Raw genomic sequence first — 110,892 nt, 5'->3', positions numbered from 1 at the left:
CGTTAGATCATGGAGAAAATCTATCTTCAAATAGTAACATGTGGTGTGACGTATGTATCTCATGTTGGTATACATAGACCAATTTTTAATAGCAAGAACGAACAGAAATTTTAATAGAATGATAACTTTCTCTTTGATCTAACTTATAAGGATTAATTTACTAATTAATTTCTAGTATAAAAATCTCCATGAAACATTTATCGTAATATTTATTATAATAACACGTTCATTAAATTCATATGTTATGAAAAAATAAGAACAAATGAACTTTATCCTTTGTTTATTAGTCTAATCCGGTTGAAGTCGCATTCGACTGAAGAGCACAACAGTTAAAATATTCCAACTGAGTTATATATATATATAATATTCAAAAGCAAAAGCAAGGATTAGTTACTTAACCCAAAATGATACCACCGTGTTCAGCGTGGATGATAAGTTAAATTTAATATAACAAAAGTATACATTCTCTTATATTACTACTTTATTCTTTTCATAATATAAAATACTAATTTCACACTACTTTATTTTATTCTTATTTCAAACTATAAATTCACTATCAAATCAGTTTACAAAGTAACGTTGTGCATCAAGACAACAAATATCATCATATAAATTCATCAAGCATAAAATTAACTTCCATGGATGGTTAACCAATTTTCAACCTGAAACTTCAGATCATTTCCGTTTTCAGATATAAATAAAACATCCATCACTTCATTTCTTAAAACCAAACCAAACATCCGAGATGGGTAAATCAAAATTTCACATCCCAAATGTATAAATCGTTTAGGGAGTAACTTCCCCCCCTAAATCTGAATTATTAATGAATTTTTTTGCCGAAATAAATTTCCCAATGTGTCGAGCTTTTCATCGCCATCTTTAAAACCTAAAACATAACAAAAGAAGGGAGATAGTACCACCCTAAATTTAAGCACCACCGGATCCGTACTTCTTTCCGAAAACAATGAGCTGCAACTTGTCGTATCCAGCGAGCACACCAGCACCGGCAATGGCACGAAGGATGTTAGCTCCAGCACCCTTGAATAGAGACTTGGCACCTTCGTTTTTCAAGATCTGAGAGAAGGCATCGAGCGAGCTCTTGTATTTGACAGCTTCACCAGAAGTCATCATCATTCTTCTACGAACAGTGTCAATTGGGTAAGATGCAAGGCCAGCACCATTTGTGATGAGCCAACCAAGAGCAAAGCTAGCGAAGAAACTATCCTGTAATTATCAAAGGGTAACACAGAGCAAGATGTCATTACAACAAAAACAATATAGCTTAAGTAACAAGACAACATATATAGCTGTATCAGATAACATCCTGCATACTAACCTGCATGCTTCCAGTCAAAAGCACTGGCTTCAGAGAGTCGTACATTCCAAAATATAGAGCACGGTAAACAATGATTCCAACACATGAAATGTTGAAACCACGGTAAAGCCCGGCAATACCATCAGATTTTAGGGTTTTCCTGTAGACATCAACAACACCGTTGAATTGTCTCTCTCCTCCCTTCTTTGCAGCCTTTGCATCATTTGTAAGACGAGTTCGAGCATAATCCAAGGAGTAGACAAAGAGAAGGGAAGAAGCACCAGCTGCACCACCAGATGCCAAGTTCCCAGCAAACCATTTCCAGTAACCATCTCTGTCTTTCTTGAAGTTGAAAAGCCTCTTGAAGTAATCCTTGAAGGCAAAGTTCAAGGCCTGTAGAAAAATGAACAAAGGAATAAGTATAAAACACGAGCAATAATTATAATCGAAAGAAAATGTAATATATAAAAAGTTAGAATTGCTAACCTGAGTGGGGAAATAACGAATAACATTGACAGTGTTCCCTCTCCACAAAGAACCAAATCCTTCATCCTTGATTGTTCGCTTGAAACAATCACCAATACCCTTGTAAGGTTCAGAGAGCCTTCCACTTTTGATCATTTCATCCTGGTTCTGAATCAAAAGCTTAACACGCTCAATTGGTGCAGCAGCTGTTTTTGATACAGCAGCAGAAACTCCACCCATGAGGAAATCAATAGCAAAGCTGCTAAATCCTTTCTCAGCAGGAGCCTGAACGCAAATAGCAGAAGCTGTTGATGGAACCATAGACAGGTCTCCACAAGCCCGGACAGGATGCTGCAGTGCAGCATTGGAGTAATTGCCATATGCAGCACGCCTTTGGCATAGAGCAGGACTCCTGAAAGACCCATTATAACCTTGAAAATCTTGAGAATGGCTAGAACGAAGGAGCTGGCCTGCTACCTTCTGCATGATAGATGGGTGTTGAACCTGATCCATTCTGAATTCATTGAAAGAAAGAAAATGAGCACATGAACACACAGAATAGAATGAAAAGAAATGCACATTAACTGTCAACAATGAAACAAAGCCAGATGTAAGATTATGGATACAAAAATGTTATAGCCAAGAAAAACTAAATATAGAAGACATCAAGTGGAATCACGGTTTTATTTTAACAAGAAAGAGTAAACCGTGCAACAAGGCATACTAAGGGGATATGCTGCAAGATTGGAACATCTCATCAAGAACAACATATTACTAGAAGTAAAAACAAAAGGACATACAAAATTGAATCACAGATACAAGAACATAATCAACGCGGCAATTTTAAGCAGAAACCATAAAATAAATACCATATTGAACGGTAAACAATCACCTAAAATGCACTGCATGTATAAACATATCAACTTTTTTGAATTTATGCAAGTAATTTCAGTAAGGGATATTACAAAAAAATACATATATATTTTTCCTCGTATTGAAGTTTGAAAAGGCAGAAACAGCAGCTGATCTAAAGGTAGTGAAAAATGATCTATTTTCTTGAGTGAAAAAGGAGACTCTCTAAAAGTGACGGAAATCAATGGATCTAAAATTTCAACAAGTGAGAGTTGGATACAAACCAAACAGATTCTCACACCACCGATTTGCAGCCAAAAGCAGTAAACACCAATAGATCTAACGAATCAAGCGTAAATTTCAAGAAAAAATAATATATACACGATAGATCAGATCGAACGTAGGCAAAAACATTTCAAAACATTTCACCACAGATCAACAGTATCAGAAAATAATCAGATCTAATAACAAACAATGAAGAAAAACTAAAAGTGCAGCTATAATATAGATAAATAAATAAAAAAGAATGAAATAGTGATGAACTAGAACAAATTGAAGCTAAAAAGTAGAACATCAGATTCAGATCTGATATTTGCTTAAAAAGTTTAATATTGAAAATTTAGAGAAATTGTTACCTTTAGAGCGTGATTAGCTGATGCGATAGATTCTTGGAAGTCTCCGCCTATTCGCTCTGCGTTGAGTGAGAGATTTATGGAGAGGAGACGAGAGGCTTTGAACAGAGCGCAACATTGAAATTTCAAAATTCAAAATGTACACAAACTAAAAAAAACCAAACTAAAGTATAACAACTAAATGTAGAACTTTTATATAAGAAGGGACTAATATTAAAATTTAACCAAATATATAGATAGGGAGGGGGTGTTTGTTGGTTGATGGGGATAGAGTGGAAAACGGATTGGAGGGGGACCTCCTAGGGTTGGAGTGGAACCACATAACATATACATACACTATACATTACACAACAAAGGGTCGTCTTGTGTTTGACTCAATTAATTATTGTCTTTTTGGATTTTTTTATTTTTTTTTATTTTTTTTGCTTTTTTTTCTTCACTCACAAGGTAATCATCATATGTGTCGGAGACACAAATTTACCTGTTTGCTTCCATTTCCCATAACACCCCACACGTGTTCTTGAAGCATAACCCCTATTTATATTATAGTATATTAGGTTATATGTATATATAAAAGGGATTGATCTCACATATAGAAGGGTTTAATTCGTTTTTGGTGCCTCTACTTTCATCGTGTGATATTATGCCAAATTACATTAGACAGTGACTGTAATAGCCTATTTTTGCCCGGCCCATTCAAAATAAGACCAATACAAAATTATTTACACAGCCCAAATTAAATACAATTGAACCCAATAAAACTTGGGCCAAGCTAAACCCAATTATAGGGCCCAATTGACCTAAAACAGCAGAAACCCTAGCAGCAACTAGCCTCCACACCGTCCCACGTTCAGCACTCCGCGCACGCCATACGCTCGTACCTGCAACAACCACGAACTGTAAAGGGTGGAAAAGAGGTTTTCGGAGGTTTTTCTTTTGGTTATTTTGGCTATTTAAAGTCAAATCGAATCTGTAAGAGGGGTTAGCAAATTTTGGTTAGAAAAATTCTGTATTGAAAAACATCAAAGAAAATACAAAAGAGAAAGAAACAAAAAAAATATTTTTGAAGGCATCTCGTTTTGTTTTTTTTTTTAGAATCTGTGGGATTGTTGTTATTTTTCTTTTTTTTTATTTTCTGTTATAAAACAAAAACAAAAGGGAAAGGAAAAGGAGGGCTTACCGTTGCGAGAGTCGTCAGAGAGCAGTCCTCGTTTCGTCGTCATCTAGTCGGACATGGGAGGGGATTGGAACGGCGGAGGAGAACTGCTGCGGCGCGAATTTGAATGGCAGAGGAGTTCTCTTTTAGGGGTTTGAAATGGGTTTTATTGGCTGCAAATGAAATGAGATTGTATTTATGGGTTATTTATGTTTTTAATCCTTCCATTTTATCCTATCATTTCAAAACCATTTTTTTGTTTTCAAATTTTTCCATGAAATATCGAATCTGTTTTATTTTAGCCCAGTGCTGTGCAGTATTTTTGGGTAATTTTCTCCTTCGGCCCTTCCCCTGTTACGCGTGTTTCAAATTACTCCCTTTCTTGTTTTGATTTTCAAATTCTGTTTGTTTTCTTAACTTAATCCTTAATTTGTTATTTTTAGTTTTTTTTTTATTATATTGTTTATATTGTTTATTAGTATAATTATTACTATATTATTATTGTACGTATATATGTATATTCTAAATGTTTTAAATACCTATATGTAGTAGGTATATATTTTATTATCATATCATTTTATTTTTATAGTTTATACATTTTTATATACATTCATATTTTTATGATATTTACATTTTCATGTTTTATAATTCATATGTTTATACATTTTTATAACGTGTACATATATTTTGCATTCCTTTCAAGGCTATTATAAAGATTTTCCATGTTTTATATTTACTAATACATTATACTTATACATTTTTTAAATGCATTAATATATTTTATATGTATTTTATCATTGTTTTTTTTTATGACTTACGTCTTTTCTCTCATATCCATATACATATTTGCTAAAATTGATTATATATCATACTTATATGTATACACATAATTTAAATTAAAATATTTGTTTCATATTGCATTAACATTTTAACATATTTTAAAATACATTTTGATTTTGTCAAAACATTAAAATCATTTTTATGATTCAAAGATTTTCAAAATAAAAACAATATTCAAAGTTAGGGATTTTCGAGGAAAATTGAACCCTAACGTATTGGGTTCCAATTTTCTTTGTTAATTCCAAATAACCGAGAATATTCGTTATTTAAAATATATAAACAAAAATCATTTTTCGGGAATTCAATATGTTATGTCCTAACGCATTGGGTATGACATATTGCTTTCTCGAAATGAAGATTTTCTTTAAAAAATTAATGGAAAAGCGATATTCAAAATTCGGGGATTTTGAGAAATTGTACCCTAACGTGTTGGGTCTCAATTTCTTCGCATGACTTAAATAATTGATTATCCTTTTCAGATTTCAAAATTTGAGTTTTTTTTTTAAATCTTTTAAATTTTCGACACCAAGACATTAAATAATCAATTTGGTACCGATTTTTGGGCGTTATGAGGGTGCTAATCCTTCCTCGTGCATAACTGACTCCCGAACCTGTTTTCTCAAATTTCGCAGGCCAAAATTGTTTTTAAGGTGAGCCGATCACACCTCAATCAAGGATCGGTGGCGAGTCCAATTTTTGTTTTCAAAGTCGATAACTTATTTTTGTTTTCAAAAAAATGGTTTCGACAGTGACAATATATACCAAACCATTGGTGTAGTGGTAAAAATATTTGCTAATATTGGGTCCTATTCAAATCCATAAACCACTCCCTTTCTCTCTTTTTTAGGTATGACCAATGTGTCTTTTATGTTCATTTTATGATTTATGAAGTTTAGTTCTTCTCGGATTTATGGTTGCCCCTCATAACAATAAGGTGTTTCTTGTATCCTTTTTACAGTCCATGAAGATTAATTGTTTTGGAATTTGTGGCTATTCCTCTCAACAATAAGGTATTATTCATGTCCATTTCACAATCTATGAAGATCAATTTTTTAGAGTTCATGGTAATCTCTCCGATGACGGCAAGGGCTAGCAAGGGCCTTGCCCCCCTAAATGGCAAATTCAACTTTTGAGCCTTTATAATTTATAAAATTTTAAGTTCGTGCATGGTAAATTTACACTTTGAACCCCTAAAATGATAAAATTTTGATTTAGTCCTTTAAAAGACTATCAAGATATAAGTTATTAAAATGATGAAATTATATTTTAGCTCTCATAAAAATCTACAACTTAATTTCAATCCCCGAGACATTTTTCTAGCTTTGCCCCCGCTCCCAACAATAAAGTGTCATTTATCTCCGTTTATGATTCATAAATACTAATTCTTTCGGAGCTCATAATTATCTTTCTCAACAATAATATCTCTAATATTCAAAATCGAGTTCTCTTTAAGGATATAATATACCTTACCGTTACGACTAAGCTTCAGAGAAAGCTACTTTTCTTTACACAATACACATTTCCTTATTATCGGTATACAAAAAATTTAATTAATATAACACCTTTCATGATAAATTATTTTAAGAGGAGAAACGTGAATAATATTAAAATTTGTAGGCGGCAGCATGCGCCCCCAATGCATGGGATTTGCATGGTTAATTAGACTGCAAAACATTAATTAATTAAGATTTAAGACACCAACACTACACCAAAACAGGTTTTTAGCGGCGTTTTTGAAAGCGTCGCAAAAAATGCCGCTATTGTCAATGCCGCTATAGATCAGGACCTTTAGCGACGCATCTTTCACAAACGCCGCTATAGCTCAAGACCTTTAGCGGCGCTTTTTTCACAAACGCCGCTATAGCTCAAGACATTTAGCGACGCTTTGATTACAAATGCCGCTAAAAGTACCATTCTTTTAAAAAACATTTAAAAATATTAAATATTAAAATCAAACCTTATTAATATCAAAAATTAATTAGTATTAAATATATACTTTTAGTAAAAAAGATAGTATTTAATCATATAATAAATTATTTTTTAGTCAAAATATTGAAAAATCATGTTAAATTACAAGTTCAAAATTTCAAGTTCAAATAGTGCAACTAATTGATTGCAAAAAAAAATAGCACAAGTTCAAAATGTACAGTAATAAACTTGAAAATTTATAGACTAAAATGGAAATTCAAAAACCTCGAAATTAGATGAAATGGGTGTACTACATCCATTTATTTACTACATGAGTTTATTGCTTCTATAAACTCAAATTAGACATTGTTGAGGAAATATAACACATTACGATAATACCATTGATAGCTACAATTGCTTTCTCCACTCCACCTTGGCATATTTTTCATTCATTGATCGTGCAGAACCTATGACTAACTTCATCTTTGTCAAGCCTTTGTTCATCTCAAATCATAAATTACAAAAGCCTGCCTTCAACATGAAATAAGAAAAATATAGCATGATGAATTTCCTTTACTCAATTTCAATCTGATCCATGAATGAAGCTACAAAAGGATGTTCAGATCCCTATCACGAAATGAGGATTAAAGAGAGTGATAAGACAATTAACTCTTTCTAGGAAAGTTAAATATAATACAAAATCAATGCCTCTTTCTAGGACCCTCAGCTGCAGCTTTCACATCCTTTGAACTGGAACCACCCTTATTGTTATTAAGCATGAGCGACCTAATGAGTATGTTTTGTTGGTGCATCTTTATGTCTTTGGCTCTCGGATATACATGGAAGAGTAAAATTGTCTAGCTTGTGAATAAGAACAAATCTAGAAGCAGTTTTCTTGCACTCTTCTTATTATCTTGGGGAATCCACAAGATAACAAGCAGATAATTGCATGCATGTACAAATTATAAAATAAGAGGCTATAAACAAAGCTATTGGATGTTTACTTTCTTGCATTTATGTATAAACGAAAAATCAATAACATATAACATTAAAATCAAATTATAATAGCAATTTAATCACTATTAAACATTGATACATTAAAAAGTGCATTATCAATTCAAGACATAAGTAAAGAATATGTTTCCCTCAAGACATATTGAAAGTCCAAGATAAGTTGAAGTTTACAGTTACCTGGAGGAGAAGTATTGTGCTCATAAATATAAACTCGCATCCCCCCTGCAAAACTTTGCAAATAAACAAAACAATTTTGATCCAACGGAGAATATAGGTAATTGCAGTAATTCATGATTATTTTTGCAATATATGCAAAATATTGCAAACCTTGTAGATGATTGCAATAATTCAAGCTACACATCACCCAACAAGTTTCCCTCTAGATGCCTAACCAAGTGATTCGCTCTTTAACCAAATAAGAAACTCTTCTTAGCTTGTTTCGATAGGCATATTATATTATATGAATGGAATTGGAAAATAGGTTATATTTTTCTATATGTTTTAGGAAGATTCTTTGAGAGAAATAGCATGAAATACTTAAAGAGTTCCAATGATAGGTGGAAACAAAAGCGAGGCAATAAAAGAAGCTAAGTGGGTAGGAGGCTCCTTTGTCTTACTATCTTCCAGGATCACGATGTGCGGCGCTTTTGTGTGGCAAGATAGAGTTAATGTAATTGTTAAAGAAAATAAATACAGAGAGATAATACAAAAGCTATTCTTTGAGAAGTATCTAAACTCCATTGACACACGAACACATGGGGAAATTGATGTAAATGAAGAGAGGAGCACAGGACATTCTAAAGAAAGACCATAACATGTCCAAAATCCAAACATAAAGGATAAGACCTCCAGTGCCAGACCAGCAATTTCTTAATCCTTCATTACTTAACAGATGAAAGGAACAATCATAAAGCGTGCTTACAAGAGAATGCTAAACAGGCAAACATGACACTGTATTTAGTTAGTACATTCAAGTGTTTGGTACCCAAAACTCACAGGAAACCATCCCAAACCGAAACTAAGAATTTTACTAAAGACAACTGATAATAGCAACTCCAAGATATTTATGGATCAATATAGAGCATAGCCAATAAAAACCTTACTTCTGCAAATAAATTTCCTTTACTCAATTTCGTACCAATTAAATCTGAAATGAAAACTCCAAAACCCAATGCTTAGCTCAAATAATTCATGTAATTATCCTTTCAAGGTGGCACCGAGAAAGTCCGAAATTTGAATCCAGAAGTCTACAATTCTTCCTATATCCAGACTTAGTTTTTTTTTTAATAAAAATGAATAATAATAAACCTTCAACTCCATTTTTGGCACATTAACTCAGCTAAAATTTCTCATACATATAACTAAACATTCAAGTTCCTTAAGAAAATTCACTAATTCCACAAAAAAGGAACAGGTTAAAACCGACAGAACAAAAATACAATAAAGGCAATAAAAAAAGTTAAATTCTTAGTACCTCTTGTAACCCAAGATAGTTCCTCTTACGTAGAGTATGCAATAAGGAAGTTAAAAAAAACATGGAGATACGACTTATTATCAACAACTGTAAATAATAGAAAATGTGAGCAGTTAACAATGAAATGCTGGGAAGTTCAAAAACTCATGAAGACAAATTTTGACATCAACAAGGAGAACAAGTTAACGAACCAAATTAAAATCTTAACTCTTGCAGATATTAGATTCAGATACATGAATTTTCCAATTTTCTTCTAATAAGATATTTGTAAGACCCAATTTTCGCCCGAGCCCATACCAACAAACCAACCCAAGCAAACCAAACTAATAAAACACTTCCAGTCCATTACAACAAAAATTAACCCAAAATGCCCAAACCCAAATTCAAGCCCAAACCTAATAGCCCATAACAAACTTTTAGCAGTAGCAAACCCTAACCCCTACTACCCATGTGCGTCGCTCAGCCTCAAGACGCCTCTCCGCCATGTGTTGCTGCTAATCGACGACTTCGCGTGTCCACGCGTCTGACACCTGCAAGAGAAAAGCACACGCAACAGAAGAATACAACGAAAAAGAGCAAAAAGCAAAAAGAATAGAAAATGAAAAGTGGTAATCGGCTATAAAGGCCATAGGCCACTGCTTGTCGTTGAGGCGGATATAGCAATAAAGATATCGATTTTGAATCAGAGAAGGGGATTTCGTTTTTTTTGTGCGTTTTAGATCTAGTTTTTTTTATATTATTTTTCTTTTTTTATTTACGAAAATAAAAAATAAAAGGGAAGAGAAGAAACTTACCTAGGGCCGCATGCAAGGTCCGTCGCCGGAACCGCCTTGGTCGGTGAAATCGGGACCGAAGGGAGGCCGTGGGGGTTTCTCTTCTTCGACCTTGAGCCAGAGGCTTGACCTTCAAATGGCCTTTAAATCGGGTAAAAGACCGGACCTTTGCGTTGCTCCGATCACCGATGACGGCGGAGTCACGGCGGCGCTACGGTGGCCTTCGGCCAGAACCCTTGGACCGGAGAAGGGGAGTTTGAGAGGATTTGAGAAACCCTCAGGGTTTTTTTTTAATACTGGGCTGATGTTCTGTTTTTTTGTTTTAATTAGGCTATTTATATGGGTATCTATACGGTGTCGTTTTGGGCTTAAGTGATGATAGCCAAAACGACGTCGTTTCGCGTTTGACCCAAAGACCCGACCCGGTTAAGCAGAGGATCCGCGCGTTCTCAAGGCCGAATGGGTTATTTATGCTGCGGATCCTTGTTTTATTGTCATCTTCAATGCAGTCCTTTTACCCTTTTTAGCATTTTTAATTTGACCCCATATTCTTTGCACTTGTCTCAGTTTAGTCCTGCGCAAAACGGCGCGCTTAAGGAATGGGGATATTTCCCAATCAGTCCCTCGTTCTTTAAGCGCATCCTATTTTGGTCCCTTGTGACCTTCTTTATTTATTTGCAATTAAAGCCTCGAATTTTAATTTCATTTCAACCTCATCCTCGGTTTATTTAATTTATTTATTTGTAGAAAATGTTCTTTATCGTTACTTATTTTTAAGTTTTTATATTCATTATTTATTTGAAGTTGTTTTACATTAAATTTATTTTCTTATATATATATATATATATATATATATATATCATTTCTTATAACTTATGTATGAACATCTTTCAAGTTTTTTTATGTACGTCTATATGTATATTTTCCAAACTGTTTTATTGGTTCTATTTTAAATATACTATTTATTTTTAATTGTTTCTATTATTATTTATTTATTGTCTAATTTTATATATATTCTATTTATTTGAAACGTTATTATTTATTTTGAAATGCCTTCACAAATCATTCATTTTGAGCCGTTATTTTCTTAAATTAATTTATGTATTGTTTCGTTTTGTTCGTTTAGGTTATTGATATTTGTATTAGATATGTTGTGTGTTCATTGCCGTTGTGCGTACTATAATTTGCTTATTCGTATCCTTGTATATTTGTCATGCATGGATGTATCATTTATTCAATAAATTGTTATGCCATGTTCCGTTATCATTCAATTTCATTTCATCACTTGATTACGCTCAATTTTGTACACCCCAATAATAAATCATTGTATTTTGCCTAAATAAAACAAATGCATCTCGTTCGAGTATTGTACTTGCAATTATTCAAAAAGGGAAAGGTTTTAAATTAAGGCAATATTTCGCGTTTGGAAAATTCGAGAAAACGTGCCCTAACGTGCTGGGTTTCGATTTCTCGTTCGACCAAATGGCCAAATACCCTTTTAAACTTTCAATAATAATGGCAATATTCAATATTTAGAAAATTCGAGAAAATCGTGCCCTAACTTACTGAGCTTCGATTTTTCTCGCGTTGATTCTAAATAACTGAATATCCTTTTTAAAAATTAAAATGCATGCGGTTTAAATACAAAATAAAAGGCAAGCTTACTCTCAAAAAAATACGAGGTGTCGTGTCCTAACTTACTGGATGTGACATCTTGTTAATTCCAGATAAGAAGACATTCTTTATTTTGATTTATTCGAGTCATTTTTGAAATAACACAATATAAAGAGGGATCGTATTTTTAAATTCTTTTCGAGTTTTCAATCTTCGACAATAAGACACTAATTAATCAACTAGGTACCAATTTTGGGCGTATCGAGGGTGCTAATCCTTCCTCGTGCGTAACCGACTCCCGAACCCATTTTTCTGAATTTCGTAGACCAAAATCGTTGTTTTAATAAAAATTAAATTGTTTATTAAAAACAACCACTTTTCGAGGTGACCCGATCACACCTCATCAAAAAGGATTGGTGGTGACTCCTATTTTCGTTTTTATTTTTTAAAACCCAAGTCGACCCCGTTTTGTCAAAAAAATGGTGTCAACAGCTTAGCGACTCCACTGGGGATTGAATACGAGAGTCAAGCCACGAGTTGATTACTTTTTGTCTTTTCGTCGAAAATTAAGAATTTGATTTAAATTGACGATCCTTTCATTGCATTTCATTCGTTTTGATTTTGGGTTTTATCATTATGATTTGATTGCTGTGGTAGTTTAAACTTGGTATACTGCTGCATTACATTGCATGACCGTGGGTCACACCCTTTTAAGTGGGAGTGAGAAACTACGCCTTCGTGAGGTTTTCACCTCCGCATGGGATAGTGAATCGCTTCCGGGATACATCCGTACCTATGTCTTCGTGAGATTTTCATCTCCGTGCAGCCATAGGGAAATGTATTCCCCTGAACCGAACTCGGTCCGTATGAGCCTATAATGGGTGAGGATCGAGGAATCTGTTGGTTCGGGTACCCTTTACTTTAGAACCAAACCACATATAATGAGTTTTAGGAGCCTACCCTAGGCAGGGCCACTTCAAACCCCTAGTGGTCACCCGAATATGTGTTCTATTTATTCCTACTTGCTGTTGCTTTGTACTAACCTGTTTTCTTTTCTTTTTGGTTATGATTGCATTGCATTTTCATCATAAAAAGAGGTGTTGATTCACGTTCGGTTGTTAAATAGAGAGCTTGTCATAAGGAAATGGGTTTCTTGATAAAGTGGATAATATTACGATTGTCCGAATATGGTCCAAGAAAACGTGATAAGAGAAGGATGATAGTTTAATAGAGGACTACACGACTATTGCTCTGTTGCCCAAGAATTCAAGATGATAAAGATTATTCTAGAGCCGCTGAACTTTCTTAAAGAAGCCAACGAACATCACGAGGATGAGTGAGCAACGAGTCGCGGCCTGGATCAAGCAAAAAAAGAAGATAGAAGAGATGTTCCTTTTAAAGAATTCGTGAGATTTATCTTAACGCTCGAATGAAGAAGAGGATCGAATGTCTCCGCATATGAGGGCAAAGCCGTATATATATCCGTTTTATGTAAAGAGATTTATTTTCTAGTAAAGTTATTCTAATAGAATTGAACCAAGAATCAACATCTCTTTTTTGCATTCATGCATCAACATTACATTTCATCGCATGCAATAAATTTCCTAAAATCCAAAAATACGCATTCATGCATCAACATTACGTTTCATTGCATACAGTAAATTTCCTAAAATCCAAAAGTACGTCAAGTTTAGAACTCTAGTACAGAACCTGATGGATGATAAAGAATTGGAATTATTTGAAAATATCGATGGTTCGAAAGGTGAAGATGTTTGTGCCTTTGAAGAAGAACTAAAAAATGAAAAAGCCTATCATGAATTTGTTTCTACATCCCTAGAGGCGTTCAAAACAACTGGACTGTGGAGGAGATTCTTGTAATTTTTAGGGTCATTTCAGAGTAACATTCGAAACGCTCTTATTGCTCTAAGCCTAGGAGCAATAGAAAATCCTTTTGTGAAAAAGGCGTATGTCCACATTTTTTTTATTTCAATGAAATGCATCTTTGTGTCTGGTTTTGGCAAATATTCTTTTGTTCCTTCCATTTCATTCAAACTCATACTACACAGATAATTACCCTTTGATTCATTTGTCCTTTGAGTCTTCTTTCGTCCCTAGAACAAGTCTCCAGATATCAACGATATGAGCGACACTACTATTGACTCAAAATCTCCTTTTGAGCAAGATATGTGTCCAGAGGTACCTCCAGACTTTAAAGACGATCGAGACTGTAGCTTATCTCCTGATTGTTAAGGATGGTAGAACAAGTCGAGAAACAGATCTTGCTTTACAAAGAATCAGTGAAAATTGTGAGCTTAAGAGAAGAGAAAAAGGTGAATATCAGAGCCTATATCACCGCGAAGACAAAGCGAGACGTCATTGAGTTACTTTAAGAATTCAATGATGTTTTCACATGATCATATCAAGATATGCCTGAGCTACTAAGACGTGCGGACACTGTTGAGGCTAAAAAAAGTGTTTGAGGAACACATGCATTGATCTTGTAATGGCCAAGTAAATCATGAAATATGGGTACTGCTGGTCCACCATGGAAGGGGATTGCATCAGTTATACCAAGAAATGCCACAAGGGCCAAATTTACGGAGACAAGATTTATGTGCTTCCTTTATCTCTTCATGTTATGACTTTTCCATTAACTTTCTCTATGAAGGGCATGGATGTCATTAGGCCGACCTCGCCAAAAGCTTCTGGCGGTCATCAATTCATCTTTGTAGTCGTCGATTATTTCATAAAGTGGGTAGAGGTTGTTTCATATGCCAATATCACAAAGCTGACAATTAGCAAATTTCTTGAATAATCATATGTCAATATGGAATGCCAAAAATGCTCATATCAGACAATGCATTGAATTTGAACAACGGCACGACATCAGAAGTTTGCAGTCTGTTCAAGATTAACACCATGCCGCCCAAAATGAACAGTTCAGTGGAAGTAAAAGAAAAAGGCAAAAAAAACCAAAAACCAAAAACACAAAAAAAAGAACAAAAGAGAAAAAAAAACCTCTACTGGGGCACCTCATTTCTCGTTGGTATATGGCATAGGGGCAGTTTTACCTATCGAAGTTGATATTCCTACCCTTCGAGTCTAGTCAGAGCTGAAGTTAGATGAAACAGAATGGATCTAGGCCCGATATGGTCAGTTAAATCTGATTGAAGAGAAAAGGTTGAAAGCTATCCGTCATGGTCAAATGTACCAAAGGCGAATGATGCGAGCTCGCCAAAAAAGGTTCGCTCCAGAGAATTCTATGAGGAGCACCTGATATCGAAGAAGATCCTTGCCATACAAAGGGGAATTCAGAAAAAAGTGGATGCCAAACTGAAAAGGACCTTTTGTGGAAGTCCTTATCTGAAAAAACGTCGATATTAACCAGGATGAATGGCAAGAACCTGCCTAATCTTGAGAATTTTGATTCAAGCAATAAATACTTCACTTGAAAAAAAGAAATAAAAAAAGAAAAGAAAAGAAGAACAAAAAGAAAAAGGAGAGGCCAAGGTGAAAACCCGCAAAGGGCGCCTTGAGACCAAAGGGGTTTTGAATTGAAAACCCAGGAATGGGCAGTTCAAATTTTGATCGAAGGTGGGGCATGCGGTAGTCTTGTCCTCTCCGAATTAATAAGAAGGAGAGATACTACATCTTGGGGCATCAACAAAGTCTTCTAGGACTTCTAGACACATATCAAGTTCAAAAGGGTCCTCAAGAAGTTTGGGGCAGAGAAGCTCATGCTATGATATCTGGGGCACCTATTTCCATTTTATTCATCTTTGTATTTTTGACAAAATACGTCATCTTGATTAATTTATTCTTATTTTTTATTCTAGCAAAATTTGCTATCTTGATTAATTTGTTCATTTAGAGCTTTTGCTCTCAACAAATTTCCATCTTATCCATTGTGATAATTTTTTTCATCTTATACATCTCGTATCTCAACAAAATTTTCTGTCTTGATTGATTTGTTTGTTTAGAGCTTTGCTCTCAACAAAATTTCATTTATTTTGATAATCTTTTTCAAGCATTTTTCATTGAAATAACGATTAATGGACTGACAATACTCATGCAGAAGGAGTTCTGCATAGTACTCTGAAAGTTTCTAAATAATACGATGACCTGAAACAGGACTATTGTTTAGAACTAACCAATCCTAAGGGTTGGAAACATTTGAGAAAGGATAGTCTAATTTGAGACTATTTCTTTGAATCTTCTGTCAAAGATACTTGCTGAACGGGAAAACATCAGTGATAGAACCTTGACGAACAACGAGGAACGACAACCTAAGTAGTAAAAGATGATCATTCTCGAAAAATGACATTCTGCATTCATACAAATATCATTCAATGCAAATATCATTCATACACATCTAGTTAGGAGCATTTGATTCATTCTGATCATGTCATCCTAAACACTAGGCATAAATAGGTCCATAAAACAAATTTTACAGGTCATGTTCCCCAGAGAACAGATCAAAGAAACAGATCTTATACCCCTGAAGTTGCAGTGGGATGGATTGAAGTCATTAAAGTAGATCTTGTCTTCCTGTGTTGGCAGTGAAGTAGATCGAAGATAGCAGGTCCTGTCTTCCTATATTGGTAGGAAGTGGATCGAAGATGCAGATCTTGTCTTCCCATATTAGTGGCGGAGTAGATCGAAGAAAGTAGATATTGTCTTCCTATGTTGGCAGATCGAAGATAGCAGGTCCTATCTTCTTATATTGGTAGGAAGTGGATCGAAGATGCAGATCTTGTCTTCCCATACTGGTGGCGAAGTAGATCCAAGAAAGCAGATCTTGTCTTCATGTATTGGCGTGAAGTAGATCGAAGATAGCAGGTCTTGTCTTCCTATATTGTGGAACAGATTGAAGCTACAACGGTGAATCTTACTTCCCCGACATTACAATTTAAAAGATTGAAGCTGCAACAATGAATCTTACTTCCATGGCGATGCAGTGGGGCAGATTAAAGCTACAACAGCGAATCTTGCTTCCTCAACATTACAATTTAAAAGATTGAAGCCGCAACGACGAATCTCACTTCTCTGGCAGTACAGTGTAGCAGATTAAAGCTACGACGGCGAATCTTGCTTTCTTGATATTGCAATTTAAAAGATTGAAGCCGCAACGGCGAATCTTACTTTCTTGGCGATGCAGTGGATCAGATTGAAGCTACAACGGCGAATCTTATTCCCCGACATTGCAATTAAAGAGATTGAAGCCACAACGGTGAATCTCATTTCTCTGGCAGTACAGTGCAGCAGATTAAAGCTACGACGGTGAATATTGTTTCCCTGATATTGCAATTTAAAAGATTGAAGCCGCAACGGCGAATCTTACTTTCTTGGCGATGCAGTGGATCAGATTGAAGCTACAACGGTGAATCTTGTTCCCCGACATTGTAATTAAAGAGATTGAAGCCACAACGGCGAATCTCACTTCTCTAGCAAACAGAAACCAGATCTTATCTCTCTAAGCAGTAGTGGAGCAGATCGCATCAAGTCTTCTCCCTAAGCAATAGTGGAGCAGACAGAACCACAGATCTTATCTCCCTAAGCAATAGTGGAGCAGATCGCATCAAGTCTTATCTCCCTAAGCAATAGTGGAGCAGACAGAACCACAGATCTTATCTCCCTAAGCAGTAGTGGAGCAGATCGCATCAAGTCTTATCTCCCTAAACAATAGTGGAGCAGACAGAACCACAGATCTTATCTCCCTAAGCAATAGTGGAGCAGATCGCATCAAGTCTTATCTCCTAAACAATAGTGGAGCAGACAGAACCACGATCTTATCTCCCTAAGCGGTAGTGGGCAGATCGCATCAAGTCTTACCTCCTAAGCAATAGTGGAGCAGACAGAACCACAGATCTTATCTCCTAAGCATTAGTGGAGCAGATCGCATCAAGTCTTATCTCCTAAGCAATAGTGGAGCGAGCAGAACCACGATCTTATCTCCTAAGTAGTAGTGGGCAGATCGCATCAAGTCTTACCTCCCTAAGCAATAGTGGGCGAGCAGAACCACAGATCTTATCTCTCTAGCGGTAGTGGGCAGATCGCATCAAGTCTTATCTCCCTAAGCAATAGTGGAGCAGACAGAACCACAGATCTTATCTCCCTAAGCAGTAGTGGAGCAGATCGCATCAAGTCTTATCTCCCTAAGCAATAGCGGAGCAGACAGAACCACAGATCTTATTCCCCTAAGCAGTAGTGGAGTAGATCACATCCAGTCTTATCTCCCTAAGCAGTAGTGGAGCAGACTAAAAAACACAAATCTCATCCCCATGGAGTCGTAGCAGAGTAGATTGAGGCTACAAGGCGTATCTGAAATTGCAGTAGAGTGGATCAAAGCAACAAGACGTAGCAGGCTGGAATAAGGCTACTTGAAGAAGAAAAGCATCAAGAGGTCAAGACTCGGCGAGACCGGGCAAAATTGGCCTTTCTTAGTCTTTACTCTATTCTCGTTACACGACAATGAGCAAAGAGGGGCAGCTGTAAGACCCAATTTTCGCCCGGGCCCATACCAGCAAACCAACCCAAGCAAACCAAACTAATAAAACACTTCCAGTCCATTACAACAAAAATTAACCCAAAATGCCCAAACCCAAATTCAAGCCCAAACCTAATAGCCCATAACAAACTTTTAGCAGTAGCAAACCCTAACCCCTACTACCCATGTGCGTCGCTCAGCCTCCCCGCACGCCTCCTGGCCGCCGCCGTTGCTCGCCAATCGACGACTTCGCGTGTCCACGCGTCTGACACCTGCAAGAGAAAAGCACACGCAACAAAAGAATACAACGAAAAAAAGCAAAAAGCAAAAAGAATAAAAAATGAAAAGTGGTAATCGGCTATAAAGGCCATAGGCCACTGCTTGTAGTTGAGGCGGATATAGCAATAAAGATATCGATTTTGAATCAGAGAAGGGGATTTCGTTTTTTTTTTTGTGTGCGTTTTAGATCTAGTTTTTTTTTATATTATTTTTCTTTTTTTATTTACAAAAATAAAAAATAAAAAAGAAGAGAAGAAACTTACCTAGGGCCGCATGCAAGGTCCGTCGCCGGAACCGCCTTGGTCGGTGAAATCGGGACCGAAGGGAGGCCGTGGGGGTTTCTCTTCTTTCGGCCTTCGAGCCTAGAGGCTTCGGCCTTCAAATGGCCTTTAAATCGGGTAAAAGACCGGACCTTTGCGTTGCTCCGATCACCGATGACGGCGGAGTCACGGCGGCGCTACGGTGGCCTTCGGCCGGAACCCTTGGACCGGAGAAGGGGAGTTTAAGAGGATTTGAGAAACCCTCAGGGTTTTTTCTTTAATACTGGGCTGATGTTCTGTTTTTTTGTTTTAATTAGGCTATTTATATGGGTATCTATACGGCGTCGTCTTGGGCTTAAGTGATGATAGCCAAAACGATGTCGTTTCGCGTTTGACCCAAAGACCCGACCCGGTTAAGCAGAGGATCCGCGCGTTCTCAAGGCCGAATGGGTTATTTGCGCTGCGGATCCTTCAGTTTTATTGTCTGTCTTCAATGCAGTCCTTTTACCCTTTTTAGCATTTTTAATTTGACCCCATATTCTTTGCACTTGTCTCAGTTTAGTCCTGCATAAAGCAGCGCAACAAGGAATGGGGATATTTCCAAGTCAGTCCCTCGTTCTTTAAGCGCATCCTATTTTGGTCCCTTGTGACCTTCTTTATTTATTTGCAATTAAAGCCTCGAATTTTAATTTCATTTCAACCTCATCCTCGGTTTATTTAATTTATTTATTTGTAGAAAATGTTCTTTATCGTTACTTATTTTTAAGTTTTTATATTCATTATTTATTTGAAGTTGTTTTACATTAAATTTATTTTCTTATATATATATATATATATCATTTCTTATAACTTATGTATGAACATCTTTCAAGTTTTTTATGTACGTATATATGTATATTTTCCAAACTGTTTTATTGGTTCTATTTTAAATATACTATTTATTTTTTAATTGTTTCTATTATTATTTATTTATTGTCTAATTTTTATATATATTCTATTTATTTGAAACGTTATTATTTATTTTGAAATGCCTTCACAAATCATTCATTTTGAGCCGTTATTTTCTTAAATTAATTTATGTATTGTTTCGTTTTGTTCGTTTAGGTTATTGATATTTGTATTAGATATGTTGTGTGTTCATTGCCGTTGTGCGTACTATAATTTGCTTATTCGTATCCTTGTATATTTGTCATGCATGGATGTATCATTTATTCGTAAATTGTTATGCCATGTTCCGTTATCATTCAATTTCATTTCATCACTTCGAAGTTACGCTCAATTTTGTACACCCCAATAATAAATCATTGTATTTTGCCCTATATAAAACAAATGCATCTCGTTCGAGTATTGTACTTGCAATTATTCAAAAAGGGAAAGGTTTTAAATTAAGGCAATATTTCGCGTTTGGAAAATTCGAGAAAACGTGCCCTAACGTTCTGGGTTTCGATTTCTCGTTCGACCAAATGGCCAAATACCCTTTTAAACTTTCAATAATAATGGCAATATTCAATATTTAGAAAATTCGAGAAAATCGTGCCCTAACTTACTGAGCTTTGATTTTTCTCGCGTTGATTCTAAATAACTGAATATCCTTTTTAAAAATTAAAATGCATGCGGTTTAAATACAAAATAAAAGGCAAGCTTACTCTCAAAAAAATACGAGGTGTCGTGTCCTAACTTACTGGATGTGACATCTTGTTAATTCCAGATAAGAAGACATTCTTTATTTTGATTTATTCGAGTCATTTTTAAAATAACACAATATAAAGAGGGATCGTATTTTTAAATTCTTTTCGAGTTTTCAATCTTCGACAATAAGACACTAATTAATCAACTAGGTACCAATTTTGGGCGTATCGAGGGTGCTATTAGATAATACAATATGTAAAGCTTTTCCGTTGCATAATTCAATTCGAATTCGCATTCTACTTAGACTAATACCATGGCTCTAAACTCAATAATGGGAATTAAGCGATTCTTTTTCTTCAATAAACACAATAAGAGCTATATCTAACTTACAATAGATCCATCCATTGCTGCAACTCTACTTTCTAGCTTTGAAACATATCTAACTTTAGTCATAAATGTAAAGATCTACCAATATTAAACCGTGAAGCCGTATTATTAAGTCGCCAAAAATCAAAAGGAAAAAAAAACACAATAAATCAAGATACATTTCCAGTCGTAATAATTACAGAAAACAGAAACAATTGGGTTGAATATTGAGGACAGACTTGGAATCATCTGTTAATCTACCATCGTAAGTAAACCGAGACAAAAGAACATATCATGTGACGAACTAACAAAGAATAACAAGAGTACCAAGCAAGAAGAACAAATTATAATCCTAGCTTCGAACAAGAGTACCAAAGTTTCAGGAAAACATAAATCAAACAAATACTTGTTAAAAAAAAAAAGCTAAATGCAACCACAATTTACTTCAAAGAGTTCAAACAATTTCATGCCGTCCAAGCCAATGGAAGAAATAACCCTCGTTGCTTAATAAAACCTCCATGTTGTTTATAACAATTTTACTTCAAAATAGAAGTGTTCAATAGGTATAATAGACAAGAAGACATAGTCCAGACTAAGGAGAAAATATATCAGCACTAAAGATGAAATAAAAGACCTCCCTAAAATGGGGAGGGAAGGAACAAAAGGGGCAAACCTGGAAGTGGGGAGGGAAGGAAAGTTGTGAAAAGGGTTAAAAGCAAGGAGATTTATCACATCAAGTTGAAAAGGGTTCTGGTTCTCCGTCTCCATCTTCAGCTGGCGTTGGTATGTAGTGCTTGCTGTTAAGCAAGGCTATTAGTTCGGCTTCTTAAAACCTAATACAGAAACACTCACAAAAATTCCAAGTTCATGGTTCCATTAGATCTGACTACCACAAAGCTCGGCACTTTCCTCACTGAACCAAAATAGTATTCAAAAACAATTTTTTTTTTAAAAAATCTGAAATGAAATGAAAAATGAAAAAAGAACAATGAACTGGAGAAGGATCTACGAGGAGAAAAAATAAAATTTTTGGAATTGAAAGATGGCAGCCCTTGGATTTGCACTTGCAGCGGCGAATGTAAAAAGGAAATTGAAATTTATTCAAAACAAAATGGAAATAAATTAAACAGGGAAGAGTGAAATTTATACGAGAGAAGGAGCAAGACAACTAGGCGGAGAAATTTTAAAAGTGAAATTAGGGGTTTCAAGGGGAATTTTGGGCGCCAAGTGAAATCATTTTTTGCGGCGTTTTTAATAAAAACGCCGGTACTAAAAAATTTAAATTCTTCAATTGAAACGGTGTCGTTTTGAGAAATTTTAATACATAGTAACGGCGTTTTTTTCTGAAAACGCCGCTAAAGCTCTCATATTTTTTATATTCAATTATTGTATCTTTCATATAAATTTTACATAAAGAATAATTAAAATTTTAAGTAATATTTAAAAGAATTAGATAATATTATAAATTTTAGTTTTTTTATTTCATTTTTATTTCCAAATTAAATAATTACCTATATATCCATATCAAATATATCAAATGGTTTAGATTAAGTATTTTTAAATATAAAAGCATTAATTAATTGTATAAAATTGTATCATTTAACAAATCTCAAATAAGCCTTAAACCCCAAATTAACCATTCAATATACATAAAGTCTATCTATTATATATCTCTTAAATAATATAAACTATACTCATAATTTCAATATATTAAATTTATTATTATCACTTTTACAATTATATAAGAATATATTTAATATATAAATTAAAAAATTCCTAAACCCTAAACCCTAAACCTTAACCCGACCCTTAAAACCCTAAATCCCTAACTCTTAACCCCTAACCCCTAACTCCTAACCCCTAAACCTTAAATCCCAACACTTAAATCATAATCTCTAATCTATAATCCCTAAATCCATATATAATCCCCAAACCTTAAAATAGTAAATCCTAAACTGGCCTTAAATCTTAACTATAATCATAATGTTAATATAATAAAATTAATATTATCTCTTTTACAATTATTTAATATATAAATTAAAAAATACTAATTAATCTAAACCTTAAACCCTTAATTCTTATTCCCTAAACCCTAAATCACAAACCCTTAAACCTTAAACCCCAACCATCAAATCTCTAAAACCTAAATCCCTAACTATTAACCACTAACATCTAACACCTAAACCCCTAAATCTTAAATCTCAGCCCTTAAATCATAATCCCTAAATCCATACTGATCCCTAAATTAACCTTAAAATAGTAACTCCTAAACCGGCCTTAAATCTTAAATTAATCATATACCCTAAACAAAAACCCTAAACTATAATGATAATTAATTTAATATTTTAAAATTAATACTATCTCTTCTACGATTATATAAGAAATTTTTAATATATACATTAAAAGTAATCGGTAATTATGCACCCAAAAAACTTTAAAAATATTTTAAATAATAGTATTTTTATTTTTCCATGTATTTTATTTCAAATTATTTCTACGTGTCACTATTTTTTTAAGATTTTAAATATTCAATTAGAAATAAACCAATTAAGATAAAATACATTTTGCGGCGCTTTCCCAAAAACGCCGCTAAAGACAGAGTAATAGCGGCACTTGTACAAAAACGCCGCTAAAGACCAGAGCATTAGCGGCGTTTTCACAAAAGCGCCGCTAAAGAATAGAACATTAGCGGCGCTTTCCCAAAAACGCCGCTAAAGACCAGAGCATTAGCGGCGCTTTTCCAAAAACGCCGCTAAAGACCAGAGCATTAGCGGCGCTTTTCCAAAAATGCCGCTAAAGACCAGATCTTTAGCGGCGCTTTTTGAAAAACGCCACTAAAGCCCCGAAAACTCAGGAAACGACGTCGTTGGGCTTAGGTTTTTTGCGGCGCTTTTTGGAAAACGCCGCTAATTCTCATTTTTAGCGCCGCTAATACCCGATCTTTAGTGGCGGTATTTTAAAAGCGCCGCTAATGCTTGATTTTTAGCGGCGTTTTTTATACAAACGCCACTAAAAACGCCGCTAAAAGCCTGTTTTGGTGTAGTGCAACTAACACACACCTGCAGACAGACACTATTTTTATTCAAAGGAAGACAAGAAAAAGAACCTAAGTATAGGCCCCGACTAATTTGACTCTTACGTACGCAAACTACGACGCTGTCGCCATCGACTATTCGACATGGCCATAGCCATGGCCGGTAACACAGTAAAGTGCAGTACAGTAAAGTAAGCCTTGTTTTTTAAAGCATTATTTTCCTTAAAGGCAACATTATGTTGAGTCTAATTCATTACTCAAATATAACAATTTGTAATAGTAATTATTATAATATATCCAATAAGAATTAGGGGTGAGTATTTGATCGAGTCGAGTCAAAAATTTTCGAGTTAGTCGAGTTGACGAATACTATTTTAACAACCGAACTCAATTTAAAATTTTTTCGATTCGAGTCGAGTTAACGAATCATATTATTTATACTCGATGTTGCTTTTACATTGACTGATTATTTAACTAGCAGACAAAATACAAGATTATTTAACAACATAAGTAAGGTAGATGAATAAACATTTATCAAAACGACGTAATTTGGCTTTTTTTCTATTAGGATTTTCGAATAGCTCGAATTGTGTAATTCATATTCGAGTTAAACCAAAAATTTTAATTTTTTATTCGAGTTGATCCGAATAACTCGAACCATTTAATTTAATATTTAAATTTTTTATTGAATTTTTCGAATCGAATCGTAATAATTAAAAGAATTCTTTTTTCGTACGGAAAATAATTGAAAGAAATTAATTATACAGTTTATATCTCTCTATATTATTATCACATGTCTTCTACTTAGACTTAATCATGTGTCAATCTGTCAAAAAAAATGATATCTGTTTACAAAACAAGTTTAACATCAAGTAAGCTTTTTTTTTTTTCTCGAACCCAACTCAACCTGGATAACCAACCTATACTCTTTTTTTTCCCACGGTCCAGTTAGCCCTCTCCTCTCCTCTCTTCCACTTTCTCCATTCAAATCAACTAATAAAGAAAACACATTTGCCTTCTCCACTCCGCCAACACCCACCAGTCACCACCATCATCGTTCACCAGTCGCCAATCGCCACCACTGAGCACACACCCACTGTAGCTTCCCTCAATACACACTGTCTCCATCAACCACCACCATCATCGTAAAACAGGAATGCTCTTGAATCTGGTATGTGGTTTACGTATTTTGTCTTGTTTTAGGGAAATCCTACTCGGATTACTCAACACTGTTTTGGGGACCTTCCTATTATTCTTCATCTGGTCTATGGTTACGTAAAGAAGGGAACCATCCAATTATTCTTCATGTCACAACCCCTCAAACATTACAGCAGCAACATTAATAGTACCATTCGAAGGTTTACAAATAATAAGGACGCAAGAATTGAGAAGCTGTTTTGGGAACATTGATACCCTACAGCATTCGCTACTATTTCTATATATATTAACGTTAGAATATTAATGTTAGAATTGCGTGAATCGAATCCCTCTAACTTGTTAAATAAACAAAATAGAGACAAAATAAGGGATTTATAGGAAAGGATTTAGGGCTCTTAAAACAACATTATAATTTTTCTATCAGACATTAATTATAACAGGATTGTTTAACTCTGAAGATAGAAGTAGTCGAATTTTTCTCGTATTATTAATTTTTTAACATTAGTAAATATTTCCTCTTCTACTTGTAGTTTTTTCAGATAATAATTTTTCACGTAAATTATATGTGCTTTGAATCAGAATTGATATGTATATAAAAGATATTGACCCCAGACAAAGGAAGTGTTTTATGAGTGAGGTCTCATTTTCACTTAATCAAAAACCAAAAATCACCAACAAACCCTAAACGTGGCCCTTCCCAAATCCATAATCAAATCCTTCAATCCAAAATATTGACAGTGATTGCCACAATTTTCTGGCAAGAAAAAAAGTGGGTGGAAAATTCTCAAACAACTCAAAAACAGCTGTCTTGTAAAATTAAAATTAATGAAATGCGGCTAATCAACAAAAGTTTCAAAGTAAGCAATGATGCCGACTACAACCGTTAAAAGGTTGGGGATATCTGTTTGATTCCGAAATTTGAGAGAATTTAAGAAAAATTATTAAATTTAAAAATTGGGTTTAAGCAAAAAGTTAAATTCGTTTAAAATATAGGTCGGGATTGGGTTTTAACATTTAAGGTTCAAGTTTGGCATGATTCGCCTCGTTTTTAAGTTTTTAATATTTTATATTATGTTATTTTTATATATTATGTAATTTAGAATATATTAAAAAATAAATTTATATTAAATATATAATATTACTCTAATATAAACATTAAAATAATGTTAAGATGATTATATAAAAATTTTAATAAATAAAAAATGTATAAAATTATTAAACATTAAAATAATATAATATAAATATTTGTTAACAAATTTTAAAAAATAATATGGGCGGGCTTAAAATGGATTTGGGTTAGCCTTTTGCAAATATGAATGGGTTTGGGCAAAATTTTAGGTCAATATTTCGAGCTGGGCCAAGTTTTGACAAGCATAAAGTATGTTAATATCATGCTTAGGTCTGGCTTGACCAGACCCATGAGTAGGGCTGAAGCCAGAAAATTTCTGGGAGGACCGAAATTAAATTGTAATTTTTAATAGTCTATATTTTTATAATTAATTTGTAAAGGGTTAAATCAATTTTTTATCATTTTTAGGAAGTTAAAGTGTAATTTTACCTTTACAAATTTAGAATTTTAAAATTTCTAAAAGGCTTAAATGTATAATTTTTCATTTTATTGGAATCGGGGCCCTATCAGCCTTCTAGCTACCCTTGCACATGAGCAACTCTAATACAAACCCATGGAATATTGATGTCTTAATGCCTAATTTCATTAGACCCACTATTCATTCTGCCCAAAAAAGCCATAGCGCCACAGTCACATTGCAATTTCAACTTGATTATATCCTAATTCCATTAGGCAGACTTAATATTCTCGGTTAAAATGAATCAATTTTACAAGCTCTACGAGTAGGGGTGAGTGTTTGATCGAATCAAGTGAAAAATTTTCGAGTTAATCAAATTGACGGGTCTTATTTTATCATCCTAACTCGATTTAATTTTTTTTTCGAATCGAGTCGAGTAAAATGAAATTCGAGTCGAGTTAAATCAAACAGAATTGTTTGAGTTAAATTAAACATTTCAAATTAAAATCTTCTTACAATATAACTACTTTTATATTAAAGAACATAAATTTGAAACGATAGATTTTTGAAAACTCTTTCAAAGCAAAATAAGAGGAAAAAATACAATCTGGCTCCTAGTACAGGAGCTTCCATGATACTTCTACTGCATATTTACATAAAATTAAACTCCATGTATAATTTTAATATTTATCCTTGCTCTTTCATACAACCATCTCACCCACCAGTCATTAAACTGTAATCAAACGTATGATGTTTTATGTTTTTAGTGGCTATATATTTTTAGATAAAATGAAATAAAATGGATTGTTTAATTACCATTTTTTTAATTTAAAAAACATTAAGTGTCTAAATAGAAAATGCTGTATGATTTGAGGGCTAAGTTTGTAATTAGTCCAGATTTTACGGTTATACACTGACCTTTGGCTGAAACTATTTCCACCAACAGTACAAGCACTCAGCAGCTTAGAGTCTTAAATTTAGTTGTACCAAAACGACTGATATTTTTGAACCAAAGACAAACCAGAAAGCAGAAAAAGTAAACAACTACAAATAAAAGGAATAATACTTGTGTGAAGTTAAATCTAAATCCTCAAAAAAGTGCCATGTCAAAAACTAACCAATGGAAGCTAAAAGAGTAAAGAGAGATTATATTTTACAGACAGAAAATCAATCTTCAAACAGTAACATGTGGCGTGACGTATGTATCTCATGTTGGCATACAGATACCAATTTTTAATAGCAAGAACGAACAGAAATTTTAATAGAATGATAATTTTCTCTTTGACCTAACTTATAATGATTAATTTACTAATTAATTGAAGTAAAATAAAGATATGCAATTTAACTCCTAGTATAAAAATTTCTTCATTAAATTCATATGTTTATCCTTTGTTTATTAGTCTAATCCGGTTGAAGTCGCATTCGAGTAAAGAGCACAACAGTTAAAATATTCCAACTGAGTTTTATGTATATAATATTCAAAAGCAAAGAGTAGTTACTTAACCCAAAATGATCCCATCGTTTTCAGCGTGGATGATAAGTTAAATTTAATATAACAAAAGTATACATTCTCTTATATCACTACTTTATTCTTTTCATACTATAAAATACTAATCTCACACTACTTTATTTTATTCTTATTTCAAACTTAAATTCACTATCAAATTAGTTTACAAAGTAACGTTGTGCATCAAGACAACAAATATCATCATATAAATTCATTTCCGTTGCCGGCCAAAAGCATAAAATTAACTTCCATGGACGGTTAACCAATTTTCAACCTGAAACTTCAGATCATTTCCGTTTTCAGACATAAATAAAACATCCATCACTTCATTTCTTAAAACCAAACCAAAAATCCGAGATGGGTAAATCAAAATTTCACATCCCAAATGTAAAAATCGTTTAGGGAGTAACTTCCCCCCCCCCCTAAATCTGAATTATTAATGAATTTTTTTGCCGAAATAAATTTCTCAATGTGTCGAGCTTTTCGTCGCCATCTTTAAAACCTAAAACATAACAAAAGAAGGGAGATAGTACCACCCTAAATTTAAGCACCACCAGATCCGTACTTCTTTCCGAAAACAATGAGCTGCAACTTGTCGTATCCAGCGAGCACACCAGCACCGGCAATGGCACGAAGGATGTTAGCTCCAGCACCCTTGAATAGAGACTTGGCACCTTCGTTTTTCAAGATCTGAGAGAAAGCATCGAGCGAGCTCTTGTATTTGACAGCTTCACCAGAAGTCATCATCATTCTTCTACGAACAGTGTCAATTGGGTAAGATGCAAGGCCAGCACCATTTGTGATGAGCCAACCAAGAGCAAAGCTAGCGAAGAAACTATCCTGTAATTATCAAAGGGTAACACAGAGCAAGATGTCATTACAACAAAAACAATATAGCTTAAGTAACAAGACAACATATATAGTTGTATCAGATAACATCCTGCATACTAACCTGCATGCTTCCAGTCAAAAGCACTGGCTTCAGAGAGTCGTACATTCCAAAATATAGACCACGGTAAACAATGATCCCAACACATGAAATGTTGAAACCACGGTAAAGCCCGGCAATACCATCAGATTTTAGGGTTTTCCTGTAGACATCAACAAGACCGTTGAATTGTCTCTCTCCTCCCTTCTTTGCAGCCTTTGCATCATTAGCAAGACGAGTTCGAGCATAATCCAAGGAGTAGACAAAGAGAAGGGAAGAAGCACCAGCTGCACCACCAGATGCCAAGTTCCCAGCAAACCATTTCCAGTAACCATCTCTGTCTTTCTTGAAGTTGAAAAGCCTCTTGAAGTAATCCTTGAAGGCAAAGTTCAAGGCCTGTAGAAAAATGAACAAAGGAATAAGTATAAAACACGAGCAATAAATATAATCGAAAGAAAATGTAATATATAAAAAGTTAGAATTGCTAACCTGAGTGGGGAAATAACGAATAACGTTGGCAGTGTTCCCTCTCCACAAAGAACCAAATCCTTCATCCTTGATTGTTCGCTTGAAACAATCACCAATACCCTTGTAAGGTTCAGAGAGCCTTCCACTTTTGATCATTTCATCTTGGTTCTGAATCAAAAGCTTAACACGCTCAATTGGTGCAGCAGCTGTTTTTGATACAGCAGCAGAAACTCCACCCATGAGGAAATCAATAGCAAAGCTGCTAAATCCTTTCTCAGCAGGAGCCTGAACGCAAATAGCAGAAGCTGTTGATGGAACCATAGACAGGTCTCCAAAAGCCCGGACAGGATGCTGCAGAGCAGCATTGGAGTAATTGCCATATGCAGCACGCCTTTGGTATAGAGCAGGACTCCTGAAAGACCCATTATAACCTTGAAAATCTTGAGAATGGCTAGAACGAAGGAGCTGGCCTGCTACCTTCTGCATGATAGATGGGTGTTGAACCTGATCCATTCTGAATTCATTGAAAGAAAGAAAATGAGCACATGAACACACAGAATAGAATGAAAAGAAATGCACATTAACTGTCAACAATGAAACAAAGCCAGATGTAAGATTATGGATACAAAAATGTTATAGCCAAGAAAAACAAAATATAGAAGACATCAAGTAGAATCACGGTTTTATTTTAACAAGAAAGAGTAAACCGTGCAACAAGGCATACTAAGGGGATATGCTGCAAGATTGGAACATATCATCAAGAACAACATATTACTAGAAGTAAAAACAAAAGGACATACAAAATTGAATCACAGATACAAGAACATAATCAACGCGGCAATTTTAAGCAGAAACCATAAAATAAATACCATGTAGAACAGTAAACAATCACGTAAACTGCACTGCATGTATAAACATATCAACTTTTTTGAATTTATGCAAGTAATTTCAGTAAGGGATATTACAAATAAATACATATATATTTTGCCTCGTATTGAAGTTTGAAAAGGCAGAAAACAGCAGCTGATCTAAAGGTAGTGAAAAATGATCGATTTTCTTGAGTGAAAAAGGAGACTCTCTAAAAGTGACGGAAATCAATGGATCTAAAATTTCAACAAGTGAGAGTTGGATACAAACCAAACAGATTCTCACACCACCGATTTGCAACCAAAAGCAGTAAACACCAATAGATCTAACGAATAAAGCGTAAATTTCAAGAAAAAATAATATATACACGATAGATCAGATCGAACGTAGGCAAAACCATTTCAAAACATTTCACCACAGATCAACAGTATCAGAAAATAATCAGATCTAATAACAAACAATGAAGAAAAACTAAAAGTGCAGCTATAATATAGATAAATAAAAAAAGAATGAAATAGTGATGAACTAGAACAGATTGAAGCTAAAAGTAGAACATCAGATTCAGATCTGATATTTGCTTAAAAAGTTTAATATTGAAAATTTAGAGAAATTGTTACCTTTAGACCGTGATTAGCTGATGCGATAGATTCTTGGAAGTCTCCGCCTATTCGCTCTGCGTTGAGTGAGAGATTTATGGAGAGGAGACGAGAGGCTTTGAAAAGAGCGCAAGTCTGCTGGCCGCACTCCCTTTTTATTGGGTTTATAAAAAATACAGTGCAAGTGGGAGAGACTAGGGCAAGGAGGGCACGCCGCTTACGTCACGTGCCGATATGGACGGCAACAAAAGCAGCGTGGGATAATTTGTTTGGAATAAAGTAACGTTTGGTCCCTGGATTCGGTAAATTTTATCATTTTAGTCCCTGAATTTGGTAGTTTTTCTCCATTTGGTTCCTGAATTTAAATTTCGCTGAGATATGATGATATAATATTCTGAGATTATACCACGTGATAAAAAATTTTAAAAAGTAAAATGGTTATATGACATAATTTCAAATTTTAGTTCATTATATCTTAATAAAATTCAAGTTTAGAGACTAAATTATGAAAAATTACTAAATTTCGATACTAATATGAAAAATCGATGACCATATTAAGAAAAATTGTCAAATTAGCTAAATGTTCCTTTTATCTTTTTTTTTGATAAAATCCTTTTATCTCTTTTTGTTCGCCTTGATCAGAATTTTGTGTATTATTTTATAATTATAATTATAATTATAATAATTTTGATTCACTGATTTTATTCCACTCAACAAAATCTTGGGAGAAAAAACTACGAGAGTGAAATTATAAAACATAGTATTATTATTGGAGATATTTATGTAATTTTAAATATAAAAATATTATTATTTCTTTTATTTGAAAAAATATTATATTCTTATAAAATTTATCAATAAAAATTTAATTCTTAATTTTTCAGCACTTAATTTTTCAGTTTATCAAACACGCCTTACATAATACCTCTAATTCAGTTTTAGTTTCAATGAATCATGATACGTAGGGTGTGTTTGATAAACCATTGAAAATTTTCAACATTTAATATTTTAAATATGCTTGATAATTATTTTAATTTTGGGTAAACTATCAAAATAGTCACTTTTGTTTCTTTCAGGTTACATTTTAGTCACTTATATTTGAAATGTTACGTTTTGGTCACTTATGTTATTGTCTTGTAACATTTTAGTCACTGAGTGTTAATTGTCATTAACGGTGTAACAGTAAGCTGATGTGGCACGTTAAATCATCATTTCAAATGAAAATTTTAGGTTAAATTATATAATTGGTCCCTATATTTTTTTTCATTTTGAGAAATTTAATTTTTTTCTTTTACGTTAAAGGAGATGGAGAAAGGAGAAAAATAGAGGGAAAAGCAGAAGAGAATGAAAAAAGAAGAAGAAGGGAAAGTTAAAAGAATATAAAAGAAAAAAGTGCTTAAAATGAAAAAATTTTAGGGACCAATTGTATAATTTAACCTAAAATTTTTGTTTGAAATGATGATTTAACGTGTCACGTCAGCTTACTGTTACACTGTTAACGACGATTAACCGCTCAGTGACTAAAATGTTACAACGTGTTAACGTAAGTGACTTAAACGTAACATTTCAAACATAAATGACTAAAATGTAACCTAAGGGAAACAAAAGTGACTATTTTGATAGTTTACCCTTTAATTTTTTACTTCATATAAATTTTTAATTAAAAAAATGTTGAATAAGATAACTAGATAGGTACATCATCTTTTAAAAATCAATATTTACTTTTATCAAATAATTTTCTAATACAAATTCAACATTTATAAAATTCAATGCCAATTTTCAACCTTTAAATTTTCAATTCATCAAATACACTGAACTAAATTTTATTTTAAAAATATTTTTATTAATATTTAATTTTTTAATGTGTGTGATGTCATATAACATTATTTAATTTATTTAATCTTTTAAATATAAAAAAAACAAGTGTACAGATTTTTCATTTGAAAACTACATGTGCAGTAATTTTTAATCATAAAAGTGACTGTAATATGATCTATGGTATATTGGTATTCTTCGTCCCATACTACTAAAAATCTTATCATACGCATATACGTAAAAATAATATATTTAGAACATAAACGTATGTTTAAAAAATATAATAAGTAATAAAATATAAAATTTAGAACTAATTAATCATAATAATACATTAATTTTTACAATATTAAAATAAATATATATTAAATTATAAGTAAAATGAAATTTAAACATATAAATATATCGATTAACAATACTAAATGCACTATAATTACAATTAATGAATATAATAATTTGTGCATATTAAAATAAAATTGTATAAAATATATCAAAATTAAGCTTGGTTTATAGGTAAATTTAAGGTTTTATTAATTTGATTGGTGTGCGTGTAAATCTTACCATATGCAAATTTTAATTGATTTTGTTAAAATGAATAGATTAAATTACTTTCAAATAGTATAACTTATTTTAATTACAAAAGGATATTTACATAATTTTCTAACCGAGTTGGTGAGATCAACTTAGTAAAACACTTAATAAATAGTATAATTTTTTATCATATTTTTTAAAATTAAAATTAATATATGTTATAAAATAGGGTAAACTATAAAAAGTTACTTTTGTTTGTCTCAAATTACATATGTTTGAAATGTTACGTTTTTGTCATTTACATTAGTGTTTTGTTACGAAGTGATCACTCTGCCGTTAAGCTCCGTTACCTCCCTAACGGTAGTCCTACATGGCAGTCCAAATGAGTTTTAAATGCCAACTTGGATGTCCAACTGGGATGAGAATAGGGTTTTAAATTTTTTTTTATGAAATAGAATACAAAATTATGCCCTAAAACTCAATTTTCTCCTGATTAAAAAAACCAATAGTTGGGTCATGGGATTACTAAAATGTTTTGTTTTGCTTCTTTGACTTCTTCCTAACACGACGGAATATGCCCAACCCTATTTTAAAAATTGTAAATAAGCTCTTGGCTAAATAATTTTTCATTAAAAATCAAAGTAGGTAGCATTTAGTGACTGGACAAAAAAATTAACCCCAAAAAAACTTAGTTTTTTATAGGGAAATCAAAGGGATGCAACTCACTGAATGATGGGTGTCAAAGAAGACTTAAGAAAAAATTGGGAGGTAGAAAGAGGAGAAGGAGAGATGGGGACACAAAAAGAGGAGAGGGAGTCTAGCTCAACTACAAGCGACGCATGTGTTTGGCATATGAGGAAAAAGTGGTTGGGTTGGAGTTGATGGTGCTATAAGTGGTGGTTGGGTTGAAGAAGATGGTGTAGTAAGTAGTGGTTGTTAATGGCATTTTTGGATATGGATTTTCTGTTTGAAGAATGAAAAAATTGGTTCTTAAAAGATTTGGGAGCTTGTTGTGCGTCGAGTCACCGTGGGTAAAGAAGTATTGGGTGCAATACTCAACCACAAGATAGATGTCCCGAAGCCGAAAGAGTTTACAAGGATAAGGTTCATAAGTAATGTGGATAATTTCTTGTGGGAAATAGAGCAATACTTCCGTGTCAAAGGCATCATTGACGATGCTACTAAGGTAAATATCATTGCTCTGTATTTTAGTGATGTTGCCCTTTTATGGTGGCATCATAAGTCCACAAGTGAGAAAGGTGGTGGAACCAAAATTGGGACTTGGGAGGAGTTTCAAAAGGAATTCAAGGCACAGTTTTACCCTGAATATGCCAAGATCGAGGCTCGAACAAAGTTGCGTCAGCTTACGCAATGAGGCACAGTTAGGGAGTATGTACGAGAGATCAACGAACTCATACTCCAAATTTTTTTATTTAAGAGAGAATGTATTTTTCTCCTTCATCGATGGGTTGAAACCATAGGCAAAGTAACAGTTGCAACGTCGAGGAGTCTAGGAACTTACCAAAGCCATAATGGTAACGAAGTCCTTAATTGAACTTGTTTCAAAGAAAGACAAGTTTGAGTTTTCCAAACCCAATGAGAAGGGCAACAGTGGGGAAGATGAAAAATGACATGAAGTAATATGACAACGGTAATAGTGGCAACGGTGGAAATGGGAAACCACGAAACGGAAAGTGGAAAACCAACTACAACTCAAAGGAGAATGGGAGTAAGATAAAATGTTTCATGTGCGACGGTTCACATATGGTAAGGAATTGTCCGAAGAGATTCGTGCTTTCGGCTATCAAAAGGGATGATGAGCTAGAAAAAGAGGCAATAAGGTTTGGTTCGACCGCAATGGGTGTCGAAGCCAAGAGGGCCAAGGAGAGTGAGAAGAAGTCAGTGAAGTACTTCTTGTGTTGTGGTCTGCATAGGTTGCAAAACTGTCCGATGTAATCTAAGTTGTCCGTAATCAGTAAAGGGGAGAAAGCGGAGCCCGGTGCAAGTAAGATTTCAAAGCTTTGGTCAATGATACTTACTATTGCGAATAGGAATAGCAAGTAAGTAATGTTGATGTTTATGGACATCAACATCGTAGACCAGAGAATGAATGCTCTTGTCGATAAATTCCAAAAAAAGCCGCAGGCAAACTTTGTCTCTTAGTTAGAAAATCGAATAAGAAGATCAAGACGATAAATTCCGAAAAGGTCCCAACTGTGAGAATAACACGACGAGTGGAGCTACAAATCGGAGTGTGGAAGGGCAAGAAATATTTTGAGGTAATCCACTTAGATGATTACGGCTTTGTTCTTAGCTTGAATTTTCTTGACAGGATTAAAATGTGTCTTTTTCCTTTTGTCGATTGTATTCATATAATTGATGATTCACAACCACGAAGTGTTGTGCCAGAGAATGAATGCTCTTGTCGATAAATTCCAAAAAAAGCCGCAGACAAACTTGGTCTCTCAGTTAGAAAATCGAATAAGAAGATCAAGACGATAAATCCTGAAAAGGTCCCAACTGTGAGAATAACACGATGAGTGGAGCTACAAATCAGAGTGTGGAAGGGCAAGAAATATTTTGAGGTAATCCACTTAGATGATTACGGCCTTGTTCTTAGCTTGAATTTTCTTGACAGGATTAAAGTGTGTCTTTTTCCTTTTGTCGATTGTATTCATATAATTGATGATTCACAACCACGAAGTGTTGTGCCAGTAAACCGAGACATTAGGGTTGGGACTAATGTATTGTTAGCAATCCAACTAGTAAATGATGTTCCGTATAGGAGAAACATCGACTTGGTGGAACGGAGTGCCACGAAGACCTTCTCAAAAATGCTAGAAACGCGACAAACAAGTATGAAGCTTGTTGAGTAATCAGTGGGGCTGCCACCTATGAGAGAGGTGGGTTGTGAATCAGATTTTGGAGATAACGTGGTAATGCAAACTGGACAGTTGAGACAAGTAAATGTTGCGAGTAAGGTACATCTCAAACACCGTAGTAGTGTTTTTCATTCTAACTTGTTGGTTTAGCAAAGACACAAGGGGCCTTTCAAAGTTCCAAAGCGGGGAAGTCGAAGGGCTTACAAACCAAAGTTGGAGGGAAAACTCAAGGTTAACCCAGTGTTTAATGTAAGCATGTCGAAGCCTAGTTGTGCGGATATAGCGGATCTCGACCGGGACAAGTCACAATGTGGGGAAGTAAGAGCAGTAGGCTTTTGCAAACGAAATTTACCAATGAGTAGAATGGTTCGAGCTAAGCGACGATGAAATTTGAGGCAAAGGTTCAGAGGGGCGACACTGCCCAATAGTGAGACTAGTCAAGAAAGGGCCAAGATGTCGAGAAAATTTAAAGGCGAGTCAAACCAGTGTCATTCTGAGGACACAACGAGGGCGTTGCGAGAAAGGGTAGGGGAGAATGTCACTAGCCATGATTCAAAGCCCGTGACCATTACACAAAGAGCATCTCATTAAGGTTAATCTATTAAATGGGGCTCATTTGACCCACTGGAACTAACCCGATTCAAAGGTCTTAAAGCCTTGGTGGCAAAGTGTAGCACTTATAGAAACTTAAGGCTACCTTGGTAGATATGGAAAGTAATCATAGAATATTATAAGAGATTATAATCTGATAAGATTTGATTTTGTAATCTTTGGGATTATGTAAATCTATTAATTGTAGATATGCTTTGATCTCGTTCGTTTATGTAAAGCTAGTTGTACCGTTGGATTTGGGGGAGCTCAACTATAAATAGAGAGCCTCCCTCACATTTGGAATCATCTCATTGTATCCTATTCTTTGAGTTAAATAATATAGTGAGAGCATTTACTTAAACACCTTGTGTGCATTGCTTTTCTATGGTTATTTTGTTCTTTCGAACTTTCTTTTGTCTCTGAGTTACTTTCGTTATATTTTCTGTATTTAGAGAAATTTTGCGAGAATTCTCATTTTATGAGAGTTAGGCTAACTTAGGCGCATTTGAAGTGAAGAAATCACCTAAGGATGCACTGATTGTGAGACGAAAGGTCTAATCCCATGAGATATCAGTATAAGTTACACATAGTACGTCACATGTTATTGTATGGTTATTCCACTAGCCACACTAATCATTTCTCCTTTACTTGTCCTCACGGGCGAGTAAATGAGAGAAATAAACACTAATACGACAATCAAATCGAAATAATTACGTGTTGTGTCTGCAAGTGTGACAAGTCAATTGTAATATAATTTGTAAAACGGAGTACAGTGGTACTCCAAGGATCGAACTTAGATGTGTCGGTGATTAAGAGAATTCTAGCTAAAAGCATGCAAATAAAGATTCTAACTAAGACAAGCCATAAATTTTAGTTTGATTAAACTAATTAGCTAACTAATCAACTAAATGACTAAATCGTAAAGCATGCAAGGTTATAAAATTATCTAATCAATAACAAATGGTGGTTAGCTGACTTCACTGTGGTCCATTAATCATCGAATTAGGGATCAAAATTGATTAAACTCCTAAAGTGACTCCATTTTACTTTTCGGTCTCAATTTTCCCAAATTAGACAAATTAGTCTTATTTATCTCTCAATCTCACCAAACTAACCCATGACCAATGAATTGGTACCCAATAAGATTACCTCTTGGTTTCACTTATCTTGATTTACCCTTATGGGAATAAATTCTAAGTTTTGAAGTTCATTCAATTTAGTCCAATTTATTGTAATTTAATCCCTAACCCAAAAATTAGTTTACCCACATCTCCATCAACTAACCCCTTAGGGTTTAGTAACCATGACCATATTTAAACTAATAAACATCAAAAAAGCAACCATGAAAGCCATTAATATAGAACCCAATAAAAAGATGAAAGCTTGCGTTTTTTATTTGAAAAATATGCAAGCAAACAACTATACGCAAAATAAACAACCAAGAACACCTAAGTTAAGATTTTTGGCAGAGGGAAAGAAAACAATTGGAATAACATTAAATGAAATATTAAAATGTGATTACAACCAAGTTTAAGGTGCTGAACATATAAATGAACCTAAGCTACAGTAAAAACTAACTTAACTAACTAATAAAATATAAGGAAAATAAAGAAGTTGTAAAAAAACTAAATCCTACAGCTATGGAGAATAAAACTACCTTAAACCTAAACTAAAAGATAAAAGAAACCCTAAACTAAAAAGCTCTCTCTACCTACACTACACTACACTCTTGTTCTATACCAAAAGTGGCTTTTAATATTTGATTACAACCTAAAATTTTGGACCAATTTGCCCCTAGACGTCTAATTTTGGTTGGGGGACATGTTAGACAAGGATTGCCCCTGTAGTTATTTTTTCTTTGCCTCGTCAGGGATATCGCGATACCCATGGTCTGGTATCGCAATATCCTCGTCAGTATTGACTTGGGGGATCCCTTGGGAGTTGGATATCGCAATGCCCATGCTTGGATATCGCGATATCACTGTGAAGGGCCTCAATCATCTTTAATTCAGCATTGCCCAAGGTATCACGACTTTCATGCTTCGATGTCACGATACCCTTCTTCTAGGCAATGTTTTCACTTACGTTTGGTCCTCTGATGACTCTCTACAACCTTCAACCAACCATTAGGTCATCGATTGTACATTTGACCATTTCGGGTCTCAAAAGTAGTAAAAACACAACATTTTGTTTATTAAAGCTAAAAACGAAAACTAAGTAAAAACATGACAAAAACATATAAATTGCTCAGAAATAAGCTCGTCAAGTGTAATGAGGAGCCTAAATTGACACGCCAAATTACGACAGATCACACATCAATTTTTAACCATACAAAATGATGTTTTTTAACAGAATGGACAAAATTGCTTTTTTATTTAACGTATATGGACTAATTTGCTCGTTTTTTAGTAAACAGAACAAAATGCATTTCGACTCTTAGTACAAAAGCTTCTATAATACTTCTACTTATGAGTGTGTTGATCTATATCGATTACTATAAGGGTATTTTATTTTTAATATTATATAATGTTAATTTAAAAAAAATCTCAAAGTGGATTGATAGTTAAGACAAAATTAAACTTTTTAAATGTGGATGTGATATTTGGTGTTGATTATATATATAATTATTACTTCTCAGCACAAGTGTCACATAATTTAGTATAGATTAATAGAGCATTATCTGATAGAAAATAAAAAGCGGTAGAGGTTTTTAACTTTGTAAGCAGATTAAAAATAATCATGTGTATAATTTATTTAGCATTTAAAATTTTAGATACAGATCAACCATCTCTATAATAGTCTCACTTGTTTATCTGTTATAAAGAGGTGATATGTTGTTATAACGAGATAATTGTTGTAAGTTTACAATAGAATTCGTATCGTGAATTTCGATCAAATAAATAAAGTGAGAATTATGATAAAAAAGAAAGAAAGTGGGAATCAAATTAACAAATTTAAAATACGATATAATGATTGCTTGTGTTATTGCTTTTATGCATATCTTATTTTAGATTCTTTCACATGATTAATTATAAAATTCATAAATCTAACAAGTTCAATTAATCAATATAAGTTATCAAATTAAATTAATTAATTTACCATTACTTACTAAATTTAAATAATCGGTTTATAAGTTTATGACGTTCCAAATTCATAGTAGAATATGTAATCGGGAACTTAATAGTTTCTTGAGTTGATATGTTTAATTCCATTCATGGAAGATTATTTTCATTTAATAAAATATGATTAATAAATTTCTTTATGTGAAATTTAATCATTTTATTGAAATAATATTTTAATTAAAATCATTTTGATTTAATAAATGATAATGGGTAGACAATTTAGGCAATATGTTGTTATAGAGAACTGATTTAATAAAGAACGTGTCGATTGAGTCTTAACTCGAGTGGCATGGGCATTGTTGCAGAAGGATGTGGATTTGAGTACGCTAAAATGAATTATCCTCCTATTTATGGGTTGAGGAAAGGCTATGGATAGTTGTAGGCATTGTGTCAAAAAGAGCATATATGACCAGAATATATAATGAGATTGTCTATAATAATAATAATAATAATAATAATAATAATAGTAGTAATAATAAACATACTTTATAACTAACTATTATAAAGGGTTAAAATAAAACATAAAAATTTGATTTTTTGAAGGCTAAACTACAAAAATAGTCACTTTTGTTTGCCTCAAATTACATTTTAGTCACTTATGTTTGAAATGTTACGTTTTAGTCACTTATGTTATCGTTTTGTTACGAAGTGGTCACTCTACTGTTAAACTCCGTTAGCTCCCTAACGACAGTCCTACGTGGTAGTCCAAATGGGTTTTAAATGCCAACTTGGATGTCCAGTTACTAGATGAAAATAGGTTTTTAATTAAATAAATTTAATTTGGACTGCCACATAGGACATCCAAGTTGGCATTTAAAACCCATTTGGGCTACCACGTAAGACCGCCATTAGGTAACGAAGCTTCAGGTAGAGTGACCACTTCGTAATAAAACGATAACGTAAGTGACTAAAACGTAACATTTCAAATATAAATGACTAAAATATAATCTGAAACAAACAAAAGTTACTACTTTTATAGTTTACCCCTTTTTAAAATCTTAAGAAACACTGTTATAACAAAATATTATTATAACGATGTCAGCTTTAAAACGTGATTAAATTTATTCATCACTCCCCAATTTTAGTAAGAAATGGCAACTTGGTCCATCTCTTAAAAGTTAGAAGGCAACTTTGAAAAAAACAAAGAGGAAACTTCTCTTTCAAATTTGTTCAACAAGCATTGTTGATTTGACGTGGGTCGTTTAAAGGCCATTTTCCATGCCATCTAGTAAATAGCTATTTCTTTTATAAAATTCTTCACTTCATTTTTTTTTATTATTGGTCTAATTCTGCAATTCGTCCCTGTGATAATTGCACGTTTATTTTCTTTTTCATATTTTAAATTGCTTGCATTTTTCAAAATTTAAAATTTCAACACCAATGTGTTTAAATTGCTAATGACATGCCTTGACTTTTAATTAACACATCATATAATACAATTTGTGTTAAATAAAGCTGAAATAATATTAAAAATACGAGGGGTAAAAGAACTTGGAATACATAATAGGTATGGCGGACGGTGTGATCCGAGATGCATCTAGCTTGTGGTGCTAGGGATTTGCAAGGAATATCGATCTGTGTAGTGCTTATGAGGTGGAACTTTGGGGTATTCTTGATAGTCTTGGGCAAGCTTGGGAGCATGATTGTTGTGATGTGTTGTTAGAAAGAAATTGTTTGGAAGTGTTGCATCATGTTAAGGATACTCTGGTGATACAACAGTCGGATTCATATGTCATTCATGCCATCTGAGGATATCGGTATTAAGTATGTGCATCGAGAATGCAATAAGATGATTGATTGCTTAGCAAAAGCTACAAAAGGAATGGTTATTAGCTTTTACTTTTAGTCTCAACCTCCTAATTTTGCTTTGATGTGCTGCATGAAGATGTTACTGATTTATCTTTTCCTAAATTGATTATTATGTAATAGCTTTTTACCCTCCTTAATAAAAAAAAAGTGTCTGGTTATTTTTTTATAAATATGTTTGATAATTATATTAAATTTTTACTGGATGTAAATTTTTTGATAATTTTTTTAAATATGATAAGCATGTAAATAGCTTCTTCTGAAAAATTTTAAATTAATTTTATTTTAAAAATCATAGTTAAATAAAATGATCTCTTTGTTTTTAAAGAAGTAAAATATTAATCATGAGGTGTGGTGTGGTGATTGCTCACATCATCCCTTAACCAAGTGGTTATGAAAATGGGTTGTATTTTGTGACCAATCGTTTACTTATTCGAAAAGCACCTACAACAAAGAGATTAGTCATAGTTGCTGGTGGTGGATAAAAGAAAAAAAAAGTTAATGTTGATGACTGCCCAAAATTTTATAAAATATTTTATTACGTATTAAGTTACGATTTACATCTTGAATTATATATTTTTCTCACTTTAGTACTTTTTTTCGTATTCTAGTGCTTAAAATATCATTTTAGTCACATTTTATACCAAAAGTTAAAAAAAACTGTATAAAAACTTGACACATTATTGTTGACGCTGGTAATTTTAGGATAAAATTAAACAAAATTATAGTTTAAATATTGAAGTGCAAAAATAATAGAGTTAAAGGACTAAATCATAATTTAAGCCTTATATTACTAAATAATTTTCAAAAATAAAAATTTGCTATTATTAAACATCATAATTAGTGGGAATATCTCTACTGGGCTTGGGTTTAAATCTGTTGGAGCAGGCCCATTTTCTTTTCCATTCATAATCTAGGTCAACTTCCATTTGGGCTTGCTCATTAAATGTTATATCAAGTAATTATAGGTTTTAATCATATTTGTTCTTTTTTACACAATACCTAAAAATTACCTATAATTCCTCCCCAACCCATAAATAAGAAAATAATGCGCTTCAACGCACTCGAACCCACGTCCTCCTGCATTGACATCAATGCCCATACCAATTAATATAAGACTCAATCAACTTTTTTTTATTAAAATATGGGTCACTATAGTTTTTATATATTTGCAATTTAGTCTTTCTGTTTTTATATTTTAAAATTTAAGTTCAACTGTTAACATTTGTTATTTTTAAAAGTCAATATTATAATATTTTATTTACAAGACTACCAAGTAAGTGTTTTTTTATTTCAAAACGTCACACCGATAGATTTAACATGCTATTAAAAATTGGACATGAATTTTAAAATCTAAAAAGTAAAGGAAATTTATATAAAATTTTAGAAATAAAATAAAGAGACTAAATTGTATATAGAGAGAGTGCAAAGTAGTAAAATTGATCATCAAATTATATCTCTGTTTTCACTAGAAATAGGGATGGTAAAAAAACTCAAATTTAACGAGTTTTGGATTGATGTTCTTTAAAATTAGGTTAAAGACGGGTTGATTTGGGTAAAGTGAAATTATAAAAAAATCAGATTAAGATTTAAGTGTAAACCCTAAATTTTTACTTTGTTAGTCAGCTCCCTCTCCATCTAGTCAAATGCTTCTCATCCCCATCTTGAGTTTTCTTTTTTCCCATATATATTTTCTCCCATTTATTTTGCTCTCATCTAGTCATACAATTCTAAGTTGTGAAACCGTATAATTTCTCTACGTTAAAGGGTTTATGTATTTGCTTCAAAATAAATAAAAAATAAAAAATTAAATTGAGTTCGAGTTTAGTTGGAATCGAAGTCAAGTCTCGCTCCTATTAAATCTTGGGTTCGAGTAATTTTTTTTTAAGAGTCGAGCTTGAGGTGAGACGGATTGATCAAGTTTTGGGTCATGCAAAAATCCGCCACACCTTGTTGCCATCCTTATTTAAGAATATATATATATATTTAATGAAAAGTGGTTTCTAAACTTTCAATTGTAGGTTTATATAATATGAAACACTTAGAGCTAGGGGTGTAATCAAACCAAACCCGAAAACTGTCAAGCTCGAGCTCTATTCGAAATTCGAAGCTCGATATTCAGTTTGAGCTAAATCGAACGTCAATTTTTGAGCTCGAGCTCAATTAAGTTCGTTTATCAATTTTTGTACTCTTTAAGCTCAGCTCGATAATTAAGCTTAAAGTTAATAATATATCTTAAGGGGAATAATGCAATTTAATAATATAAAACTATGAAAAGCTTGATAAGACTCGTGAATCATCTGGGTCAAGTATTATTACGCTCGAATTCAATTCGATTAATAGCTCGAACAGCTCGACTCAATGATTACCGAATCAAGTTCCAACCAAACTGAATGCTTAGGCAAGCAAACATCCCTCATTTAACCCGATCAACGTTTTTCAAACTTTGAAATCAACTCAAAACGATGAAGATCCTTTTGATATATTTTTTTTGTGCTTGTATTTCACTAGTCTCACAAAAGAGGACAATATCATCCCATATACGTTCATGAATATATAAATAAATATGTTATTGAATAATAACAATCAATTCATGTTGATTGAGACTTAACTCAATTGACATGAGTATTGTTGTCAATGTAAGAGAACGTGGGTTCGAGTGCACTTAAGCGCATTATTCTCTTACTTATGGTTTGGAGGACTATGGGTAGTTTTAGTCATTATTTCAAAAATCAGAACTCGAAAATTAGGCATATATGCCGAAAAAATTATTTGGAAAAAAAGTCACTTTTTTTTTAATTTAAAGAAATAGGCTGATTATGAAGAGAGTGTATAAAAACGCATCTAGCTAGGCGCACTTTCCTGCCAACAATGCATAAAGCACACGCTTTCATACTCTCTCCAAAATCAACATATTTTTCTAAATTTAAAGAAAAACAATTTATTTAATCAAATACTTTTTTCGACATAAAACGCTAATTTAATCTGATTCTCGACCTTAATTTTAAAAATCTATTTTTATGTTCGAGCTCGAGTTTGACATGAAGAATTTTCAATTAATTAAAAATAAGAAAAAACTTAATAAGCCAACAACAAAATTTAATGAACGACTACAACTGCCACTTCTTTTGTCTCGAGGCAAGGCAACGTGGAACCCTAATTTCTCACTTTTCTGTCTGCCTTTCTTCTACTTTATTATTATTTTTTATTGCTTTCCCCCATCGTCTCTCATATTAATTTTGACCCTTTCTGCAGTTGCAGGGGGTAATTTCTTGACTTTACATACAAGTTTTACCCACCAACTTTTTCTGTTTTTCACCTTACAAACAATTACCCTACTTACTCCCTTTCTTCACAGTACTCGTGCATATATATACATATTGAATTAATTTAACTTTTAGTTCTTGAATTTTGCAATTATGTTCATTTTAGTACCTATATTTTTTTAGTCCATTCTAATACCCGAACTTGACAGTTAGATTTATTTTGGTCCTAGAACTTGACAAATATAAAAATTTGATAACGTGATACTCTGAATCACTCTGAGATTGTGTCGCGTTATCAAATCTTAATGGAATCTAAATTCAAGGATCAAAATAGACAAATATATAGATATCAAAGTAGGCTTAATTGTTAAGTTCAGATACTAAAAGTTATTAACCCCTATATATACTACGAACTTGATGGGTGAATGTACCTTAGAGGTCTCTCTATTTTAAGGACCTGATCAAATTAATCCCTCTATCATTAAATTGATAAATTTAGTCCCTATACTATTAAAATGAATCAAATAATGCCAAATTGAAATTGAGTTAACTTTACTGTTTAGAATATTATTTACGGTTTGACGGAGTTAATATTTTTAAGTTTGTATGGTATTGTAAATAAAATCTTTTATTTGGAATTAACTACAATTGAAAAAAAATCCGAAGATATTTTTATACCGTAAATGTTAACTCTATTACAATTTGAACTTATTTAATTCTTTTTAATAGTATAGGATTAAATCGATCTACTTAATTGAACTTGATGCTACTTAAGTAAGGTACGCATTAAATTCGAGCCTTATGAATAAAAAACAATAACATTACCCTTATTTAAAGATGATTTCACATTATTATACTTCGAATTTAGTTGAATCCTAATATCACTAAATAAATGCATGTATTTATATATGTATACAATGTGTTTCTTACCATCTTAGTTGCCAAAGTACAAACAAAATTGATGCTAAATTTATATGTTACTCTATTTTTTTTTTCTTTGCTTTGAACGATGACAGATCCATGGTTCAACTTCATGCCTCCAAGTTCCAACTACACTTCTTCTTCTTCTTCAAGTACTGTTCCAACACAAAATCACCCAAACCCTTCTTCTCAACCTCGCACCATCTTCAACAAATCTCAAATTCCTCATCATCATCCTCTCAAGGAAGCTCTTCCATTCATCAATTATCTCTCTCTTACAAGTCAACAACAACAAGAAAGCATTAAGGAACCCTCAAGCAGTTCCATGGAAGAAGAGGACAAGAGCATTATTAGCCTGTTTCCCACCATAGTTGATGATGGTGATGATGGTTATGATTATGATGAGGATGATGATGATGATGGAGGTGTAACTGTGGAGCTACACATAGGGTTACCTAACCCTAGCTCCGATCTGAAGTCTAGGGCTTCTTCCCCATCAAAAGATATGACAGCTGATAAATTACAACGGAATCCTGTTAGTGCCGGTGCAGCTTCTGGGAATAGTACTACTCCATTAAGCAAAGGACAGTATTGGATTCCTACACCTTCCCAGATTCTCGTTGGTCCTACACAGTTTTCATGCCCTCTTTGCTGTAAAACCTTTAATAGGTACAACAACTTGCAGGTATGCCCTTATGAATACGCCTCTCATTTCATGACAGCCATTCATAACCCTTTTTACTTTGATACACCCTGTTGTCATCTTAATTAAGTGATATCTGTGATCTGTCTTAAGTTTTACACTAATCAGCTCTTTGGGTTTTTCTTAAAGATCATTTTGCATATTAATATATATATGTGTGTGTGCGCCTCTCATTGCATGGCAGCCATTGATACTTGATATACCTTGCTTCCATCTTAATTATTAAGTGATATCTGTGATCTGTCTTAAGGTTTACATTAACCAGCTCTTTGGGTTTTCATTAAATATCATTTTGCATATATATTTGCATATATATATGTATGCATTTGCAGGTATGGCCTTAATATGTGCCTCACATTGCATGACAGCCATTGATAACCCTTTTTACTTTGATATTCCTTTCTGCCATCTTAATTATTAAGTGATATTTGTGATCTGTCTTAAGGTTTCCATTAACCAGCGCTTTGGGTTTTCCTTAAATATCATTTTGCATATATATATGTATGTATTTGCAGGTATGTCCTTAATATGTGCCTCACATTGCATGACAGCCATTGATGACCCTTTTTACTTTGATATTCCTTTCTGCCATCTTAGTTATTAAGTGATATTTGTGATCTGTCTTAAGTTTTACATTAATCACCTCTTTGGGTTTTTCTTAAATATCATTTTGCATATATATATGTATGTATATGTCTTTGAAGATGTTCTTTCTGATTATTGGAACTTTGAAGAGTGTGCTAAAGTGCATGATGAATTGCAAGACTGATAATGAGATTTCAGCGTTTAAGTTCAGTGTTTCAGACTGGTATGAATTGGATCTTTTAAGTGTTTCCAGTCTTTAGAGAACTGTTTGCTACAGCTATATATATATATGCATATACATATATATATATAGTTTTTGTTATTTCTCATGGCTTAAAACGGAAACACCCTGGATTCAGATGCCTTTTTGCAACAGGCAGTCAGACAAATATATATATAAACTTACAGTCCAGCCCCTAAATTAGTGGCCCTTATTTAGAGATAAACCTTCGTATAGGGCACCTATGGAATCCTCATTATAAGCTAGAAGAATATACAAAATGTGCTGTGTGGTTGATATTTTTGTAGTGATGATCATTGGCTTGAGTTAAGTATAATTTGTTGAGATTTTGAAGTATGCAATGCATGTTGGATTTCAGTTATATCTAATGGTTATTCGTCATATACAAGTAATTAAAAAATATGGCATACCTGGTGACAAAATTCATGTAAAAATTTATATAAAAAGCTTTTTGATTGAAATGACTATGGATTTCATTACGAGTATTAAGGATCTACTTCATGATGTTACTGGGATGTAAGTATCAATTATGAACTGTTTGGTTCATGAACTCTAATCGCTTCGAAATCATATTATCGGTTATGGATGAAAAATGTTACAAATAGTATCAATATACTGTAACATATTATCTCTCTCAGTCCCATCATAGATTTTTGTCTTCATCATAGATGCACACACATGCATGTATATGGCTCTCTTTCCGATTTCTAGTACTTGGTTCATGTGCTTTTCTTCTCATCTCTCTCTCAACCCCATCGTAGATTTATGTCTCCATCACACGTACATACATTTTGCAGATGCATCTTGGTTCATGGATGAACTGTAAATCTTTTTTTTTACTCAACAAAATATAAGATTACCAACATTACCAAGATACGAAAACATAGTATCTCTCTCAATCCCATCATAAATTTTTGACTTCATCATACATACATACATACACACATACATGTTATGGACCTCTTTCGTTCTTATTTCTAGTACTTCGTTCATATGCTTTTCATCTCATCTATCTATACCCCATCATAGATTTGTATCTTCATCATGCATACATACATACACACATGCATACATGTATGTATGTATGTATATATGGATCGTGCAGATGCATATGTGGGGACATGGATCTCAATACAGAAAAGGACCAGACTCTCTAAAAGGAGCCCAACCAACCGCCATGCTAAGGCTACCATGCTATTGTTGTTCACCTGGTTGCAAGCACAACATCGACAACCCAAGAGCCAAGCCCTTAAAAGATTTCAAAACCCTTCAAACGCACTATAAAAGAAAACATGGCATTAAGCCCTTCGTATGTAGGAAATGTGAGAAAGCTTTTGCCGTCAAAGGTGATTGGCGAACCCACGAGAAGAACTGCGGCAAGGTTTGGTATTGTATATGCGGCTCCGATTTCAAGCACAAACGGTCTTTGAAAGATCATACCAAGGCTTTCGGTCCGACAGGTCATGGTGCGGTGGGTGGTGTGGATTCTTTAGACGAAGACGATGAACCTGGATCAGAAATTGAACCGATATAAATCGAATGGAGATTATTCAAAGATCGAATTCGGGTTAAATTAGTTTTTTCTCTTCTATTGTCCCCACAAAAATAAATATGGATAAACGTTAACAGCCATGTCGAATTGTTCTATATATGTGCGTTTTAATAAAGAAATGAATGGGTTTTAATTAATCCATGCAATAGTAGTCTAATTAATTTATCTCTTATCAATATTAGTTTAACTGGCATCGATGATTTCGTAGATGTTTAAGATTGTCTGTTAGAGTAGGGTGAGATTTCGTAGATGTTTAAGATTGTCTGTTGGAGTAGGGTGAGTTATGTTTTGTCAAGGGTAGTGATTTTGGAATCGAATTAGATTAATTGGTGGAACTAATTCGATTGAGAATTAGTCTATATCGATCTAAATAAAATGATTAAATCGACTTTTAAATAAACTGTTCAAAATAGATTAAAAAAAACTAATAGTTATAGTAATCATATTTTACCCGACTCATCATTTTACTTTAATTTTTTAATACAAATCCAAAATTATCTTTTGAAGAGAATTTCAAATTTTTTAAATAAAACCCTAGTGTTTTTTAAAATTTAAAATTTTATGTTTTCTCAAATATTTTAAATCTAATTTTATTCAAAATGGTTTTGACAATGGTTGAATTATTTTATATATTTCTAATAAAATTTAAAAATTTTAATGAATTTCTTAATTAATTAATTAATTACTTAGGTTAAAACGTGTTATATACTTTTTATCATATTTTGAATTTAGCCCCACTACTTTTATTTCAAGAAATTTAGATGTTCGTCTACTTTTCAAATTTAAAATGTAAGTCTAATTGTAAACACTGCTATTTTTTTTGTTAGATCCAAGTTCATTACAACAATATTTTTTTATTACATGACTACCAAATGAGTATTTGTTAATTTCAGAAAGCAACACTAGCGAAATTTATAGAATAATTTTATGGTGACATTAACGATTTGACTTGAATTTTAAAATAAAATGTATAGGGAATAAAAAGTAAAGGGACCGAATTCTGTATTTACAAAGGGTACAAAGACTTGGAGCATATTTTAATTATTGTTGAATTGGTCAAACTAGAAACGATGATCTGACTAGTTCAACCACCTATTCGATTCTTAAAACGCTGAATAAGGGTTAGTTTTGTTTATTACTGGTGTATCTCATTATTTTTAATCTTATTATTAGATATTCTGACATGGAATTAAAAAATAGTTTTATTTTATTTAGTACAGTGTATATTTTTTTTAATTTCATATAATTTAAAGTCTCATTACACGTTTTAATCATATCTGTTCTTTTTGACACAATGCCTGGAATTACCCATAGTCCCTCCCCAACCCATAAATAGAAGGATAATTCGCTTCAACGTACTCGAACCCATGTCCTCCTACATTACCAACAATGCCCATTTCTTTAAATCATAATTAATTATAAATTTATTTATTTATTTATTTATTTTTAAAAACCTTTAATAAATTCACACAATAGTATTCACTAATTCAAACTCAAACAAATATAAACCGATTATTTATATCCATTAAACTTAGTGAAGAAGTACAATGCTAAATAAAGATTTAAAATACCCAAAAATAATTTCTACATTACCTTTTTTCTATTTTTGTCTTTTTTTTATTCATAAATTATGTTGGGATAAATCCGAATTAAGCAACGAACAAGAATGAATAGAGAAAATTGGACACAAATATTTATGTGAAAAAACTCCTCTAAAAAGGATAAAAAATCACGGGAAAAGAAAACTTCACTAAAGCAACAAATAACAGAAGAAGGACAAAAACAAACTCGAACCCAAAACTCTCTCTTAATTGTGTTGTTGAATCAATCTTTCCAGGATTGCTAAAAGCCCTGTTTATATATAGGTTGAAATTCGTGGGCTAATCTAATTAAAATATCCCTAGAATTATTAGAATTCGACTAGAAAAAAAATAACAAAATATAAGTCAGAGAAGAAACTCGATTTAGTAGATAGTAAATAATAATACCAACTAATTTAAACTTCAATTAATGTATTTTATTCGAATTTATTTTAATATATACAACTAAAAGGAAAATAAAAGAAGTTATATAAAACAAGGTCCAAATTGACTTCAAATTGTGGCCTTATTTATCCTTTGAAAATATAAGATAAGAAAAAGAAATGAGGAGTGGTAGCTTTCATGCATGTACGTATCAATTTGCTGACTTTCATAATTATACTTATCATCTATATAAAATTATAACAAAAAGGGGTAAACTACCAAAATAGTCACTTGTATTTCCCTCAGGTTACATTTTAGTCACTTATGTCTGAACTGTTACGTTTTAGTCACTTACATTAATATGTTGTAACATTTTAGTCATTGAGCCATTAATTGTTGTTAATGGTGTAACAGTAAACTGACATGGCACGTTCAATCATCATTTCAAACAAAAATTTTAGGTTAAATTATACAATTAGTCCCCATATTTTTTTGTTTTAAGCAATTTTTTTTTCTTTCATGTTCTTTTAACTTTCCTTTTTTTCCCTTTATTTTCTCATTCTCTTCTGCTTCTCCCTCTATTTTCCTCCCTTCTCCATCTCTTTTAATGTAAAAGAAAAAAAATTAAATTGCTCAAAACAAAAAAAATATAGGGACCGATTGTTTAATTTAACCAAAAATTTTCGTTTAAAATGATGATTTAACGTGCTAAGTCAACTTACCATTACACTGTTAACAAAAATTAATACTCAGTGACTAAAATGTTATAACACGATAACGTAAGTGACTAAAACGTAACATTTCAAATTTGAGTGACTAAAATGTAACCTAAGGGAAACAAAAGTGACTATTTTGATAGTTTACCCTAACAAAAGTTCAAAACTATTTTTATTTTGCCATTGGTCCTTATCTAATACTTATATTTAGTTAAATTCTGTCATTAGTCCTTATACTTTGTGAAAATTATGGTTTTAATCCATGTACTTTTATTTGGTTATTTTAGTCACTATACTTTTCAAATTTTAAAATTTTAGTCATCACTAAACAATAACGGTTAAATTCTTTAAGTAAAATTCATTATTTCTAAAATCGATGTGACAAATATATAATCATATGTATAATGTCATGTCAACTTATTATTTCCATATATTACTCACTAAGATTATGTAAATGGAATAACAACTGTCATTTGCATCAAGATTGAAATTTTAAAATTCAAAAGCTTAAGAACTTAGAATGATCTAATTGGAAAAAAATGGACAAAATCTATGACTGTAAGCATAGTACAAGACTAATAATTCAATTTAAGCTAATGAATTTACTTGTTACGTTTTGAGTCAAGACTAAAATTTTAAAATTTGAAAAATACAGAGACTAAAAGTTACCAATTCAAAAGTATAAGGACTAAAATTCATCAACTAAAAGTACAAGACTAAATTTACAACTTTCACAAAATACGAGGATTAATAGTAGAATTTAACCTTATATTTAAACACTTTAATGGGTTACTTGTCACCCTTAAGCGGACCACTAACCCAGTTATGAAAATATAAAATATATATATTTTTAAATTATAATTAATATTATTATGAATTGTGATACCAACTTGGAAATTTCTAGTATACTAGCCTCTATCGCATGTGAATTACGCATTTAATATTTAATTAGTTTTTAAATATTGTATTTTTAATTATAGTAATTGACATAAAATAATATTTCTTATTTAAATTATTGAATATAATTAAAATATATTAACTTTTCAATTCAAATATTATAATCGAAAATAGCAAATACTCGTTGTAGATGGTGAAGGACAAGCTCCATCGATACAACAAAGGCTTTACCCTCAACATCAATAGAATATTATAACATGTTGACAATTGGGTTTGTCACAATTCGAGCACAGACATATTTGGAATGATTGTTAATACGATAAGGAAATCAACCTTGAATGGTCCAAAGCGGCGAGTAAAAATCAACAAAAAAATTGAGCATTCACCAAACTAGAGAGAACGACAACAAAATCATCCCTAAAATCACTTGTAAAACTAATATTACATGCATAAGCAAGACTAGAAAATGTGCTATAAGAGGAAATAAAAGCTTCTAAAATTGAAGATTTATTAAACAATAGAAAAACACACTAAAAACATATAAAATTTAAGATAAAACGGGTTCAAATCGACTCATGAAATCATTTATTATTTAGAAATATTCTCAAAGCAAAAACAAATTAAAAAGTTGATGAAGAGCCACCCACTTTTCAAAAAAAAAATAGTGGTGGTCGGTGGAGTTTTAGCGAACAACAGATATCTTCATCTGTCCATCACAACTTGTGAAAAAAAACAAAAATACCTACAAAATAGATCAATAAAACCACAACTTTTTCCTTATAGTTTATACTTAGATTTCTATTCAAATACAATTTTTAAAAAATAAATTATAATTATCACAACTTTTTCCTTATAGTTAATACTTAGAGTTTTATTCAAATAATAATTCTATTTTAAAATTAGGATAATTTTTAATTAATAATTGTAACTTAAATTCTAACTAATTTTAATTGTGTAATTATCACAATTTCTAGTAAATTATAATTATTTTTAAATATATAATTATCACCACTTTTATTTTATTTAAACTTTTTAACAAATAATTAACATTGTAATTATTTTTAAACGTGAATTTAGTAATAAGATGTGAAATAAAAAGTATCCTCATCAATTTAAAAATTTTATCGACTCGTGCTTTTACATATATAATTATAAATTATATATATGAATGATGTTACTTTGTTAATAAAATGTATCTTTGAAATTTGTGTATGACTAATGTCATGATTGTTAGAAAGCAGATGATTAGTTAAACCACGAAACAATGATTCATATGGTTCAAGCAACTTATAAAATCGAAAAAGATTAAACTAGTAAAAATCGATTGAACTGAATAGAAAATTGGTAACTAATTAAAACACAATTTTAATTTAGTTTAAATATGCAATTTTATTGTTATAATTTATAAAATGAGGGCTCATGTTTCCAATTTTTTATTTATACGTGTTTATCAATTTTTATATTTTTAATGATTTTTTTTATTTTATGTAAGTCGAACTAATAATTCAACTTATTGAATCGAAAAATTGATGATTTAATTGATTCAATCATCACTACAAAAGAGTCAAAGCATGAGAAGAAAAGCTAATACAGGCGGAGGTGGCTTTGCCTGAGGGGAGTTGCCGACGGTGGAGAAGGTGGAGGAGAGGATAAGGTTGGTAACGGAGATGGGTGGCCGTAAATGCATTATTTGTTTAGAATAAGAAGTATTAATTAATTAATTAATTAAATTTCAAATCCTGATTAAAATAAAAAATCGTTTGCTTAACTATAATTACGCCTTGAAGGGCCATTCCCGTAATTATGCCAAAATCCATGGGCCCTTTCTATACGGAGAGACCCAAAAAAATTAAAAAAAAAAAACCCTAGGTAGCTGCTTCTTTAATCTTAAAATGTTTCGATGTTGTGTTTGGGGCTTCAATTTCGCTTCTCCTCCCTCTTTTCTCACCTATCATTCAAACTGATATTTTTGTAATAAATTAAATTAAATTTTTAATTAAAAAAAATCCTTTAGCCTCCTTTCATTTTCCCTCAAAATCCATTTCCATTCGCTATTCGTTATTCGCTATTTCGTCCATGCCTAAGACCAAGGGGTGATTCTTCTTTTTTTCCCCAATTAATCCCCCTTTTATTGATTACCAAATTTTCTGTTTCAATTTCAGCAAATTTTCGTTTTTTTAATCGTTTTTTGTTATCGGGTATTTGATGTTGGTTGTGATGATAGCTTTATATTTGTTAATGATTCTGTATTTTTTGTTTTTTTCGTGGTAGCAATTTTGAATTGAACGCTGTTGACTGTTTAGTTGGTTCTTTTTGGAACTTAAATTTTGGGAATTATGAAAATACTAATTTTCTGGAATTCTTGATTGTGGGTTTTTATTGATTTTTTTTCTTATTATTCAGGGTTCTTTGTAAGTTCTTTGCTCATGGAGCATGCTTCAAAGGGGAGAATTGTGAGTTTTCTCATGATTGGAAGGATCCACCAAATAATGTAGGAAGTGCTCTTTGTGAACTTTCTGTTCTTTATTTACCTGTTGCTGATTAACCTTAATAGTTGCTTCTTACTTGGGTCATTGCAGATTTGCACATACTATCAGAAAGGAATCTGTTCTTATGGTAGTCAATGCAGATATGAACATGTGAAGGCATCTCAAACGGATTTATCTGCTTCTTCTTCATCGACAAAGCCTCGTCAATTTGGGGTCTCGGGTTCTGCTCCTTTAGGTCCTTCAACGAGTACATATTGTGGTTCCGTTGTACTTCCAGCTACTTCTGGCGAGTTTCCTGGTTCTAATGGAGGCTTCCTCCCTCCCTCAACGAATCAAGCATGGCATTTGGAATCCGGGCAACAAGATCTTTTGGATGATGGTGATGTTTTGCAGCCTAGGAGTGCTAATCTAGTCGAACTTCCTATTTGCTCATTTGCTGCAGCTGGTAATTGCCCCCGTGGAGATAATTGTCCCCATATTCATGGAGACTTGTGTCCCACCTGTGGAAAACATTGTTTACATCCTTTCAGAGCTGAGGAAAGGGAGGAGCATGTAAAAATGTGCGAGAAAAAGCAAAAGCACCTTGAGGCATTGAAATATAGTCAAGAAATAGAATGCAGTGTGTGCCTGGATCGTGTTCTCTCGAAGCCCACAGCAGCTGAACGGAAGTTTGGGTTGCTCTCGGAATGTGATCATCCGTTTTGCATATCCTGCATTAGAAATTGGCGCAGCAGTTCCCCGTCCTCTGGAATGGATGTCAATACTGCATTAAGGGCTTGCCCAATCTGTCGCAAGCTATCGTACTTTGTCATTCCAAGTGTCATTTGGTATTCAACTCCAGAAGAAAAGCAGGAAATCATCGATAGCTACAAGGCAAAACTGAGGTAATGCCTCTGCAGTTTAAATGTTTCTTTTATTTCCTACTTGTACCACATGAATTATAATTTTATTTAAATTCTTAATTGTACTTCTACAATTGAAGGGTTGTTTGGATGATCCGTAATATCTATCTTACACATATAATATTTTAATCTTCAGGTCAATAGATTGCAAGCACTTCAACTTCGGAAATGGGAACTGCCCTTTTGGTACTAGTTGTTTCTACAAGGTAAAAATTGTCTATTTATTCAGCTTTGTAAAATGGAGAATTTCTCTTTCTTAGTATTTCCAAATTTGCGTCCTTTCATATCCCATCAAGTATCAACTATAAGCTTTTTAATGTGATTTTATGTTAAAATTCTCTATTTTCCTGCGTGCGCTTTCCTCTTTATGGTTGTTCCTCACCCTTTTTTCTCACTTTGTCACGATGGTTGTTCAATCTTTGAGCTGTTTCTTCGTAGCCAAATCTCAACCAAGATATCTACCGGTTTGGACTTTTATCTGAAGCGGTTGGTTTAGGAATAAAAATATGTTTTTATCTCAACATCATTGGACAACAACAATCTTTGATCTCAATTTCCTTGAATAAAACTGCTGTTAATATTCAGTAAGAGGAATAAGGATGAGATCGGTGGGTGATTGGTGGAAAACTAATTGGTAAAGCAAAGATTATAATTATGCAAATATAACTTTTGTACGAGGAGTAATTGTCAGTAGACGGCTAATGATGATAAATTTAAGAATTTAGTTATAATTTGGAGGCATTTCGCTTTGTTTATATGGGTTCTTTATTCCTGCTCTCTCTATTTCTCTCCCTTTGCCACAGATACATGCATCACAGGAGCACTTGCAATTTTCACAATGCTTTTAAGATTTTGATTCTCTTAGCTCTAAGTTGACTTTAATTTTAATTGATAGTCATTGATAAAAAGTTTACTTTTGAGGATCGAAAGAACATAAACAGAATATCCCGTAAATCTACGAAGTAGTACTTGGTGATATATTTTGGTTACTAATCTTGGAGCTAGTAAGCCAATAGGAAAATCAGGATATCTATGGTGCCTTTTTACCAAAATACTCCTCTATTGTTCTATTAATGGTGCTGCTCTTGAAATCATTCTGCAAGTGAGGAAAAAAATTCTCATGTCAAATTGCAAGTTTCATCTGGCCAAGCCCAACTGGTTATTAATCTATTCTCAATTTTATGTTGCTTTTTGGTTCAAAACCCCTTTTAGGCCAGTGGTACCTTTTTTGCTTCCATTTTTGTGATATGTACTGCATTGGGATTCATAGATTTTATTTATCCCGTGTTTCTGCTTTCTTATGTATGTGCTACTGCCATTACTTCCTCTCTCGCTCTCTCTCTCTCTATCTATCTATCTAATTTCCCCATCAAGGGTTGGGGGGTGGGGGAGATAAAGAATGGGGTTTAGATGTGTCACAGTGTCACTTTCTTTGTAGTGTAGGATCTGGTGATGTTTATGTAGACACCCAAAATCAATTTTAGCGTATTATCTCCTTGCTATTTTGTACATTTATATGCCATTTACTTTAGTCATAGAGAGTGTTAGCTTTTACGATTCATTTAATGGATACACTTGTGTTGTCTTCCAGCATACGGTCAAGCCAGGCTCTTATGCATGGAAATACCACAGGCCACCTCCTCGCAGATCCAATGTTATAGATATGGACTCAATTTTTGATGTCTTCGAGCACTTAATTGCAGAAGATGAAATGAATATTTTTGATGCTGAAGATTTGGAAAACGATGATATATCTATGGAGATGGCCTTATTTTTAATGCAGCTAGATTATGATTCAAGTGACTCCTCAAGTGATGAGGAGAATTTTCACTATTAAATTCCTAAATTAAGTTTTGCTCCTTTTTGCTCGAATTATGGAAATGTTGGTAGTGTTGGTGTTCATGTAGGCTACCACCTTTTTCGTTTTGGAGAATATTGATTTGGAGTGTGTTTTGGTCGTTGCTGACTGTCTTGTTATGACTTAAAACATTGTTAATTAGTATTGAAATCTGGATTAAGTTACTAGAGTTTGGATTACTTTTCTTTGCTGATTACATTTGTTGAGGGCTTCAATGTGGTTGGTTTTAATGCGTAAAGGCATTCCCTTGCAATCATGGGATTCGTATTAACTGTTCTTTTGATGGTTCTTGTCATGCCTTATGCTGCATGTGTCTGTTAAAAAACCTAATGGTTTTTGTATGTTAGCCAATATTTTCTCGATAAAGAAGCAAATTGTGGATTTATGAAGTCATATCATTCAAATTATGGGCTTAAAAAAGTGTTTTCTTTCACCTGTTACCATCCTTGTCCGCTATATGTTTGCATTTCTCTTGATGCTGTGGTTTCCCACAGAAATTTTTTGTTTATTTTCATGGATGCTATGTATTTGTAGCATGCGTATCGAGATGGTCGATTGGAGGAAGTTGCTCTACGCCATCTTGGAGCTGAAGATGGGCACACCGTTATAGCTAAAAATATTAGGTATTTTTGCCCCATTTTTATTCTTTTTCCTTTATTTATATAGACTTGGCTAATAGAACAAAAGCAATATCTTCACATTTGTTTTTGTATGTTATTTTCTTTTCGTTCTTTCTTACTATGTCGATTACCTTTTCAGGTTGTTGGACTTCCTCAGTGACTTGCACATTAGGTGAATGTTCACAACATCTACTACAATGTAAGTTCTATCTTCAACACTGGTTTTTCTTCTTCTCAACTACTTCCGAGTTTTAATAACTGATACAGATGCCTACATAGACGAATTGTACATTCGAGTCACTCTCCCCTTTGTATAAGATAATCATTTATGAAGATCTTGAAATTCAGTAAAAGTATCATGGAGTTCTTTGTATTAGTAACTGGATTACATTTTGCTCCCTCTACTCAAAAAATGGGCAGATTAGTCCTTGTACATTAGATCAAAGAGCAAATTGGTCCTTTTGTTAAAAATTTCATCCATTTCTACTGTTAAAAGCTGGTCCTTCTATATCAACATGAGTTATACATGGCATGCTAGGTGTAATTGTTTGATTATTCCGTCAGCCATGCCGGTTTTTAACCGTAGAAATTGATGAAATTCTTAACAGAAAGGATCGGTTTGCTTTTTAATCTATCGTACAGGGATTAATTTTCCTATTTTTTTAGTAAAGGGGGCAGAGTGTAATCTGATGCTTAGTACAGGGGTCTCCATGGTGCTTTTACCCTTGAAATTCCAATCATTTCAACGATCTTACTATACATATAATAGCCATTGCGAAATCTCCAATTTCTTGTTTCCAAGATGTATCTATATATTTTGTATGGTTTTTTTTGCATGCAGGATTATATAAATAATGCAAAGGACCTATATGCAGCTTTGATGAAAAACTTTCTTGGGTTTCTGGTGTTGCACTCTCTTTGAAAAAGGTAAACATCTAACTAGTTCATTATTTCCGGTAATCCAGCGTATGGTATAGCTCGAGTGATTTATAGTTCTAAACATTTGTTTTGAAAAAAAAAAACCCAAATTGCAGGATTTTGCTGATTGGAGAAACCAAAGGTTGGAATCATGGAGGCATGAGGGGGTTTTATGCAATAAACTGCATCTAAAATATTAAATGAAGTAGTAAAAAAAAAAACAAAGATACTATTTTGGGGGTGAAAATGCTGATTGATGGATAGAAATGTTTTGTTGAAGGGTTTGGAATTTTAGTAGCCAATGGTGATTAATTTGAATAATCAAATCAATGTGTGGGTGGCAGTGTTTTTTTATTGTTCATGCTTCCCTCAAATCAGTGGGACACTCGGAACTGTATTCTCTCTCTCTCTCTCTATATATATATCATTGATATACATGTAGGAATTATATACATATGTAGGGGTTATGCTGTGTTGTGATATGATTCTCAGGTGGGTAGTGATGATGGTAGACTTAGAGAATGCATAATATTGAAAAGCGTAGCTGAGAGTTGAATAATCTGTGTGTGCTTGATGTTGTACATGTAATACTGTTTACATATTTGACTTTATTATGGAATATGAATACAATCAAATATACAACGTTAGCTAATTTGTCACCCTCTTTCAACATCTCTTATCATAAGCTTGTACTGAATAAATTTGCAATTTTCTTCTATTTCTGTCTTGTGGCATCTTCACATTTTTTGGTGTCAATTAATAATATATTTATAATTTTTTTTTTAAAAAGTATATAAGGGCATTTAAATTCACTCAGCCAATCAAGTAAATGTTAGCTCAACAGTAATATGAAAAATATATGTAAATTTAAACAAGGTTTTGATTCATAGATGAAAATTACAGTAGTGAAAGAACTATCAACTCATGACAGGAAAATGGCCTTCGGCCATAAAAATTTCAAAATGTTATCAGGACCATCTTTTTTTCATTTTTTAGATCATTTTCTTCTATTTTCTTTTTTCTTTATAACATATATATAAAATGAGAAGTCTAACAAAAATATAAAAAGAGCAATGTCAAATAGCTTCCTCCCAATCCCAAATCTAAAAACTAGACATATATAATTTCCCCTCCCCTCCCACACCCAGAAATCAATGCCTGAAATAGCAAAATTTTCTTTTGGAGAAGACCAGTTTTGCCACTTCTATTACATGCACGTATATATATATCTCAATTTGTAGACATGTCTTCCCAGGTGTTGAAGAATCATCGCGTTTGCAATTTTATCCTCATCCTTTGATCCACATATGATACTCTCTTTGATGCAATCAATCCATTCAAACATTTCAAGGTGAAAAAAAACAGAAGGAAAAATTAACATAAAAATTGAAAACCGATGCGACCCCCCCCAGAGAAGGAATGTGAGACTGCGGTAGCAAACCTCTTGACTAGCTAGTATTCCCTGCTGACTTAGGTTCTGTTCGGACATAGGTGAGACTGCGGAAAGTGGGAGAAGAAACGGTTGTCCCAGTGACGGCGTCGGTTCGGGTGGTGGTCGTCTGAGCATCACGCTTCCATTGAAAGCTTCTGGCACCGGGTTTAACTGGAAGGTGAGGCCTAAAAGCACCTGGCATGCCTCTGGCAAATGAAGCTCTACCAAACCTTGCTGCAACAAATGGAGAGCCCCGAGCTACACGAGGCCATGTCATGACAGGAGCAGCGGCTTCTTGAGGAGCTGAACTTTTCTTCACGACCTTTGGCAAAGGAAATCAAACAGGTTGAATTAGTCGCTTTATGTTTTGGAACAACAAACCAATATGCATGCTATGAAATTGGTAGAAATACAGTAGACACCGAGCCCGAATGATTTTAGGACGGTACCAACCTCACGGTCCAAGGTTTCTATAAGTCCAGCAAAATGAAATTTTGCTTTTAACATCTAGAAAATAGACAAGTTCTGTCATGTGGGATATAGAAGATGGAATATTCATAATGGATGCATCTGCCGTCTCGGTAACCTTTCCTAACACTCAATCTAATAATATTTCCTAGAACTTTTTACACACTGACAAGATGAGTAATTTCCTCAAAACACACAGAGCCGATGGATCCAAGACTCAACACACGTTTTGGTCCAACATAACATCAATGGATCAGGTCTTCCAATAAGCAGAAACTTCAAGAGGCTGGCTATATTGAAATATAGGCAACTTGCTACAGGCCTGCTAACATTACATTATATTGTATTTTTAATAACTATCCAGTGACAGCCAGGTCATAATAACAGCGTTATGACAACCATTGACCCAAATCACGAACCATAATAACATAGAGTTTTCCAGAAAAAGTTCAAGGCATTACATAATGATAAAATTTTTCATCACTAGGCATCTAAGTTGAAACAAAGTTCCAGATAGAGTAAAATATTTAACACACAAGACTCTCCCATGAACTCCACATAAGCTAACAATAGAGAAATATCAAAATATGCATGGCAAGTTACAGAGAGAAACTCAATGAAAGGTTTAATAAAACAACAGACAAGGATTAAATACCTTAAGAATCCGTGACATGAATGAGGTACCATCCAGAGACAAAGCATTGTCTGCTGCTTCCTTCCGCATGAACTCCACATAAGCTGACCTGTGTACGCATTGTACCTCGGTAAAATAAAATGTTTTCCAGGAGAAGGCAAATCCAGAACAAGTATTCCAAAAACCTTACCCTTTCGGTTGCCCTGTCGCCGCATCTGTAACTATAATAACTTTTAGCACGTCTCCAAACTTATTAAAATGTCGAGAAAGACTGTCCTTGGTAGCAGCAAAATGAACCTACCATATATTGTCAAAACTGAGTAAGGGAGACATATCTTCTTTCTACACTAAAGAGAGAATTTCGGTTTCTTACATTGCTTACAAAGATGGTTCGAGAATCAGCGTCCTCTAGAGGACGAGCAGCAGCATAAGAAGCTGCAAAATGAAAGTAGCAATTTAAATAAAAAAGTTTAATGCAAGGAAAAAAATCCAACAGAACAGAATAAAGTTCTTTAGCACAGCAATTAAAAAACAAAAAAGATATAGGTTGCAGTACACAAGGGAATTCCTTATCCAACACATGCAATATCCAAATAATCAATCCTAACAATAGAAGACAACTCACCAGAAGGCTGCACTGCTTTCTGAGACAGTTCTTGGTTGTAAGCAGCACCTTTTACCTAAAAATTAACAACAAAAGTAAATTTCAACAGCCCCAGTGCAAAGAATAAGAGAGAGGAAATAATATAGGTTAGAAAATCCTACATTTCCATTACCAACATTAACTGGGTTGCCATTCTCCATCAACCTATGATTAGCTTTGTTAGCAACTGCTTCACTCTCTGGAAGAGGCTTTCGGCTGTCCAGTTCTGAAGCCTCCCTTGGCTCTTGATAATGAGGTGGTTTCCAGGTATTTACATTGACAGAGATGTTAACTATCTTACGAGAAGTATTTGTTGCTATAGTTGATTGATTTTGATCTTTGTTCCTCGTTTGCAAGATTTCATCATCCTTAGCTACATTGTACTGCACCATAAGTGAATTATCACCCTTGTTTCCACTTGATCTACCAGCATGGCCAGTATGAGACTCATCCATAACTCCATGGCCAACAACATCAACATCACCATACCATTCATTGTCAGACAGAGACTCTGAAGCCAACCCAGTCTGACTTTCTAAAGCAGTTACGTTACCAACATGTCGACCAGCACACTCTTCCCTTTGATAATATGCTGAATGGGTTTTCTCCAAAGGCTGGTTAAGATCTCCATATTCTTCATCCTCAGTAAGAGACTCTCTGAATTCTGGATGTAGGTCACCGGTCTCCAAAACATCCATTCCAGGACCAAGCCTGTCAAACACACTTCCAGCATTTTTTACCTTTGTCACATCTTCAGCAGCTTCTGCCACAGCCTTGATCACTGTCGCCATTGGATTTGGCACTCTTGCAACAGACTGAATTCTCCTAGGACGAGCTGGCAAATCTCCAGAAGATGTTGACACAACAGATCGAAGGCGCTTGGAAGATGGCTCCTTCGCTGAAATAGGTGCCCTTGAAGTTCCAACTGCATCTCGCACAGCAAACTGAAGCAACCGCCTAGGGGCATCAATGTTAGGAACTGCTTCTCTCTGCAAAAGGAGTTCATCCATGGATCAGAAGACTAGCCAAATGAATGACAAAGGCATATATTGGCATTTGGCACAACATGAAACAGCTATACAATTTACACAAATATTTCATTAAGAGAAAAAAAACCTTTTGAATTATTTTCAGAGCAGAAAACAGAAGTATTTAATGACTGACATGTCACTCTCAGGATAATTAAGAAATTTATCCCTACAACAGCCACTCTAAACATCTAAAGCATTTCCATTTAAGGATATATTTTGTCCAATGAAAGGAGAACAATTTCTTCTTAATTCTAGCAAATGGTAATCAACTATTTACGGATAAGGAACCTAGAAATTGAAACCTTTATAGGTTGTCGTTCATCAGGCCTACTCCTTTTCTTCTGAGTAGGTTGAGGAGAGGTAGATCGTCCACGGCTTACTTTACGACTGGATTTTTCTTCAAAACGAATATTCTCAACCTCAGAGCTCCGAAGAGGAGGTGGTTCGGCTGCATCCCTAACTAGTCCCTTCCAATCCCTGTTGTGCCGGTTCCTGGGAAACTTAGTAGACTTTCCCCTTTCAGAATCAGTATCCAACTGGTGAGACTCAGCACCAATAGACTGGTTCCCCAAAACAGTTGTTCTGGTTCCTTCATCAAGGTGAGGTTCCCGAGAAGGAGCATATAGATCCAAATTTGAAGCCAGATGATCCCACAACCTGTTCAGAGAATATAATATATATAAACGAAAACACATGCATATAAGAAAACTAAAAGTATCAGATATAAGGATAACTTAGGGCTAAATCCCAACAACTATGATTATATAAGCACCGACTTTCCCCAGTGGAGAAAGTTGGAAAAATAATATAAATACCAGGAGACAAAAGATTCACTGTCATCCCCAAGAAAAACATTCAACTCGTTCATTGCTTCGCCTTTACGTCTTCCATTTCTCAATAAGACAATCACGTATTCCTGCCATTCAAAATAATGAGAGAATGTGATTAGACACCAACAGAAATATCTCATCTTTCACATTTTCTACAAGATTTGCAAATTTGTGCATTCCAACTATATCAGATTTCAAAGATTGGAAGTAAAACATGCATCAGAGCACCACAGAAAATACTTAAAGGTTAAGAGAAGGATAAACAAAGTACAACTAATGCGAGATACATTGTCATGGAAAAGATTAAAGCCAGATATTAAGGGCCTCCCAAAGTCCACATAGCGATGAAATCTTAAGCAAAGAAATTAGGACAAGAATCCTTTTAATTCCTCAGAGGTTCAGTACAAAAATTATCACCAGGCTAAATTCAATTACTATTCAGATTTTAACGTTTTAGCCCTAGCGAAAGGAAAACTTCAGCCTGTGCTCCTCAATCCGTTCTTTTAACCAGGGCCACAAGCCCTTGATAATGACAGAGAACATGAAGATAAAAGGAACAAACTATAGTAGTTTTAAGAATTCAAATTCCAGCACTTAAAAACATGTAATCATTCTCCAATTGAATCGAAGCAAATTCCAAATTCTCAACTACAAAAGCCCAAATACAATATAAGCTAAATCTCGAAATAAACCAAAATGCAGAAACAACGTTATGATCAATGCAACAATTCAGAGATTAAAAGAAAATTACAACATCCACAGATTTTTATAAACAAACGAAAATGCATAAAAATCATATAAATCGATAATTAAATAGCTAAAAAGGGAGATAAAAAAAAGTACCACAAGAGTATCATCAGTGTAGTCACCCATAAACTCCTTGAGTTTCTCCTTGACTCTATCTTTCAACTTGGCTGCTCCATCTCCGCTAAAATTAACTTTAAATGTCAAATCATTAACTCGATCCACGCTGCCCATCTTCATGCGATTTCCCTTTCAAAACCCTAACCTAACCTCTAACAGGTATAAAAGAAAACCAAAAGCAAAACAAAAAAATGGATAATCCGCTATTCCAAAAACCCTAACTCCAGGTGTTTGCAAGCATCGAGAAAAGACGGAAGCGGCGAAGGAATTGGTGGAACGCGGTGGCGCGTGAGAGGATAGGGATGCCTGCAAGAGAGTGTGGGAAAAAATCGGGTTTCATGGCATAGGAATCCCCCACGATCGCAAGAGGAGGCTTTGAGGGGGTTAAAGAGATAAAAATAAAAAGAATAGTAGTGAGAGGATCGAAATAGGGGAGATGAAGCAAAAACATAAATGTGCGTTTCGTTTCATATATATGTATGGACTGCGAATGGGGCGTTTTTTCCTTTTTTTCTTTTTTATTTTGGTTTAATTATTTAATAGTCCCTGTACTCTTTAAACTTTTTATACATAATCCCTCTGCTTTTGAGGTGTTCATGGTCGGGACTGCTTTTGGGATTAAAATTTTCTCCGTTTTACTATTTAGAAATAATTAAAAATAAATTTATATATTCTTATAATTAAATTTAAATAAAATAATATTTTATTATTTCTTGAACCAGACCCAACATTTTTGAGCCATAGGCGAAATAATAAATTGAACCCCTTTTAAAAATATAGATAAAATATAATACAATAAAAGCTGACAAATTTTGAGGCTTAAATGAAGCATTTATGATGAAAAATTGAACCCACAAACATTTAATTTATTTATTTTAATCTGAATTTTTTTTCTGCACATTAAAAGCTGAAAATTATTTTTTTGGCCCTTCTAAGTGGTTATACTCGCAAACAACCCCATGGCCAGGCCTGTCCTGAACAATGAAATAGGTCGCAGGTTGGGAAAAATTTTAAAATTGATTCTTGATCCAACTCAGACGGTGAATACATCTACTTCTAGTTTGCTTTTAATTTTAAGGATTTTTTTAATGGATTAATTGGTTTTAGGAATAAGGAGTATTTTCGTTTTAGTTTATTGAAATGTAAAATATTTAAGAAAAATATATTTTGTTGGAATTTTAAAAAGTTCTAAAATAAAAATATATGAAAATTAAAAAAATCTGTTTTCGATGAAAATACTGAAAATGTTAAAATAAGAGTTTAAATGTAGGGATTCTTTTTTATTATAAATAATAATAATTACTAAAATATTTTTATAAGTGCATAATTGAAAATATTTTTATTTTAAAAATAAAATATAAAATATTTTCCAAAACAAAACCAACTCTTAATTTTCATATTTAAAAATTAAAGTTCAATTGTTCATGAAACCACAAATGAAGTGGCAAAAACTTATATTCAATTCTACAATTAACATACATCTCAAATTTAATCCTTAAATAATTTTTACCTTTTAATGAATCCCATTTAATAATGCTCCTAATTAGGGATGTTCAAATTTCGGTTAAAATTAAATTAATCGACTGAAATGATCTATTTCGGTTAATTGGTCGATTAATCAATCTAATTCGGTCGAAGGTCGATTAATGATTTTTTTGGAAGTTTGGTTATCGATTAATTTAGTTCAAAATCGAGTAATTAACCAAACTTAATAATTAATAATATATATTATTTGTATCAATACATAATTGAATAATTCAAATAATTAGGTCAAATGAACGTTATCAATTTTTTTATATGTTTTATACTCGTTTTAACAAAAAAAAACAAAAATATATAAATTTTGGTTAATTCGGTTAACCGATCAAACTATTTGAAATATTTCGGTTCGATTAGTTTTTTTTTTAAATTTCAGTTCAATTAACGGTTAAAGGATTAAAAAGTTCAATTATTTTGGTTAATACTAATTCAATTTGATTAACCGTTTGAACACTCCTAACCCTAATGACTTGTGTTAAATTTGAATATATGTTATTTAAAATTCAAAAGCGTTTAATTGATAACTCATTATTCAAAGTTCCAAAAAGTATAGGGACTTGGGCCATAATTATACCTTTATACATATAAAAAATTGGGTCGATTGGGATATCAAAGAACGATAATTCATTGGGCCGATCACGTTTTAAAATTTAAAACAAGTGGGTCATCGGCCCGGCCCAACGGGCTCTGAAACTGTATTTATACATAATTGTACCGTCTTCAAAGCAATGCTTTTTGTTTGCATTATAAACGAGTCGGGTCAGCCCGTTAACATCGGAGCACACGCACGCTTGTCTTGAATAAATATGGCTATCGGAGGGGTGGTTTTTTCTCCCACCTTGTCTGACCCGATATTTGTAACACTCCTATCCCGTAAATCCGCTGAATAGGTAAGGGCACTCTGAGACCTTTAATTGATTCGAACAAGAAAACATTGAATATTTACTAAATATCATCTCAAACATATCAAATTCAATGTCAATTTCATGTATCAATTTTATATCCAAACATATGTTCATATCTCATTTCAATACATTATAAAACGTATCAAAACCTTATTATACCAAATCAAAATCTTACCGAATTCACAAGTAAACACATACCAAAATGACATTTCATTTGGTCACACATATGTCTCATTTATGCCAAAATACCATTTATCAAATTCACCGCAAAATGAGCATAACATATAATGCTTCCATACCAAACCAAACATTTCCAACTCAAGCCATATCACATAGCTTGATCAAACCCCAAAATTCATACCACATTCACCAACATAAATGACCATATAATTCAACCCATAAACTAGCTTATGCATGCCATATTTACATTATTTAAATAAGATCCAAAAGTACCGAATATCGTCTAGATAGTGTGATAGCAAATCTCCAACATCGTCCGAAATCGAGCTAGCTTCCGAAATCTATAGGACATAAGAAAATGAATGAAGTAAGCATTGAGCTTAGTAAGCCGTATAATATAAAATTAAACTTACCAATTTAACATTAAGCATTAAAGCAATTAAAATCAACTCATTTGTCCAAAAAACCTATTCACATCACCATTCACAAGTTATTCATTTCACATCCATATATTCATCCATTCATAAAGATGAAACCAAACACATAACATTCTTTTAGCCTCCAAATTCATTCGTCAATTCATATAAATCATATATCATAAAATCAATCCAAGTCATATAGCTAAATATATCATGTCGTCCCTATAATTCATATATTCATAAAACAAATAATCCATGTAAATCATGTATTTCATGTAACTTATAAATCATGTAAATCATATAACTTTTATATCAATTGTCCTATTCGTATAACCTGTAATTCATCAGTAATAACAGAAATTTATCCGTATCAACAGCAACTTATACATATCAACAATAATTCATCCATATAATTACATAGTTTATTCATATGATTAGTAACATCAATTATGCCTGTTGAACATTTTTGAATATCGAAGGATATATGGGTGATACACTATAAGTGTATTCATCAGAAATCTGTCAATTCATTATCATGTCTGCTCTTTCGAGCCATGATCGGTAAGCTCATTCCGAGCTGATAAACGATAAGCTCTATCGAGCTGAAACGGTAAGCTCATAAAAGCTGATATATAGGTAAGCTCATACGAGCTGTGGTGAGCCCGAAACAAATGCAGAAGCTCGACCAATACGGTAACCCTAACGACATGTCACTTGTATCCTACGATTTTCTCTGAGTTCAAAAGGGGCTTGGTATTACTCAATAATTTCCTCAATCAAGCATTCGAATTTCATGTCATACATTTTCAAACAATTATAATTCTATTTCAAATCAAATACAAGTAAATTCACATAATTAAATTTTGATTCTATTGATACGAACTACCTCGTATTTGCTCGGATACTTTCGTCTACCCGTCTAACTTTTGTTTCCCCCGATCAAGTTCCTGTATTTGTTTATATTGATCTATATAAATTCAAATTTAACCCATTTATTCACCAAACCATTCAATTCAATCCATATACATATATTTTGGCCTTTTTACAAAATAGCCCTCATATTTTCACATTTTGACACTTTAGTCCCTAATTCACAATTACATAAAATATACAAAATTTCTTTACACATATACTTAGCCGAATACTATATAGCTTCTAATCAGCCCATATTTTCATCTATTTCTCATTTCTAACCATAATATTTCTATCTTTAAAAAAACCCTAATTAATGCTCATTTTTGTCAAAAATCACTTTACAAAACATTTAAATCTATCAACAAATAACCATTTTCCATTATCAAACATTAAAAAGCTCAAGTATTCATCAATGGCACTTCACAAAATCATTAACAACTTTCAAAATTAAAGCATGGGCTATCTAGAATACAAAGCAACGATCTCAAAAACGTAAAAATCATCAAAAACCGAGCAAAGAACATACCTTAATAAAGCCACACAAGTGCCGAATGGTTTAAGCATTCAAAACCCTATTATTTTTTTTAGTTTCGGTTCAAAAATATGCGAAAATAATGAACCATTTTGTTATGTTTTATTATAATTAACTTTATTATATAATTACCATTTTAACCTTAACGAAATAAATGCATAATTCGCATATTATAAGGTCATTTATGGCCAACACCACTATCATTGGTCCAGTAACATAATAAGGACCTCACATTTAACTTATCATAGCAAATAAATACTCTTAACTTATAACATGCTACTTTTGCATTTTATGCGATTAAGTCCTTTTTATCAAATCAAGCATTTAAACGGTAAAATTTATTAACGAAATTTTTATAATATCATTCTATCATGCTGTAAAACTTATTAAAATATTAAAATAAATATTTTGACTCGGTTAAGTGGTCTCTAACCACTGTTCCGATCAGACTCAGAAACTGGTTGTTATAATATTTCTAACATAACTCGATTTTGACTCAAAATTAAACATTAATTTATCTTCTCTAAAAATTAAAACTATACTCAATTCTGACCCGACTCGATACGACACAAATTTCATTTTTTTATATTACTTATCAAAATAAAATAATAATTTTATTAAGTCATTTGACTGAAATGCGTCTTATCCATCATTTATTGAGTCGAAATTTGAAGATCCTTGCTCGTCACATTCCGAGGTCGCAAAATACAGTAACTGATCATATGGCCAAATGTACGACGACTAATTCCACAATAATTCATTGGTTTGAAGAACCCCGCAATCAGCTAAAAGTTTAGTTGATGTGGATTATGTTCTTGCTTTGAGTCACTACTATAATTTTTTGAGTTTTTCGCTTTAAGCTGTCTTTTACTACCAATAAAAATAAATTAATAATTTTATTATTTTTTAATTATATTGTTAATAAAATAAATTAATAATTTTTTTTTTGTTTTTCAATGATATTGTTAATTGTTTTTTAGGTATAATTATGTTATAGCAAATATTAATGTAATTTTTATTATAGTATGTTTTAAATTAATATTATATAGGAGGATATTTTGGTAATTAACAGGTTAGGGCAGGACTTAGCAGATTTTTTCTAAACTCAACACTGACTCGATTTAGTCTGGCCGGTTGAAAAGCACTTTTACATATAAAAGTGCTTTTGGGTGAAAAGTAATGAAGAACACACTTCATTTGGGGACAGTAGACTAACTTTTTTGAAGTACTTTTGGGCAGAGGAAAGCGAAAAATTTCGCTTTTAGGCCAAAAAGTGCTTCTAAGTCTTCTTTTACTTTTTTAGCCACACACACAAACTGGTTCTTTTTGCTCTCATCTCTTCTCTCATCGCTGGTTCTTTGTTCCTCTGCTACTTCTTTGATCCTCTACTGGTGCTGGTTCTTTGTTCTTCTACTGGTGTTGGTTATTTGTTCCTCTGCTGGTGCTTTGTTCCTCTTCTCCACCACCGGTGAGTTTATCTTTTTTTCATAGGATGAGTTTTGTTGCCTGTACTTTTATGCACGATGAAACAGATGATATTGGCTGCTAAGATAATGGACAAAACAAATGATGTTAGCAAAGGGTTTCTGGAATCAAAACCCAAACCGAAATTTAACCCTTTCTTTGTTTTGGCATGCTTTATTTATTTGGGGGGTTGTAATCCATGCATTCATCCTAACAAAAACTAAAAACATTGAGTTAAAATAGAAAACCTGTTTCTCTGGCTCTGTGTCTCTCTCTATCCGTATCAATCAGTTCTGAAAACCGGATTGGATGTTCTACCACTCCCACCAAATACAACAATCCCTTAATGCAATCTTCGAGTTCCTGTGTAACAACAGACCAATCAAGGTGGTAAAGCACAAACCTTCACAAAGGAAACAATTTCAAGTTCAATCCTTCTAATCTAACTTAAGGAAGCAAACCTTTCTTAAATGAATGTAAAGTTCAAGCTAAAAAGGCGAAAACCAGTCAATGAATTAATTAGAGCCTAGACTTCAGTCATTCTAATACACCAAAGTCCAAATCAATGTGACACAAAAAACACTTAAAAAGCATAATAGATATATTTAACAGATTTTGTTTTCAGCAATAGGTTATTGCATTCTAATTCCACTAACAAGCCAAAGACAAGAACATATAGTTCAAATTGGTCAGTTTTTAAATAGTTAAAACTTTTGAATATAATACTCAAATTAATTTTCCAGTAACATTTCTCAGCAACCAAATAGGACTTTGAATTTCACAGTTATTGCAATTTTCAGTAATAGATTAAGAGTTTATGACATTCTTAACCCCATTGATAAGCCGAATATAAGAAACATATCGTCGAAATACTTCAAAACTGATTGATTCGTATAATCTAATACTTAAATTAGCTTTCCAAGCCTTTTCTCAACAACCAAATAAAACTTTCAGCAACTTCTAAATTACAATTCAGAAATAAAATAAAATAAAAGACAAAAAAAGATATTCTAATATGGTTGCCTCAATGCATGAAAAAACAGATCGATCCACTAACGTGAAATCAAATCCCTAATAAAATACTCATCGATAGAGATTCGAAATATAATGAAACAAATTAGATATAAATAAAAAATAAGAAAAATAATAATTGAACAATCAAAACTGAAAATTACCATTATCGAGTATTAGAATTTTCACTGGTTAGCAGTGAAGATGAAGGGAAATGGAAAACCTCATCTCTACTCGTGCACTTTTACTTAAAATTCAGTATTAAGTCCCAAGCAATCTGAAGAGACATTTGGGAAGCAATTAGGTAAAAGAAGGGGAAAAAAAGAAAAAGAATAAGATATCAAAGATGGGGGGAGAAAAAGTTATCGAAGAGAATGAGAGAATGGCAGAGGAGGCGTGAGAGAAGAAAATAATGTAAAACGTTTTTTAACTGAGTTGATTTTCTTGAATGAAACAAAGGGGCTAAAATCTCACAAATATATAGAAAATTTTGTCAGTAGCAATAATAATAATTAATAATCATATTAAAGGGACTATTTTTAATTACATAAATATTAATTAAAAACTTGTGCCTATAAAGGTTCATCAAGAGTAATTTTAGCTATTAATTCTTGTGATTTTTTTCATTTTTAATGATGGTAATGGTAAAGTTATATCATTTTACCATGTTAATCAATTTCTTGGATTACTTCATTATTATCATTATTATTGTTATTTGTTCATGTATATAGTTAAAATTTTGATACACATGTAAACATATATACTTATGTGACATTTGATTTTCTTAATTGCTTTACTAGTTGAAACGAATTTGTTCGTATACACAATAGATGAGTACTTCGGCTGTTGAAGTTAGTGATGAAAAAGTAAAAGCAACGTGGGATAAGAGATTGACAGAAATATTTTGTGATATTTGTATTAAAGAGATATTGAATGGCAATAGGCCTGGTACTCATTTCACAAGAGGTGGATGGTTGAAAATAATGACAAACTTTGAGAAAGAAACGGGCAAGGGTTTTTCACAAAGACGACTTAAAAATAGGTGGGATGCCCTAAAAAAAGAATGGAAAGCTTGGAAGAAACTTAAAGGCGAAGATACTGGTTTAGGGTGGAATCCTATAAAAAGAACCGTTGATGCATCGGATGAATGGTGGGAGAGTAGGCTCCAGGTACATTAATAATTTTAAATATTTTTTTTATTTTTTTCTTATTTATGGTGTTGTTGATAATTACTGTTTTTAAACTATCATTTTATATGTAGGTTGTGCCTGAAGCTAAAAACTTTAGAACATCGGGCATTGATCCTGAATTCGAAAGGAAGTTGGATAAAATGTTCATGGGGATAGTTGCAACAGGTGATAAAGTATGGGCACCTTCTTCTGGTACACTCCCTACTGATTTTTTTGAGGATGTTAACAACGAAATACCTGAAGAGAATATGAGAAATGATGTTTACATTTTAAATGATGTTCACATTTTAAATGATGTTCAAATTGATGGAAACAGTCAAAAAAGAAAAAAAACCCTGAGGTGTCAAGTTCACATTTTAAAACTGAAAGAAAGAAATCCTCAAAGCAAATTGGAGGGGCTGCAAGATTGTCCAGTCAAATAGAAAAATTATGCAAAGCAGCTGACAATATGAGTCAAGCCACATCTAGTTTGACTCCTGTTATGGATCCATTTGGTATTCCACAGGCAGTCAAAATGCTTGACAGCATGTCGGAAGAAGTTCCAGAAGCTAGTCTGTTATACTTTTTTGCACTTAGATTATTGCTCAATAAGGACAAGCGAATTATGTTTCTTATCAATTAATCCCAATATTAGAGCTTTGTGGCTTAAGACGGAAATTGAGGATAGTTGAAATTTTTTTGATCTTTTAGGGTTCAAAGATATCTATTATGTGACTAAACAACAATGCTAAACTAGTTTTATCAATAGTTATTTATGTTTGGTTTTTGGATATTGAACTTATGTTCTACTTATTTATGTGTAATCTAGTTTTATTAAAAGTTGTTTATGTTTGGTCTTTAGATATTGAATTTATATTCTACTTATTTTTTACTAAATTAGTTTTATCAATAGTTGTTTATATGTGATTTTGGATATAAAATTTATTCACAAGTGATGAGTATATTCGAGGATTATAGCATTGATGAAAGTGACGATGAAAGGGAAAAGAAAGAGATTTTACAACGCATGGAATGTTTTAACCGATTATTTGTTGTTGCATCTTCTTCCGTGCAATTATATTACGAGAAGTATATATTGAGGCAACCATGCATGGATTCAGAACAGTCAGGTGAGACATGGATCCGAGAGATCCTTGACGGTCACGAATCATGTTGTATGATTAATTTTAGGATGTCTAAAATGGTATTCACAAGTTTGCTGAGAGTTTTGGAGACAATATACAACTTGCAAACTTCAAGAAACATATCTTCTACTGAAATGTTAGGAATTTTTTTATACATCTTGGGCACCGGTGCAAAAGTTTCCCAATGTCGAGAAAGATTTCAAAGGTCTGGATCAATAATAAGTCGACACTTTGCAGTTGTGCTTGAGAAAGTTTCAAGGATGGCCACTAATCTAATTGCACCCGAAAATCCTTTTTTTAGCTCAATACCCTAACAAATACGTAATAATTCTAGATATATGCCGCATTTTAAGGTTAAAATTTAATTTTATATTATTATATTTTAATATATTTGGTCGACTAAAAATATGCACGAGATTAATATAATTATTTGTTCAGTATTGCATAGGTGCAATTGATGGTACTCACATTGTGGCTATTCTTCCACCAAATGAACAAATTTCCTATATTGGAAAAAAACGTATCCCGACTCAAAATGTTATGGCAATATGTGATTTTAATATGTGTTTCACATTTGTCATGGCTGGATGGGAAAGATCGGCACATGACACTATAATATTTCTTGATGCAATTCGAGATCCAAAATACAAATTTCCGCACCCTCCAAATGGTTAGATATTTTATTTATATGTGATTTTTTAAATAATAAAGTATAAGTTCTTTAATTGATAATTTTTATTAAAAAAATTCTTGAATTAATTGTTTGTTATATTATGACTTGTAGGAAAATATTAGCTTGTTGATTCTGGGTATCATAAAATGAAAGGTTATCTTGGACCATATAGAGGTCAGCGATATCATTTACCTGACTTCCGTAGAGGTAGATCGATATCTGGTAAAGAAGAGATATTCAATCATTCACATTCATCATTACGTAGTGTGATTGAACGAACTTTTGGTGTTTTGAAAAAAAATGGGTCATTTTAAGGGATATGCCAAGTTATAGTTTTGAAAAGCAAACGATGATCGTTGTTGCTACAATGACGATACACAATTTTATCCGAAAACATGTCGGTCGAAATGATGCAGATTTTATGGAATATGAAGATATTAATTGGGCATATGAGAATAATATTGATTCAGAAAATGCACATGGTCGAGAAAGTGATGATGACGACGACGACGAGGATAGTGATGATGACGGTGAATCAAACAATTTTAGTGGTTTTGAAATGGAATTAACAAGAGATGCTATAACTTCTAGTTTAATGAATTCACTTTAAATTATAAATGCTATTGTAAAATTTTTAGTATTTATATCTGATATATAAATATTATCCCCTTTTTAAAACTTCAATCCAAATATATGTAATATTTTAATTTGTTAGGTTTATGTTTTCTATGTTATGTTAATATCTAATATGAGTTATATACTAAAATACATTTTAAAATAAAATAATACAAATGTGTTAAAAACATTAATTAAAAATAAAAATAATTTTTATAACAATACAATTGTGTCAATACCTAATTACAAATATTTAATTATTATATTTAAATATTTAAATATAGTTTATATATTCTAATTAAATTTAATAAATAATTAATATTAATTACTTAGAAATATTTAAAATTAATATTATATATCAAAATATTAACAATAAGTTATAATAAATTATTTTTTATATTTTTGCTAAAATATCATAATATTAACTAATTTGAACATTATTTAAATACATATTTGTTACTTTATAATATCATGTCTAAAATGGACATTTTATTCTTCAAAAGCACTTTTTGATAGCAATACCAAACACTCAAAATTTTCAAAAACACTTCTCAAAAGTACTTTTCCACAGTACTTTTCAAAAGTACTTTTCAAAAGCAATGAAGAACTGGCCTTTAATTAACCAAAGAATTAAGCCCAACCCGACTCGTTTTGAAATTCAATTTTGAAAAACGAGATGTCAAACCGGGTCAGGTCCATTAGGGTTTGGGCCTCTCTTTTTTTTAAGCTGATTTTGATAGTGACACTTGTCATTTTGTGGTAAGCATATTACTTTGACGATCTATTTCTCTTCCCTAATGACGTGTTTGGTGAGCTATATAACGCATTATTTGGGTTAAACTAAATTATAGTCCATGTACTTTGATTTCTTTTAACCCTTGTACTTTTTGAAATATGATATTTCAGTCCTAAACGAATCATAGCCGTTAAATTTGTTAAATTATGCTATTTTTCAAGATTTAGTGTACCAAACGTATTATCACATTTGTAATATCACGTATCTTGTTGTTTTCACATATTCGATAAAAATATCGATCGGTAGATATAACGGTTATTGTTTGCATCAATACTGAAAATTTAAAATTAAAAATATAGGGACTAATAATAATCCAACCGGTGAATGTGGATTAAATCTATAATTTTATGCATAGTACACAACTAATAGCATAATTTAATCAAACAAGTTTAACAATTACCGTTCAGGTCATGATTGAAATTTCAAAAAAATATGTATTAAAATTGACCAGTTAAAAAAAATATCGAGACTAAAACTTACCAAATTAAAGTATAAGGCTAACTGCATAACTCACGTATAATACAAAGACTAATAACAATATTTGACTACATTATTTGTATGCCGAAAGATATTTTTGACCAGGTGTTGAGTACAATGCTAAGTCACATTACATTGTGGCGAAGAAAACATGAATTTGAACATTGAAAATGATATTATTAAGAAGAGCATGTAAAAATCCCAAGATAATTAATCTACATGAACAATAAAAATCAGATACCTTAGTTCTAAAAAATTAAATACAAAATTTGGTAATAATAAATAATAAAATAATTATAATAATTATAAGACACATTGCACTCTCAATAGGAGGATCCAAATTTGAACCTTGGACAGAGACATAGCTAGGGGGCTGGCATGGCTCTGGCCACCCCTAAAATGAAAATTTTTTTATTTAGTTCCTTTAAAATTTTAAATTAGTTAAAGTAAAATTACATTTTGAACCCTTAAAAATGATAAAAATTTGATTTAATCGTTTAAAAATTATAAAGATATAGGCTATTAAAATAATGAAATTGTATTTTTATTAATCTTAAAAATTACAAATTAATTTCGGTCCCCTAAAAAAATTTATAGCTTTGCCCCTAATTTTAGAGATAATATTATTGGGAGAAGCAGCCGTGAACCCCGAACATAAATCGTAAAATCGAAGATAAGCATAAGATTTGATTCAATTTAATTTTAATTTGTAAGGTGCGCGGTTGACGAATTGGAGATAGTAAAAAACGCGTAAGCGCATTTCACAATGATCTCGATAATGACGATTGACAAGTAACACGTCAGCATTGTTAAAACTGATAGAAGAAAAGTAAGGCCCCCTTTGGATGGCAACGCACAACAGTGCGGTGGATTTTTTCTCCTTTAATATCACCGATCGCCTGGAGTCAATCAAACACCTTTGGATGTGTTGGTGCCAAAGACAATGAGAGATTTCTCTCAGACCGACGACTTTGGGTGACTGGTGGATAAAGCAAAGAGTTAGGACAAGTCAGGGCAATAGACATATTTAGGAGACAAAAATACCATTACTTTAAATTATTAATTTACCATTTTATCTTTAGATGTTAAACTAATTTCTTTCCCAATCTTATTTGTTTTGATTTGGGAACAAAACAGTAAATCTCCCCTCGTTCTTGCTGGTTTCTCCCTTGTTTACTGGTTTGTCCCTCGTTTTTGCTAGTTTCTCCCCTCTTTTTTACTTTGTTCTTGGTTGTGGGAGCTTAGGATATTCTGTTTCCTCTATCAAACTAACAAGTTAGAGATATCTTGTGTTTTTTTCCCTCTATTTTCTCATGCTCAACATTTACCTTTTTTCTCTATTGACAGGGGAAGTCTACATTTGGACGGTTGGTTAGAAAGTGTTATTCTTCCTTCAAGGTGAGATGGTTTGCTGTCACTCACTGTTATTATTGTTGTTATTGTTATTGCTTTTCTTTTGAGTAGTCTGGTTCTAAATGATATATTGACCTTATCCCATAGGTAGCAACATTTTATCTTTTGATCTTTGGACCTATAATTTAGCATGGTTTACAGTAATATTATTACTAACTATAATTTTAAGTCATACACAATGAAATTACCTAAACATCTAAACTCAAAAACATTATAACTTAAAGCTTGTAGGGCACAAATCGAATTTCCAAGGCTTTTAACACTTGCTTAAGCAAAGAAAAAACACAAACAAATGCATGTAATTATTCCCGATAACGATCAAATTATACAATAGATTCAAAGTTAGAACAGAAAAAAAGTGAAAGGAAGTCGAAAATAGTACCTCAAAGGAACTAGGATAGAGTCAAATGGAGTCTCCCTACTTCAATAGCATCATCCCCATTCAATATATATATATCCCGACTATATATAAACAAAGAACACTAGTCAAGTAATTAAACAGATCAAAAGCGCAAACAAGCTATAAATGATAAAATTACAAACCAATCAATCTAGGAAGAAGGAGATTTAATTCATTGACACGAAATTCAAATTGTCTTCTCAAAGGTAGTAATCTTATGCACAAATCCAAAAGCTAAAAATACCGCATTATTAAGTCCTTTAGAAAGATGAATGGAAAATAAATCAAGTAAAAGGACTCCAAAAGTCATTACAACCTATAATTTCCAAAAATAAATCGCCAAAAATAAGGAATGGAGATAACTTCAACATACCGGGCCTTAAGCATCGAGACGAAATAATAGATAATATTAATGAATACACCTTAACAATTGCGTTGATGCATTTGATTTTCTAATGATGTTAACAAAAATTATAGAACATGTAAAATCTATGAGTTTGTCAAGTACTAGAATGAAGTAAAGCATAAAAAGAAAAGGATGAAAAATTGATCTATATGTGCTAAGAATCAAGAAATCTTAAAAAAAACAAAAGCTAACAAAGGTATAAAAGATTTTACCCGAGCATAGAAGTAAACCACCATGGCACAAGTAATTCTAAAAAATTCAGGAAATAAATGATACCATACCAAGCAGCAAAATGAGCCAACATAGCATCTTAATCCATGAAATTTTTAATATGACATAAGAAAAGAAATGTTGAAGAAACAAAGTGGCTGACAAATGATACTAAGGAACATAAGTAAAATAGTATGAGAAAAGAATTGAGAAAATTATTTTAAAAGAAAGAGGAAAAAAACAAAATAAGAAAAAAATCGAACCTTGGTATGAGGCCAAAGTTGATCAGGAGACACATGCATTGTGCAACCTTCTTTACCCGATTCCCACTCCACAACAAAGCGAGCTAAGACACCTGATCCAAAGCCTATATTAAACAAAAACAAGAGGATCCTATTTTATGTGTTCAACAAGTTATCTACATTAAAAAGCCTATATTAAACAAAAATTCTGAGTGTTGAGGAGGAGTCCATGTAGCAGGGAAAATGAATTTTAAGCATAATTGATTTCGTAATCCACCTATCTCCCTAATTAACACCCAACATGAAAAGTCATTACATGTCTAGTTTTATAACAACTATGATTCCTCTGCTGCAAAGCTTGTTCTTTTCTTGAAAGCATCAAGACAAAGTTTTGATGTGAAATAAGAGGTTTTTTTTCTTATTATTAAATTTCCATGTTTATGAAACGAGATGTAAACTGCTTTTAACCAAAAGCTAATCATCCAGGCAGTCTACAACACAGCTTAAATTGACTTTTGGCAATTATCCAATTATTTTATAATGGCAATCAACTATACGGTCTATTCATCTGTTTAGCTTCAATTAAAAACAATCCTTGTCTTTAAATTAATTAGCTTTAATGTTCTGGGCAAAAAGTTTTAGGCCATAAAGGCATATTATTTTCTAAAACTGTAATTACATTAAAAACATAAACCACAAATATTAGTAAAAAACCTCAAACCTTAACTTATCTTTAAACCCTGCAAACAAAAAAGGCAGCAAAGTACTAAAACCAACAAATTCCTCAAAACATAAAACAAAAAAAGATCTAGTGTAAGATTCATGACAATACATGCATCTATCAATTTCATGCTATAACCACACTATTGTATTTGCTTATACCTCGCCGGTATGAGAGAAGCAACCGTGGAGAAAAGTTTCATCCATCCAATGAACAAGGTCACCAACCCATATCGTTTTAACCTCATCCGATTTACACCCTTGTTGCTGTTTCTGTTGTTGCTGCTACTGCTGTTGGTATTGTTGATAATGGGAATGGGTATTGCATGGGAATGGGAAATGGGAGGAGGGCACGGTGGAAGAGGGGAATCGATGGAAGAGGGGAGATGGGAATGGGAAATGGGAGGACGGCACGGTGGAATGGGAAATTGGAATGGGTATTGCATGGGAATAGGAAATGGGAGGAGGGAACGGTGGAAGAGGGGAATGATGGAAGAGGGGAGATGGGAGTGGAGAAATTGCATTGTATTTAAAATTTTAAAAATTAAAAAATACATGTAGTGTATTTTAAAAATAAAAAAATATATGTAGTGTATTTTAAAAATAAAAAAATATATGTACTATATTTTAAAAATAAAAATATATATATGTAGTGTATTTTAAAATATATATATATGTAGTGTATTTTAAAAGTAAAAAAATATATGTAGTGTATTTTAAAAATAAAAATATATATGTAGTGTATTTTAAATATATATATGTAGTGTATTTTAAAAGTAAAAAATATATGTAGTGTATTTTAAAATAAAAATATATATGTAGTGTATTTTAAATATATATATATATATATATATATATATAGTGTATTTTAAAAGTAAAAAAATATGTAGTGTATTTTAAAATAAAAAATTATAAAGTAGTCAATTAAAAATTTGCAACTCTCCACTTTCATATATTAAAGGTTTTAACCAACATTTTTATTAAAGGTTACAACTTAGAGGTTCATAAAAAAATTTTGAAGGATAAGTATTTTCATACATTATATTAGTTTGTTTGTTCAAGTTACTGTATTTTCATACACAAACTTTAAGTGCTTAGGCAATGATAACATAATGGAAAGCATATACGAAAAAAACAAAAGCTACTGAGCCCTTATTGGCAAATTCGGTACATGTATGTATGCATATGCAAGTGCATGTGGCTGACATGCAAAGCCAATTGCTTTTAAATTTTTGCTACCTTGCATGCAATAAGGACTTTGCAAACTTCATTAGCCAATACTAGCCTCTTGAACATCATCAACAAGCAATTAAAATTGAAAGGAAAAGGTAGATAAAATTAAGTACACAAGTAATAGAGAATAAAAGACTTTTAACTCAAATAGCAGATAAACACAAAAGCTATTTTGCATTACTTGTGATTAGAGTACGAATATTCCCTTAGTGTAATGATGTAGGACTTATTGCTAAAGAGTTATACATTTCCAATGAAATTAATCACCACTGCTTTTATATCTAATTATATATTTATGGTTTTATGTCTATTGACATTTAAAATCAAAATAATAATAGATGGTAAAGACACGAAATTTTGTGGAGGGAGATAGTAGCTTAGCAACAAAAGCTGTTTGGGATGATGAGTTGACGTTGATATTTTGTGAACTTTGCGTGAATGAAGTCAACGCTGGCAATAGACCGACAACTCATCTAAACTCAAAAGGATGGGAAAATGTCATTGCTCTTTTTCAAGCAAAAACACAAAAAAATTATGGAAAACCTCAATTGAAAAATAAGTGGGATACATTAAAAAGGAATGGAGGTTATGGAGGAGTTGCTTAAGGAATCTACGGTATTGGATGGTGTCCATCTAAAAGACGGTCGATGCTACAGAAGAATGGTGGGCTGCAAAAATACAAAGTTAGTGTTAACTTTATCATTATTTTAATGCATAAAGTTTATTGAAATTAATAATTTACAATTATAAAAATCTTAGTATAACATTTAACATTTAGCATTTTATGTAGGAAAATCCTGATTTTAAAGGATTTAAGAAGAAAGGAATTGAGCCACGATTGAATGAGTTAATGTGGCAAATGTTTGGTGGCATTGTAGCCACCGGAGAGAACGCTTGGGCACCTTCGTCTGGTGTTCTTCCAAGTGGGGTTCCTATGGGAGATGATGCACCTTATGAGGGATTTGGTGATTCAGATGAACATAGTAACGAGAATGAAGGTATTCCCCCTGATGAGGTACCATCAAACCCTTCTCATGAAATCCCTAATCAAGAAAGCAAACACTTGGGGCTGCATACCTGTAAGGGAAAAAATCAAGTTCAAGTAGAAAATCATCAAGAAATACATTAACTACTCAGATTGAGAAATTGTGTGAGAGTATGGCTAGTCCAAGGAAGTCAGTGAATGAAATTATTTTTCCTCACTCTCAATATACTATTTCAAATGCAATGGATGCTTTGCGTGCTTTGGGAGATGAAATTCCAAAAAGAGATGAACTGTACTATTTTGCCACCAAAATGTTCCAAATACCGGTGAAACGAGAAATGTTTTTGAACTTAGATCCAGATGATAGGGTTTGGTGGCTTCGACGTGAGTATGCTGAACAAAATACAATTGCATCATTTTCATCCTTGGTAGCAACATCCTCATTTCCCTTCCAACCATACCATCAACCACCTCCACCATCAGCTCCTTAGAAATATTATTGTAATATAACTATACTACTTTTTTATATATAAAACTAATGTATGCTACTTTTTATGTTTGGTATTTTTATGTTATGCTTTTAATCAAGTTTCTGTGTTGTATAAAATGTCACGAGATTTTAAAGGATTTATTTTCATTTGATTACTTTTTCAGGTTATGGATGAATTTAACAATATGTATAATAGTTTTGATATGAATTATGATACCTCTGAATTAAGTGAAGAAGCTCAACGAAGAATAGCCACAATTGTTACCCAAGTTGAGCACAACAATTATCATAATGAGGAAGAATATGTGTTAAGCAGTGTATTGGTACACCATGAAACTTATTTCACTATGCAACCGCGTATGGATTCAAATTATACTGGTCAAATGTGGGTGGACGAAGTATTAAATGGGCACGATGATCGTTGCATGATTAGTTTTAGGATGCCAAAAAATATATTTCACAGATTGTTGCATGATTTGCAAACAAGTTATGGCTTAAAGAATGGGAAAGTATCGGCGATGGAGAAGTTAGCATTATCATTGTACATTCTTGGAAATAGAGAGTCAAATTCAAATGCAACAGAGCGATTTCAACGATCTGGAGAAACTGTTAGTCGAATTTTTACTGACATGTTGCATATATTTGCTCGAATGGGAATAGACACGATTAAACCCATTGAAGGTCAATTCGAGGAAGTACCGAACCATATTCGACATGATACAAGATATTGGCCTCACTTTAAGGTAAAATTTACACAATCTTTATATTTTTAAACATAAATTATTTCTAACTTTTATCTCATTACTTGTATTTATTTTAAAGGATTGTATTGGGGCCATAGATGGAACACACATAAAAGCATGCATTTCGCCTTCTTCTTAAATACCTTATATCGGACGGAAATGTGAACCAACTCAAAATATTATGGCAGCTTGTGACTTCAACATGTGCTTTATTTTTGCACTTCCTGGTTGGGAAGGAACAAAGACATGATAGTAGAATTTTTTGCAAGCACTTAGAAAGCAAGAGTTGAAGTTTCCACACCTCCACCAGTGTCGAACTTTAATTTTTAATTACTTTTACATAAAAATATTAAAATTTTAAATTTATTTTAAACTTGATATTATGTTTTACTTTTTTGCGGAAAATATTATCTTGTGGATTCGGATATCCACAAATGGCAGGTTTTCTAGGTCCATATAGGGGGAACGATATCATTTACCTGATTTTCGTCGAGGTAATCATCAAGTATCTGGAAAAAGAAATCTTTAATCATGCCCATTCTTCGTTACGCTCTGTGATTGAACGAACATTTGGAGTGTGGAAAAAAAAATGGCCAATATTAAGAGATATTCCAAGTTATTCATTCGACAAGCAAGTTTTAATAGTTATTGCAACAATGGTTTTGCATAATTACATTCGAAGACATGCTTGGTCAAATGATGAGGATTTTCGAGAATTTGAGAATATACTGGACATGTCAGTCTCTTCAAGCCAGTTTGACAGAGGTGAATCGAGTTCTTCTAACAGAGAAAGTGACCTTGAAATCACAATGTTAAGGGAAACCATTGCAACTAGTTTAATGAATCAATATTTGTAAACACATTTTGTATCATAACCTAATTTCTAGTAATAATGAAACTTGTTATGTCTTATGTTACTATTTTTTTTTATTAAAAATCATCCGTTTAGATACTTCAAAATTAGATCCAAGTATAATGTTATTATTTGTGAAAATAATATTTATCATTGTTATAAAAAAATTTAATTATAACTATAAAAAATTAAAATAATTATCATTTTATCTAATAATTAATTTAAATTAATTATATAATTCATTAAAATATTGGAAGATACATTTTAATATTTTATTAAATGAATTTGCATATTTTAATAATTTTAAAAAGTAAAATAATTTAAATAACTTCTATTATATATCAATTCTAATCGATGTCCTTAATAGTCATTTTCATTCTCACCTCACCACTACAATTGCGTTTGAATCCAAACACACACTCCACCATTATTTCTAATCTCACCGCTACAGTACCTAATCTCACCGCTACAGTAACTAATCTCACCGCCACCGCTGTTTTTAACCTCACCGGAGGTAAACACACCGCCCATCCAAACTAGCCCTAAGATAATGCAAGCAATTGGAGGCATATTTAAATGTTTATTTCTCCTTCTCAATCCTTGTACTCTTCAATTGTTTTAATTTAGTCCCCATGTTTTTAATTTCATAAATATAACTATTCTACTTATCATATTTTTTTTAAAATTGGAAAATGTGCTTCATTAATAAAAATACAATAAACATGTTTGGTTTACTTATTTAGCTATGATGGAGACACGAGGACAAGTGGTTGGGTGCATTGGTTAAGCGCATTGCACTCTTAAAGGGAGGATCTAAGCTCGAGCTTTGAAGGCGATACTATTGGAAGAGACAATCATGAATTCTGAACATATATCGTAAAACGGACATGAAGAACATAAAACAAATACCTTTACATTTATATGTGGTTGAATTAGGGTTAAATTATTAATTAAATTTATATTTAAAAATCATTAATTTTATTTTTTAACTTTTATAATATTTTTATTATATTCTGATTTTTACATATTTTTATTTCCATTTTGAAAAATTATTTTAATTTTTAACTAAATACATTTTTTAGAGTACTGTAATTACATTATTTGGATAAATAATTGATTTAAGAAAAATTAAGTTATTGAAATTTTACAATTTAAAAATATTTATAAAATAAGAACAATTATATTAAAATAAATAATATAAAAATATTGAATGTAAAATAAAAATTTTAAAATAATATTATAATTAAATAAAAATGATTTTTGAATTTTAAGTATTTTATCATATAGTGAGACCATATGTATTAAATCAAATAAAATTACAATAAATTTTGAAAAAAAAAATCACTTATTTAGTTGAAATTTGGAAAAAGGAAATTAAGGGTGGGTTTGGATGGGCAGTGCATTTAGCTGCGATTAGTGTAAAAACAACAATGACTGTGAGATTAGATACTGTAGCGTGAGACAAAAAATAAGTTAAACACACCGCATCGCACCCAATCGCCTATCCAAACCCACCTTAAGTTATTAAAACCACCTCTTAAAATTCCTTACAAATTTTAAAATTCTCTAATATATTTACCCAAACAAGTAATACTATTTTTAGAATTTTGAAAAATGTTGATACAAATGGAATCATTCCTACAAATTCCTTGCCTAAACAAGAATTAAGGGTTAGTTTAGCTCTGCTTTTGAAAAATAGTGTGAGTAGCCCGATCATTAACCATATTTATCCGAAAATAAAAGTAAATGGATTGTCGATTAAGTCTTAACTCAATGGGCATAAGCAAGGTTGTCAATGCAGGAGGACGTGAGTTTGAGTGTACTGAAGCGCATTACCCTCCTACTTATGGGTTGTGGAGGGCCTACGGGTACTTTCAGGCATTGTGTCAAAAAAGGATCTGATATGATCAAAACCTATATTGATATTGTTCAGAAAAAAGTAAATAGATTAAATTTCAAAAAATCCAAAACGTACAAGGACTAAAGAAGAAATTAAACAAAAAAGTAAGGGAAGGTTATTTTGGTAAATACAAAATAAAAGAATACTAATACTATGAGGCCCATATTCCATCGCCATTACCGACCTCTGAATCCCTTCAAATCCCCCCTCCCAATCTCCTCTCTTTCCCCCTAAAGCCAAAAAACCCCCAAATCTCTCCTTGTCTCTCTTTTCGTTTCCATTTTTTTCTCTCTTCTATTTCATCCCTTTTGCAGGGCAAAGGAAAAAAAAAAAAAGCAACAAAAAATGGCTCAAAGAACCGAAAAAGAAGAAACCGAGTTCAAGGTACCGGAAACCTTAACGCTTTGCGTCAATGATTGTGGTGTTATAGGAAATCCGGCCACCAATAACATGTGTCAAAATTGTTTCAACGCTACAACGCCTAAATCAACCGCTGCCGTCGTCTCCTCTTCAACCGGTGGTGCTAGTTCAGGTGGTGTTTCGATCCTGAACCAAAGATCTACCACGTCGCGTTCTATAAACAAGCGATCCGATCTTTCTCCGCCTAAAACGACGACGTTTGTTAGGAGTTCTGGTTCGAGGTACGATCCGGAGCCTGGTACGGAAAAGAAGGTGGTGAACCGGTGTTCTGGATGTAGAAAACGTGTCGGTTTGACCGGGTTTAGGTGTCGATGCGGTGAACTGTTTTGTGCCGATCATCGGTACTCGGATCGACACGATTGTAGTTATGATTACAAGACGGTCGGTCGTGAGGCCATCGCTAGGGAAAATCCGGTGGTTAAAGCGGCCAAGATAATTAAAGTCTGATATATATATTTTTTATGAAATCCTATTAAAATCATATTATTCGGAAACATTTTTCGACCCGGAATTCGGAACAGCTATGGAAATTCAACCTCGATCTCATCATCAATCCATGGAGGAAGATGACGACATATCTCACAAGATCGTTTCAAATTGAAGAAGATTATAGTATTTTTAATTTTACTTAATTTTCTTTTTTTGGAAAAAAAAAGAAAAAGGAAAATTATTGTGGCTTTAGTTTTACATTTCGTATTAGGATTCTGACAATTTTTATTTTTTAGATTTCCATTTCAGCAGATGTACCTTTTTAGATTTGTTTCGTTCTAAAGTTTCTAAATTTGATGAAATTTGATTATTTGCAAAATTTAAATTGCGTTTTTATGGGATGTTAACAAAATTTGGGGATTTATCTCCGATTTGCTTGTCCTTTGTTTATGAATCTCTCTTTTCTAGGGACCTTTTGAAATCATTAATATTACAATTTATTTTAATTTAGTCCTTTAGGGTTATTAATTATTAATCCTTTGTTTTTATTTATTTTATACATAAAGCAGAAAACTTGGGAAAGTGTAAAGTTAACATTTTGATTCTCGAAGCAATTGCAAGTTGCAAATAACTTTTTTTTCCTGAAATTTTCGATATTGATAATAATTTATCTTTTCTAAAAATAATTAAATTACAATTTTTACCGCTGTATGTAAATATATATTTTTTCTTCTAATTTTTAGATAAAAAGAAATAAATAATAATTTAAATACTAAAATGAGAGAGAATAATTTTAAATAAACGATGAATTAATTAAGCTAATATTTATTACATGATAAATAGTACGGCACATAATTATCGTTGCTTGGCTTAGCTAATATAGCTGTCGGCAACGACAGTGGGGTAAATCCAGATCTGTTGTAGGCCTGGTTACGGTGGTTTCACTTCAGTTTTTAATTTTTATTTTTATAATAAAAAATTATATCTAAATAATATAAATATATATTTTTTATTTTAAAAATAATAAAATGCGTTTTTGGGGATAAGTAGGACTTCGAACTTACGCATTCACATGATAATCATAAACAAATATCTATACTGTTATGTGAATTTAGAAAATTTTATTGGGAAGTTAACGATAGTAAAATATAATATATATTTATAATTTTAAAAATTAAATTAAAATTTATATCATTTTGAAAAATTAAAATATAATTTTACTCTTACTAATTTAAAATTTTATAAATTATAAAAAAGCCTACATAAAAATTTTCTATTTTAAGGACCAGAACTACTACAGCCCTTGCTTTGCTAAACTTATGATTAATATCTATACTATTATTTAAAAATAACCTAAATTAATATTACTTATCTTTTTATATTTTATATAAACATTTTAAAAGGTATGTGCACATACTTTTATTTTCACCTAAAACATCTTAATTTTCACATGTCAATATTATCATTTAAACAAAAATTACATTTAATTTTTATATTAATTTTTATATAAAACAACCAAAAATAGTTAGGTAACATGGTTCTTATGGGTAATTTACCAATAAAAGTCATTTTTTTAAAATTTACCGAAATGGGCCAACTATTTAATTATTTACCGGAATGGTCCATTTTCCGTGAAATCGCGTCCACGTCAGCGCGATGTCAGGGTACGCGCCAAGAAATTGCGTCCACATCAGAGCGACTTGCTGACGTGGAAGGAAATCGCACCCTCGAGGACGCGATTTGCTGACGTGGCATGAACAGTTTATGTTTTTTAGCTTGGAAAACTTTGAAATGCCATAACTTTTGGCTCGGTTGTCCAATTGAGACGATTTTTTTTATTTCGAATAACTTTTCAAGATCTACGCGCTAGCAAACTGCCGAAGGCGATTTGTCGCAGTTTTCATCGAAAAAGATCCTCTTTTGCCCCTAAATTTTAATTTTTTCGATTTAAAATTGAATTTTGAAACATTCAAATCATTATTTTCCTTATTTATTTTCCTTAGTTATTCGAAATAAAAAAAATCGTCTCAATCGAACAATCGAGCCAAAAGTTATGGCCTTTCAAAGTTTTCCAAGCTAAAAAACATAAACTGTTCATGCCACGTCAGCAAATCACGTCCTCGAAGGCGCTATTTCCTTCCACGTCAGCAAGTCACGCTGACGTGGACGCAATTTCCTGGCGCATACCCTGACATCACGCTGACGTAGACGCGATTTCGCGAAAAATGGACCATTCCGGTAAATAATTAAATAGTTGGCCCATTTCGGTAAATTTTGAAAAAAAAGAGACTTTTATTGGTAAATTACCCGTTCTTATGAACCATATGTAAAACAAAATAAATCTTAATGTGTTTGGAATGTGAAAAATCAGACACAAAATCCATTATGGTTTGTCTTAATTAATTCTAATTTTAGCTAATCACACATGCATTACTTATGATTATACCTATAATTATACCGTAAACTCCTTTTTAAAAAAGCATGTGGAGTACCATTAAGAGCACGGTTCATGGCTTGCTGCCCTTTCGGGTGGCATCATCATCTGCCAAAGACGGTGACGTTCACTCCTCATTACTTTTTAAGTGACAAAACATGCAAGTGAATTATGCTAATTGTCCTAAACATGTAAAAATAAATAGTAGCATATATGTACATATATGTGTGTATGTGTGTATATATAAATACCACCCAAGGAACTGTCGACCCGAGCACAAGTGGCAAAAAATTCGTATCCAAGTCTTCAGTTGACAGCCATTTCGACTCTCAGGTTTTGATTCTAGAACAAAAAAACATTCATTTTGACAATTTTGTGATGACGGTCTCGAAAATGATACTCTTAAAAGACGATTTCAATTAAGCTAAGAGCAAAGAAAGCAAACAGTCTAATTAATATACCTACTAGGAGGCTATGGTGTTTCAACTCCAAATGATATTAAGAATTAAGACTTTGATGGTTTGGTTTTTTGGTAGCTTTCAAAGAGATAACAACATGCTCATAGAAATACAGACTTGAAAATGTTAAGAGAATATAAGTAGTAGAGCAAAGGAAATGCCATATGCCTATTTTGAAAGACGGATCAGATCAGGCTCCATCTGGCTGGATGAAAGGATTGGCAATCTCATCTGTGCCATCAGTAGGTGACACCAGCATGACTGCTGTGCCCCTACAAACCTGCATCAAAGAATCGTCAATGCTCCCGAAATTTTGTTACCTCTACCAAACAATGCACCACCATCTGGACACTAACATTTCGTGGCCAGTTTTTGGATTTGGTTACTAACGCAACAGGCCATGAAATGCATATAATGAACCCAAAATACATGTCATAGCAGTTCTGGAGAATTTCAGGACTCAATTTTCAGTCATTACTACTTTTCTCATGCCTAAGTTTTCTAGAAACATAAGCAGAAAGAATATTCCCAGATCATAGGTTCAGGTTATTAAACTCAACAATAAACCTTAAAAAGGGTGCATAAGGGAAGAAGGAACATACTATCAAGCCAAGACGCCTAGTCTGATCAGTAGTCTTCAACGGATCATCCTGGTCTGTAGAGTATCCATAAACAGCAAATGAATCTTGTCATCCAGTAGTTCAGACACATGAACAAGTTGTATATGTATATGTATATGTATATGTATATGTATATGTATATGTATATCGATTTCAGATAAAAGAGATCCAAGTGGTTCAGAGAAAGCAGATAAAACTCTATGGGAAGTTTCATGTTTCAGTTTGCAACACCTCAAATAGAACTAGAGAACAGTAAGTACCGACCTACTGGTAATAAGAATTGACTTTTTGCCAAAAAAAATTTCCTATAAGTTCAATGCTCTAAACAGGCCATCCATATTACATGTTTAGAGATTTTATCCAGAAAGCCCTTGTTTTCCCTCGCTGGGTAAATTATAAAGAAACTGCATGAACTTAGGCCACACTCAACCAAAATCAAAGATCAGATCCTCAAAACTGCAATGCATTTAGGATTTGGCAAGATGTAGTAATTATTGCAAGAAATTATTTGAATGAACTATACTAATCGCTAAAATGCCAGCAAGCATGTATACTGGCAGAGCTCTATCATGCTTACTTTTGCCTCCATGAAGTAGCACAAGTTCAACAAGTTAATCGGAGGAGAGATTTTATAGCTCTATAGGAAGCTTATGAAACAGATTTGCATGATCTGTTTCCCGAGTGCTTTCAAAGCTAAATAAATTATCGAAAGCAACAATCACACTGCAAACTGCAACTTTCACTTTGAGAGAACATCAGCAGCATATCCTACTCACTTTTTCATTTAAACCGCATAGCAAAAGATGCAGTCACTTCTATGTAGTACAAGAGAACTGACAGTAGAAAATTCATAGAAGAATCCTTAGAGGAGGTGGAGAAAAGAGAAGTTCCAAATAATTTAAGTGCAGGAAAAAAAAAAATTGATACTCGCATTAAACCTATGCCACTCGGACTTGGTTGTGAGTGATGGATATGGATTTGCGTCCGATAAGGGTATGATGAATTTTTCTATGTTTTCCAAGTATTTGGTTGTTCTTGGAGGGTTAATGAGGGTACTTCAAGAAAAATGAATCATAGGAGCAAGATAACATGGAACCATGAACTGTTACATGGGTAAATCTAATTCCAATCTACTCGGCACAGGTCAGTGGACTTCATAGAAACAAGGCACCAGACATTCATCAAAGAATATAGCTCAAAAGTTAGCCAGACACGTAAAACCACAGCAATAAGCATGTTTAAAATGTGCAACAGATAATTACCTCGAAGAAACTCTACAGCTTCATCCAGGACAAGATTCAGTAGCTGGTCGTATCCTTTTAGGGTCCCCGTGACTGAAACAGAAGAAAAAAAAGGCTAATGAGATAGATGAAATATAAACTCGATTAATCAAACAATGGGAAAAAGAAAACGACTTCCATACATCTAGAGCACATGACATGTTGAATACTTGGCATTAGATCCTAGGAGGTAGTACTATTAGTTGATGAGAAAATATTAGATTCCCAATGTCACTTTATTTCTATATGGCAATTCTCTAGCTTCACCCGTAATCTAAACCCAACATAACTTCCGATTCTCGATTAAAGAATCAGTCCTTTTATATTCCCATAAAGACCTTTAGAATGAAATAAAAGAGAAACCGAAAGCTTAAAAATGGACCTTGTCTACCACCGGTGAGTTTGACCTGAACACCTTTGTCAACAAACTTAGCCAAATCCAACACTGTTTCCTTCCTGCCTGACTGAAAACATGTTCATCCATTACAAGTCAACAAATGGTACATTAATAAAAGAAATGAAAATTAGCCTTAATCCCTTAACTAGCAATTCTAAGAACAATATTTAACCAAAAGAGCTTAGAGTTAGAGTAAAAAATTACCATATTGTAGGTAGTTCTGGCACCTGTGTGTTAAGATTTCTGTACCCTTTAGGAAAGCAACTCTTTCCGCACTTCACCCAGAAATCAAAAAATCCAAAAAACTGTAAACAAAAAGCAAAAGCAAAGAAACAGTGAGAAGTAGAGTAGGGTTTCAAATAGCGGTGGCGTAGCGACCCCGTCCGCCAGTGCGAACAAATTTAACACCGATAGCAGCGGATCGCCATCGCAACTAGCAGATTAACAGAAAACGGCGGCAACAACGGTCCGCTATTTCCGCTAAACAAATAGCTTTAAAAAATTTCTCCTTCGCAACAAAGTAAGCAGAAAAAAGAGTAACAAGCAGTAGGATCGAAAACGGAAAATAACATATAGCAGAGACCAGATAACTCAAAATCACCGTAGATATCTTCAAGTTTAGGGTTTCAAGAATTACCGGACTGTCGGAAGTGGTGCCGAGAGGCTTGTCTGGCGGAGACGGAGGTGTTTTAAGAGAGGTTAGAGTAGGTCCGGAAATTTTTTAAAGGAATTTTTTGAATTTGGGCTTTAAAAAGCAAGGAGTGTAATTTTATTCGCATAAATTTTAATGAAAAATTAGAATTTTAATAAAAATAATATAATATAAGTATTTAAATAATTATGTTTTGAATTATTATTTTCTAGATTAATTTGGTATAATTAATGTATATTATATTTAAATCTTTAATTGTGGTAATATCTCGAATAAATCGAATATCAATTTAGTTAAAAATTTATTTAAAATATAACAAATATTATGATAAATCAATTGCATTATAAAACAATAATTAAATTTTTTGCTCACACCCTAATGATCATAGTTCAAACCATGATGCTGTATTTTTTTTTCTAATTTATAACTTAATTTTGTATAAGAAATATTACGAAAACAAGGGGTTTTTTTTCTCTACTTCTATAGAATTTCTATAAAAAAATTTTAAACCGGCAAAATTATCTAAATATGCTGGGAAAAAATCAATTGAGAAATTAGGCTGTTTTTTTTTTAATTGATTGATTTAAGTTGTTTTTTGGAGAGAGAAAAGAAAACGCGTCTTATAGGGCGCGTTTTTTCTCTTTCATACAAACGTGTCCTAAATGGTGTGTTTTCTCTGCAGGATTAGTGAAAAGGCGCTCTTTAGGACTTGTTTTCACTTTCCTAAAAATTGTTTTTTTTTCTTACAGTTTGAAATTAGAAAAGTTTGTAGATTTATCTTTTCTCGTGTTTGAGATAGACATTGTTATAGTTTTAAGGTATAGTTGAATTTATGGTGGTGCCGTGAAGCTGGGTGACCTATGAATTTCATCTGGCATGTGAGCATGGAGCCATCACCTGAGAAGCTGGATCGCGTTGCAACTCAATGTCCTAGTTGATGGTAATTATATGGTCTCTAGTTGAAGTGTAACTAGGGCTTCAATTTTACAAAGGTAATGTCATAAAGGGATGAAGCATAAATGGGCCCCCACTTGACAGTGGTTATGCGGGCACGACAACAAATTTCTCATCATCACGGGAGGATGCTATACACAACCGAAACAAAACTACAAAGAAGAAAAATGCAATGACATATTACTATAATCAAGTAATTTGTTTTATCTATGTCCACCGAATTACTTGATTATACTAAAATGCCACTTTGTTTTCATCCATCGCACTTCTGATTCGGTGGTATATAATATCCTCTTTTGACGATGAAAAAAAAATCATTATCGTGCCTGTATAACCACTGCCAACTAGGGTCAAAGTTATGCTCAATCCCTTGGCAACATAACCTTTGTAAACTTGAAGCATCAGTTACACTTCAACCCGACACGGTATAATCACTGATCAACCTTAAATGTACCAGATTGCGAGGTTTATCTGGCATTAGCATATCCCCGATCAACCTCAATATGACTATGCGCACGAATTGTTCCTTTTCAACATCACTCGTGGAGGCCTCGATATGTTTGAAGTTGCCCACCAACCATTTCATCTCACTCTAGCTACCCTTAAACCGTTTTGGCACATTCCTTAGTAGTTGGTCGGATGTTGCACTCCAATCGACATTAATCACTAGCCCCGTAACGACTTCCCCGTTGACCAATAAACTAAGTTGTAAACTAACATCCTCGAGTGTAATTGTACACTCACCACAAGGAAGATGAAATGTGTATGTCTCTGGTTTCCATCTTTCGGCCAAAGCACTGATAGGTGGGGGATTCAATTTAGTCCTCCCAAGCATGCCAGCCACATATAAAAATCTAACATCTCACAAGTGACCATAAATGGCATCCGGTGCACCTTCGCTTACATTGTTTATGTACGTCTCCAAAATTTGATCTTACGACTGAAAATATAACATACAAAATTAATAATCTAAACAACATAATAATTAACTATTTAAAATTAAATAATTTAATAATAGTTTCTTAACATCATAATAACTAACTGATTAAAATTAAATAATTTAATAACATTTTCTTACCGTTTGTTATTGAACGTTGGAGATGTGCTTGTCATTTAAACAAATAAGTTGATTTGCCATCGAAGAATGAATAAAATCAAATTAAAGGATTTAGAAAAATTTAAAAAAAAAATTGAAATTGGGAATTTAGAATAAAAAATCGAGAATTGACAATTGAGAATAAAAGATTGAGAACAAGAAATTGAGAATCAAATTGCAAAGATTGAGAGTTGAGTTGAAAAGAATGAGAGTTGGAGGGCTTTATATAGGAAAAATATGGCTCTTGAAGTCCTATAGCCATTGGGACTCCATAGTCGCTGGAATTATTACTTGTTAGGAAATGTTACCGTTGGACAGAAAATGCGTCCTACAGAACGTGTTTTCACTGACCTGGTAGAGAAAACATGCCACTTAGGACGCGCTTTTATGAAAGAGAAGAAAATGTGTTCTACGGGGCGTGTTTTCCTTGCCAGATCAGTAAAAACGCACCCTAGAGGACGCATTGTCTTTTCTCTCCCCAAAAATAGATCGATAAATTAAAAAAAAAAACAACCTAATTTCTCAATTGATCTTTCTAGCATATTTAGATAATTTTGTCAATTTAAACTTATAATTAAACTACAGAATGTAGAACTTATACTAAGATACTCAAATCCTTATTCACTTTTACATAATTTTTGCACAAATATATTTTTATATAATTTTTTAATCACATGTGTGACATAACTTATATAAAAATAATTTATAATTTTATATGTTTATATTTATTTTTATACGATATGTAATCAATTAAAATGTTTATATAATAATTATCGATAATATTATAAACTCGCTACATGCATAATAAAATAGTAATAATTGACAAAATAATAAAAATTATATACTGTTGGGAATCAACCCTTATAAACAACGAGCTATTACAAGTGAAGAGTAACGAATACAATTATTTTACATGGAAAACCCTCAAAGAGGGAAAAATCACAGGTAAATGAGGCTTCGACTTTTCACTAAATGAGTAAATAAACAATAGTACAATATGGAGAATGTAATAGCCCGATTTTAGGCTTAGTAGGAACAGTGGTTTCGGGACCACAAATCCGACGAAAAAAAAATGTAATGGCTTGAATTTTCAGAGGTGTCGGAACGGTGATTCGAGATCACTAAATTCGACAAATGGGTAGAAAATATTATTAATTTAGTAAGTATAAGTTAAATATGAAGTTAGGAAAATTTTGAAATAGTGAATAGTGCACTAGAAATAAATATTAAAATAATTAGAATCGAAATGAGGTATCAAGACCTCGGGATTTTAAACTGAGCCATAAATATTTTTATAAATATTTATGGAGTGTTAAAAGTTAGTATGAAAGTTTCGTTAAGAAATTTTAAAGTTCCGATAATTAATTGAACAAAAGGACTAAATTGTAACAAATGCAAAATTTTGGGAAATGATTAAATAGCTTAAATGATAAAAGGAAGAGGGCTTAAAAGCAAATAGACCCAAGGTCTATTTGGGCTGGACAACAGAGGCATGAAATCAGCAAGAAAGTAAGGAGAATTAAGGGCAAAATTGGAAAATTGCAAAATTTGCTTAATAAAGTTAGGACCCAAGTGGAATTATCTAGATTTCTCTTCATTTTTCTGAATTCTCATCAGCTAAAACACCATGGAAGGGCTTCTTCAAGCTGGTTCTTCATATTTTTATTACAAGTAAGTTCAATTCTTGACTATTTCTTGAAATTTTTGTATTTTTATGACTTTTACAACTAGGCCCACTTGTTAAATTCATTAGTTTTTGATTTTATGAAAGAAGTTGAAAGTTGATATGAATATGTGCTGGAAGTATATGATGATTTAGCATGAAATTAGAGCTTTAAATTGTTCATATGCTGATTTTATTGAAAGAATTGAATAGAAAGTGAATGTTTGGGACCTAATAGTAAAAGAGTTTGAAGATAGAGTTATATGTGGAAATTCTGAATTTCAACAGTTGTGTAACAACTTATAATGTCTAGTAAAGTACTAATTGAGAAAATTAGATTAATTGAGGGGTTAATTGAGAAAGGACCGAATTGTATAAACTGTGAAATTTGGGGCAAAATGGAAATCAACATTTTGCACTAAAGCAGTTTTGGACAGCAGCGGTAGTGTAACTTTGAAAAAGCACCAAAATTGTAGAGATTGAATTAGAGGATGAATAAAATATGAAATTAAAGCTTATTGAGTCTAGTTTCTTATAAAAGAAATGATGTGAGCAATGGAATTGTAAATCATGAGATATAATAGATTTTGTGAGACAAGGTCAGAATGAATTCAGGTTCCCTGTTCTGACTTTGGAAAATCATTAAAATTGTAAAAAATGATTATGAGTTATAGTTTATATGGTTAGAATCCTTAATGAGTCTATTTTTAGAAGAAACAAGCTAAAACATCATCCGAATTCTGTACAATGAGATAATTAATTTTTAGTGAAGAGTGGTCGGAACTGTCAGAAGCGAAACAGGGGAAACTTTAAAGAATAAACTGTACTATTTTGCTAAACCAAAAATTATGAAAATTTTATGGTATGAAGATATGTGAGTCTAGTTTCAGGGAAAATTAACGGATCTTAATTTGGAGCTCTGTAGCTCCGGATAAAAATAATTTAGTGACTCTGACTCGGATAAACAACTTTGAATATACATGTTAGTGAATATTGAAATTATGGTTAATGTTGTTTAAGTGTGTTATACACATTAAGGATGTGGAATGGAGAGGAGGAGGAGGAAAATTGGGAAATATATGAATGATTCGTGTATAAATGGTCATATGTTTGATTATAACTCATAAACGATGAAATATGAATGATGCTTATTTTGTGCATTATTGGTCATGGTTTAAGCTCATGTGTGAAAATAAAGTTTCATAGTATATGTGTATGGTATATTCAGTATATGATTTGGCATGAAATAATACCATGAATGGTTTATGAATTAACACATGTTGGTAAGCCCGATATATGAATAAATGATCAAATTGAGTGAACGCGGATTTGAGTACTTGATCAAGTGACAAAGTGATAAGTGGTAGCTTTAGCTACACTTATCCGATCAAGTGACAGTGGAAAGTGATAAGTGATAGCTTCGGCTACACTTATCTGATCAAGTGACAAGTGAAAAGTGATAAGTGATAGCTTCGGCTATACTTATCTGATCAAGAGACAAAGTGATAAGTGATAGCTTTAGCTACACTTATCTGATCAAGAGACAAAGTGATAAGTGGCTACACTTATCTGATCAAGAAACAAAGTGATAAGTGGCTACACTTATCTGATCAAGAAATAAAGTGATAGGTGGCTACACTTATCTGATCAAGGACAAGTGATAAGTGATCATACGTAAGACCATAGTTATACTATGGCAAAGTGAAATTGAAGTACTCAATTTTCCGTGACCGTTCCCTAATTTGATTAAGGATGGTAAGTGACAAATGGGCCCAAAAGAATTAAAGTAAATGGATAAGTGGTAGTGTATTTATATCAAGACGATGTTGTTATTCAAACTAAAGTGATATTTTCATTGCTAAATTGAGAATTTCATAAATGTGTTATTGAATGGTATAATCAATAAACATTGAGTTAAATGGTAAATACGTATTAGTTTTGAATTTGATGTCATTGAATTGTACGTGAATTAAATGGAAATTGCTAGTGATATGATTTAAATTATGAGCATGAGAAATTGCGAATTGAATGAAATGGAAATGAAGCATTAAATTGCATGAGTATGTATCGGGTCTCGCAGGCCCTAATTATTATGATTATAATATTTTGAGGATATATTGTGAAAAGTTATAGAAACATGTTAATTATTTTGAAAGTTTTATATATTAATGAAATTTTATAACTCGGTTAAATATGTTTACAAGTGTATGTTTTTTGGTAATGCCTCGTACCCTATTCCGGTGTTGGATACGGGTAAGGGGTGTTACAGAGAAAGTAAACTTAAATGTACAACTCGTACATTACCCAAAACCCCAAATACATCTTGTTGCCCTCAAAGAAAACCCCTTGCTAATTGGCGTATCAATTTTTGGCTACTCAAATTAGGAATACAATGGCCCTTTTAAACAAACTAAGATTAGAGTTCTAATCATACTAAAACATCTCTAGAATAATCAGAGTCTAATTGGGAGAAGAAGTCCTGTTTGAAGTCTAAAACGTGGCTACCAAATGGAAGAACAAGTCGTGACGTCGTTTTCGCCTCGTCGTGACGTTTCGAGTTGCATCGTCACGACGTCGTGATCCTCCTCGTCACAATGTCGCCATCTGTTTCTCCGAAAAATACGAGGCACAACCTACATATACAGTTATTGATAAAAATACATGAAAAAATATAGGGAATGGTTTTTTAACAACAATTTAAAATTATAAAAGTAATTTTCTTTTTGTTGAAATTAAAAGACTTAGATATCGTACCTTCCATTTATTTTGTGTCATTGTTTTAATTTGAAATTTTGAATGATTTTATCATTAAGTTAATGTCAAGTTAACTTGTAATATAATGTTGTGCGTGAAGGAAAAATTATATAAAATCAACATTGAGATGTTTGATAAACTGAAAATTTTAAGTACTGAACATTTAAGTGTTGAATTTAAGTTGTAAAATTTATTTGGTATATTACTTAAAATTAAGTGTGAGATATAATTAGATTGTTGGATAAATGTAAAGTATTTAAAGGATAATGGGCTGAATCTATTCAAACCGAGTCTTGACTCAATTGGCATCAACATTATTGTTAGTGTCGGAGAACATGTGTTTGAGCACAATGAAGCGCGTTTATCCTCTTTAAGAGTTGAAAAGTGGTTATGAGTAATTCTAGATAGTGTAAATTACCAAAATAGTCACTTTTGTTTGCCTCATATTACATTTTACTTACTTGTGTTTGAAATGTTACGTTTTAGTCACTTACGTTATCGTGTTGTAACATTTTAGTCATTGAGCCGTTAACGGTGTAACGGTAAGCTGACGTGGCACGTTAAACCATCTTTTCAAATGAAAATTTTAGGTTAAATTACAAAATTGGTCCTTATATTTTTTTCGTTTTGAACAATTTAAATATATTCTTTTATATTCTTTGAACTTTCCCTTTTTTTTCCATTCTCTTCTGCTTCTCATTTTGTTCTCCGAACCAACCAATCATGGCCAATTGCTGACATAAATAATTGAAAGAAGTAGAAGATAATGGAAAACAAATAAGAAAAAAAAAAAGAAAGTTAAAAGAACATAAAAGGAAAAAAAAATTAGCTCAAAATAAAAAAGGGACCAATTGTATAGTTTAACCTAAAATTTTCATTTGGAATGATGATTTAACGCGCCACATCAACTTACCGGTACACCGTTAACAACAATTAACAGTTCAGTGACTATAATGTTACAACATAACAACGTAAGTGACTAAAACGTAACATTTCAAATATAAGTGACTAAAATGTAATCTGAGACAAACAAAAGTAATTATTTTGATAGTTTATCCTTCTAAATATTGTATAAAAATAATAAATATAATACAATATAATTTAAAAATAAATGAAACGATAAGTAGCTCCTCATTTGTTACCATTTATTCACATTTTTTATTAAAAATATCTATCATTTTTTATGAATTATTAAACATACTTAAAAATTAAATTACTAAAATATTATTATTTTTAGTTGATTTTATTATTTTAATGGATTATCAAATAAAGCCTAGGTTTAAACCTTTCAACTTAACCACTCATCCATTTTCAAATATTTTTAATGTTGTAATTTATGGCATCTAATTTTAAAATATTTTTATCTAAAATATTTTTTAAAATACAATATTCACTCATAAAAATATAATTTATTTTGTAAAAAATTATTTTTCAACCAAATTAATTAATATCCGATTTATTCGTAACAATAATTCAATCAGATTTTTTTAAACATTAATCTTATTATTAGTTCTTTATCATATTTGCTCTTTTTTTTATATAATACCTAAACTATCCATAGCTCTTCCTCAACCATTAAATAGGAGGATAATGCACTTCAGTGTATTTGAACCCACGTCCTCTTATATTAACAATAACATCAATGTCAATCAAATTAAAACTTAATCCACCGATCAATCAAAATTAATGGGTACTCAAGAAAATTGTTTTCTTTTTTGGGGCTTTAGGACTGATAATTGTAATTGTTAGGAGCATTTAAAAGGCTACTGGTTTAGCCCAATGATAATGGGCGATGAAGGGTCATTATAATAAAAAGCCTAAGAAAATAAAGCCCTTTTAGTGTGTATAAGATCTTATGGACGTATAGAGTTTATTGTTAGTATTTTTGTCCAATGAAGACCCTTTGATCGTCGATCAAGTCTTAACTCGATTGATATAGGCATAGTTGTCAATACAAATTTTGGGTTTGAGTGCGCTGAAGCACATTATCCTTCTATTTATGGGTCGAAAGATGGACTATAGATAGTTCTAGGTATTTTATTAAAAAGAGCAGATATAATCAGAACGGTTGTGAAAATCATAAAATCGATATCAAGAGTGAAGCCGGAATTATATAATGGGGGCTCAAAATAAATTACAAAACTTCAAACTTTCGAAAGGGGTCAAAATTGTAATTATTTTATTTAAATAAAAATTAAAAAAGGATTAAATTGAACGATTAACATTTAAGAGATAATATAATCATAATTATACTACGCCCTTGCTTGACATTAGTCAAGTTGGTAGAGGTAAGTATGGTATCAAATTAATTTCACTATTATTAAATTGATTATTTTATTCTTTATATTAGTAAAATATTAAATTTTAACAGAGTTCATATTTACTGTTTAAAAAATATCGATATTGTTTAATAGAGTTAATATTTCGAAAGCTCTTTATGGTTCTATAGTAAATTTGGTTTAATCGGTTCAATCGAATTTTTAATCTGATTCGTGGGCCAATCGATCCAATTTCTTATTCTATATCGATACTTTGATTAATTTCTTATTCAACTAATCCAACCGGCTAATCTAATCCAATTATGAAAACTATAGTTTTTTTCTAGCGGTAACGTTAAACTAGTTTCTAAAGAGAAGAATATTACGTGCTTAAGTGCATTTCTAATCCATCTTCTAGGTTGATGCAATGGCAACAATACTAACCCATTTAAGACTTAATCAACTTTTTTTTACTAATTATTATATAAAATATTATTTTTACATCCGTAACTTCACTTTAAAGTCTAAAATTAATTTTAGCATTTAACGTTTTATTTTTTTTCACTACAAACTCAAAAATTTATCAATACAGAAAAGAGAGTTGGTAATTCTAGTTTACTACTAGAATGATGTGCATCGGCCAGTACAATTGAAACTGGTACAAGATTGACTTAGAGGTGCTCATAGGCCGGGCCGGACCGGGCCCAGAAAAAATTTCGACCCGGCCCAAAATATGGGCCTAAAATTTTGTCCAGGCATGGCCAGAGAAAAAATTCATAAGCCCGAGCCCGAGCCCGGCCCGGCCTATTTTTTAATAAACACCAAAATTTTATTTTAAAAATAAAATATATATATTTTAAAAATATTTAAAAAATAATAAAAAAGTATTTTAAAAATATTTTAAAATTAAAAATTAAAAATAAATATATTTATTATATTTGGGCCAGGCCGGGCCAAAAAAGTTGTGCCTGAGGCCGGACCCGTTTTCTAAACGGGCCTCGTTTTTTTGCCCAAGCCCATATTTCAGGCCTATATTTTTACCCGAACCCTCCCATATTTCAGGCGAGAACCTCTAGATTGACTACATTGGTTCAAACCCTGTTCTTGTCATCCTCTTGTGTTTTAATATGCACCGAGAAAAATACATTTGTACCCCTTTAATAGGGGTTTACAAGTAAATTGACCCTTGAATTATATCCAAACTCTTATATTAGTTCTTAAAATTTTTGTATTTGATGCCACGCTTGAACTATCAATTTCGTCTCATTTTACCTAAAAAGTATACGACGTTTAATAAGAACGTGTCACTTATTATGTTATTATTAGTTAGTATTTTTTTTAAGGTAAACAAAGACAAAATTGATAGTTAAGTGCTTGCCATGTGACATTTTAATTCCATGGTAGTGAGTTTCAATTAACCCTTTTTTCCATGAATATAAAGTGATGGTCTTTTGTCTGCTTATAGTAGCACAAGCATATATATATATATATATATATATATATTCATAATTTTCTTTTGAATTATTTTAATGTATGCTTTGATCATATCTATTTTTTTAATATAATGTTTAAAATTATCCATAACTTCTTTCTAACCCATAATAGGAGGATAATGCGCTTCAACATACTTGAACTTACGTCCTCATATATTAACAATAATATTCATATCAATTGAACTAAAAATCGAGACATATATTCATAATTAAATGAGTGCTAAATTAAAATTATATATTTTCTCAATATATATATATACCCAAAGCCATAAAGCTAAAAAAGTGAATGACAATGGAGTAATTGAATTGTATAATAATAAATGCAGGCAGACACAAAAGTTGGGTCCTGAAAACCAAAATTTACTATAAAAATGAAAAAGTTGAATAATTCTATATTTTTGGCTGATCCGCCGAGCTATTTGGCGGGGGCCTCCACTTCCCATCAATTATGGGGGTTTGGATTGATTAATGGGCAAATTCAATGTGCTTGAAAAGTTTCTACTATTATATCCATCATTATGACTATTGATGCTCCTATTCATGAAATTAGTTTCAAACTTGCTAGTATCGTGGAGGTTTTTGAACAATGAGTTAGATTATATTTTGTTTCATCTATTTAGAAAATGATTAAATTAGTTTATGTATACTAGATCAAAGAGCGAACTGATCCTTTTGTTAAAAAGTTCATCCATTTCTACTATGAAAAATTGGTCATTGTACATCAACATAAGGTATATATGTCACGTTCGCCACGTGTAACTGTCTGGTTATTTCGTTTAAAGACAAAAATGGAAAAGGAAGGATTTGGAGGGAAATTAGCCTTCAAGTTACTAAATACTTCATGATTGTAGCCAGTACTAATGTTTTCTTCTTCTTCTTCTTCTTCTTGGGTATTAGTGAAGGGATGGACTTTGGCGAGATGCAGATAAGCAAGATGCATTGCTTTTGAGAAGTGCTTTTCAAAAATACTTTAAAAAAGTAATTTTGAGAAATACTTTTAAAAATTTTAGTTTAAGATTTAAGTGTTTAGTATTGCTGTCAAAAAGTGTTTTTGAGAAATAAAATATCCATTTTAGATATGATGTTATAAAGTAACAAACAAGCATTTAAATAATGTTCAAATTAGTTAATATTATGATATTTTAATATATGAAAAATAAATTTTAAATATTTTTTAAGCAATTAATCAAAGAAGCGAAAGTAATATGTGTTGGAGGGGTAAAAACATAATTAAACTGTCAAAAGTACTTTGGGGAGATAAAAGCTAAAATATTTAACTTCTTCATTTGGGGAAAAATGCTTTTGAAAAGTCAATTTTTTTTTCAAAAATTGCTTGTTTAGCATTCATTTTGCATCAAAAAAAATTTTCATGTCTAAAGTGTTTCTAAAAAACACTGATAAACACAATCTAACTAACAATGGTGAATTGAAAGGTGAAAGGGATCATATTAGATTTAAAAACGAAAAATAGGGTCGTCAGATTTTGAGATTAGTCTCTGGAATCTGTAAATTTATGAATTTCCCGATAAAGTCATGAGTTTACCGGTTAAAGGAGTTAAAATGTTTAAGGGCTTATCACCTAAAAATTTTACATGAATTTATGATTTATTTATAGAAATAAATTGGAATGACTATTTCGTAAACAATAAATGTGGAACATCATTTAAATATAATTAAAATTAATTGAAATTTTGAATTGAGTTTAAAAAAATATGATGTATTTTGTATTTTTATTAAAAATGGTATCGAAACACCGAGAAAGCATATAACGATCCAAATTCTTTAGTTTTGTTTTGTTTTCAATTTGTTATTAGATTCTATTGAATGATAAATATCTTTATTTCTTATATATATTAGTTCTTCAACAACAACGTATTAGAGATTTTATTTCATTAGAATTTTTATATAAAATTCTTATTTTTAAATAATTTTAAGTTTTTAATATTTTTTATATAAAATGGGCTTCAAATTATTAGAAGATATAAAATTAAATATTAAAATTGTTATTATACCAAATAAATAAGTGCCACTTAATAATCATGTGATGAAAAAACAATTTTAAAAACATCAAGGACCTAATTGTAAATTTTTAATTAAGTACCCATAGTTTCGTAACTAATGAGGTAGGTTTATTTGATGTTGGAGACTCCGCAATCTCAAATTTGTGATCAAAATTGTAAAAACAAAATTAATTCGATAATATAATCTTCAACGTGAAACATATCGACATTTTTGTTTTAGTTCATTTAAAATAAAATGAAAGATGATGGGCTTAGTATTTTCAATTTAAAATACAAAAATAGATAAAATAGAAAAACAATTAAAATGCAAAAATCTTAAAATAACACACACAAAAAATTCTACCATCCTTTATGTAAGTATCTTATTTATAGTGTGTGACTTCACATACAATAATTGTACTTAATGTTGTGCATTTTAATTGACATAATTACATATTTTTAATTGTCATATATGCTACAATAACTCCTTGAATTGTTGGTATCTTTAATTTATTTATTGTATGGGGAAAAATCTAACATAAGATGTGAAATTTTGTATTTTTAGTTTTATTGTTTTATGAATTTAATTAATTTATGAGTAAATTATCAATATAGTTTTTTTTTTTTTTTGCTTCAGGTTACATTTTAGTCACTTATGTTTGAAATGTTACGTTTTAGTTACTTACGTTATCGTTTTGCTACAAAATAGTCACTCTGTCGTCAAGATTTGTTACCTCCCAAATGACAGTTAAAATGGGTTTTAAATGCCAATGTGGATGTCCAACTGGAATGAGAAAAGTTTTTTTTTTTTATGAAAATAGAATACAAAATTTTTCTCTAAAACTCAATTTCCCCCTGTTTAAAAATAAGCAACAGTTGAGTTTTCTTGTTACCATTAGAGAAGAGAAGAGCAAAAACGACAAAGAAGAAGAATAAGAAATGGATGCATCGACCTTTATACCTGCTTGCTATTGAGCCTCTTTTGGCCATCAACATTTTTTTTTAATTTATTTTTTTAACAGATTTGATGAAAGTACCGTTAAAAAAAGTTAGCGGGATGATGTGGAATTTCATTTGTGGAATATTTGTAATGAGATGTAATTTATTACTTAGATAACCCAATAAAATAATTACACGTGGAAAAAATAACTCTTAATTTAAAGAAAAATGAAGGTAATTATCTAAAAAAAAGGTTTTGAAATGAATGCACACATTTAGTATTTTCGGTTTAATTTATTAATTATCCTTTTGAAACCTTTTTTAGATAATTACATTTATTTTAGAGTTATTTTTAATTTCATGTATGATTTATTTATTTCGTTACTTTTTACATGTAATTATCTTAATGGGTTACCTAAGTAATAAATTACATCTCATTAAAATATTCCACATCATCCCCGTTAATTTTTTTAACGATACTTTCATCAAATCTGTTAGAAAATAAAGCCAGTTTGAAAAAAAAAAGTTGATGGCCAAAGAAGGCTAAAAAATACAATTAGAGCCATTTTGACAAATATGTGAACGTTAGTGGCTAAATTTATGATTAACCCAATTTTTTTTATTATGTAAGTTTGATTTTAGAAGATAAAAGGCAATAGCTTGAAAATGTGTGCTTACTTCAACTAGACTGACATATATTGTCAACAAACTAGAATCAAAGGCTTAACCACAGAGAACACATACTATGGAGGACCGATACTGAAATTATCCCATTTTATAAAAATCACGGGAATCGAACTCCAAACGTATTTGATGGGCGGTGGTTTATTGATTTTAACATACTATTTTTAAAAATCTTTACACTTATTTAATTTCTTAAAAAAAATTAAGATCTTTCTAAAAAAATCAAAGATAATAATGAACTGAAAAAAAAAAATAAACATTTGCTTTCCTCGTTAAAAATTAAAAAAAAAACTATTTTTTTCCTAAATCCATTAAAAAATCCATTTTCTTAATTTATTTTTGGATTTGAATTTGGTAAATTTTCTCACACTGGGTTTAAATTTTTTTTTATTTAAGTTAAGCCCTTAATTCGACAATTGTTTTCAGAATGTGGCTTGAACTTTTACTTATCAAAGTTAGTCATTGAAAAACCTAAAATTCAGGTATTAATAGGGAACAATTGTCAAATTCAGGCCCCAATATAAGAACAATTGTCAAGTTCAATGACTAACTCGAAAGAAAATTTTAAACCCTAATATGGGAAAGTTTGTCAAATTTAGAGCCTAATTTTAACAAAAAAAAACTCTAATATAAAAATAATTGCTATGTTGAAATCACAAATCATAGTTTAACCCTTTTAATAATCTTAATTTTCACTTGAGGGAATAAATTTCGGTAAGGTTCACCAACCAATCAAATTTACTTCCTTATTTTTCACTTCACTTGAAACTATGATGAACTCACAAAACTAAAGAAGTAAATAAGGGATAAAAGGAATGAATTCAGTGGTAAATCCAGTGGATTTGGATGGGCGGTGCGTTTACCTGCGGTTAGTGTAAAAATAGTTGTGGCGGTGAGATTAGATACTGTAGCGATACTGTTACGTGAGACAAAAAGTAAGCTAAACACACCGCACCCAATCGCCTATCCAAACCCACCCTAAGAGACCTGGGGGCATCGCGCTTTAAGGTGTAAGATTTTTTAATTTCCTCTTTTATTATTATGATATTATGGTCCTACTAAATATAGAAGTAATCCCCTCCAATATTTTTATAGTATTAAAATAAGAAAAAATTATTATTGATCAAAATAAAAAGAAATTTTTCTTGAAGAAGCCAAATTTGGGGAGTAAAAATTGAAATATGAAAAGAGCCGTCCCCACTCTTAGCACTCATATAGACCTATTCAAGGGTCGAGCTACCCGTATAGGCCCGAAGGCCCGCCCGAATTCTGAAAAAAAAATATTAGACCTGGAAATGGGCTTAGGCAAAAAAAATTAAGCCTATTTAAAATGTGGGTCGAGCTTGGGCTTGAACATTCAAGGCCCGAGCCATTTTAATTTGATAATAATTTATATTATGTTATTTTTATATATTATGTAATTTAGAACACATTAAAAAAATAAACTTCTACTAAATATATAATACTGCTCTAATGTAAATATTAAAATAATGTTAATATGGCTATATGAAAATTTTCAATAAATAAAAAATGTATAAAATTATTAAATATAATATAAAATAAATAATTAAAAAAATTAAAAAATATGGGCGGACATAAAATGGGCTTAGGTTAGTATTTTGCAAATATGGACAGGTTTGGGCAAAAATTTAAGCCCAGATTTCGGGCTAGGTCATGCTTGAGCAAGCATAAAGTATGTTAATATCATGCTTAGGCTCGACTCGGCCCATGAGCACCTCTACGCTCATACTACTTTCCTCATCTCTTCTCCTTGTAAAGGTTGAAATGAGAATTTCTTTTTTTATATAACACGTTTGATTTTAACTTGACTCTCTCAAAATTAACATTTTAACTCCGCCACCGGATAAATGTAATGTGAACATGATGTATGCACGTTAAACCACAAACTTCACAAATTCCAAGTGAATAATTTGTTATGTACCCTTAATTTTGGTAATGGTAATTGAGGATGGTCCACAAATCCCAATCATACAAAAAGAAAAGAATAAAAACTATACATTAAAAGAAGATGACATAAAGTAGGGCATCTTTTGATCTTTTGTATTTGCAACTTGCTAACTTTTTATTTTATTTTTTATGAATCCTATGCATTTCATCACGTGCATGCAAGCTCACCTTGTCTCTCTCACTTAAAAACAACTGCAAAAGTGTAATAGAGGTAACTATATTAAGATTTTCACATATTTCTATTGTTAAAAACTATATCTGTACATCAATAAGAGGTACACATGGCATGTCACTGTCTAGTTATACCATTAATTGAGTCAGTTTTAATAGTACAAGTAGATGAATTTTAATAGAAATGACCAACTTACTTTTTTAATTTAACGTATAAGAACTAATTTATCTATTTTTAAGTTGAGAGGATAAAAGACAATCTTACCCCTATAATAAAGCCTCCATAATGCTTTTACCCGCAAAGGGTTTAAATTTATTATGTGAATGTGTTTTTAAATTTATTGCTTTATAAAATGATATTTTTTATAATATCATATTGTGTTGAATCTCATTAAAGTGATATTAATTTAATTAATCTATTGAATAATAATAATAATAGTAGTAATATAAATACATAATTAATGAGGCATTATTAAATACTCAAATCACCTTTTATCTTATCTCAACTTGGTGTGTATCATATGAATGTTCAGAATCTATGTCTGATTTAGGACCCAACTGAATCTGACAAAACATTTTTAACTTTAAACCTACATATATTGCCTGTAATAATTATGTCAACCTAATTTATATTTTAGATTAAGAAATAATTATGTAATAAATATATTTATTAAAATTTTATATAAAGAGTGAATTATGTTTTGGTAAAGGTTTAATATTTTTAATTATATTTTTATTGTATGTAAAATTGTAATGATTTATAAAGATGTAAAAGGATAAACATTCTCGTAATAATATAATTTTGTAAAAAGAAAATAAATTTTTAATAATGTTGTAATTGAATTTATGGGGTGTGTTGCATTTATCGAATTCTTTACAGGTAGTTAGAATGACGTTTGACGAGCAACTGACAACGTTGAAATGGAGATGTAGAGACGATGTATTCTCCACATAAGCAAGACTTTTTCTCTCAGTTAAACTCTGTTTGTTCCAATGATATTTTAGTATGATTAGAACTCTAATCTTAGCCGATTTAAGAGGGCCATTGTATCCCTCTTTTGAGTGGCCAAAATTAACACACCAATCAACAAGGACTTTTCTTTGAGGGCGACAAGATATAGTCGCATATGAGTTTTGGTGAGAGTTTCGTGGTAACTGTGGAGAGAATTTCGTTTCCAAGTTAAGACTTTATTTTCAGGGTTTGTGAAAATTTGAAATGAAAGAAATATTCACTTAATAGCTATGTAACAAAAAAATGGAATTGAATTGAACTTGAATTTAATATAAAATTTTTAATTATGTCAATAATTGGACTTGCATTTCTAAAGCAGAAAAATGTGGGGTGAAATTCTAAATGTGTAAAA

The 110,892-nt window shown here is 32.1% G+C and overlaps 8 protein-coding genes and 1 long non-coding RNA gene across 11 annotated transcripts; 5 read left to right on the top strand and 4 right to left on the bottom strand.

The window, feature by feature from the left end:
• Positions 1-694: 694 nt before the first annotated feature.
• On the bottom strand, positions 695-31,314 carry LOC105793069 (ADP,ATP carrier protein 1, mitochondrial). 2 transcript variants are annotated; one of them, XM_052634729.1, is made up of 5 exons: positions 4,445-4,608; positions 3,268-4,145; positions 1,802-2,294; positions 1,337-1,708; positions 695-1,224 (listed from the first exon to the last, which is right to left on the bottom strand). In XM_052634729.1, the coding sequence occupies exons 3-5, from the start codon at positions 2,291-2,293 to the stop codon at positions 928-930; spliced, it is 1,161 nt and encodes a 386-aa protein (XP_052490689.1). In that variant the 5' UTR covers position 2,294; positions 3,268-4,145; positions 4,445-4,608; the 3' UTR covers positions 695-927. The 2 variants fall into 2 exon arrangements, with proteins under 2 accessions (XP_052490689.1, XP_052490690.1); XM_052634730.1 differs by lacking the exons at positions 3,268-4,145; positions 4,445-4,608 and adding an exon at positions 31,170-31,314.
• Positions 28,596-31,314, bottom strand: LOC105790291 (ADP,ATP carrier protein 1, mitochondrial). Its single transcript, XM_052634728.1, has 4 exons — positions 31,170-31,314; positions 29,707-30,199; positions 29,242-29,613; positions 28,596-29,129 (listed from the first exon to the last, which is right to left on the bottom strand). Exons 2-4 carry the CDS (start codon positions 30,196-30,198, stop codon positions 28,833-28,835), a joined length of 1,161 nt encoding a protein of 386 aa, XP_052490688.1. The 5' UTR covers position 30,199; positions 31,170-31,314; the 3' UTR covers positions 28,596-28,832.
• Positions 31,315-46,107: 14,793 nt separating this feature from the next.
• Positions 46,108-49,321, top strand: LOC105790290 (zinc finger protein WIP2). The gene is made up of 2 exons (XM_012617805.2): positions 46,108-46,761; positions 48,711-49,321. The coding sequence occupies exons 1-2, from the start codon at positions 46,165-46,167 to the stop codon at positions 49,137-49,139; spliced, it is 1,026 nt and encodes a 341-aa protein (XP_012473259.1). The 5' UTR covers positions 46,108-46,164; the 3' UTR covers positions 49,140-49,321.
• Positions 49,322-54,624: 5,303 nt separating this feature from the next.
• Positions 54,625-60,173, top strand: LOC105790287 (putative RING-type E3 ubiquitin transferase C3H69). 2 transcript variants are annotated; one of them, XM_012617800.2, is made up of 8 exons: positions 54,626-54,827; positions 55,138-55,225; positions 55,314-56,107; positions 56,262-56,331; positions 58,518-58,606; positions 58,743-58,802; positions 59,445-59,530; positions 59,638-60,173. In XM_012617800.2, the coding sequence occupies exons 1-6, from the start codon at positions 54,811-54,813 to the stop codon at positions 58,777-58,779; spliced, it is 1,095 nt and encodes a 364-aa protein (XP_012473254.1). In that variant the 5' UTR covers positions 54,626-54,810; the 3' UTR covers positions 58,780-58,802; positions 59,445-59,530; positions 59,638-60,173. The 2 variants fall into 2 exon arrangements, with proteins under 2 accessions (XP_012473253.1, XP_012473254.1); XM_012617799.2 differs by lacking the exons at positions 58,518-58,606; positions 58,743-58,802; positions 59,445-59,530; positions 59,638-60,173 and adding an exon at positions 57,717-58,162 and having other exon boundaries at positions 54,625-54,827.
• Positions 60,174-60,383: 210 nt separating this feature from the next.
• Positions 60,384-65,873, bottom strand: LOC105790286 (uncharacterized). Its single transcript, XM_012617798.2, has 9 exons — positions 65,403-65,873; positions 64,545-64,645; positions 64,032-64,386; positions 62,821-63,687; positions 62,681-62,735; positions 62,429-62,490; positions 62,246-62,352; positions 62,077-62,164; positions 60,384-61,275 (listed from the first exon to the last, which is right to left on the bottom strand). Exons 1-9 carry the CDS (start codon positions 65,541-65,543, stop codon positions 60,970-60,972), a joined length of 2,082 nt encoding a protein of 693 aa, XP_012473252.1. The 5' UTR covers positions 65,544-65,873; the 3' UTR covers positions 60,384-60,969.
• Positions 65,874-71,222: 5,349 nt separating this feature from the next.
• LOC105790288 (L10-interacting MYB domain-containing protein) lies at positions 71,223-74,200 on the top strand. Its single transcript, XM_052634466.1, has 4 exons — positions 71,223-71,381; positions 73,219-73,557; positions 73,650-73,838; positions 73,895-74,200. The coding sequence occupies exons 2-4, from the start codon at positions 73,219-73,221 to the stop codon at positions 74,198-74,200; spliced, it is 834 nt and encodes a 277-aa protein (XP_052490426.1). The 5' UTR covers positions 71,223-71,381.
• Positions 74,201-78,400: 4,200 nt separating this feature from the next.
• LOC105790284 (uncharacterized) lies at positions 78,401-78,820 on the top strand. The gene is made up of 2 exons (XR_008198346.1): positions 78,401-78,442; positions 78,611-78,820. It is a non-coding gene; the product is annotated as an uncharacterized LOC105790284 (long non-coding RNA).
• Positions 78,821-87,038: 8,218 nt separating this feature from the next.
• LOC105790283 (zinc finger A20 and AN1 domain-containing stress-associated protein 5) lies at positions 87,039-88,092 on the top strand. Its single transcript, XM_012617795.2, has one exon. The coding sequence runs from the start codon at positions 87,204-87,206 to the stop codon at positions 87,723-87,725; it is 522 nt and encodes a 173-aa protein (XP_012473249.1). The 5' UTR covers positions 87,039-87,203; the 3' UTR covers positions 87,726-88,092.
• Positions 88,093-90,619: 2,527 nt separating this feature from the next.
• On the bottom strand, positions 90,620-93,680 carry LOC105790282 (sm-like protein LSM7). The gene is made up of 6 exons (XM_012617794.2): positions 93,534-93,680; positions 93,101-93,201; positions 92,882-92,963; positions 92,482-92,553; positions 91,202-91,254; positions 90,620-90,879 (listed from the first exon to the last, which is right to left on the bottom strand). Exons 2-6 carry the CDS (start codon positions 93,101-93,103, stop codon positions 90,790-90,792), a joined length of 300 nt encoding a protein of 99 aa, XP_012473248.1. The 5' UTR covers positions 93,104-93,201; positions 93,534-93,680; the 3' UTR covers positions 90,620-90,789.
• Between the last annotated feature and the right edge of the window lie 17,212 nt (positions 93,681-110,892).

Source organism: Gossypium raimondii, chromosome 8, assembly GCF_025698545.1.
Source record: "Gossypium raimondii isolate GPD5lz chromosome 8, ASM2569854v1, whole genome shotgun sequence".
Taxonomy (NCBI): Eukaryota; Viridiplantae; Streptophyta; class Magnoliopsida; order Malvales; family Malvaceae; genus Gossypium; species Gossypium raimondii.
The sequence above is the reverse complement of the archived record's forward strand: the minus strand, read 5'-3'. Positions and strand labels throughout refer to the sequence as shown.

Excerpts from the sequence above, each read along its gene's own strand:
- LOC105793069 (XM_052634730.1), bottom strand. The coding sequence starts at position 2,293 with ATGGATCAGGTTCAACACCCATCTATCATGCAGAAGGTAGCAGGCCAG. Across the intron at positions 1,709-1,801 it reads TTCGTTATTTCCCCACTCAG|GCCTTGAACTTTGCCTTCAA; the intron begins GTTAGCAATTCT and ends ATTTTTCTACAG. Across the intron at positions 1,225-1,336 it reads TTTTGACTGGAAGCATGCAG|GATAGTTTCTTCGCTAGCTT; the intron begins GTTAGTATGCAG and ends TGATAATTACAG.
- LOC105790291 (XM_052634728.1), bottom strand. The coding sequence starts at position 30,198 with ATGGATCAGGTTCAACACCCATCTATCATGCAGAAGGTAGCAGGCCAG. Across the intron at positions 29,614-29,706 it reads TTCGTTATTTCCCCACTCAG|GCCTTGAACTTTGCCTTCAA; the intron begins GTTAGCAATTCT and ends ATTTTTCTACAG. Across the intron at positions 29,130-29,241 it reads TTTTGACTGGAAGCATGCAG|GATAGTTTCTTCGCTAGCTT; the intron begins GTTAGTATGCAG and ends TGATAATTACAG.
- LOC105790290 (XM_012617805.2), top strand. The coding sequence starts at position 46,165 with ATGACAGATCCATGGTTCAACTTCATGCCTCCAAGTTCCAACTACACT. Across the intron at positions 46,762-48,710 it reads ATAGGTACAACAACTTGCAG|ATGCATATGTGGGGACATGG; the intron begins GTATGCCCTTAT and ends TGGATCGTGCAG.
- LOC105790287 (XM_012617799.2), top strand. Across the intron at positions 55,226-55,313 it reads GGAAGGATCCACCAAATAAT|ATTTGCACATACTATCAGAA; the intron begins GTAGGAAGTGCT and ends GGGTCATTGCAG. Across the intron at positions 56,108-56,261 it reads AGCTACAAGGCAAAACTGAG|GTCAATAGATTGCAAGCACT; the intron begins GTAATGCCTCTG and ends TTTAATCTTCAG.
- LOC105790286 (XM_012617798.2), bottom strand. The coding sequence starts at position 65,543 with ATGAAGATGGGCAGCGTGGATCGAGTTAATGATTTGACATTTAAAGTT. Across the intron at positions 63,688-64,031 it reads ATGAACGACAACCTATAAAG|AGAGAAGCAGTTCCTAACAT; the intron begins GTTTCAATTTCT and ends CTCCTTTTGCAG. Across the intron at positions 62,491-62,680 it reads GAAAGCAGTGCAGCCTTCTG|CTTCTTATGCTGCTGCTCGT; the intron begins GTGAGTTGTCTT and ends TTCATTTTGCAG.
- LOC105790288 (XM_052634466.1), top strand. The coding sequence starts at position 73,219 with ATGAGTACTTCGGCTGTTGAAGTTAGTGATGAAAAAGTAAAAGCAACG. Across the intron at positions 73,558-73,649 it reads GGTGGGAGAGTAGGCTCCAG|GTTGTGCCTGAAGCTAAAAA; the intron begins GTACATTAATAA and ends TTTTATATGTAG. Across the intron at positions 73,839-73,894 it reads AAGAGAATATGAGAAATGAT|TCAAAAAAGAAAAAAAACCC; the intron begins GTTTACATTTTA and ends TGATGGAAACAG.
- LOC105790283 (XM_012617795.2), top strand. The coding sequence starts at position 87,204 with ATGGCTCAAAGAACCGAAAAAGAAGAAACCGAGTTCAAGGTACCGGAA.
- LOC105790282 (XM_012617794.2), bottom strand. Across the intron at positions 92,554-92,881 it reads ACTCACCGGTGGTAGACAAG|TCACGGGGACCCTAAAAGGA; the intron begins GTCCATTTTTAA and ends CTTCTGTTTCAG. Across the intron at positions 91,255-92,481 it reads AGCTGTAGAGTTTCTTCGAG|ACCAGGATGATCCGTTGAAG; the intron begins GTAATTATCTGT and ends GATACTCTACAG.